This window comes from Hyperolius riggenbachi, chromosome 1 (genome assembly GCF_040937935.1).
Source record: "Hyperolius riggenbachi isolate aHypRig1 chromosome 1, aHypRig1.pri, whole genome shotgun sequence".
NCBI lineage: Eukaryota > Metazoa > Chordata > Amphibia > Anura > Hyperoliidae > Hyperolius > Hyperolius riggenbachi.
In genome coordinates this window covers 636,556,998-636,701,176 of record NC_090646.1, presented here as the reverse complement: position 1 = coordinate 636,701,176, position 144,179 = coordinate 636,556,998, and the positions used below count along the sequence as shown (strand labels likewise).

General features: G+C 45.5%; 1 protein-coding gene and 1 long non-coding RNA gene across 2 annotated transcripts in view; one reads left to right on the top strand and one right to left on the bottom strand.

The window, feature by feature from the left end:
* Window positions 1-18,205, bottom strand: part of LOC137530035 (uncharacterized) — a 119,699-nt gene extending 101,494 nt beyond the window's left edge. Inside the window, exon 1 of the long non-coding RNA XR_011023646.1 lies at window positions 18,151-18,205. This is a non-coding gene — a long non-coding RNA (uncharacterized lncRNA). The remainder of the gene's footprint in view (window positions 1-18,150) is intronic.
* Window positions 18,206-40,982: 22,777 nt separating this feature from the next.
* On the top strand, window positions 40,983-125,342 carry ZNF532 (zinc finger protein 532). Its single transcript, XM_068251269.1, has 9 exons — window positions 40,983-41,070; window positions 60,057-62,392; window positions 75,884-76,065; window positions 78,333-78,509; window positions 101,024-101,186; window positions 107,511-107,795; window positions 121,105-121,217; window positions 123,233-123,383; window positions 124,649-125,342. The coding sequence occupies exons 2-9, from the start codon at window positions 60,083-60,085 to the stop codon at window positions 125,141-125,143; spliced, it is 3,876 nt and encodes a 1,291-aa protein (XP_068107370.1). The 5' UTR covers window positions 40,983-41,070; window positions 60,057-60,082; the 3' UTR covers window positions 125,144-125,342.
* Window positions 125,343-144,179: the final 18,837 nt, after the last annotated feature.

The following is a 144,179-nucleotide window of genomic DNA, read 5'->3' as shown; positions in this document are numbered from 1 at the left end:
CAGTGGTGGTATCGCAGTAACACAGCACCATACCTATTGTAGAAACATGTAGGCAGGTGGCAACCACACACCGGATTTAACAAATGCTGATATAGGTTCACTGCTTATGTAGTTTAGAACCATTTGCAGCAACCAAGTAAAGGTTGTCCATGAATGGTAAGTGGATGAACCCGTGTCAACCAGGCCTTATACCTGCCATTGGAACTGGCTCCTAAAAATGTCCTACTGGCTCCTAAATTTCATATTTATTAGTCCTCCCCATGCATACTGTTTGTCTCAGAAGCTATACGCTATTGGCCCTTACTTATGTCTTGAGTTGCTCAAAAAATACTCAAGACTCATGTTTGACACACATGGATCGATGGTGGCCTGATAATGGGAAACACTGACTATGCCCTGATCGAAAAATGATCAATGCAACAAATCCAAAATGTGACTGAAAAGGCTATTCAACAATCAATCAATGCACCGTCCACTTAATAAAAAGTTACCGCGGCTCTCAATTGTATTTTCGATTGAGAAACTGTCAGAAATCAGTCGAAAGTTGATCTTCCATGAATATGTGGGCAAGGGGCAGGTTTGTTCAAAGTGACTGAATCAGCTGACCATAGCAACCCCCTGTATGGCATCCTTAAAAGAAAGACCTGTTCTCTTGGCTGTGGTGAAAAGCACACAATACTTAACTGATTGCAAGAAAAAAAAAAGTCGTCTGCTGTAAAAATAAAAAAATCTCTCTAGTATTTCAAAGTTGACTTCCACAAACACAGTATAAAAATGATCTTAGATTTCAGCAACTTTTTAGCCAAAATTTGAATTTTATCAAATGAAAGACTTCGAAGTGCGGTAAAAATTAGCCTAATTTTTACTAATGCCACCACTCTGCACAGAGCATGTGCACACGGCAGGTGTGGGGGAGGGGTAATAAGGTGACATCATCACTCCGTGCTCAGCTTCACAAGCCTATAAGGGGCGTGCCCGAGACCATACCTTAGGTGCATGACACCCTGCAAAAAAGAGTGGCCTCCCAAAATAGAGAAACACTGCTGACAAGCTGTTTTGGCTATTAACATTCCTGACTCGATTATCCAAAAAGATATGTTAGCGGTAGGACACTTCGGTTGTGATACCATTCACATCTACATTTGAAAGGTAAAATATGATTTATGAACGGAGTACAGAATGGCAGCTTTTGCTGCAGTGTTTCCCAGGTGGAAAACCTGTCCAGGGCACTATCTGCAAGGTGTTTGTATGTCCTCACATTTGCGTGTCTTTCCCCCCCTCACATTCCTGTAACATACTTCCCCCAAAACTGACCCTAAAGCTGTGAATCCCAATGAAGGACAGTGAATGATGTGAATTGTTTGATATGTTATGTGAGGCTCAACCAAAACATCACTGCTACAGAAATGCATAATAACAATAGTAATAATAATTGACAATATTGCTTATTGGCGATTATATTTACTGATGCCCAGTTGCTGGAAGCAGCCAGATCTAATGTTTGGTGTATTTCCCCTTTTTTTCATTTGCAGGTCTTTGTCCACATCATGTGATTTTTCCTGCCAAACTACACCCGGCGGTAAATTCGAGTTAAAACCCTAAATACGGAGCTGTGGTTATGGCACGTTGAGACGCGGCATCAATCCATATCTATACCCTAAATATAGTTTTGGTGCAGCCTATGATGATCTAGAGGATGCGTTCATCAAGATTTCTGCCTTTGTTGATGTAATGAGAGCCTGGATGTAGTCCTATCAGCATTGTGTCCAATTTCTAATTTCACAGCTCCACAGATGGAATAAAAGGCAAGGCTAGGTGCGGGGAAGAGAGCCTGCATTCATGTGAGGCTGTGCGTCTTGTCTGTAAGCTGGAGGCCTGCGAGAGAGGAGAGTGGGCGCGTGGCAGTGGAGGGAGACACACAGGAGGCAGCTGGAATGAATGAGCAGAAGACTGAAAACAAAGACCTCCAGAATGGGCTTCTAAACACAATCCGCCTTGGAGTCATCTCTTGTTACTTCCTACAACAGGAAATCAACGACCCTGCTTGACGTTAAACCGGCCCCAGCCCTCTGCTGCCTTTGTCACAGCTCCAATCAAGAGAAGGGAAAAGGGAGAAATAAAATGGAGGACAGTAGTGAAAAGGTGTCCAGTGAATTCCTGTGAGAACTGGACCTTCCCAGAGAAAACAAGGCGGCCCATAAAGCCTTGGGGCAGATTTGGACTGGGTAAGTGGTGAGGAAGAGCAGCACACTATGTTTGCAGCCTTGTCTTGTGATTTTGGTGGATCCTGTTTGCAGTTGTTGATGAGGCTCACGGTTTGCTACTGCTGACCGTGGGGGTGGAATTTGGGATTGCTTTTGGGGTTGGGCAGACCGCTTGCTGGCGAGGTGGTCGGTATTGCCGCTCTGATGAACCGGATGCCACATTTCTGCCCGGCCCAGGTACACTTTTTAGTTTTCTGCCGACAAGTCCAGAATCGGCTGCAGAGTTCCCCCTGTGTGTTGTAAATCTCTGCAGAGCATGCATGAGGCTCACATGTATGCGTCATTGCTTGCCCTTTCTGCCTGGTTATTGCAGATTCATTTGAAACAGAAAATCTAGACCGTACAGGCACTCTTTAAGGTACGCACACACTCTCAATAGCTGTTGGCCAAACAGTCGTTAGTTATATCTTCATTTGGCGGTTTAGAAATGATCACTGTGCAGATGAGTTGCCCAGCTCTCTGGCGAGTGCCCTGTTCTGTACTACAAGGGTAGGATGAGTGGGAGGTGCCCTGCTGTGTGGGGCAACAACAGAAGGGCAATAAGATTGGACATTAGGGATCTAAATAATGTTAACATTATTAAGCTCATGATTAATGTTGTCAGTAGATTAACTACTTGAGAGGCAGCCACGAGGAGCGGGGGCGGTGATAGCATCGGGTTTGAAGGCCCAATTTCTTACCTTCCATCCAATAGTGCCCCCCAAACATTCAGTGAAGAGTAGAAAAACATGTTTTTTAGTCCCTCTTCACTCACCTGCCTTAATGGCTGTATAAGAGGAATGTCTTATGGTGTGGTGACATGGTCCTTGCTATGCAGGAGATAGTGTGATGGTAGCGGATTTTGTTATGGATGAGTCATGGTGGCCACACTAGTGTGATTATGCAGGAGAACAGAGGCGCCAAAAGAATAAAAGGAAGCTAAATGAGCTTAAAAGCCAAATTATTGGTAAATAGAGGAGGTAGTGGTCGACTTACCTCCTCCAAGTAGACACACAACGACTGTAGTAAAGACAGTCAATATATTTTATTTATGAACTCCAAATATGCAACGCGTTTCGCAGGTTTGATCCCGCTTCATCAGGCAATAACAACGGAGCACTAGTGTGATTGCAGCTTTGTTTGTTATGGAGAGGTCATGGTGGCCACACTAGTGTGATGGTAGCTGCTTTTGTTATGGAGAGGTCATGGTGGCCACACTGGTGCGATGGTAGCTTCTTTTGTTATGGAGAGGTCATGGTGGCCACACTAGTGTGATGGTAGCTGCTTTTGTTATGAAAGAGTCATGGTGGCCACACTAGTGACGGTAGCTGCTTTTGTTATGGAGAGGTCATGGTGGCCACACTAGTGTGATGGTAGCTGCTTTTGTTATGAAAGAGTCATGGTGGCCACACTAGTGACGGTAGCTGCTTTTGTTATGGAGGGGTCATGTGGCCACACTGGTGCAATGGTAGCTTCTTTTGTTATGAAAGAGTCATGGTGGCCACACTGGTGTGATGGTAGCTTCTTTTGTTATGGAGAGGTCATGGTGGCCACACTAGTGTGATGGTAGCTGCTTTTGTTATGGAGAGGTCATAGTGGCCACACTAATGTGATGGTAGCTGCTTTGTTATGGAGGGGTCACGGAGGCCACACTAGTGTGATGGTAGCTACTTTTGTTATGGAGAGGTCATAGTGGCCACACTAATGTGATGGTAGCTGCTTTGTTATGGAGGGGTCATGGTGGCCACACTGGTGCGATGGTAGCTGCTTTTGTTATGGAGGGGTCACGGAGGCCACACTAGTGTGATGGTAGCTACTTTTTGTTATGGAGAGGTCATAGTGGCCACACTAGTGTGATGGTAGCTGCTTTTGTTATGGAGGGGTCACGGAGGCCACACTGGTGCGATGGTAGCTGCTTTTGTTATGGAGGGGTCACGGTGGCCACACTAGTGTGATGGTAGCTGCTTTGTTATGGAGGGGTCATGGTGGCCACACTAGTGTGATGGTAGCTGCTTTTGTTATGGAGGGGTCATGGTGGCCACACTAGTGTGATGGTAGCTGCTTTTGTTAAGGAGAGGTCATGGTGGCCACACTGGTGCGATGGTAGCTTCTTTTGTTATGAAGAGGTCATGGTGGCCACACTAATGTGATGGTAGCTGCTTTGTTATGGAGGGGTCATGGTGGAAGCACTAATGTGATGGTAGCTGCTTTGTTATGGAGGGGTCATGGTGGAAGCACTAGTGTGATGGTAGCTGCTTTTTGTTATGGAGAGGTCATGTTGGCCACACTGGTGCGGTGGTAGCTTCTTTTGTTATGGCGAGGTCATGGTGGCCACTCTAGTGTGATGGTAACTGCTCTGTTATGGACGGGTCATGGTGGCCACACTAGTGTGATGGTAGCTGCTTTTTGTTATGGAGAGGTCATGGTGGCCACACTAGTGTGATGGTAGCTGCTTTTGTTATGGAGGGGTCATGGTGGCCACACTAATGTGATGGTAGCTGCTTTGTTATGGAGAGGTCATGGTGGAAGCACTATTATGATGGTAGCTGCTTTTGTTATGGAGAGGTCATGTTGGCCACACTGGTGCGGTGGTAGCTGCTTTTGTTAAGGAGGGGTCATGGTGGCCACACTAGTGTGATGGTAGCTGCTTTGTTATGGAGGGGTCATGGTGACCACACTATTATGATGGTAGCTGCTTTGTTATGGAGGGGTCATGGTGGCCATACTGGTGGGATGGTAGGTGCTTTGTTATGGAGGGGTCATGGTGGCCACTCTAGTGCGATGGTAGCTGCTTTTGGTATGGAGGGGTCATGGTGACCACACTAGTGTGATGGTAGCTGCTTTTGGTATGGAGGGGTCATGGTGGCCACACTAGTGTGATGGTAGCTGCTTTTGGTATGGAGGGGTCATGGTGACCACACATGTTGCATGACCCTGGCAGATGGTGGTGACCCTGGGGGATGGACAGAGTGGGGACCAATCAAAATCTGTGAGGAGATTATGATATGTACTCCCACCCCTAGATGTTCTCAACTATGAGGGGGGACACCCATACTATTCTGATTCCTATTCACCCATACCAGCACTAGATTACCACCTAACATGATTTCAAGTGATCATTTTGATGATGAAAATGTATTGTGCACAAAATAGATTGACCTACCTATGTAATTTTGAGTAATTTAGCGATTGCTAACAATATTTGGGTGGCATAGAAGTGGATGGACTAGCCTCAATGTTTGGCTTGATGCAGAGATTTTCCGCCACTCTGATGAAACTATTGCCTTGCAGAACTCAAGGTACTTAAAGATAAACTAAAACAGAGAATTTAACTTTATCCCAGTCAGTGGCTGATACCGCCTTTCCCTCGAGAAATCTTTACCTTTTATCGCATAGATCATCAGGGACGTCTGTATGGCTAATATTGTGATGAAACCCCTCCCACAGTGTGATGTCAGGACATAGGTCGTGGCGTCAGACTGTCAAAGCCTCATTGCATTGTGGGAAATAACAGCTGTTTCCAACTGCCAAGCAACAAGAATCTCCCTCTGTGCATATGTATAACTATATAAAAAAAAAAAAAACTTTTAGCCTATCGCATTGTTAGGGGGTGTGGTTATAGATAATGGCAGTTGGTGCTGTCTGTTTTTTTTTCATGTCTGCCAGTAGTAAAGATGATGTGCACATTGATCGTGGATCAAACAACAAGAATAAATACATGGTGAATATCAATCATTTCTTGATCTCTCTTCTATTTTTTTTACTTCACACTTTGCAATGTATTGATTTATTTTTTTTCTCCCATTTTCGCTAAGGTTCCTCTTTAAAGTTGCAGCTCTTAAAGAGACACTGAAGCGAAAAAAAAATTATGATATTATGATTTGTATGTGTAGTACAGCTAAGAAATAAAACATTAAGATCAGATACATCAGTGTAATTATTTCCAGTACAGGAAGAGTTGACAAACTCCAGTTGTTATCTCTATGCAAACAAGCCATTAAGCTCTCTGAAGTTAAGGTGCCCATACACTCGTCAGATTGGCAGCAGATAGATAAGAAATGCATCTGATGATGTATCTGATGCGTTTTTAGAACATTTTTTACCAGGAAAGAATTCCAATAGATTTCAGTTTGAAATCTATTGAAATTCGATCTGATGGCATTTTTTTGCCATCAGATTTCCATTAAGGCCAATGCAAACTGATAAGCAATCTCATCAGATCGACCTAAATTTTCCATCCTGCCTGGTCGATCGAAATCGATCGAAATCGGCCATCGATCGGTCGATTGGCCAACCGATTTTCAAACGATCGATCGGGATCGATCGATCGGCCAGAAAATCGGCTAAGTGTATGGGCCCCTTTAGTCGTGGAGAGGGCTGTTATCTGACTTTATTATCTCAACTGTAAGTGAACTGTTTACTTTTTCTCTGCTAGAGGAGAGGTCATTACTTCACAGACTGCTCTGAAAGACTCATTTTGAATGCTGAGTGTTGTGTAATCTGCACATATTATAGAATGATGCAATGTTAGAAAACACACTATATACCTGAAAATAAAAGTATGAGAATATTTTCTTTGCTGCTAATCTTCTAGTAATTATTCATAGTACACAACCAATTCACTATATCATATTTTTTTTTTCGCTTCAGTGTCTCTTTAAAGTTCCTCTTTAAATGGAACAGTTGCAGCTGTAAGCATGCTTTTTAAAGTGGGGCATCTCTTACCTATGAGATACGGCCAACTCTGCGCGGTTAAGGCTTCATATACCCGTTTTGATATTTACGGTATATGCCTTTTCTATTATTTGGACAGAGTAGGGGTTCACGGAGTTATGACGCCTCCTCTGTGTTTGGGGGCAGATTGTCTCCGGTTGCTGCTCGGAGATTGTGACGAGGGTAAGATCGCTTACCACTCTTTCTACTCAGGGCCCGTTTACACTACACGCGTTTCCAGCCGCGTTTTGGAAACGCGTGCGGGTGGCCCAACACGCACGACATCACACAGTGCATAAAGTGCACTGTCTGATGTTCACACTGCATGCGTTCCGGACCAGTGCGGTCCGGGAACGCATGCTGCACGCAGATTTAGCAAAAACGCGCGTCTGTCCCATTCACTTTTCAGTGATGGGATCAGCCACGCAACGCATACAAACGCGGATGGCGTGCGTTCCTGTGCGTTGTGTTCCGCATGCGTGGCCATCCGCGTTTGTAATGTGAACCGGCCCTCAGTGAGAGATTTTTTTTCTTGCCTATAGGGCAGCTTAAATCCCAGACATTCTTATTGTGCAAGCCTGTGCAGCTTGAAGCTAAAATTCCACACATTCTTTTCTTTATTTACAGGGAGGATGCACTGAGCTCCTTGCTGTTTTGTTCCCATCTGAAAAAAATCCCTCAAAAACCAAACGCCTAAAATGGCATCCCCCAAGCTGGCCACCCGGATGCATCTCTTTTTCCAATGCGATTTCGGTTAATCTGGCATCCTCTAACCTCACCCATTTTATATGCAGGCTGTGAGAATGCCGAGGTTAGTGCCTGCCTGCTTGTTCTAGTCTCTGCTGTTTGTACACCCTACACTGGGGGGGACCGAGCTGTGAAAAGCAGGCCTCCCTTTGTCACGTTTGCCTTGCACACTGCAGCCTTCGTCTTTAGCTCTGTGTGCCGTGGTAGCTTCTGAGAATCTCTTTCTTGCCGACGAATCGCCTTTTTCAATTAATAAAACGTCTCGGCAAGGCATGCCCGGTGACACCATGTGGCTTTAATTGGAGCCGTGTTCACGTAGGTGGCTGCATGATGGTCACAGTGGATCTGCAAGCCTCCTCGTTACAGGGCCTCTTGTTTACTGCTGCAGCAGAGGCAGGCCCCGCTGGATTGGATCCTGCTTCCCTCTCCCTCTCCGGTGAGATTGCCTGCAGCTGTGTTCCCCTGTATTATTCCATGCAGGAGCCAACGTCAGAGTTCTGTGCTAGCATTGACTGCAAGAGGTGGCCAGGAGACAGGAAATATTGTAAAAACGTAAGTCACGGCTTGGAAGGGTTGAGAATATTTCACGTCCTTATTATTTTATCATTTTTTTCTGCAGACTTTAAGATTTGCTGATCCCTGATTTTTCTGTAAGCCTTCTGGGTAGGCCAGCCTAGGAATTTACAGGCCTGTATGAACTAAGGGAGCCTTTGTTCCCAGCCAGAGAGGCCTTGTTGTATGTAATGCAGAGGTTGTGCACATCACAGATGTGCATTCAGGTATTGCTTGGAATGAACACTTGGTGTGTTCATTGTTGCCAGTATGAGATTTTCCTTTTTGGAATGCAATGCAGAAGCGTTATTGATCACTAAGGTTAACACATTACTGTTATGAATGACTTCTAGAGCGCCATCCTTAGTGTACTGCGGTGCTAAATAACGTTGGGTACAAACCGGGGTGCGTTTTATATACAGAGGCAAAGAACATAAATGTAACCTAATACAGACAGATGTCTAGCAAAACATGCAAGCCATCTGGACATTGTTCACTTTTATGCAATAAATTGAATTTGTTTTTGGTGCATGGCAAATATTGCATGTTTTTTACGGTGTTGTTGAATATATGACATAGAAATTAATCATATTTTTATAGTCATTTTCTCCTTGGGTTAATGACTGCTATTTTATATTCTTACTCGAAGGCATACGCTGGATGGGATCTTGAGGCTGAGTCACAAAGCTTTGCTTTTAAATTATCTCATCTAACATATTGACTCTCTAGTTATCTCTCCTTAATTCATGATTTATCTCTCCTTATCTGACTTAACTCATGATTTATCTCTTTTTTTTTTCAACTTCACTCATGGTTTATCTCTCATAGGTGTTGATTCACAAATCTTACTTATTTTTCACCTTAAAGAGAACTCGAGGTGTGTTTAAAGAATGTTATCTGCATACAGAGGCTGGATCTGCCTATACAGCCCAGCCTCTGTTGCTATCCCAAACCCCACTAAGGTCCCCCTGCACTCTGCAATCCCTCATAAATCACAGCCGTTCTGTGAGGCTGTGTTTACATCTGTAGTGTCAGTCTCAGCTGCTCCCCCGCCTCCTGCATAGCTCCGGTCCCTGCCCCCGTCCCTTCCCTCCAATCAGCAGGGAGGGAAGGGATGCAGGCGGGGACTGGAGTTCTGCAGGAGGCGGGGAGAGCAGCAGACTGACACTATAGAGATAAACACAGCCAGCTCTGACAAGCTGTTTGTCAGCAGCGTGGCTGTGATTTATGAGGGATTGCAGAGTGCAGGGGGACCTTAGGGGGGTTTGGGATAGCAACAGAGGCTGGGCTGTATAGGCAGATCCAGCCTCTGTATGCAGATAATATTCTTCAAACCCACCTCGGGTTCTCTTTAAGGGCCTGTGCAGCGTCTCCCCGCAGGCAAGAGGGGTGGATGGCTTTGCTGTCCAGTTTGCACTGCTGCACGAATCTGGATGGTACGCTGCAGATCACTTTGCCGTACATGGTATAGCTTAGCGATTTGGGCTGTGTCTTCACAGCATAATGGGAGCCGCGGCCCAATCGGAACCGGCCGTGGCTCCAAGTGGAAACCAGCCCTAACTGTAAAGAGAGCTAATGCATGAGATAAATAAAGAAAGAAATCTTGAGTTAAGTCAAATAAGGAGAGCGAATTCATGTGTTAAGTCAAATAAAGATAAATCATGATGAGTTATGTTAGATCATTAATTAGTTCATTAATTAGTTATGATTCAAATTATATTATTATTTATAACAACAACAATAACAATAATATTTATATAGCGCTTTTCTCCCTGGGGACTCAAAGCGCTGTGACCATGCATTATGCAGTCTCAAAGGCTCTGGAAAAGAGGTGAGTTTTTAGCCTTTTTTTTAAAGCTGTCCAGAGAGGGAGCCTCTCGTACTGATTGTGGAAGTGAGTTCCATAGAGTAGGGGCTGCATAGGAAAAGGCCCGAGCACCAAATGTTAAGTGTATCCTGGGAATAATCAGCTTCATCTTGTTGGCAGAGCGGAAGGTGGGGCATAAAGTTCCAATAGATCCGCTATGTATTTGGGTCCCATGTGGTGTAGAGCCTTGAATGTCAGCAGGCAGATCTTAAAATTGATTCTCCATTTTACTGGCAACCAGTGAAGAGTTTGCAGTACTGGGGTGATGTGTGAGCTGCGGGGGGCATTGGTTAGGATTCTGGCTGCAGCATTCTGTACTAGCTGTAAGGAGCGCAGAACCTTTTCTGTAGATCCGATGAACAGGGCGTTGCAGTAGTCTAGGCGGGAGGATACAAATGCATGAACCAGGGCAGGTAGGTCTTCAGCTGGGATAAGGTGTTTGATTTTCGCTATATTTGTTAGATGGAAGAAGGAGGACTTGACGACAGCTGATATCTGCTGTTTGAGTTTTAGATTTCCATCCAGGATCACCCCAAGGTTTCGCAGAGTCTTTCTACTGTACAGTATCTCCCCCAATTGCTAGTTTGAGGTGGTGAGCGTTTTGAACTTTATCCATCATGTGTGGACCACCTACCACCAACACCTCTGTTTGGTCAGAGTTCAGCCTCAGCCAGCTGGTGTTCATCCAATTTTGTAAATCCACTAGACACGCATTTATGGATGCTGATGGGTCTTGGGTGCCAGGCTTCAAGGACAGATACAGTTGTGTGTCAACTGCATAACCATGGTATCCTAGGCCATAGTTATGGATTATTTTGCCCAGTGGGAGCATGTAGACTGCAAAATGTACCCCCATCCCTTAAAAGGAACAAAGGTGTAAGACCTATGGGAGCTGCCGTATTTATTTTCTTTTCAAAGAGGGATCGTCAGCCACAAAATCAAATTCCATTTAAAAACTGCACTGTGTTTATAATGCTGCCAGGAATCTCACCCTGCAGTGAAAGCTCTGCAATCTATTCAGAATGTATCTGCTGTAATTATCTTATCTCAGTCAGCTGAGCTCTATTGTTTCGCTGATGCCGAAGACAGAGAGAGAGGAAAGCTTGTGATCTGCCCTCCCACATTCCTGCTTCTAACCGATTGGTCTGAGCACTCTTCAGTATGACAGGCTAAGGCTACAACATGATCATGTGCTCACACGTGTTTACAAGGAAGCTAGCTATGACACTGCAGATTGGAGGAGAAAAGAAAAAAACTTAAGGGAGGAAATTACATCAGGATTTGGCTTCACTCTTAGGGAAAATGACATGGCCCCTGCCAGGAATAGAATTCTCTTCATTTACTATATAAAATTCACTGAAATAAAAAAAAAAATGGACAGTGCAATACATCTGTTTTGTAAGTAAATCAAGCATTCATCTACTTATGTATGCATTTTGTTTCCTGGCATAGTATGGCCTATCCTCCTGCTTTAACAATACCAGTTCCCTGGCAGTCCTGCTGATCTGTCTGGTCATTAGGGTCTAAATCAGACACCTGAAACAAGCATGCAGCCAGGAAATGTGCATTATTTAAAAAGAAATAAATGTTAGCCTCCATAGCCCTCACACTTTAGGTTCCCTTTAAAGGACACCTGAGGTGAAAATAAACTAATAAAATAAACAATTGTATATATCCCACTGCTCCTAAAATTGTGTTTGTTTGTTTTTAAGATATTCCACAGTTTTATTTTATAATTAAGTCTGCTTTTTAAGTTTTTACCGTAATTTAAGGAGAGATAAATTAAGGAGAGATAAATTATTGAATTTATATCATTTAAGTTAAAGAGGAACTTTAACCCAGGATTGAACTTCATCCCAATCAGTAGCGGATACATCCTTTCCCATGAGAAATCTTTTCCTTTTCACAAACGGATCATCAGGGGGCTCTGTATGGCTGATATTGTGGTGAAAACCCTCCCACAGTGTGATGTCAGGACCATGGTAATGAGTTTTCTGTCTGTGAACCTCTTTGCATTGTGGGAAATATTGGCTATTTCCATCTGCCAAGCAAGCAATCTCCCTCTCTGTGCATAGAACTCTCAGTAATGAACATAACGTACAGAACTGAAGATGTCACAACATAAATAATCTATAAATGAATATTGTAAACAATAAGCAATTTATCCCCATGATGCCGGCATCAATGAGATAACTGCGTCACTTACGAAGTAACACAGCCTCGCATTATTTCTTATTATATGCAAAAGAAAGTAATGCGTGAGGACATCTTGTGGCCAAATAGTAAAATCACACCTACAAATATTATTAATATATCATCTTGACATACATATTACAAAAAAATGTATTCCCTACTAAATTATATGCTTAAAATTAGTTATGAATGGAAAACTAAAAAAATGCACCTTTATTTCCAAATAAAATATTGTCACCATACAGGTCCCTGTACTAGGGATAGAATTTAAACGTTGCAATAAATGGGACAAATGGGCAAATAAAATGTGTGGCTTTTATCCACAGTTTTACATTTTATTTTAAAACTATAATGGCCGAAAACTGAGATTTTTTTTTTCCCATTTTTTTTCTTATTAATCCCATTAAAAGGAACCAGAGACGAAGCACCCTCAGGTATTTTACCATATATATCAGTGGGAACATTAGAGAAAACACCTACCCTGCTCTCTGTTTCATTATTTACTGTTCAGATTGCTTCTTATCAGCCCTGATAAAATCCCCAACTGAGCATGCAGTCTGGCTTTTCTCAGGAATATTTATAGCCGAGTCTGTGTTCTCTCATGTCTTTTCAAGCCCAAGCCTGCCCCCTGCTGGCTCTGCTCAGGAATCATTATAGCTGAGTCATTATAGCAAAGCCAGACTGAATGCTCAGTCAGGGATTTTATCAGGGCTGATAACAAGCAGGCTGAGCAGTGAAGAATGAAACAGAGAGCAGGGTAGGTGTTTTCTCTAATGTTCCCACTGATCCATATGGTAAAATACATGAGGATGCGTCGTCTCTGGTTCACTTCAAGGGTGGCCATACATGGTACAATATTTTTTTTTCTCGATTAGATAATTCAGTTCAATTATTCCGTTAGATCGAATATAAAGATTTTTCCAGCATGTCGGATCTAATTTTTCTCAAAAACGGGATAATCGTTCGAATTTCATGATAAAAAAAAAATATATTTTCAACTTTCATTCGATTCGATCATTTAGATCGAATAAACGGGATAATCGAACATTTTTATTGTACCATGTATGGCCACCATAAAATGCATTTAGAATAAAATAATACTTAGCATAATGTACCACCCAGAAAAAGCCTAATTGGTGGCGAAAAAAAACAAGGTATAGATCATTTAGATGTGATAAGTAGTGATAGTTATTGGGGAATGAAAGGGAGAAGCGCTGAAATGTGAAAATTCCTCTCGTCCATTAGGTGAAAACAACCCGTGGGCTGAAGTGCTTAACCAGTTACGTACCTCTGATACGTGTATCTATGCCACTGGAAACTTCACTTAAAAACCATAGGGTGTAGATAAGTGTACGTTTGTTTACCTTGCCATTTCTGGTGTTGCAGACCTGCTATTCTGCCGCAATCTCGCCGTTCTGTGATCAGGGAATAAGAACAGCTTGTTCTCAAACCCGATCACAGTGCCTGTAATGAGAGCTTGTGGCAGCGAGACACAGGCTCTCATTCACAAAAGCCGAACTTAAAGGAATACTTAAGGGAAAAAAAAAAAATGACATTTACTCACCCGGGGCATCCCTCAGCCCCCTGAAGCTGGATGGTGCCCTCGCAGCCCCGCTCCGATCGTCCTGTCCCCGCCGGCGGCTACTTCAGGGTGCGGCGACAGCCGCCGACAGGCTGGGAACGCGGCTGATTTTCCGCGTTCCCACTCGCTATATGCTGCTATAGCGTAGCTATATACGCTATAGCAGCATATAGCGAGTGGGAACGCGGAAAATCAGCCGCGTTCCCAGCCTGTCGGCGGCTGTCGCCGCACCCGGAAGTAGCCGCCGGCGGGGACAGGACGATCGGAGCGGGGCTGCGAGGGTACCATCCAGCTTCAGGGGGCTGAGGGATGCCCCGGGTGAGTAAATGTCATTTTTTTTTCCCCTTAAGTATTCCTTTAAAAAGTACTACGGTAGTACTAATATTAGAAGAAGAAGGTTAAGTGTAGCACCATCTTGTGGCCGAATAGTAAAATGCACTAACACAGCATTACATACATAAAATACATTTACATACACACGTTTTTAATAAATTTTAACCCCTTACTTTACTTAACCTCCCTAGCGGTTTGATTATTTCCAGATTTAGGTTCTGAAAGCGGTTTTAGACCCTAAAATTCATACCGCTAGATAGATCTGTGGTAGCCCTGCACATTACACACCTCCCATGGATTCTGCTTGGGGTTACCGCTCTGTACTGTGAATTTCCGGCCCGAGCCTGACTCGGGGCTACCACCAAGGAGGTTAACTTACTTACGTTTAATTAGCCTATAGTTCACAAAATAAGAAAATTAAATAAATACATAAATAGTTACCTTACAGACTTTTTAATATGTAAGTCATGAAGGTATTTTACTGTTAATTTTGCAAATAGACTCATTATTGTTATAGTATTAAATTATTTCCAGATAAAATATTGTCGCCGTACATTGTACTAAGGACACAATTTAAATGTTGTAATAACCGGGACAAATGGGCAAATAAAACGTGTGGGTTTTATGTATCGAAGCACATTTTCTTTTAAAACTAAAGTGGCTGAAAACTGAGAAATAATAATTTTTTTCCCTTTTTTTTTTTCTTATCACTGAAAATTAAGGGGGAAAAAAACCTGCGGTTAATAAGTAAGGTGAAATAATACATCAGGATAGTTTAGTGAATCAGCCCCTTTTATCTCATGAATTGTCTCTTTTGTGAATCTCTTAAGCCTCATACACACGCTCAACAAAAGTCTTTTAAATGCACAATTATCAAACAACTTTTGTTGTTGAAACAAACCAAAAAAGTATTTTGCTATTATTCAGACAACTGATAAGACATCAATCCAACTGTTGAACAATCGCAAACAACTTATTTTGTTTGTTCTTCAACTTGTTTTACAACAAAAGTTGTTTGATAATTGTGCTGCATAGAAGGCCGCTGTTGAGCGTGTGAATGGGGCTTTGTATTGACTTGAGCTGCGTCTTTTCAGTTGTCTGAACAATAGCAAACAACTTTTTTGGTTTGTTTCAACAACAAAAGTTGTTTGATAATAGTGCATTTAAAAGACTTTTGTTGAGCGTGTGTATGAGCCTTTAGCGCCCATAGATGCTTTGAGTACTTATCCAGCCAACCAGCTTCTGGTGGGAGACGGAGATTAGACAGTCAGGCGGGTTTGCTGGTTGGCCATGCAATGTATAATAATCTTTCAATCTTGCTACTTTCATGTAGTGTAAGAACTTGTCAAAACAAATTTTTCAAAATAATTTCAACTTGTTGGCCCTGAAGCTGCCCATTAATCTTCTTGGCGTTTAATTTCTGTGTGATTTTTTTTTATGTTTTTTATTTTTATTTTTTTTATATTGTAAGCATTTTTGCGGACGTCTTGCAAGATGTCCGCAAGCATGCGTAGAATATTAAAAAAGCTTGTTTTTTCTTTTTTCTTTTTTTTATGTTTACTAAAAATATATTTTTTATTTATTTCTTATTATTTAGTAGTGCTAGTTTTTTTTTTTTATTATTTTTAAGGATGAGTCAGGCTCGTCCTGGAAGTGAACTTCCAGACTAAAAATCTAGTCCGCAGCACTGAAAAGGTTTGGTGTTTCTTTAACAGTTTCACAGCATCAGAATTTAGTTTTTCTTACCCAAGCCTCATTTTTAGCTGCACAGAAGAAAACTGCCCGGGCATTTTTCCCCTGATGCTGTGCAAAGCATGATGGGAATTTCTGATGTTGTTGTTCACGTTCTGCTGTTTTGGTGCAAATTATTATTATTTTTTTATTTTGAATTTGAGATTTGAAGCCTAGCGCATGCAGCTGGGAGGGGTGATCAGCACACAGGACAGTTGGAACTGTGTCTCATGCTCCCCGTCACCTCCTTTCAACCAAAAAGATGACTGCAACCATGAAAAAGATGGCTGCCCCCATGAAATCAAACATTTGCCTGTTCTTTTAAAACAGGGTGGGTAAGAGATTATATTACCTATCTATTTTAATTAACATAACTAACGTAACTTAATGACAGTATGTTTGTTTCGGCTGAAGTTCCCCTTTAACACTAGGGAGCTTAACAGTAAAGTCTCCCAAACAATCGGATCAGGTACCGTTAATGGTGCCGTTGAACAACGAGCGTTCTATCAATCATTCTGTTCATCTGAATTTCGGAAAGATTATTCTACTTTAGTCAAATAGTTTATCATGTTGCTCTCCGTTGGTGGGCCCGAACGATAGTTTCCGATCGGACGGTCGATTCTTCGAGAAATTGGATCATTACTGGGCACCTTTGCATGTTTTTGGAAAGATTGTACAATTAAGATTGTATGGTGTATGTATACAAGATCCATTCCTTTTGCAATTGTTCCTCTCTGTTAAGCTGGTGCAGTAGCAGTTGTCTGTTCCTTCTTTCCTGGCATAAATATGTAATGTCTGCTGAGCACTTTACAAACTAGCTACCTAACGCCTAACCCTTAAACCCCCCCCCCCCCCCCCCCATCGCACAAACTACCTTCCTAACGTTTAAACAACCCTCACCCCAAACTACCTGCCTAAACCCCTCGCACACTAGCTAAGGGCCCATTTCAGCTAGCGACATTGCGATGCAATCATCGCAAATGCGGCCGATGGAAATGGGCCCTTAACCTAACACCCCTCACACTCATTTCTGAAAAAAGAAAACCCCGCAAATTCTCGGGCGCTGCTGTAGGCCATTTACCGGGCGCCCAAATTTGTGCTTTGGCGCCCAAATACAGATATTTTACATTGGCGCCTATATCGGCATCCAATTAGTCCACTTGCCGCGTGCACCCTTTTTTTTACTGCTTCAGGGGCCTGGGGCCACAGCAATCCACTGCAATACAGTGGGAAGTATACATCCCAAGATTTTGAGGTAACAAAGGACGACACCTTTAACCTGTAGACAACCGCTCCACGCCAATTGCCCCAGGACTGCTATACGCCAATTGGCGTGAAGTCCTGGGGTGGGATTTAGCAGGAGATTGCGCACTCCGCTCCATTATCAGTCTCCCGGGGCAATCGCTGCTAGGAGACTGTTAGACGCCAAAAACGCCATCTATTTACATTGTACAGCACTGCGATTTACGGCAGCGCTGTACTGGGGACAGCCGTGTGGCACGGCTGTCTCCCTGGAAGGCACAGAGAGTGATTGGCTCTCATATGCGGATGTCTATGAGAGCCGATCGCTGGGATTGGCTGACGGGGGAGGGAGGGGATAAAAAAATAAAATAAACAAATATTAAAAAAAAAAATAAACATCCCAGCAGGGATCAGAGCCCACCAACAGAAAGCTCTGTTGGTGGGCAGAAAAGGAGGGGGGGGGGGATCACTTGTGTGCTGATTTGTACGCCCTGCAGCGAGGCCTTAAAGTGGCAGTGGCTTAAATTGTAAAAAAATAGCCTGGTCACTAGGGGGGTGTAAGCCTATGGTGCTGAAGGGGTTAAGACACCCCTAATCAGGCCCCACTACTCCCTACTACTCAGTAGAATTCATAAGCAAAAGATGTAAATTTATAATTCAAACCACACTGGACCTTTTTATCATCACTACTTTCCCATCATCTTAGTATGTGAAAATAAAAAATATCAATTTAAAAGACAAGAATAAAGTTTATAGTCAAGTACATTGTTAGTAGGAAAAAAGATAAATAAAAAAAAAATATATATAAATATATAATATAAAATCATATTTATATGGATCTTTACATCAGCACTGAAAGAGAGATACATGAGGAAGAAAGAGGGACAGTTGGGAGCTCTGGGAAAGAACAGACTGACAGTCACCCTCCTCACTACTGCAGAACCTACCTGAATAATTGCCCTTCACCACAAATGGAGCTCATCTGTCACATGATCAGTGTCTTGCCTGATGGGAAATTATCTGCAGCCCAACTTTTTTTGTCTCCACCTACTAAAACCTGCTGTCTCTGCCCAAGCACAAAATTCTCCTATCACAGTTCAAGCATCACACAGTAGACTGGGCATAGCAGGTTAGGCTGCACAATTCCCCTTAGCCCTTGAACTGGGATAGGCTGATGTATGTATGATCAGTAGCAGCATGCATGAATAGGCAGACAAAGCTAGGCTGCAGATCATTTCTCATCAGCCAATAAGCAGTCTGCATTATCACATGACAGGGCTGAATGAGGAAGCAAGCTTTTCTGCCATCTGGAAACTATTCATTGTGCTGAAAAAGGTTCTGCTGGATTAATTTTAGTTTCCCTACATGTGAAGACTGAGGTATTTTGCAATGAAGGTCCACCTGGTAGTTGATACACGGAGCACTTCTCTTTGAGCGAAATAGGTGTCCTCCTAGTTCAGGGGTGTCAAACTCAAATACAAAGTGGGACAAAATTGAATACTGGGACCAAGTTGCAGACCAACCTCAATGTACATATACAGTTTCCTGGTGTGTAATGTCTTCTCCTTCCCTTACAGAGTTTCCTGGTGCCTAGTGGTCCTCCAAGCCTTACCTATACAGTTCCCTGGTGTCTACCAATTCCGGGTACAACCCCAATTTGTACTTGGTAAAATAAATGATTCGGATTCTAGAGGCTCTCCCTGCCTCCCCTATACAGTTCCCTGGTGTCTAGTGGTATCCCCTCTCTCCTGTATACAGTTTACTGGTGACTAGTTGATCCCTCCCTCCCCTATACAGTTCCCCTCTGTCTAGTGGCCCTCCTCTATGCAGTTCTCTGGTGTCTAGTGGTTCTACCTCCCTCCCCTATACAGTCCCCCTATGTCCCCCTCCATCCCTGACATAGATTTCTGGTGTCTAGTGACCTTCCCTCTACGATTTCCTGGTGTCTATCGCTTTCACCCTCTTCCTCCCCCCCCCCCCCCCATATGTTTTCCCTAGTGACCTAGTCTAGGGCTTCACATCCAATATAGCCTCTCTGGTGGTCTAACATAATGCATAGCTCCCAACTGTCTCTCCTTTGGAGAGACAGTCCCTCTTTGTGAACCAAACACCCCTGTCTCTTTCTCCCTCATTTGTCCCTCTTTCAGGACTGATGTACAGATCTATGTAAATATATGGATTTTTGTTCTGAAAAATGTTTGTTTGACTCTAAACTTTATCCCCATCTATTTCTTATTTTGAAATGGTAATATGAAGGAAAATGAACCCGGATAGAAAGGATCAGTGTGGTTTGAATTCTAAAACATACTTTTTTTTATGAAATGCGTGAGTAGGGGTGTATTGGGGGCATGGTAAGGGTGTGTGTGACATGGGTGTGGCTTAAGTGTCCTTTTTTCTTATCTCAAAAAGTTGGGTGGTATGCATAATGCAAAGTAGGGAAACCACTTGTGGGGGTCCATCTGAAAATGGCGCAGGGAGAAAAATGGCGCACCGTTCTGCCGATAAATGTATCATAAAACGCTATTTACCGTTTTAATGTAAATACAATAAAACGGTAAATTTCGTTTTATGCTACATTGATTGCAGAGCGGTGCGCCATGATACACATGCAGGGCTAGTGTAGGCAGCGGGGCTGGGGGAGAGAGGCAGCGGGAGACTACAGGGCATAGGCAGCGGATGTATGCAGAAGCATACGTTACCTTATCCTGGGCCAGGGATCGCTCCTTCCCTCCGCTCCTTCCATTCGTTTGCTGTAGTCCCGCAGCCGGCCAATCAGCATGCGGAGACTGAAGCCACATGGTGATTGGCCGGCTGCAGGACTACAGTAAACGAATGGAAGAAGTGCAGGAGCGGAGGGAAGGAGCGATCGGCGTCTGGGACAAGGTAACGTATGCTTCTGCACACATCCTCCCCGCTGCCTATGCCCTCCAGTGTCCCGCTGTCTCTCTCCTCCCCCGACCCCGCTGCATTCTTGAACACTTATAACGCTATTTAGCGTTATAAGTGTACGGCACACTGCCTGCGCCATTTTTTAACACTTATAACGCTAAATAGCGTTATATAGTGTAAGTCTATGGGGAGCCCTTTGTATTCCCCTGGCGCTGTGCGCCATTATTAACTGTCACGACTTGTGGGCCCAATTTGATGGCTCTGCTGGCCAGATTTGGCACACGGGCCGGAGTTTGACATGTATGTCCTAGTTCTTGGGAATGATAAGCGAAGACTCGTTTTCCATTGCTTATGTGTGTCGTATCCTAGTAACTAATTCAAAGATAGAGGTATGCATAGACCCAGGGACGAACCTGCATGCACACACCTCAACCGCCGCACGCAGGTTTTGGGTGGCGGTAATGCGCCCGCAGGCTTTGTATGGCGGGGGCTCTGCGGCAGACGTGCGCAGGCTTTGGTTGAGTGGAGGGGGCTCTGTGGCAGGCATGCTTGGCTTTGGGGCGGGCACGCAGGCTTTGGTTGGGTGGAGGGGGCTCTGTGGCAGGCATGTGTCGGTTTTGTGCGGCGGGGGCTCTGCGGCAGGCGTGCGCAGGCTTTGGGTGGAGGGGGCTCTGTGGCAGGCATGCTTGGCTTTGGGGCGGGCCTGGCGGGCTCGTAGGCTTTGGTTGGGTGGAGGGGGCTCTGTGGCAGGCATGTGTCGGTTTTGTGCGGCGGGGGCTCTGCGGCAGGCGTGCGCAGGCTTTGGGTGGAGGGGGCTCTGTGGGAGGCATGCTTGGCTTTGGGCGGAGGGGGCTCTGTGGCAGGCATGCTTTGGGGCGGGCCTGGCGGGCATGCAGGCTTTAGGTAGCAGGGGCTCTGTAACGGTTGTGGTGTAGGATTCTTTTGAGTCGTGGGTTTACTGGTGGTTTATAGATAAGCTGAAACTTTGCATTGCTGCTTTCAATGTAAACTTACAGATAGAATGTATATTGTGATTGGAATGCTTCTGTTTTATGCAACTGGATTATTTTTCTTCCTGCCCCCGGCCACTAGCCTCTAGGCTAGCAATGTGTTTGTACATAAATCGCCCCCGACCTGTCACCTGAGTAAGCAAACCCCGACCCTGTGATCAACATTAATTGTACGTCTGTGCACATCTTAAAAAAGTACTGCATCTGAGCTCTGTAAACTGATGAGATGAGGTAATATGTCAATAGTCTCCATTATGACCACAGTGTGGGCTGCTCATGTCTGCTCCTTCTGAAGGGAATCTTTATTTTACAAAATAATGTTTGTATAAAAGTCCAATTATAATAATGCATGTTTATGTATTACCTGTGTTGATTTGGGGTTTGTGTTTTGCAATCTTTTGCCTTTAGAGTAGACTCTTATCAGACCTGATGATGAGTCATTAGAAAGATTGAAATGTCCTGTTTAGGGCACCTTAGAGTACGCTCACAGTGACATGTTGCATTGCGTTGTATCAGGCACTGTTTTGCGCACTGTAAAGTTTATTAAAGCGGATCCGAGATGAAATACTAACTATAACAAGTAAGTTGTCTATATATCTTATCTAAAGTTTAGATAGTTCACACAGCAAATCTAGCTACAAACAGCTTCAACAGTTTATGATTATTTATTCCTGTGATACAATGAGAGCAGCTATGTTCTGTATGTCACATTACACAGAGGCAAGCTGATAGCATCTCCAGCCCTCAGCCTGTGACAAATTCACTCTGCACTCCTCCTCCCTCCTCCCCTCTGCCTCTGAAATCTCTGGCTAGTAACCTCCTCCTCCTGCCCAGACTTAGCTTCCATAAGCCCTTGCTACTGTCTGAAAATACCAAGGCTCTCTGCAGAAGCTGTGGGCGAGGCTTGCTTAGTTTATAAGGAATTAGAGTATTAAAACAAAAACAAAAAAACTATTTAGCTTGAGGAATGCACTATAAACTTTATGAAAGGAACACAATTATGCAATGAGTAAAAGTTTATCTCGGATCTGCTTTAACAGCTCACATCTCATCAGTTGCAACGTGATGCAATGGATTCCTCTTGTTACAATGCAGAACATGCAGTGCGTTTTCTAGAATCGCACAAGTTGATGTATACAATGGCCTTGATTCACTATAGCAGCACGCCTAAAAGCTTTGCACATGCAAACTAGGGTGCTAAGTAGTTTGCAGGGGCAAAGCTGTTACTGATCGCACGCTATTTGGTGCACGAGAAACGTCGCAACGTCCGTGTACAAAGTAAGTTTCTCAGGCTACTTTGCACACGGACGGTGCGACGTTTCGTGTGCACTGCGCAGCGCAAAACTTTGCGCACATATTAGCACGTGCAAAGGCACTTTGCACGTGCTAAGGGGCTTTTCACTGGCGTGCTAACACTTAGCATGCTTTAGTGAAGCAAGCCCAATGATTGCTAGTCAATGATGGTGCACATTGGTTAGTTGCGTTCCATCACGTCACCACAAATGTTTTTTGTTTGCATGTGGTGTACGCTATAATAACGTGAGGCAATGCTCCAGTGGGACACTGGTCTTATGCTACTGAATGACGATACTATTTCCTATCCTACATGGAGATGCTAAGGGCCCCTTCACACTAAAGAAAAATTTAAGATTGCGCACTTCACCGCAAAGGTTGTTTTTGTTTACCATTTCGCTTAGTACTCCATTGTTATACCAACCTGTGTTTTAAAATCTTGTTAAAAATGCTCTATGGTGTTTTTTTGTGTTTTTGTTCTTCCTTTAGTTTTGCATCAGCTAAATGCCTTATTAGAACTGAACAAGTAGCTCTGTAGAAGAAATTAAGTGTCAGCTAGCGGAAAAGGATTATTTTTAGTATTTTTCTTTGGATATATTATGACTTGGACAAATTAGGTTCATCACAGGAATAAGGCCTGGTACACACCATGCAATTACCGCTTCAGATCCGATGATCACTCCCGATCGAGCATATGATCGATTGGGGAAAAATTTTTATAAAGCCTATTGATTGCCAATGACTGACTATAGGCTCAAAATCGATCTCTTTCTTGATCGGAAGCAGTTTGGACAGGCTGGAAATATCGATTGAAATAAAGTCGTTCCCATGTGTGTGGCCCAGTGCACACCAAAAACCTCTAGCGGATCCGCAAAACGTTAGAGGTTTTTGAAGCAGATTTTCAGAGCGATTCTAGGCATGTTTAGGGAGGTTTTCTAAACATGCCTAGCATTTTTTGGAGCGTTTTTGTGTAGCAGATTACAAATATTGTTACAGTAAAAGCTGTTACTGAACATCTTCTGTAACAAAAACGCCTGGAAAACCGCTCTGATGTAGCGTTTTTCAGAGCAATTTTCCACTTTCCTATACTTTACATTGAGGCAGAAACGCATCTGTAAACCGCAAAAATGCTGCAGGAGCCACATTTGCGGTTTGCTAAAAACCTCAAACCGCTGGTGTGCACCATCCCATAGAGATACATTAGCCAAGCGTTCTCGCAAGCGGCAGCGGTTTTGAAAACTCTACCAAAAACGCTTGGTGTGCACTAGCCCTATGTCTGATTCTGGTAACCTTTTACCTCTAAAGTCAATATGATAAATAATCGAGAATTTAAAAATAGCACATACGCTTTCTCCTGTATCCGATCTGAATGTTGATCGGATCTCTCACTGGAGTAGGATCTGAAGTGCTAATTTCATGGTGTGTGCTCTTCAGATCCTATTTATGATTGAGAAAAAATGGGACTGGCCCAAAAAAAGGTAGGACATAGATGGGGACACCTGGCTAGTCAATGAGATGTAAATAATTTTAAATTGATGCTGTATTGTGCAAATTTTGTATGCAAATTTATGCAGCTTGGAAATGGACCAAGTGAATTTTACCTCAGCAGGACCTGATTGGTTCATTTTGAATGAGAATCCCGGTGATGTACTTCCTGTCCAGGTGGTCTATGAGGGGGTGAATTTTGTGGAACCAGTCATAAGCAGGGTGGCCTCTTAGATGACAGGTTGTATTGGCACTGAAGTGCAGGAAGCGCAGGATGTTCTCAAATCGTGACCTGGACATGGCAGCAGAGAACATGGGCATGTGATGTATTGGGTGCGTAGACCAATAAGACCGCAATACATTCTTTTTGACTAGACCCATGTTAAGGAGAAGGCCCCCAAAAATGTTACGTTTGGAAACTTGGAGTGGTTTCCACCGAAAAGGCTGGGCATGCGTTTTTAGTGTATCCTAGTGACCCTATATAGTAGCAATGCTGATTAGCAACAGTGATGATGCTAATCAGCAACTAATTACACTGCGGTGTGGTGGACTGGGTGCTAACTGACACTACCCAACGAAGGGCCCTAGATAAATAACTGGCCTAACTTAACACTAGTGATACTAAAAAAGTGACAGTTTTTACTGATCACTGTTCTTAGATCACTAGGATAGTGACAGGGGGGTAATCGGGGGGGGGGGGTTCTCAGGGGGATCTGAGGGTGTGGGCAGGTGATCAGAAGCCCGCATAGGGCAGATTAGGGCCTGATCTGATGGGTAGGAGTGCTAGGGGGTGACAGGTGGTGATTGATGGGTGTCTCAGGGGGTGATTAGAGGGAAGGATAGATGCAATCAATGCACTGGGGAGGTGATCAGGGGGGGGTCTGAGGGGTCTCTGAGGGTGTGGGCGGGTGTTTGGGTGCCCGCAAAGGGCAGATTGGGGTCTGATCTGATGGGTAGCAGTAACAGGTGGTGATGGGGTGATTGATAGGTGATCAGTAGGTGATTACAGGGGAGAATATATGCAAGCAATGCACTGGCGAGTTGATCAGAGGGGGTCTGAAGGTGATCTGAGGGTGTGGGCGGGTGATTGGGTGGTGACAGAGGGTGATTGATGGGTGATTAGAGGGGAGAACAGATGTAAACCATGCACTTGGGAGGTGATCTGAGGGCGGGTCTGCGGGTGATCAGGTGCCCGCAAGGGTCAGGTTAGGGTCTGATCTGATGGGTAGCAGTGACGGGTGGTGACAGGGGGTGATTGATGGGTGATTGACAGGTGATCAGTAGATGATTTCAGGGGAGGATAGATGTATACAGTTCACGGGGGAGGGGGGGGGTCTGGGGAGGATCTGAGGGTGTGGGGGAAGGGGGTGATCAGGAGCCCCCAGGGGGCTGATTAAAGCCTATAGCGTTGACAGTTAGTGACAGGGGGTGACTGATGGGTGATTAGGGGGGTGATTGGGTGCAAACAGTGGTCTGAGGGGGTGATCGGGGGGGGGGGGGGTCTGAGGGCTGCTGTGGGCGATCAGGAGGCGAGGGGGCAGGATCAGTGTAGGGGGGGGGGGCAGGATCAGTGTGCTTGTGTGATTACTGCAAGGGCTGCCTCGTCCCCTGGCGGTCGCTCGATCACTGGGACCACCAGGAAAGGAGGCAGCCAGTATAATGCACTTTGTATACATAACAAAGTGTATTATACACTTAGTAACGGGAGATCTGAGGGTTAACAACCCACAGGCGCTGCTAATTGGCCGGCGGGTCGACGTCGCGGGTGGGCGGAGCCTAATGCCGGCGGATGCGCGCGATCCCCGGCTTATTAGTCCCCCAAGTGCCGCCGCCGATCGGCGTTACGTGGTCCTGGGGGAGCCACCTTGCCGCCACCCATAGGTAGTGGGCGGTCGGCAAGTGTTTAAAAAGCAATTAAATATGGCTGCTTCTATATCACTCTCAGGTTGTTTTTACTTTAAAGCGGACTTGAACTCTTGCAGAGGCGACAAGGAGAACATATAGAAATTCACCCTTAAGGTGCGTACACACATGCGACTATAGTCGTTTGTAACGATCGTTCCCCGATCTTTACCAACGACGATCGTTACAAAAAACGAACCACCGACTATTAAGGCAAACGACGAACGAGCCAAATCGCTACAAAAGAAAGTTCTGTCTCGGCGGATTTTAACCAACGACGATCGTTTGCAAAAGTAGTACATCGTTGGAAACGATCGTTCGTACTAGGCTTGACATGCGCATTTCACTATTTCTCCATGAAACTTCTCATTTTTATGCGCAGGCGCAATAGTTGCTTTCTGTGATGTAACGTTCGTTCTAACGATCAGATCGTTACACACATTTTAAAACTACCTTTACTTCGGTCGTTTTTTCATCAATTAAAAGTTCGTTCGTCGTTCTTAACGAACGATCGTTGTCGCATGTGTGTACGTAGCATTAGTCCGCCCTGTGTGTGTTTAACCACTTGAGGACCACAGTCTTTCTACCCCTTAAGGACCAGGCACTTTTTTTCCATTCAGACCACTGCAGCTTTCACGGTTTATTGCTCGCTCATACAACCTACCACCTAAATGAATTTTGGCTCCTTTTCTTGTCACTAATAAAGCTTTCTTTTGGTGCTATTTGATTGCTCCTGCGATTTTTACTTTTTATTATATTCAGCAAAAAAGACATGAATTTTGGCAAAAAAATGATTTTTTTAACTTTCTGTGCTGACAGTTTTCAAATAAAGTAAAATTTCTGTATACATGCAGCGCGAAAAATGTGGACAAACATGTTTTTGATTAAAAAAAACCCATTCAGTGTATATTTATTGGTTTGGGTAAAAGTTATAGCGTTTACAAACTATGGTGCAAAAAGTGAATTTTCCCATTTTCAAGCATCTATGACTTTTCTGACACCCTGTCATGTTTCATGAGGGGCTAGAATTCCAGGATAGTATAAATACCCCCCAAATGACCCCATTTTGGAAAGAAGACATCCCGAAGTATTCACTGAGAGGCATAGTGAGTTCATAGAAGATATTATTTTTTGTCACAAGTAAGCGGAAAATGACACTTTGTGACAAAAAAAAAAGTTTCCATTTCTGCTAACTTGCGACAAAAAAAAATGAAATCTGCCACGGACTCACCATGCCCCTCTCTGAATACCTTGAAGTGTCTACTTTCCAAAATGGGGTCATTTGTGGGGTGTGTTTACTGTCCTAACATTTTGGGGGGTGCTAAATTGTAAGCACCCCTGTAAAGCCTAAAGGTGCTCATTGGACTTTGGACCCCTTAGCGCAGTTAGGCTGCAAAAAAGTGCCACACATGTGGTATTGCCATACTCAGTAGAAGTACTATAATGTGTTTTGGGGTGTATTTTTACACATATCCATGCTGGGTGGGAGAAATATCTCTGTAAATGACAATGTTTTCATTTTTTTTTACACACAATTGTCCATTTACAGAGTTATTTCTCCCACCCAGCATGGGTATGTGTAAAAATACACCACAAAACACATTATACTACTTCTCCCGAGTACGGCGATACCACATGTGTGGCACTTTTTTGCACCCTAACTGCGCTAAAGGGCCCAAAGTCCAATGAGTACCTTTAGGATTTCACAGGTCATTTTGCGGAATTTGATTTCCAGACTACTCCTCACGGTTTAGGGCCCCTAAAATGCCAGGGCAGTATAGGAACCCCACAAATGACCCCATTTTAGAAAGAAGACACCCCAAGGTATTCCGTTAGGAGTATGGTGAGTTCATGGAAGATTTTATTTTTTGTCACAAGTTAGTGGAAAATGACACTTTGTGAAAAAAACAATAAAAATCAATTTTCCGCTAACTTTTGACAAAAAATAAAATCTTCTATGAACTTACCATACTCCTAACGGAATACCTTGGGGTGTCTTCTTTCTAAAATGGGGTCATTTGTGGGGTTCCTATACTGCCCTGGCATTTTAGGGGCCCTAAACCGTGAGGAGTAGTCTGGAAATCAAATTCCGCAAAATGACCTGTGAAATCCTAAAGGTACTCATTGGACTTTGGGCCCTTTAGCACAGTTAGGGTGCAAAAAAGTGCCACACGTGGTATCGCCGTACTCGGGAGAAGTAGTACAATGTGTTTTGGGGTGTATTTTTACACATACCCATGCTGGGTGGGAGAAATAACTCTGTAAATGGACAATTGTGTGTAAAAAAAACAAAAGATTGTCATTTACAGAGGTATTTCTCCCACCCAGCATGGGTATGTGTAAAAATACACCACAAAACACATTATACTACTTCTCACGAGTACGGCGATACCACATGTGTGGCACTTTTTTGCACCCTAACTGCGCTAAAGGGCCCAAAGTCCAATGAGTACCTTTAGGATTTCACAGGTCATTTTGCGGAATTTGATTTCCAGACTACTCCTCACGGTTTAGGGCCCCTAAAATGCCAGGGCAGTATAGGAACCCCACAAATGACCCCATTTTAGAAAGACACCCCAAGGTATTCCGTTAGGAGTATGGTGAGTTCATAGAAGATTTTATTTTTTGCCACAAGTTATCGGAAATTGATTTGAATTGTTTTTCTTTACAAAGTGTCATATTCCGCTAACTTGTGACAAAAAATAAAATCTTCTATGACCTCGCCATACACCTAATGGAATACCTTTGGTTGTCTCCTTTCTAGAATGGGGTCATTTGTGGGGTTCCTATACTGCCCTGGCATTTTAGGGGCCCTGAACCGTGAGGAGTAGTCTTGAAACCAAATGTCGCAAAATGACCTCTGAAATCCTAAAGGTACTCATTGGACTTTGGGCCCCTTAGCGCACTTAGGGTGTAAAAAAGTGCCACACATGTGGTACCGCCGTACTCAGGAGAAGAAGTATAATGTGTTTTGGGGTGTATTTTTACACATACCCATGCTGGGTGGTAGAAATATCTCTGTACATGACAATTGTTTGATTTTTTTACACACAATTGTCCATTTACAGAGAGATTTCTCCCACCCAGCATGGGTATGTGTAAAAATACACCCCAAAACACATTATACTACTTCTCCTGAGTACGGCGATACCACGTGTGACACTTTTTTTGCAGCCTAGGTGCGCTAAGGGGCCCAACGTCCTATTCACAGGTCATTTTGAGGCATTTGTTTTCTAGACTACTCCTCACGGTTTAGGGCCCCTAAAATGCCAGGGCAGTATAGGAACCCCACAAGTGACCCCATTTTAGAAAGAAGACACCCCAAGGTATTCCATTAGGTGTATGGCGAGGTCATAGAAGATTTTACTTTTAGTCACAAGTTAGTGAAAAATGACACTTTGTGAAAAAAAACCCAATAAAAATCAATTTCCGCTAACTTTTGACAAAAAATAAAATATTCTATGAACTCGTCATACACCTAACAGAATACCTTGGGGTGTCTTTTTTCTAAAATGGGGTCACTTGTGGGGTTCCTATACCGCCCTGGCATTTTACGGGCCCAAAACCGTGAGGAGTCTGGAAACCAAATGTCTCAAAATGACTGTTCAGGGGTATAAGCATCTGATTCATCAATTTTGATGACAGGTGGTCTATGAGGGGCCGAATTTTGTGGAACCGGTCATAAGCAGGGTGGCCTTTTAGATGACAGGTTGTATTGGGCCTGATCTGATGGATAGGAGTGCTAGGGGGGGGTGACAGGAGGTGATTGATGGGTGTCTCAGGGGGTGATTAGAGGGGAAAATAGATGCACTCAATGCACTGGGGAGGTGATCGGAAGGGGGTCTGAGGGGGATCTGAGGGTTTGGCCGAGTGATCAGGAGCCCACACGGGGCAAATTAGGGCCTGATCTGATGGGTAGGTGTGCTAGGGGGTGACAGGTAGTGACAGGAGGTGATTGATGGGTGTCTCAAGGTGTGATTAGTGGGGGGAATAGATGCAAGTAATGCAATGGCGAGGTGATCAGGGCTGAGGTCTGAGGGTGTGGGTGGGTGATTGGGTGCCCTAGGGGCAGATGGGGGTCTAATCTGATGGGTAGCAGTGACAGGGGGTGATTGATGGGTAATTAGTGGGTGTTTAGAGGAGAGAACAGATGCAATGCACTTGGGAGGTGATCTGACTGCGGGTCTGCAGGCGATCGGATGGTGTGGGTGGGTGATCAGATTGCCCGCAAGGGGCAGGTTAGGGACTGATTGATGGGTGGCAGTGACAGGGGGTGATTGATGGGTGGCAATGACAGGGGCTGATTGATGGGTGATAGGTGATTGGCAGGTGATTGACAGGTGATCAGTGGGTTATTACAGGGGAGAACAGATGTAATTAATGCACTGGTGAATTGATAAGGGGGGGTCAGAGGGCAATCTGAGCGTGTTGGCGGGTGATTGGGTGCCCGCAAGGGGCAGATTAGGGTCTGATCTGATAGGTAACAGTGACAGGTGGTGATAGGGGGTGATTGATGGGTGATTAGTGGGTGTTTAGAGGAGAGAATAGATGTAAACAATGGATTTGGGAGGTGATCTGATGTCGGATCTGCGGGCGATCTATTGGTGTGGGTGAGTGATCAGATTGCCCGCAAGGGGCAGGTTAGGGGCTGATTGATGGGTGGCAGTGACAGGGGGTGATTGATGGGTGATAGGTGATTGACAGGTGATCAGTGGGTTATTACAGGGAAGAACAGATGTAATTAATGCACTGGCGAATTGATAAGGGGGGGTCAGAGGGCAATCTGAGCGTGTTGGCGGGTGATTGGGTGCCCGCAAGGGGCAGATTAGGGTCTGATCTGATAGGTAAAAGTGACAGGTGGTGATAGGGGGTGATTGATGGGTGATTGATGGGTAATTAGTGGGTGTTTAGAGGAGAGAATAGATGTAAACAATGGATTTGGGAGGTGATCTGATATCGGATCTGCGGGCGATCTATTGGTGTGGGTGGGTGATCAGATTGCCCGCAAGGGGCAGGTTAGGGGCTGATTGATGGGTGGCAGTGACAGGGGGTGATTGATGGGTGATTGATGGGTGATTGACAGGTTATCAGGGGGGATAGATGCATACAGTACACAGGGGGGGGGGTCTGGGGGGGTCCTGGGGAGAATCTGAGGGGTGGGGGGGTGATCAGGAGGGGGCAGGGGAGGGATAAAAAAAAAATAGCGTTGACAGATAGTGACAGGGAGTGATTGATGGGTTATTAGGGGGGTGATTGGGTGCAAACAGGGGTCTAGGGGGTGGGCAGGGGGGGGTCTGAGGGGTGCTGTGGGCGATCAGTGGGCGGGGGGGCAGATCAGTGTGTTTGGGTGCAGACTAGGGTGGCTGCAGCCTGCCCTGGTGGTCCCTCGGACACTGGGACCACCAGGGCAGGAGGCAGCCTGTATAATACACTTTGTATACATTACAAAGTGTATTATACACTTTGTAGCGGCGATCGCGGGGTTAACATCCCGCCGGCGATTCCGTATGGCCGGCGGGATGTTACGGCGGGTGGGCGGAGCCAGTTGCCGGGGGAAGCGCGCGTCATCAATGACGCGATCGCTCCCCCGGCATAGGAAAAGGACGCAATGCCCTAAGGCGTATTGCGGTCCTTAAGGCATCCACTTTGCCGCCGCCCATGGGCTGTGGGCGGTCGGCAAGTGGTTAAAGAGAACAGCCTCTCTAAGTCCAGAAACCCACTAGGAGTGATTTCTTATCGCTAGTGATTTGAAAAAGCTCTTGCTAATGTAATGCTATGGTGGATTTTTTTATAAAATCACATCGCTCAAGTGGGATCACACCCATAGCATTACATTAGCAAGAGTTTTCAGATCGCTTTGAACTCAGAAAATTGCTCCAAGTGGATTTCTGACCTAATTCTCCCTTCTCGGCAAGTAATAAGCCAGTGTAATTTGAGCTATCAGCTCTCTGCCGAACCTGCCTAATTCTGAGCTAATATGTAAATATAGGATGTTAACCCTTTCTGTGCTCCCAGCAAACCAGGAAGTAACCATTCTGCAGACTCCCAGTAAGGGCTGAGACACACCAGAAAAGCTCCCCAAAAACGCTAGAGGTTTCAAAAACTCTTCCCAATGTAATGCTATGGGTTTTTTTTTTTTACAAAACCTCATCGCTCCAGTGTGCATAGACACATAGGATAACATTAGCAGGAGGTTTTAAAAAACTCAAAACGCTCAGAAAAACTCCTTTAGTGTGCACCAGGCCTAAGAGTTCTATCAGCTGTAACAAGGAAATATTTTTCTGTCAAGGCTATCCTGCTGTTCCTCATCTTTTAGGCTGGTTTCACACCAGGACGTTGCGTTTTAGGGGACGTTATGGTCGCATAACGTGCCCCTAACACAACGCCTGGTGCTCCCTGCCTTGGACGTCAGAGTGAGCCGCGTTGTGCAGCTCACTCTGGCGTCCGTGATGCGCACTCTTGGACGCATGCGGCATCACGTGGTCCCGCCGGCCAATCGCCGCACAGAGCGGCCGTTCCAAGAAGTAAACACTGCACGTCACTAAGTGCAGTGAATATTAATTAGCCATGTGCCTGGCCGCTCTCCGCTCCTCCCCAACATGACTGAGCATGTGCAAACAGTCTAACGCAGCTCTGCCGCTTACAAAGTACTGCATGCAGTACGTTGACTTATGGCGCAGCGTTACTGTGTAACGCAACGTGGGCTCTGTGAACAGCCCATTGATTTTTCATTACTGTGAGTTGGGCTGCGTTACAGGCTGCTCTAACGTGCGCCTGTAACGTCCCACTGTGAAACCAGCCTTAGAGCAGCGAGGCAGTTCTGTATTCAGGTGCACTTTGAGTGTCGTGTGGATAAGAGGAGGGGCGTGTCTTGGACCTGCCGGGTTCCCCTTACATTGCTTGGATATCCAGGACTGAATTGAAGTAGGAATGTGATAACGTTTTCAGCCAGCATGATTAGTTAGTTACAGGGATGAGAAGGGACAGCAGTCTCATATGGGCCAGTTCACGAGGGCTCGTTCTGCTGATGCTAGAAGCCTTTCTGCAAATGAGCAGAGATATTTTTAGCATCATTTCCCCAAATTTTGTCGTTGTGTTTTGACTCTCTGAAGCGGGACACGGAAGCACCGAAAGTAGACAAAATGAGACGGAATTAAGTGCTGCGTTTATGCGAATGTTAAACGGCTTCCATTAATTTGATCCCTTTTTAGCATTGCTCTCATCACCCACTGAAAATGCTGTGTTTAGCACCTGTGTGAATCAGCCTTAAAGTGGACCTGAACTCTTGCACAGGACAGAAGGAGAACCGAGAAATGCACCCCGTGTGTATTTAGAGAGTTTAGCCTGTCTAATCCCCCCTTATCTGTGGCTAATCACTCACCTGTGTCAGCTGACTGCCACGGCAGACAAGCTAATTGGTATGCATAGGATGTAAACATAATGACTGCTCACATGAAAGCAGGAAGTAGACGGCACTGCAGGGTTTGTATCCGCTGTAACAAAGGAATGTTTTTCTTTAAATGTTATGCTGTTGCGTATCTTTTAGAGCAGAGTGTGAGTTCTGAGTCAGTGGCGTAGCAATAGGGGTTGCAGAGTTCTCAACCGCATTGGGGCCCTTGGGCCAGAGGGGCCCCGTAGGGCAATTCCTCCTGCAGTATTAGCTGTTTATTGGTCCTGTGCTCCTAATGATCATTTCTATAAAAGCTTTGAATGATGATAATCAATTACAAGGTGTTCCCCTTCCCCTTTGTGCCCCCGTGACACTGTTGTTGTTCTTGGCAGATTTTGATGAACCGTATCAATTGTTCTGTATAGAGTACTTGGGGGGGCATATAAAACTCGCAGCGGGCCCATAGCTCCTTAGCTACGCCACTGTTCTGAGTTCAGGTCCGTTTTTTAAGGCCTTATTCACATTGCGTTCGGCTCGTGTGTCCGCGTTGGACTGTTTTTGAGGAGTCTTTTTTTTTTTTTTCCCCTATTCCTGGTGCTTGGGTGGGCGATTTGTTTTTGTGCTTAGCGGTTTTCTACGCGGTTTTTCCAAGCGGTTTTGTAATTCACTCCCTGACGCAAGTCAGGAAGTGAACTCTTTGACCCAGAAAATAATAAATACAATGTATTTATTCTTAAAGGGAGGGTTCACGGAGTAAGTTAAAAAAATAAAAATACTAATCCACGTACCTGGGGCTTCCTCCAGCCCGTGGCAGGCAGGACGTGCCCTCGACGCCACTCCACAGGCTCCCGGTCTCCTTGGTCTTCTCCGGTGGCTCACCCGACCTGGTCAGGCCGGCTTCCAGGTCGGGCTCTTGTGCGCTCCAACGTGCATCTCACGCGGTCGCGGTCTTCCAGGCAGTACTTCCTGGAGGACGTCCGATGACGTCAGCGCGACCGCGTGAGACACACGTTGGAGCGCAAGGAGAAGCCACCGGGTGAGCCACCGGAGAAGACCAAGGAGACCGGGAGCCTCCGGAGCGGCGTCGAGGGCACGTCCTGCCTGCCACGGGCTGGAGGAAGCCCCAGGTACGTGGATTAGTATTTTTATTTTTTAACTAACTCCGTGAACCCTCCCTTTAAAAACGGAATCGCTACACAAAGCGATTACTTTCCACTGAGGCGAAATCATCTAAAAAAATGGCCCACGCACCGCTTTGCTGAACGGACAGCGCACAACCCGCGCTGATATAACCCTTCTCATAGAGATTCATTGCACAAGCGTTTGGTGGGGGATTTTAAAAATCGCCCGCGTGTAAAAAAAAAAACAAAACCCAAAAACGCCTGTAGTGTGAACGAGCCCTAAAGGCAAGTTCCTAGTAGGATTGATGCCTTGTAGGCACACGCTTATCCCATCATAGCGCATGTAACTTCAGGCACCATTTACATACATTTGTCACCAGTATAGCTTTCCGTCAGACAGGCTCCCATCCAGGCATCCTGTGTGGATGTAATGCAATATCCAGTGTTTCCCAGCCCTGCATTGCAGCTGTATTCCTGACAGCTCAGCTTATTTCCTCGCTAGTTATTTCAGTCCTGTGTGTTCTGCATAATGAAACCATTATTGTGTAACGTTCTCCTTGCTGCATGTCGGAGCTACAGGCCGCTACAGCTGTCATTTACCTTCTGTGCAGCTGGATTATCTGGGGTATAGAGCAGTGCTGCCGGTTGGGTGGCAGTGCTCCTTCCCTCTCACGCACCCCAAGCTGCAGCTGCATGCTTGTTTCAGGTGTGTGATTTAGACTCTACTGAACAGAAAGAGCAGGGGGACTGCCAGGCAACAGGTATGATTAAAAAGGAAATAAATATGGCCGCTTCCATAGGTCTTAACCACCCTGGCGTTCTGATTAAATCGCCAGGGTGGCTGCGGGAGGGTTTTTTTTAAATAAAAAAAAAAACTATTTCATGCAGCCAACTGAAAGTTGGCTGCATGAAAGCCCACTAGAGGGCGCTCCGGAGGCGATCTTCCGATCGCCTCCGGCGCCCAGAATAAACAAGGAAGGCCGCAATGAGCGGCCTTCCTTGTTTTGCTTATATCGTCGCCATAGCGACGAGCGGAGTGACGTCATCGACGTCAGCCGACGTCCTGACGTCAGCCGCCTCCGATCCAGCCCTTAGCGCTGGCCGGAACTTTTTGTTCCGGCTGCGCAGGGCTCAGGCGGCTAGGGGGGCCCTCTTTCGCCGCTGCTCGCGGCGAATCGCCGCAGAGCGGCGGCGATCAGGCAGCACACGCGGCTGGCAAAGTGCCGGCTGCGTGTGCTGCACTTTATTTGATAAAAATCGGCCCAGCAGGGCCTGAGCGGCAGCCTCCGGCGGTGATGGACGAGCTGAGCTCGTCCAGACCGCTCAGGAGGTTAAACATCGGATTCCTTTTAAAGGGGAACTGAAGTAACAGGTATACGGAGGCTGCCATATTTATTTCCTTTTAATCGACACCAGTTGCCTGGCAGCCCTGCTGGTCTATTTCTCTGCAGTAGTATCTGAATAACACCAGAAACAAGCATGTAGCTAGTCTTGTCAGATCTGACTTTAAAGTCTAAAACACCTGATCTGCTGCATGCTTGTTCAGGGGCTATGGCTAATAGTATTAGAGGCAGAGGATCAGCAGGGCTGCCAGGCAACTGGAATTGCTTAAAAGGAAATAAACATGGCAGCCTCCCTATACCTCTCTCTTCAGTTCCCCTTTAAAGGACAGCTGAAATGAGAGGGATATGGAGGCTGCCATATTTATTTCCTTTTAAACAATACCAGTTGCCTGGCTGTCCTGTTGATCTTTCATGCATCAGTAGTGTCTGGATCACACACCTGAAGCAAGCATGCTGCAAATCCAGTCACAGGTGCAAGAGGTCTGCCACTGCGCAGTAACCTGGACCTGATCAGGCTCGGCTGTTTCTGCTGGAGCCTGAGCGGTGTTAGTGCGACTGCACAGGGACGTCCCAGCACTGGAAAGGGGCTGCAGTAGAGGAAGCCTCTTTAAAGAGGAACTCCAGTGAGAATAATGTAATAAAAAAGTGCTTCATTTTTACAATAATGATGTATAAATGATTTAGCCAGTGTTTGCCCATTGTAAAATCCTTCCTCTCCCTGATTTACATTCTGACATTTATCACATGGTGACATTTTTACTGCTGGCAGGTGATGTCACTGGAAGGAGATGCTGCTTGCTTTTTTGGCAGTTGGAAACAGCTGTAAACTGCTATTTCCCACAATGCAATGAGGTTCACAGATAGGAAACTGTCAGGAGTCCTGACATCACACTGTGGGAGGTGTGTCACCACAATATCAGCCATACAGCGCCCCCTGATGATCCATTTGTGAAAAGGAAAAGATTTCTCATGGGTAAGGGGGTATCAGCTACTGATTGGGATGAAGTTCAATTCTTGGTTACAGTTTCTCTATCTTATCTCAAATACCTTATCTGCATGCTTGTTCGAGGGCTATGACTAAAAGTATTTGAGGCCGAGTATCAGGACAGCCGGGTAAGTTGCATTATTGAAAAGGAAATAAATATGGCAGCTTCCATCCTCCTCCTATCACTTCAGGTGTAATTAAGTATAGAGAACGTAGCAGCGGTGGACATAAATTAAATCTAAATTGACAGTAAGGTTCCAGTTTAATTTACCTGTGGGCTTCTTCCAACCCCCTGTACTGCTTCTGGTCCCTTGTTGTCATTCCACTCTGATCCATTCAGCAGATGTCACCTCCCAAAGCTGCATGCACCGCCAGCTAATCCAGTCGTGGGCTACTGCGCATGCATGGTCCCGGCCACGCACCTCCTAGATCACGCTCTTGTGGCCGGGAGCATTCGGTGCCTGTGCAGTTTGGAAAATTACAACTGCACATGGGCAGAATGCTCCTGTCTATGGGAGTGTAATCTAGGAGGGGCCAAAATGACTAAGGGGGCTGGGGGAAGCGCCCAGGTAAGTTAAACTGGACACCTTACTGCAAAGTGAGAAGTTTAAAAATAGAAGAGAGATCAAAAAATGATTGATATTTGCCATGTAATTTGTTCATAATGTTTGATCCACAATCGGCCTGCAAGTCATCATCTTTACTACTGGCAGACATGAAAAAAAAACGGGTATCAACTGCCATAATTTATAACCACACCCACTGACATTGTAGTATGCTAAAAGGTAGTTTTTTTATGGATATACATATGCAAAGAGGGAGATACTGGTTGCTGGGCAGTTGGAAACAGCTATTGTTTCCCACAATGCAACAAGGTTCACAGACCGGAAACTGTCAGGACCATGGTCATGACATCACACTGTGGGAGGGGTTTCACCACAATATCAGCCAAACAGACCCCCTGATGATCTATTTGAAAAAAGTTAAATTTTCTCATGGGACAGGGGGCATCAGCTACTGATTGGGATGAAGTTCCATCCTTGGTTACATTTCCTCTTTAAGTCCGTCTACTGCTACGTTCTGTATACTTAAAGTGGACCTGATCTCTTGCACAGGACAGAAGGAAAACCTAGAAATGCACCGTTTGTATTTAGAGAGTTTAGCCTGTCTAATTCGTCATCTGTGAATAATCACAATTGTAGTTTGATCTCTCAGCTGTGTCAGCTGGCTGTCACAGCAGAGCAGCTCATTTTTAAACACAACCCTATGTCTTCTTCCATGAAAGCAGGAAAGTCGACACTGTAGATTTATTGCAGGATCAGCTGTAACAAAGACGGGTTTAGTTTAAAAGGTAATTTTGCTGTTGCTTAACTTTTAGAGCAGTAAGAAAGTTCGGAATTCAGTTCTGCTTTAAAGTGACCCTTAAGTCAGAAAAAAAAAACGAGTTTTACTCACCTGGGGCTTCTACCAGCCCCCTGCAGCAGTCCTGTGCCCTCGCAGTCACTCACTAATCCTCTGGTCCCCCGTTGCCAGCTAGTTTCATTTTTGCCGACAGGCCTGTCAGGACTGGCCACGCGTAGCTTTTTCCGCATTCCCGACTGTAATTAGCTATAGCGGACCGCAACGTACAAAAATACATATCTATGCGTTCGTAATGCGGCAACGCGTATTTTTGTACGCATTGCGGCCCGCAATAGCACTAATTGCAGTCGGGAATGCAGAAAAAGCTACGCGTGGCCAGTCCTGACGGACCTGTCGGCAAAAACGAAACTAGCTGACAGCGGGGGACCAGAGGATTAGTGAGTGACTGTGAGGGGACAGGACTGCTGCAGGGGGCTGGTAGAAGCCCCAGGTGAGTAAAACTCATTTTTTTTTTCTGGCTTAAGGTTCACTTTAAAGGACACCTGAAGTGAGTGGAATCTGAAGGTTGACATATTTGTTTTTCCTTTTCAACCATACAATTTGCCTGGCTGTCCCTCTGTCACTTGCTGTCCCTTTAGCAGGGGCGTAACTAGAGGGGAGCAGCGCCAGCAACTGCAGGGGGGGTGCAAAGTTGTGGGGGGCGGGGCCCAACTACTAACCTTTCCTTCCTCTGATACTGCAGATCAGGTAGTTTTGTGGCTACACTTGTTATGAGTGTGAAGATCACAATGTCCACACGTGTTTTATGACCCTTGTGAGGCCCCCAGGCTGTGAAGGTCACCAAGAAGAGGTAAAGGAAAGGCTGTGAACATTAAAGATACTCTGTAATTAAAAACAAGTTCCCCTGGGGGGGTACTCACCTTGGTAGAGGGAAGCTTCTGGATCCTATTCAGGCTTCCCCCATCCTCCTCCGTTTACCTTTTCTGGTTCCAGCGGGGGAGCTATTGCGGCTTTCCGCTCGGAAATAGGTGGAAATAGCCGATATCAGTCGGGTTTGCTCTACTGCGCAGGTACAGGAGACTTGAGCCTGTGCATTAGAGCGGACCCCGACCGATCGGGTATTTCCGCTTATTATGGTGCCAAATGCCGATACTGCGCCTGTGCTTGAGCCAGGAAGGTAAATATTGACATCCCCGCCGTTCAGGGAGCTCGATCGCTGCCACCGCGGGACGGAGGAGGACAGGGGAAGCCTCGATAGGATCCAGAGGCTCCCCCCTGCCGAGGTGCGTACTCCCCCAGGGGAACTTCTTATGTTACACATTCTCTTTAAGGGGCCGCATCAAATTTTTCCTGGGGGCTCCATGATTTGTAATTATGCCCTGCCCTTTAGGTACCCTTTAAAGGATACCCGAGGAGTGTTCCTTTTTTTTCTTTCTCTGCCTGAAAGAGTTAAACATCAGGTATGTAACTGTCAGTTCCTGTCTGGGTCAGGACTGAGTCAGACTACAGTGTGACCCTCACTGATAAGAAATTACAACTAGAGAACACTTTCCTAGCAGAAAATGGCTTCTGAGAGCAGGAAAGAGATAAAAAGGGATGGTTCATGGATTTTTAGCTCTGGCATACTTCAATGAATGGGTCATTGAGCAAAAACAATAAAAAGTAGATTTAAATATAAAATGAAACTGTAATATCTTAAAGTCATTTTTTAGAAGAAGGAAGATAGATACAATTGTTTATTTCATTGGTTTACTTTCACCTCAAGTGTCAGGTTTGCTTTAAATAAAATTGACCACTTTTATTTTTTTCCTTTAAAGAGGAACTGTCACAGAAATCTTAAAATTTAAAACACATACAATTAAGAAGTTATTTTCTTACAGAGTAAAATGAGCCATAAGTTACTTTTCTCCTGTGTTGCTGTCACTTACAGTACGTATTAGAAATGTGACAGAACTGACAGGTTTTGAGCAAGTCCATCTCTCCATAAGGGATTCTCAGCATGGCCTTTATTCTTTATAATGACATTCCCTTGAAAAAGATTTATATAAAGATGCTGGCCAGCCTCCCCGCACACTTTTATGGCAGTTGGATGGAGCAACTGCCATTCACGAAGTGCATTTAAAAATAAATAAAAAACCCTGAAAACCTCCAATAAGAAGATGGGCTAGTCCAAAATTTGTTGGTAATGTCAGATGACTACTTCTCACTGTAAGTGACAGCAACTTTGGAGAAAAGTAATTTATGGCTCATTTTACTTTGGAAGAAACGTACTTCTTATTTGTATGTGTTTACATGTATTTAAAATTTTAAGATTTTCGTGAAAGAGGTCCTTTAAAGGGACTCCGAGCTCACAATAAAAAAGAAAGTTGAACTCACCTGGGGCTTTCTCCAGCCCAGTGCTGGTCGGGAGGTCCCACGACGGCGTCCTGGCTCCTCTCCAACACCCCGATCCGGAATGGCTGACAGGCCGCAGCCCGGGCGACACTCTCCCGAGTGTCGGGCTGCTCCTTCCGCGTATGACACGGATGACGTCACACGCCGGCCGGCTCGCGTCATCACGGCGGCCGGCGTGAAAGTACTGCGCATGCGCGATTAAAACGCGCATGCGCAGTACTTTCACGCCGGCCGCGGTGATGACGCGAGGCGGCCGGAGTGTGACGTCATCCGTGTCATACGCGGAAGGAGCAGCCCGACACTCGGGAGAGTGTCGCCCGGGCTCCGGCCTGTCAGCCATTCCGGATCGGGGTGTTGGAGAGGAGCCAGGACGCCGTCGTGGGACCTCCCGACCAGCACTGGGCTGGAGAAAGCCCCAGGTGAGTTCAACTTTCTTTTTTATTGTGAGCTCGGAGTCCCTTTAAATGCTTATCCATCTGCACTGACCTATAGCTCTCTCTCTTTTTACTGATAACCTAAATGAATGAAACCTGTTTTGTCTTTGCAGATGAAGATGCGGGTGTCGGCGTGCACCTGGGCATCCGTCATTATGCAGGCTCCGCCAACTCACTGATAGACGCTACTGCCGTCCATCTGTCAGGATGCATTAAACAGACTGATGCGTGTAAAGAGGACAGCCCTACACAAGCTCTGGTAAATACAGCCGGCACCATGCGTGTGCGCGCTATGACCGTACTGCTCTGCATTCAAGGGTTTCTCATCTAACCTGTATATCCTAGCAACTATCCATCCTCATCAACTTCATTAAATGTTGGCAAACACAGCAGCCTAGATAGCACAGAATAGGCTGCCCGTATGGCTTTGGGTTTACACAGTGCCTAGCTAGGGATCTGTTTAAAGGAGCATTGGACACAACAGATGTTTTCATGCGCACCGTCCTGGAAACCGGTGCTGGCAGGAAGACACGGGCTGCCATCTTTATTTCCTCTTTAACCCATTCGCGTTCCGTCGTTTTCACTTGAGCAATGTTCACCTCCCATTCATTAGCCTGTAACTTTATTACTACTTATCACAATGAATTGATCTATATCTTGTTTTTTCCGCCACCAATTAGGCTTTCTTTGGGGGGTACATTTTGCTAAGAGCCACTTTACTGTAAATGCATTTTAACAGGAAGAATAAGAAAAAACGGAAAAAAACATTATTTCTCAGTTTTCAGCCATTATAGTTTAAAAAAATACATGCCTCCATAATTAAAACTCACGTATTGTATTTGCCCATATGTCCCGGTTATTACACCGTTAAAATTATGTCCATATCACAATGTATGGCGACAATATTTTATTTGGAAATAAAGGTGCATTTTTTCCATTTTGCATCTATCACTATTTACAAGTTTAAAATAAAAAAAATATAGAAATATTTTATCTTTACATTGATATTTAAAAAGTTTAGACCCTTAGGTAAATATTTACATGTTTGTTTGTTTTTTATTGTAATGTTTTTTTTTTTTTTATATTAAACATTTTATTTGGGTATTTTTGGGAGGGTGGGATGTAAACCATATTTTTTTAATGTAATTGTGTGTTGATTTAAATTTTTTTCACTTTTTGTTGTAGTTTTACTTTTTGGCCACAAGATGGCGGCCATGAGTTTGTTTACATGACGTCACTCTAAGCGTAACACACGCTTAGAGTGACGCATCGGGGAGGGAACAGCCAGAAAAGGCGCAGCTTCCGAGAGAAGCTGTCGCTTTTTCAGCGGGGGAGAGGAATCAGTGATCGGACACCATAGCCCGATTCACTGATTGCCTGGCTAACGAACCGCGGGCCGGGATCGCACGTGCACGCGCGCGATCGGCCGCAGGAGCGCGCGGTAGCGCGCATGGTTCCTGGACGTAGTTTCTACGTCCAGGAACCAAAATAGGTTAAACTTGCCAGTTTCCTTACTGTAGTGCTGAACTTTTGACTTTTGTAGAGTCTAAAAGTGGACTTGAACTCTTGCACAGGACAGAAGGAAAACCGAGAAATGCACCCTTTATGTATTTAGACAATTCAGCCTGTCGAATTCCCCCTCATTTGTGTCTAATCACAACTTGTAATTCGATCTCTACCCTGTGTCACATGACTGCCATGGCAGAGATGGCAGATAAGCTCATTTGAAGGCACAGGATGTTAACAATATGTCTACTTCCGAGAAAGGACACCCGAGGCGAAAATAAACTAATAAAATAAACGATTGTATCTATCTTCCTTCTCCTAAAATGACTATTTAAGATATCCCACAGTTTTATTTTTAATACGTTTTATTCTACTTTTTAAGGTTTAACTGTTTTATTGTTTCTGCTCAATAACACATCCATTGAAGTATGCCAGATCTAAAATCTATGAATTATTGACCCTTCTTATCTCTTTCCTGCTCTCAGAAGTCATTTTCTGTTAGGAAAGTGTTTTATAGTTGGAATTTCTTATCAGTGAGGGTCACACTGTAGTCACTTCCTGTCTGAATCAGGACTGAGTCAGCCACTTACATACCTGATATTTAACTCTTTCAGGCAGAGAAAGAAAAAAAGGAACACAGCATAGTTATTAGTGTGCTAGGCACTGTACATACCTATGTCTCTCTCATCATGTCACATGTCACCTCGGGTATCCTTGAAAGCGGGAAGCAGAAACATGGGAGATTTATTTTAGGATTTGTATCAGCTGTAACAAATGTTTTTTGTTTAAAGGTTATTATGCTGTTGCATTTCTTTTAGAGCAGAGAGGAAGTTCTGAGTTTAGGTCCGCTTTGAGGTGTAAAGCAAATCCTTAAAGAGAGGAATACCTCCAGTGAAGCAGGCAATTTGAGCACCCACTAGTGGCGGAAGTTTGGGTGTCACCCATTGAAATAGCGGTGTTGAGGGGAAATTTCAGATTACCCCTCAATGCTGCTGTTTCAATAGGCACCTATGACAACACCGGAAAATGTTCATTTTTTTATTTTATTGGTGGCTAGGGGTGGGATTGGTGGTGGGGGGGAGAAGGTGGTTAAGGTTAGGCATCAGGTAGGAGTCGGGGGAGGGTTGTGTGTAAGAGTAGGTTTAGTTGTAGTAAAATATAGGGATTTAATACCGATATTTTACGATCCTTCTTTACAATTTAATAGTAGAATATTGGTAAATTTACCGATATTCTATCATTTTTATTTTGTTGCGCCCACATTTCCAGGCACCCTTTTATTACGTACACGGCCTCTGGATCCTCCTCCGAGGCTTCCCACACTGTCCTCCGGTCTTCCTCCACTGCCATGATTCCCCACCCCCCTTCCCGATGGGGGCGTATAAGCATATGGCCATCTTTATGGCCTGAACAGAAATTGATTGGGAAGTAGCAATCATACACCAGCAGTCATCACTCAAACTTCATCAAGTTTCTGCTGATGGATGGAACCACCATCCCTGCTAGTGCTGTCCTGCTGAATGGTTGCCTGAAAAGGTTGGTGGGTCAAAATGGACTTTGGGAAGGAGTTCCAGAGAGGAAGAGAGGCATGTGAGAAATCCTGCATCTGCGGGTGGAAAGAAGGCTAAAGTGAATGAAAGGCGACCATTACCATCACTATTATTATTTATTGGATTTATAAAGTGCCAACATATTATGCAGCGCTGGATAATAAGGTTGCAGTCAATAATACAGGAAAGGTTCGAATCCCAGCCAGGTCAACATCTGCAAGGGGTTTGTATGTTCTACCCGTGTCTGTGTGGGTTTTCTCCGGGCACTCCGGTTTCCTCCCACATCCCAAAAACACGGATAGGTTAATTGGCTCCCTCCTAAATTGGCCCTAGACTGCAACACATACACTATACAATACATACATAGACAATGGATTATGGTAGAGAATTAGATTGTGAGCTCCTCTGAGGGTCAGTTAGTGACAAGACGATATACTCTGTACAGCGCTGCGGAAGATGTTGGCGCTATATAAATAATAATAATAAGCAGTAAGACACGACACACAATGGTATATATCGTATCATACACTGGATAAGTAGCCCCAGTACTACTTGTTCACGTTATTCTGGGGGCAGGATGCACTGTCAGGTAGGAAAAACAAGGAGGGAGTGCCCTTCAAAAGGCTTACAATCTAAAGGGAGGCAGTGGTGACATGATAGGAGGGGGGCTGCAACGAGAGGCTCTCGACAGAGAAAGCCAAGGCATCTGCGAGGAGAATAGGCCTTCTTGTAGAGGTGAGTTCTGAGGGCTTGTGTAAAGGTGCCGAAGGAGGTAGGAGAGGGGTCCACAGGATGGGGGTGGCTCTAGTAAAGTCCTGTAGCAGAGCACAGGGTTGTTTTGTGTTTGATTGGGGGGAGGGGATAGATTTGTACTTCATCAAGTAGCATTGAGCTTGAACTATCAGCGTTCTCTAATGAATTTTCGACCAGAGAGATATTGATTGCTTCATGGATCATGTATATGTTTGCAATGGCGTATGCATCTGCAGAGAGGCAGGATTTCCGTGCAGCAGCGGATTATTGCTGGGCCTGTGCAGGACTGATCTTGTGCTAGCAGAGGAGTAATGTGTTTGGTATTCCTCCCCTGCCTTCCTTCAGGAACAACAGCAAACAGCTCAGCCTGCCAGACACCAGGGAATTGTACCAGGCATTCAATCCAGCCTGTCTGGCTTCTTTCCTGTTGTGTGGAGGATGGGGGGGGGGGTTACCTTGACTGTGGCCGACTTTAATCACAGCAGAGATTTCTGCAGAAAGGAATTGTCATTTTGTGATGAGGGAGTGTGAAACTTGCTTTGGTTGTTAGAATGCGGCCGCAGAAAGTGACAATTTGGATGAAAGCTTTCAATTCCCTGTATGCTTGTCTCCTGGTCCAACTAGATTATCATTATTATTACATATTTATATGGCACGGGCAGAATGTTATTGTTGCAGCGCTTTAGCGTCAGTTCGCACAGCGGGGGGAGAAGGGGCGGTCCGTGAAATAAGCCTCTCACTCCCCAGCTACACCTCCTCCCATCATCTCCCATAGGGGTTGATGGATGAAACACCGGTAACACCGTGGTGCACACATAGCGGTAATGGGTTGCAAAAGAAGAAAAAAATTCATTAGGCCTCATTCACACTAGTGCGCTTCTGTCTGCTTTTGGCCGCTTTTCAGCAACGCGTTTCAATCTGTAACATTAATGTGCTGATAAAAAGTGGACAGAAGCGCACAAAGTGTGAATGAGGCCTCAGGGCCCTTTTCCACTAGCAATCTCTAGTCATTGCGCTAAACGCTAGCGATTGCGAATGAGCAAAATCGATTTTTTTCCCCAGCGATTGCGATTTTGTTACGCACTGCATAGCATAGCAAAATCCCGGCAATAATCGTTCTGCGGCGTGATCGCACTTTTGTAAAAATCGAATTGCGGTAGTGGAAGTTACCTACCGCGATTCCTAGCAAACCCTAGCGATTTTTAAATCGCTAGCAATTTGCGATATAGCAATCGCTCTAGTGAAAAGGGGCCCTAAGGGCTCGTTTCCATTCAAGCACGTCACCCCCGGCGGGGAGGCGGGGCTCAGTAATGATAGGAATAGCGGGCTGAAGCACCCTGAAATGCAGCAAACCATGCGTGGTGATTCAACGCTGATTCGCCGCGCATAAATGGAAACGGGAGACAGTGCAGTCTATGCATTGTCTGCTGACCCAGCGATTGCGATTCTATAAGCGCGCCTGAAAGCACGCTATATGGAAACGAGGCCTAAACTGTTAGTGATGACGGAGTTGAAGCGTCAAAAGCTGTAATACTGCGGTGCACACATAGCACACAGCAATATACCCTTCGCTTCCGCTTGCAGCACAGCGAGTTACGTCATTAGGGTGACCCCTCGCGGTACTAGAGTAGCACGACCATTGCCGACCTATCCCAAATGTCCACCACAATAGGAATCTGGTGTAGCCAAATCCCCCTCCTTCCCATCTCTATCAGTAGCAATGTGCAGAAAATGGTCTGAGTGTAAACATTTATAATGATCTGTTTTATAACTTTATTATTACATTCTTGGGCAGCGTTACACAGAGGATCTGTCTGCTGTTTGCAAGCATTCCACCTTTGCTCCGGCTCTGTCTTATAGCAGGAAGTGTGTGGGCGTGCTGGAGTGTTGCAATACATTATGCAGATTCTGCAGATATTTAATCCTCTGTTTCTATGGCATTGACCCTCTGCTCCCCCCCCATCTTAAAGGGAAAGGATAATGGCTTCCTTTCAATTCTATCTGCATATTTCATACCTAAACGCAGTCACCCGAGCAATTCCAAATCTCGAGATAAGCTATTCAGAGCAAGTAGCCTGCTAATGGAGAGAAAGGGGGGCTGAGACTACGGCTGTGGTTCCACTACCGCGAATAGGATTTGCTGAAATGCCTGCAGAATTTTTGTAACAATTTGATACAAGGATTACAGGGCCCAAAATCTTCCTCTGAAAGCGCTCTGTTTTAGCCACAAAAAATGTAATTGCAGCATAATGCTGAATGCTCGCCTGAAGGCGCAGGAACACGGGAAGTCAGGCGATAGAACAAGACAGGTGCAAACGAAAGTTCAAATGATCGCGGCACTTTGCGTGGCACTTTTCAGGGGTCATTATTGGCATGCATCGCAAAGCATTGTACGTCTAATCGCCCACTCGTACCCACAAAGTGAGATCGCAAAAATAATCGCTCTTTGCTCAAATTGCCGGTCGTCTGAAGAATCTCGCACAAAAGCCCGATGTGGGTACGAGCCTTAATACGCCATTTAAGGGTGTATGGATACGGTTACAGTTAGCTGACCTTGCTGCACTAGAGTCCCAGGTTAGAATCTCTAAACAATATCTGCATGGAATTTGTATGTTCATTTAAAGAGACACTGAAGCGGAAAAAAAACTATGATATTATGATTTGTATGTGTAGTACAGCTAAGAAATAAAACATTAAGATCAGATACATCAGTGTAATTGTTTCCAGTACAGGAAAGTTAAGAAACTCCAGTTGTTATCTTTGTTATCTCTATACAAAAAAGCCATTATCTCTACGACTTTCAAAGTGGTGGAGAGGGCTGTTTTCTGACTTTTATTATCTCAACTGTTAGTTAATTATTTACTTTTCCTCTGGCAGAGGAGAGGTCATTAGTTCACAGACTGCTCTGAAAGAATCATTTTGAATGCTGAGTGTTGTGTAATCTGCACATATTATAGAATGATGCAATGTTAGAAAAAACACTATATACCTGAAAATAAAAATATGAGAATATTTTCTTTGCTGCTAATCTTCTAGTAATTATTTATAGTACACAACCAATTCATTATATCATATATTTTTTTTCACTTCAGTGTCTCTTTAACTCTATTAGTTAGCCATTAAAAGGTATTATTTTTTACAAAACGTTGGTTTTTTTATACCTATATAATTTGTTTGGCTAACACGGTACAGAAACTTTTTTGCTACTATGTTCCTCCCTGTTTGTGTGGAATTCCTCCGGGTACTACAGTTTCCTCATACATCCCAAAAAACATTCTGATAAATGTTTTGGCCTGCTCCCAAATTTACGATGAATGCGCTATGGCGCGCTCCATTTCTCTTTGATTGTTTTACCAAGTTACCCTATTACGGAGCGTCGCAGTGCATGACATCATAAGAGGAGTACATCTCTGATTGGTTACCCAGGATCAGGAGCGCAAGATACCTTTCTTTGTGTTTGTAAAAATCTGCTCCCAAATTGGCCTTAGACTATGACAGGGTCTGTCTGGTCTCCCTATGACCCGAATTGCCCCGCTGCAGTCCATCATGAATTCGGCAGCCAGAATTATCCACTCCTCCCATCGCTCCACCAGGGCGGCTCACCTTCTTGAATCCCTCCACTGGCTTCCTATCCAGTCCAGAATCAGATTCAAGATACTGTGTCTGACCTACAAATCTGTCCACAAAACCTGTCCAACCTACATTTCCAATCTTACTCAGAGGTACACACCTAGCCGCTCACTCCGCTCCTCCAATGAACTTCGTGAACTTCGCCTGACCGCCCCCCCGCATCACCCAGTCCCATGCACGCATCCAGGACTTCTCAAGAGCTGCTCCAACACTATGCAACTCCCTTCGACATCTTCAAGGAGGCCCGCAAAACTCACCTTTTCACTCTGGCCTACCCTACCCCTCACTAGTGCTCCAAACCCGCAGCTGAACTCTGGTCCCCTACCTTTCGTGTCCTTACCTCTCCCTCTAGATTGTAAGCCTTCAGCAGGGTCCTCCTCCTTGTGTCTCCTACCTTTTCATGCACCTCCGTTACCGTACACCCAATGTCTGTGAGAGTAGCCGGAGGTATGTGAGTGAATGCTTAAAGTATACCAGAGACGTTACACTAGCGTTTATCTATACTTACCTGGGGCTTCCTCCACCCCCCATTAGCACCGTGTGATCCCTCGCCGACCTCTTCAGCCCCTCCATTCTGGCGTTACGACTCCCGGTAATCCAGTCGTGTGCTTCTGCGCATGCGCGGCTCAGCCGCACGCACACCCCTTGTCGTGTTCCCGTCCCCTGGAGCTTAAAAGGAAATAAATATGGCAGCCTCCACATACCTCGCTGCAGTTGTTCTTTAAATACTAACCAGTAAATAAGTTGGTGATTTATAGGACAGAATTATTTCAGAATCTTTTATAGAGAAGTTTCACAAGTGGGCTGGAATTTGCTCTGCAGAACAAGCCTCTGCAGGCCGTACTCTGGAATTATTCCTGGCAAAAATCTGTAACTGGATCAGATTACATCCCACATTCTCCTCATACACTGAACTCACATACACAACACTCACAATGCCTTCTTCAGTGTAAAGGGTCCCTGTCTAGTCTGTACAAAACCTAAAAGCATGCCTGAAGTGAGGGGGATATGGAGGCTGCCATATTTATTTGCACATTGCCTTGCTGACCTGCTTATTATCAGCCTCTAATACTTTTACCCATAGACCTTGAACAAGCATGTTTCTGCCTGAAGTGTGACTGGGTTAGCTGAATGCTTGTTTCAAGTGTATGATTCAGACTCTACATAAATATCAACTGGACTGCCAGACAACTAGTATTGTTTAAGCACTTCTGGACCAGTACCCTCTGCCCCCTTGAGGACTGGAGGGTGCTGGTCCCGTAAACTGCCGCTTCCCGACGAATCGCTGCTAAACTCCGTCGCTCCCGACGGGCACGTCGCTCTGTCCCCGCCGCAAGCTGCTCTCTCTGCCGTCGGTATGACGGCAGAGCGCTGTGTGCGCCGGTCAGGAGCCGCTTTAATTGGCTCCTGACCCTGTCACTCCATGTAAGCCAATGGGAACGGCTTACATGAATGACAGGGCCAGGAGCCAATGAAAACAGCTCCTGCCCGGCTCACAGTGCTCTGCCGTCATAGAGGTGGCAGGGCAGCAGATTTCCGCGCAGACCGAGCGGGGGCAGCGGCGGAGACGGGCAGGGGCGTGCGGTCAATGGGACGTAGAGTTTACGTCCGGTCAGAACCGCAGCGGCCCCTGCCCGCCGTAGATTTATACTGCGGCGGTCCGCAATAGGTTAAAGAACAAGCGACACCCATGCTAACCTAGAAATAAAAAACACATATACAGTATAAGTAGATAAATACTACTTCTACTTGCATAACAGATGTATTGTGCTATCCACGTAATGATTCCTGTGAATTTTATAAAGGATAAGCAGAAAATCCTATTCAAGGCAGTGGCCATCTTGCCAAACTAATGCTGACATCCTATCCTCCCTGACTCTTGTTTCCCCCCTCCCCTTCTCTTGCTCATTGTGTATTCATTAGCTGCCCTCCTCCCAGAGTCTTCAGACACTCCCACTGAGGTGTATTCTAACAACTGCACTGTCTTTTTTTTTATTTACACATCCAATCACTGAGTCACCTCAGCCTTGCTTGTAAACACAAGTAATCAGAGGGTGTTTCTGATAAAGAGCTAGGCAGGGAAATAAATGGAAGAGGAGGAATATATTATAGATAAAAAGAACTCCCAGCATTCAACTCTTTGGCACTGTTTGGCACTAGGGCCAGTGCTCCTAAAGTATGTGATAACTACAAACCATAACAGCAGAAAAAAGTTTTGCAAGTTTTGAATGCAGGATTAGCATCTTTATCACTTAATACACTCAGACCAGTTGCTGTTGAAATTTGATTTTTATGGTGACGCTTTAAAAGGAAATAAATGTTAGTCACCACATGCTTCTTACTTCAAGTATACTTAAACCTCATATACACACTAGACTAAAGTTGGCTTAGACGGCCATTTGGAGCTGTCTCGGCTGAGTATAGCTGCCCCGTCATTTAAAGATCCAGCACACCTCAACTTTAAACAACGAGTGAGGGTATTGTTTACACCTTCACCCGTCTGCTGGAAGCCACTCCCATCATATGCTGCACCGTTGTCCATGCTGCTCCCTCCATAGCAATAGTACATGTTGCTCGGATGTAGCCTTCCTACACCTCTATATAGCACTTGGGCCCTGAGCTGTTGCCTTAGGGTTCAAGTCTCTATCCCTAAGGGTGGCCATCATTGTGGGTGTGCATGTTCCTTTATGATGGTGACCAATCTGAATGCATACTAAGGCTAGGTTCCCACTTGAGCAGTATTCCAATGGCCAGCGGGAGCAGATAGTGTAGTGTTGGCTCTGATGAACCATTTGTGGTCCAGTTGGACCCCAAGACAGATGCGATTCCACCATTGGCTATATGGGACATGCATCCTCTCTTAGGGAAAAATCGCAGACTGCACAAGAGCGCATTCAAGACTCACAAGTGTGAACAGATCCTATTTATAAAAAGGGCCTTCTCACTGTTGGTTTTTCATAGCAGTCGAACAAACATAAAAAGGTCCGGTTTTATTTGCTGTAGTTGGTACTGAGCTTATAGGGACTCCGAGCTCATCTAAAAAATAAAATTTGTACTCACCAGGGGCTTTCTCCAGCCCAGTGCTGGTCAGGAGGTCCCACGCCGGCGTCCTGGCTCCTCTCCTTCTCCCCGCTCCGGAATGGCTGACAGGCCGCAGCCCGGGCGACACTCTCCCGAGTGTCGGGCTGCTCCTTCTGCATATGACGCGGATTACGTCACACGCCGGCCGCCTCGCGTCATCACGGCGGCTGGCGTGAAATTACTGCGCATGCGCGATTAAAGCGCGCATGCGCAGTACTTTCACGCCGGCCGCCGTGATGACGCGAGGCGGCCGGTGTGTGACGTAATCCGCGTCATATGCGGAAGGAGCAGCCCGACACTCGGGAGAGTGTCGCCCGGGCTGCGGCCTGTCAGCCATTCCGGAGCGGGGAGAAGGAGAGGAGCCAGGACGCCGGCGTGGGACCTCCCGACCAGCACTGGGCTGGAGAAAGCCCCAGGTGAGTACAACTTTCATTTTTTTGTTGAGCTCGGAGTCACTTTAAAGAACCATTATCAATGAAAAAAAGTAAGCAGTTAAAATCTAACAGAACCGACAGATTTTGGGCCAGTCCATCTCCTCATGGGGGATACTCGGGGTTTTCTTTGTTTTCAACAGCATTTCCTGAAAAGCAATTGCAAAGTCTAACTGACAAAATAGTGTGGGAGGGGGGAGGGCTTCCGACCTCTGAGGGCAGCCTCAACTGGATCCTGAGGCTTCCCTCTCTTCAAGGAAAGTATCTGATTTTGAACTAACTTCTTATGTATTGATCTATTTTTTCCTCTTTTCACGGAAGTTCCTCCTGTATATTTTAAAGAAATAGGGTTGAAACCAAAAATAAAGCACCAAGTAAATATCTGGAGGTGGTGAGTTCCTGAATTACATTCTGCAAAAAGCAGACCGTGCTTGGTCAGAGGATGAAGGAAATGGCCTAGTTTCAGATTGTGTGCTTAGGTGAGTTTTAAGAGCGCGGTTAAAAGATTTCAATGGTGGGAAAGTGTCTAATGTGTTTTGAAAAGGAATTTCAGAGTAGGGAGAGGCTCGTGAGGAGATGTCCGGAGGATAAAGACTGCAGATAGCTTTGTAGACTGGAGTTAGAATTTTGAAGTAGATCCTCTGTGTAATTGGTAGACCGTGGAGAGCTCGGCAAAGAAGATCAGCAAATGAAGAGCGAGAAATAAGTCAAGGAGAAGGATTCAGACGTCATTGGAGAGGTTCTTTTCTGCTGGATGCCCTCAGAGAAGCATGTTACAATAGTGAAGATGGGATATGATAAGGACATGCTTTTAGCATTTTAGTAGTGTCTTTCAAGAGAAAGGGACAGGTGCAAGATCTGTTTTTGTGGTGATGACAGGAGGTGGTTAGTTTGTGAGGCAAACAGCTTGACAAACTTTCAAGTGGAGTGATTGATGTTTGGTATTTCAGATAGAAAAATGTATCAAGAACAAGAAAAAAATCATTTCAGTTTTACCCTTATTTAGGTTTCATAATCAAGAGGTTGTGAAAGAAAGCATGTCCAAGAGGGGATTTGCTGTTGGATGGTAGTAAGGTCTGGCGCTGAGCTAGATGAATCGGAATTAATTTCCTGAGAATGTATACATCAGTGGAAAAGAGTAGAGGACCAAAGATGGGGCCCTGAGGTACAGCAACACAGAGATGCACTCTGATTTTTTTAGAACCAGTGTAAGGAGATCCTTACCAGTGTAAGTGTAAAAATCAAAGCAATACCTAAAGATGAGTGTTGGAAGGCGTAGAGTGGCCAACTGAGGACAAAATAAAAACGTTAAGTGTAGTGCAATGGCCTTTCGATTTAGGTGTTAGGTGTAATGATCCGCTCAGCTGGCTGCACAGGCAGACAGCTGTTTGACCATTCCTTAAAGGAAAACTTAAGTCTGACATTATATATCTTATAAAGGTATTACCGTGTAGCATTCTTATGGCGCTTCCTTATGGCACAAAAACCGCCGCTGTGCAAGCCTTAGATCGGCTTTTATCCTCTCCGTTATGATTTTTAATTTATTCAAAATGGCGCTGCTGGGCGGAATTCCTTCCGGGTCAGCCAGCGCTCCTTCCCTGCTATGTCACTACTCGCGCGATAGTTGTACTGCTGGCTCGTGCACATCCAAAGCTGCTATAGTGCACGAGCCGAAAGTTCCCAAAGCGCAGCTCCCGAGGAGGGGAGTCCCGAGTCCCCTGGAGCATGTCCCCTGTCCCAGTCCCCTGGAGCGTGTCTCATATATATATGTGCTCACATTGTTGCTAAATGTGAGCGGACGAGAAAGCGAGCATGCGCGCGCAACCCGCGCAGCACACCATGCGTGCACGTGCGCTCCCTGCGAGCACGCGCGCGCCCTTAGCCAAGATACTACTGCTCGCGCAGCTCAGGAACTTGGAGCATGGCGGGCGGAATTAGGACCCAGCGCAGGAGGGAGTCTCCTACTGTTTATGATCCTGGGTCATTCGGCGACAGGCGCCGACAGGGGAGACTGACGGGGAGAATTGCCAGACAATGGAGGGCTGCACGAGATAAAAGACACTGCAGTAAGTGTCTTATGATAGTAATCTGTCATTGTGTATGTTAACAGAGGTTTTTTTTTTTGACTTAAGTGTTTCTTTAAGTCTGTTGGATGCAGGTCTCTGGATAAGAGACCTGTCTTTGCTTTGCAAGCTTTAGACCTGCTCTGCTGAGGAATTTGCATATACTGAATATGCAAATTGCCTAGTCGCCTCTCTTGAAGGCTTGCAGCATAAATACCATGTGATCCCACAATCCTTTGCTGGTCATCATGGTTTGTTACTGTTGAAACACTCCTGGAGTGTCAGCCTTGCTATTGTTTGCTAAAGATTATCTTAGAGTATTCCTGGGGACTGCATTAGGCATCCCTCTAGTACAGGCAGGTTGTATTATTTGTATTGCCTGTTCTGTCTTCTGTTTGTCCTTGCGATTGCACTTTAGCCAGCGGTTGGCGATGGTGAATCGTTTGTTTCAGAACCTGGATCATACTTGCTCTGGCGGAAAGAGCAGTGGATCCTACTAAGCTCTGTTTCTGTACTTAGATCACACTTGCTCTGGCGGAAAGAGCAGTGGATCCTTCCTGTCCTGTCCCTGAACCTAGATTGCACTCGCTCTTGTGGAAGAGTGGTGGATCTTATCTGACCTATTCCTGTTTCTGTTCGTTTGTCTGTCTAGATCGCACTCGCTCTAGCGGTAGCAGCGGTGGTTCCTTTTGAACTCTGTCTGGGAGTGTAGGCCAGAGCTGCGGTTGCTGCTGGCTGCTCCTTCTCTCAGTCTTGTCTGATACGAATGCTTGCTGTAGGCTCGATGGGGTAACCGCTAAGCAAGCGTTCGCGTTCTGTTTCGCGTTTGTGTGGCGTTGGTTAGTTAGGGTGGCGTGCTTGTCTCTGTTGTGCTTATCGTTCGGAGACCGTGCAGTAAACGCGTTCGCTGTTGCGAATGAGTGCGGTGTTCGCGTTTAGCTAGCGTTTGTTATTTTCCTTGTCGTCTCATTGTTGTTTGCTGTGCCTTTGCTACTCTCGTGCTCTGTCTTGCTCAGTCTTGTGTCACTATGGGCAATCGCCTCTCTCGCAATTGCGTTCCTACTTTGTTTCTGCTGTTGTGTGTTCACCGTCGCGGGTTGGCGACTAGATTGGTGCACACACATACACTCTGTCGCTGTGCGCTCTCTCTTCAAGGGCTATCTTGCCCTGCATTGCTTCCCCTCGTACAATTCCTATCTGGCATCTGTGGCTGTGCAGAGGATCTGTTCCTCTGCACTCCACGGCTCCATCTGCCGGCAGGAATTCCCCTCTACAGGTGCGTTGCACCTTTTGCTGGGTTCTCTCAGATTATACACTTGTGGAGGATTTCCACAGTGTCAGCGCGCATCCTGTGCGCTGACCACGGAAAGAATTCCACAATCATTACATTAGGCAGTAGAGATGCTCATCGGACTCCACAGAATTAAAATTTCCGCATTTGGAAATCAGAAATATGGTCATTTTAGCCCAATCACAGAACTTGAAAGCATGGGACCAGAGAATGCAGAATTTTTTTCAGTGAAAATCGGATACTACCACGTATTCCTGAGAGATTGGCCTAAAATATCCTTGGAATTCTGATTACCGCGCTAAAATGCTGCATTCTTTGATTGGTCTAATACTTCCGAATCAACTCGGAAGTATTAAGCCAATCAGAAAATGCAAACAATTACGAAAAAAAGAAAACCCTCTGGAAATCTTAATTTCTACTGAATCAGAAATCGGCATTTCTGACCATCCCTATTAGGCAGTCATTGGCTACTTTGGTAAAGAAATTTCTGTGTTGCAGTTGATGCAAAACCCAGACTGGAGATTATCAAATGTGACCTTAGAAGAGACGTAGTCAATTAATTCTGCACATGTCATTCCAGTACTTTGGATGCGAAAGGGAGAAGTGAAAAAGGGCAGTAGATGGAGAAGACTGTGGAATCCTTTCTTTAATTATTTGTGTTGTGACACCCTTTTTTGATGCAGCAGGGAAAATGTTAGCTTATAGGAATAGGTTAACAAGAGATGTTATTGCAGTGATGAAGGATAATTAGATCTTTCAGACATCTTAAGAAATCATTAGATAGTGCAGATTCCTTCTAAAACTGTTGTAAATTAGGAGGAGCTAGGAAGGTCTCTCAGACAGAGCAGTGTGTGAGGGGAATTGCTGTTGCTGAGGTAGCAGCAGGTTCTGAGGAGGAATTCAGCAGGGGGGAGGAGCACATCACAAATCATGTATAGCATGCACTCTGCAATCATGTCTACCTGCAGTTCTACATCTGTAGTACTGCTATCAAGCACTTCTTAATCTGCAGTTCTACATCTGTAGTACTGCTATCAAGCACTTCTTAATCTGCACCAGTTTAGGGATGGATTTGCACTTTTCTTAACTGTAGTGCAGCTCTAGAAATTCATGCTAAATTGCCACTATTACCCAGGATTTAAGACGGTTCTTATTATCATGCAGAACTGTTCTCCCTGCTGGTTAGAACAGATTAAGAAGAAAAAACTGTCGGTAATGCGTTGATAAATCTCCCCCAGTGTGTTTATTTCTATTGATTCTCTGTTCGATTGATTTGCGATTCGATTTCCCGCTCCAGTCTCTTATCTTTTCATTTTCCATTCATTTCTATGAGAAATCGACCAGAAAAACGGATCGAAATTCATATCGGACATGACGGAAATGATCTATCGAACCATCTATCTAACACAAAATTGTATGGTTGTATGGTGTGTACCTAGCATTAGGGAACAGGCTAGGGCAAGGGTAGAATAGTTGAGAGATGTATGCGGAGGCACTTTGTCAGTTTTATCAGTGAAGTATGTTGCAAAGTCAACACCTGAAGAGCAGGGGGCAGGAAATGGAGCTGGAGGAAGTAAGGTGTTAAAGTGGAACCTGAACTCAGAACATCCTCTCTGCTCTAAAAGGTAAGCAACAGCATAATGACCTTCAAAGAAAAACATTTTTTGTTGCAACTGATACAACTCCTACAATAAATCTGCAGTGTTTCTACTTCCTGCTTTCATGGAAGCAGACCTATTGTTAACATCCTGTGCTTTCAAATGAGCTTATCTGCCGTGGCAGTCAGCTGACACAGGGGAGAGATCAAAATACAACTTATAAGGATTTAGACAGGCTAAATTCTCTAAATACATACAGGGTGCATGTCTCTGTTTGCCTTCTGTCCTGTGCAAGAGTTCAGGTCCACTTTTAGCAGTCAATTTGGATTGTGGAACTGTGAGGATATGAAAGAAACGTGGGACTGTTTGGCAGATCAGAATGTATGGCTGAAGTTCTGTAGCACTTTTTTTTAATTTGAGACAGAAAGTCCTCATCAGTGTTCCTTCTCCGATGCTGCTCCGCTACTCTCAAGCAGTGTTTATGAACATTATTATAGCATGTACCCCTTTTATATATGAGTGTTTGCCAAGAAATCTGTATTGTGAATAATGTCATGTGAATAGGGTTGCCAGGTCGGCTGATGGAGAAAACCGGACAGGGGGTGGAGTTAGGGGCGGAGTCAGAAGCGCACTTTTATGTAGAGTGGGGCTAAGCAATGGGCTTTTTAAAAAAAATTTATAGTATTTATATCGCACTGACATCTTCTGCAGCACATTACAGAGTACATAGCCATGTCACTAACTGTCCTCACCAGTAGTACTGGTCCAGTGCACATAAGAGACAGTTTTTCACCAGTAACTGCACATAAGAGACAGCTTTTCACCAGTAAATGCACATTATAAGAGACACCTTTTCGCCAGTAAATGCACATAATAAGAGACAGCTTTTCCCCAGTAAATGCACAAGAGACAGCTTTTCACCAGTAAATGCACATAAGACACAGCTTTTCACCAGTAAATGCACATAATAAGAGACAGCTTTTCACCAGTAAATGCACAAAAGAGACAGCTTTTCACCACTAAATGCACATAATGACAAACAGCCAGTGTGCCCAGTATATGTAGCCAGGGGGTATATGTGCCCAGAATAGGTAGCCAGGGGGTATATGTGCCCAGAATAGGTAGCCAGGGGCTATATGTGCCCAGAATAGGTAGCCAGGGGCTATATGTGCCCAGAATAGGTAGCCAGGGGCTATATGTGCCCGGAATAGGTAGCCAGGGGCTATATGTGCCCGGAATAGGTAGCCAGGGGGTATATGTGCCCGGAATAGGTAGCCAGGGGGTATATGTGCCCGGAATAGGTAGCCAGGGGGTATATGTGCCCGGAATAGGTAGCCAGGGGGTATATGTGCCCGGAATAGGTAGCCAGGGGCTATATGTGCCCAGAATAGGTAGCCAGGGGCTATATGTGCCCAGAATAGGTAGCCAGGGGCTATATGTGCCCAGAATAGGTAGCCAGGGGGTATATGTGCCCGGAATAGGTAGCCAGGGGCTATATGTGCCCAGAATAGGTAGCCAGGGGCGGGGGGAAGGGGGGCAATCTCCCCCCCCCCCTTCTTCCCTCACCTTAGGGTGCTGTCTCTCTCCCCCGCTGTCTCCTCCAATATTGATGTGCACAGTGCAGGCTGGCGGGTGGCTGCGGGCGGAACTTACCTCTGTGTCGCAGGCGCCGGAAGTTCGGGTCCCGCAGCCGCTGAGTTTTGATTAAAAAAAGATCCGGATCAAAGATCCGAATCATTCATGAGCCGGACAACACTATTCAGACTGATAGTGTTGTCCGGCTCATGAATGAGATTCTCAGCGGCTGCGGGACCCGAACTTCCGGCGCTGGAGCGACACAGAGGTAAGTTCCGCCTGCAGCCACTCGCCAGCCCTGCACATCATATTGGAGGAGACAGCGGGGGAGAGAGAGCACCCTAAGGTGAGGGAAGGGGGGGGAGATTGCCCCCCTTCTCCACCGCTGCTCCCAGCTCTCTCTCTGCTGCGCGGTTCTCCTCCTGCGCTGCGGGGGGGGGGGGGGGCTCTAAAACCGGACAACTTAATTGTCCGGTTTAGCATGTTTTTTTACACTGAACACAGCGCACAAAAACCGGACTGTCCGGTGTAAAACCGGACACCTGGCAACCCTACATGTGAAGTACCCCTTGACACATTTAAGAGCACTCAACAGTGGAAAGAAGAGGTGGGTTGGGTCAGGTAATATGTCCTTACAAAGAAAGACTGCCTCTTGTGGCTGATGATGGGTTAGGAGTCTAAACTGCTTCCTGCTCCAGTAAAACTGCATGGGGGTCTCAACAGGAAATGGAGCCACGGGAGCCATCTTGGTAATTTTAATGAATTTATTGCAGAGTACCAATGTTTAGTGCATAAAACAGAGGGCATTAATGCAAATTACTATCATATTCATTAACTTATGGGAAGCTGAACCATGATTTTAAAGCAATCCATAGGTGGGGGGAAAAGTATAAAAATGACTTACCTCATTAGTGGGAAGTCTTTGGACAGTCTTGAACAGGGATGTTGAACTGAAGTCCTGAGGGGTTGGGGTCCTCATACGCTTTTGGCACAGCTCAGATTATTTGGGACGGAATCATGAAGGGCGTGGTTCATCATGTAGAACACATTTCTCAGTCCATCCTTAGCACTGGTATTGCTGTAGCCCTCGAGCACTGAGTGTTGTCTAGAGTTTTCCCAGATCCTGCTCTAGCCCATCAATCCAGCCCTGAGGTCCTCTTTATCTTGTGTCCAGAGCATGGCCATGAATGGGTGCATACGCACTGGGCATGTGCAAGTTTTCTTTTGTTTGTGCACAAGCACTTCCTTCTATTACTAATGCGGGTGCTCATGTTAACTGCTGCGATCCTGGTTAGAAGAAGCCTTCTGGGCCAAATAGGGGTAGACCAGTGTTTCTCAAACCTGTCCTCGTGACTCCCCAATGGTGTATGTTTTGCAGGCAACCTCACCTATGCACAGTGGGGTAATTTGTGTCTCAGCAAGGTGGATTCCATGTAGCTGAGACACTAATTACCCTACATGTGCCTAGGTTTGGTTGCCTGCAAAACGTTCACCGTTGGGGAGTCACGAGGACAGGTTTGAGAAACACTGATGTAGCTGTACTCAACGCTGAATCGGTAAGCTGGAGATCCGAGAAGCCTCATGACTATTCAGTAACTTTTATATTCTCACACACACTTCAGGATTACTTTGAATATATCAGATTTCTTCTCTAAGCTTGTAATAGGTTCACTTATAAAGCAGTAAACCATGTTTTTATTTTAATTATGATTATGTTCTCCATTATTTCAAGTTTAGTCATTAAATCTTTTCTATTTTATTTTACAGTGTTGGATAAATTCCAACTTGTGATCATGGGAGATATGAAGACCCCGGATTTCGATGACCTTCTTGCAGCTTTTGATATTCCTGACATGGTGGATCCCAAGGAAGCTATTGAGTCTGGACATGATGAACACGATCACATGAAGCAGAATGTCCAAGGCGAGGATGAAGCCCACATCCCATCATCCTCAGATGGTGGCGTCAGCGTTATAGTAAAAAACATACGAAACATTGACTCTACCGAGGTGACTGAAAAAGACCACAATCATGCCACCGGTAATGGCTTGCACAATGGCTTTCTCACCATTTCAAATCTAGAACGGTTTAACAAAGAAGGGCTTAAATCCCTAAAGGACAAAGCCATGGCTTCTAGCGCCATCCACAAGGAGGCAGTCTTTAATCAGTTCAGCCCCATTTCCAGCGCGGAAGAATTTGACGATGATGAAAAAATTGAAGTGGACGATCCTCCCGATCGAGACGGCATGTGCTCCGGTTTTGGCTCCAGTATTTTGAACCAACGTCCGTATGAACGGGTTAAAAATGTTGAACATTTGATAAAGTCTGCACCGACCCTTACCAAGAGATTGGTCAAAAATAAAGGCTGTAAAGAGGTGTTTGAGGTGGGCTCAGTTTTTGACACTTTCAAACTTAAGAAGCTGGATGAGAAACTAGATGACAGCGCTCTAGAGAGCAGAGTTATTGGTGACAATGGCAAACTTGATGCTGAGAAAGCTGAACTCAATGGAGGAAGCGTAGCCCAGCTGAAGCTAAAGTCTTCTGCGAAGCTCACATCTTGCATTGCTGCCATTGCTGCTCTTAGTGCTAAGAAAGTAACATGTGACACAAAGGACATTCAGATCACTCGAGAGGAGTCCTCTCAAGTGCCAAAAGAAATTGATAATCCTCTGGCCAACATCAAGTCCACTGAAACGCAACTGACAGTGCAAAGTCTCATTGATAGTACGAAGAGGACACCTGTGAAACCATCTGACAGTCCAAGAAGTGTATCGAGTGAGAATAGCAGCAAAGGTTCCCCATCATCTGGTGGTTCAACGCCAGCTATACCGAAAGTGAGAATTAAGACCATCAAGACCTCCTCTGGGGAAATCAAGAGGACTGTCACAAGGGTGTTACCGGATTTTGAAGGTGACGATACTAAACAATCACCTGATCAAACCTCATCACTTGTTGTCTCCTCTCTTTTATCATCCCCCACATCTGCTGCAGCTATTCTGTCCTCACCTACAAGAGCATCTTTACAGACGACTGTTGCTACAAGTGCAATTGCATCAGCAGATGGCACTGCGAAGCAGGTCACGATGAAACCTGTGGCCACGGCATTTTTGCCAGTATCCGCTGTTAAAACGGCAGGCTCGCAAGTGATCAATCTGAAGTTTGGCAACAACACTACAGTGAAAGCTACTGTGATATCTGCTGCCTCTGTCCAAAATGCCAGCAGTGCTATCATCAAAGCTGCCAACGCCATGCAGCAGCAGACTGTGGTTGTTCCGGCTTCCAGTCTAACCAATGCAAAACTTGTGCCAAAGACAGTGCATTTTGCCAATCTTAACCTCTTGCCTCAAGGTTCTCAAGCAACTACAGAGCTTCGCCAAGTGTTAGCTAAACCACAGCAGCCAATCAAACAAACTCTTATACAAGCTACTGCTGTGACTACCGCCAAGAAGGTGTCCAGAGTGCAGGTGATGGCTTCTTCGCAGAGTTCCGTGGTGGAGGCCTTCAACAAAGTCCTAAGTAGTGTTAATCCTGTTCCAGTGTATGTCCCCAACCTAACGCCCCCAACCAATGCCGGTATTACCATACCAGCTCGAGGACATAAGTGTTTGGAGTGCGGTGATGCGTTTGCTCTCGAAAAGAGCCTCCTGCAGCACTATGACCGTCGGAGTGTTAGAATCGAAGTTACCTGTAACCATTGCACAAAAAATTTAGTTTTTTACAATAAATGCAGTCTTTTGTCTCATGCCCGTGCGCATAAAGAGAAAGGGGTGGTGATGCAGTGTTCGCACCTTATCCTAAAACCAGTCCCAGCGGATCAGATGTTTCCGTCCTCCCAGAATAGTGTTTCTGCTTCATCAACTCCTGCTCCTCGGCAAAGCACAGCCACGGTGGTTGCTCACACTATAACGAAGGTGCAGCCTGGTGTCTCAGGGGCGGTGATATCTGCTCCGGCCAGTATGCCGATTCCTCCGGCAATGCCTTTGGATGAAGATTCATCTAAGCTGTGCCGGCATAGTCTGAAGTGTATGGAATGCAATGAGGCCTTCACAGATGGCACCTCCCTAGCGACACATTTTCAGCGAGCTGGGGATGCATCTTGGCAGGTACGTAACTTGTGTATGGATAGATGTATTTATCCTATACCTAGCTCTAGATGGAGCAGCGTGGTCTGTATACGCAGATAGGCAACCAGTATAACAAGTTAGAACTTTTTACTGAAGAAAAACGTGCAGAGAGATATCATGCACCACCATCAGGTAATGCAGCTTACTTATAACAGAGAAGAGCACAGAGTGAATACAGGAAATAACAATGCCATAGAGATCAACATCACATTTTACATCTCTTAGTTACTATACTGCAGTTTTAGGTAATAATCCTGTTACCTCCAGCAACTCTAACCTTCAGTGTGAATAACTCCACCTTGTACCCCCTCCTGTATGTATAAAGGTTCCCATACACACATTGATTTTCCTATCTGCTTCCCGGCACTCTGATCAAATCTGATAGGAATTGATTTCCCCAAAATGTCCGATGGATTGAAATTCAATCAATTTTGATATTGATCAGACATGACGGAAAATATAGGTTGATCAGTGGCAGGGCAGGACCGAAGGCAGTGTCACAGTCCATAGCGCTGTACTGCATAGAACAGTGCAATGCTGCGGTTCAATTGACTTTCAATACATTCCATGCTGGAATGTATTGAAAACCAATGTGCTGTGTGGGGTTGGAATAGATTCTGATCAGAAAGGAACCAATAATTTTGACACACTTCCTAAATGCCTAATTCTAAGCAATTCTAATTCTGTATGTTTATCTCTATACCTCTTGTGTGTGCCTACATTTAAAGGACAACTGAAGTGAGAGGGATATGGAGGCTGCTGTATTTATATCCTTTTAACCACTTAAAGTGAACCAGAGACGAAGCACCCTCATGTATTTTACCATGAATATCAGTGGGAACATCAGAGAAAACACCTACCCTGCTCTCTGTTTCATCCTTCACTGCTCAGCCTGCTTCTAATTAGCCCTGATAAAATCCCGGACTGAGCATTCAGTCTGGCTTTGCTCAGGAATCATTACAGCCGAGTGTCTTCTCTGATGTCTTTTTAAGCCCAATTCTGCCCCCTTGTGGCTCTGCTATAATGACTCGGCTATAATAATTCCTAAGCAAAGGCAGACTGAATGCTCAGTCTGGGATTTTATCAGGGCTGATAACAAGCAGGCTGTGCAGTGCAGAATGAAACAGAGAGCAGGGTAGGTGTTTTCTCTTATGTTCCCACCGATAAATATGGTAAAATACATGAGGGTTTCTTCTCTGGTTCACTTTAACCACTTCCCGACCGCCCAACGCACAGAGGCGGCCGGGAAGTGGACCCCGCAAGGACCGCCACATGCACAGAGGCGGCGGTCCTTTTACGGGCATGGGCGGCGTGATTGCGTCATTCGTGACGCGATCGGCCGCCGGGGACTGGCTCCGCCCCCCTCGCGCTGTAACCCGCCAGCCGTTCGGAAGGGCTGGCGGGTTACTAGCACCCGGATCGCCGCATACAAAGTGTATAATACACTTTGTAATGTTTACAAAGTGTATTATACAGGCTGCCTCTTGCCCTGGTGGTCCCAGTGTCCGAGGGACCACCAGGGCAGGCTGCAGCCACCCTAGTCTGCACCCAAGCACACTGATTTTCCCCCCCCCTGCCCCCTGATCGCCCACAGCACCCCTCGGACCCGCCCACCCCCCAGACCCCTGTTTGCACCTAATCACCCATCAATCACTCCCTGTCACTATCTGTCAATGCTTTTTTTTTTATTAGGTCCCTAACTGCACCCTGGGGACTCCTGATCACCCCCCCAACCCTCAGATTCTCCCCAGACCCCCCCCCCCCCTGTGTACTGTATGCATCTATCCCCCCTGATCACCTGTCAATCACCCATCAATCACCCCCTGTCACTGCCACCCATCAATCAGCCCCTAGCCTGCCCCTTGCGGGCAATCTGATCACCCACCCACACCAATAGATCGCCCGCAGATCCGACATCAGATCACCTCCCAAGTGCAGTGTTTACATCTGTTCTCTACCCTAAACACCCACTAATTACCCATCAATCACCCCCTATCACCACCTGTCACTGTTACCCATCAGATCAGGCCCTAATTTGCCCCTTGCGGGCACCCAATCACCCGCCTACACGCTCAGATTGCCCTCAGACCCCCCCTTATCAATTCGCCAGTGCAATATTTACATCTGTGCTTCCCTGTAATAACCCACTGATCACCTGTCAATCACCTGTCAATCACCCCCTGTCACTGCCACGCATCAATCACCCGCTGTCACTGCCACCCATCAATCAGCCCCTAACCAGCCCCTTGCGGGCAATCTTATCACCCACCCACACCAATAGATCGCCCGCAGATCCGACATCAGATCACCTTCCAAGTGCAGTGTTTACATCTGTTCTCTACCCTAAACACCCACTAATTACCCATCAATCACCCCCTGTCACTGCTACCCATCAGATTAGACCCCTATCTGCCCCTAGGGCACTCAATCACCCGCCCACACCCTCAGACCCCAGCCCTGATCACCTCGCCAATGCATTGCTTGCATCTATTCCCCCCTCTAATCACACCTTGAGACACCCATCAATCACCTCCTGTCACCCCCTAGCACACCTACCCATCAGATCAGGCCCTAATTTGCCCCGTGTGGGCTCCTGATCACTCAGCCAAACCCTCAGATCCCCCTCAGACCCCTTCTGATCACCTCCCCAGTGCATTGATTGCATCTATTTTCCCCTCTAACCACCCCCTGAGACACCCATCAATCACCTCCTGTCACCCCCCCCCCCCCCCCTAGCACTCCTATCCATCAGATCAGGCCCAATACAACCTGTCATCTAAAAGGCCACCCTGCTTATGACCGGTTCCACAAAATTCGCCCCCTCATAGACCACCTGTCATCAAAATTTGCAGATGCTTATACCCCTGAACAGTCATTTTGAGACATTTGGTTTCCAGACTACTCACGGTTTTGGGCCCGTAAAATGCCAGGGTGGTATAGGAACCCCACAAGTGACCCCATTTTAGAAAAGACACCCCAAGGTATTCTGTTAGGTGTATGACGAGTTCATAGAAGATTTTATTTTTGTCAAAAGTTAACGGAAATTGATTTTTATTTTTTTTTTTCACAGTGTCATTTTTCACTAACTTGTGACAAAAAATAAAATCTTCTATGAACTCGCCATACACCTAACGGAATACCTTGGGGTGTCTTCTTTCTAAAATGGGGTCACTTGTGGGGTTCCTATACTGCCCTGGCATTTTAGGGGCCCTAAACCGTGAGTAATAGTCTAGAAAACAAATACCTCAAAATGACCTGTGAATAGGACGTTGGGCCCCTTAGCGCACCTAGGCTGCAAAAAAGTGTCACACGTGGTACCGCCGTACTCAGGAAAAGTAGTATAATGTGTTTTGTGGTGTATTTTTACACATACCCATGCTGGGTGGGAGAAATCTCTCTGTAAATGGACAATTGTGTGTAAAAAAAATCAAACAATTGTCATTTACAGATATATTTCTCCCACCCAGCATGGGTATGTGTAAAAATACACCCCAAAACACATTATACTACTTCTCGTGAGTACAGCAATACCACATGTGTGGCACTTTTTTGCAGCCTAACTGCGCTAAGGGGCCCAAAGTCCAATGAGGACCTTTAGGCTTTACAGGTGTGCTTACAATTTAGCACCCCCCAAAATGTCAGGACAGTAAACACACCCCACAAATGACCCCATTTTGGAAAGTAGACACTTCAAGGTATTCAGAGAGGGGCATGGTGAGTCCGTGGCAGATTTCATTTTTTTTTGTCGCAAGTTAGAAGAAATGGAAACTTTTTTTTTTTTTTTTTGTCACAAAGTGTCATTTTCCGCTTACTTGTGACAAAAAATAATATATTCTATGAACTCACTATGCCTCTCAGTGAATACTTTGGGATGTCTTCTTTCCAAAATGGGGTCATTTGGGGGGTATTTATACTATCCTGGAATTCTAGCCCCTCATGAAACATGACAGGGGTTCAGAAAAGTCAGAGATGCTGGAAAATGGGACAATTCACTTTTTGCACCATAGTTTGTAAACGCTATAACTTTTACCCAAACCAATAAATATAGGCTGAATGGGGTTTTTTTTTTATCAAAAACATGTTTGTCCACATTTTTCGCGCTGCATGTATACAGAAATTTTACTTTATTTGAAAAATGTCAGCACAGAAAGTTAAAAAAATCATTTTTTTGACAAAATTCATGTCTTTTTTGATGAATATAATAAAAAGTAAAAATCGCAGCAGCAATCAAATAGCACCAAAAGAAAGCTTTATTAGTGACAAGAAAAGGAGCCAAAATTCATTTAGGTGGTAGGTTGTATGAGCGAGCAATAAACTGTGAAAGCTGCAGTGGTCTGAATGGAGAAAAAGGCTCTGGTCCTTAAGGGGGGTAAAGCCCACGGTACTCAAGTGGTTAATGACAAGCTGACTAATAAAAACATCCTGCTAGAGCCTCTTAAAGAAAATTTGTAACGAAAAAATTCCCCTAGGGGGTACTCACATCGGGTGGGGGAAGCCTCCGGATCCTATTGAGGCTTCCCCCGTCCTCATTGGTCCCACGGCGGCGGCGAAAATCCTCCCGGAGCGGCGGCAACGTAAATATTTACCTTTTGGCTCCAGCGCAGGTGCAGTATCCGCTCCTTCCCACGAAGATAGGCGGAAATAGCAAGTCACCTGTGCAGTAGAGCGGACCCGACGGAGAGCGGCTATTTCCGCCTATCTCCGTCATAAGAGCTGCAACAGCGCCCCCGCTGGAGCCTGGAAAGGTAAATATTGAGCAGGCTGTCGGGCGGATGTTCGGAGGGCTGCAGCGAGACCCCCGTGGGACAGAGGAGAACGGGGGAAGCCGCATTAGGATCTGGAGGCTTCCCCCTCCCGAGGTGAGTACCCCCCAGGGGACTTTTTTTGGTTTTACAGTGTCTCTTTCATGGCTCCAGGACGATTTTACAAGTCAGACAGTGCTGCACGTGCAAGTGATAATAGTGAAAAAAAATCCCACCAAAGAAAAATACACCTTTTATTTCCAAATACTACGGTATATTGTCAACCATACTTGGGTATGTGTAAATGTGTGGGTTTTATGTACAGTAGCAGTGTTTATATTAAAACTATAGGGGATGAAATTGGAGAAATACTGTATTTTTTTCATTTTTTCCTTGTTTTTCCCTTTAAAATGCATAGAAAATAAAGTAATTACTGAAAACAAATATCAACCCCAAAAAGCTCAATCTGTGAAAAAAACAAGATATAGATTATTTCATTGTGGTTAGTAGTGATTAAGCTATTGGCAAATGAAAGGGATGAGCACCGAAAGGTGAAAATCGCTCTTGTCCGTTAGGGTAAGAACCCCTTCGAGGTGAAGTGGCTAAACAATACCATATATCAAATAGAAGAAAGTAACCGGCACTGCTATATCTCAATCGTTCTGGATGGGATCTTTTGAGGGTCTGATGTTCAGGGTATGCTGCCTTTGATGTGCTCAGGAAGTAGAAAAACAACCATTTATCTCATCACCATAAGAAACAAATTTCCGGCACTATCACCAGGCTAGTCTTCAATAGGTTTAATGGTATCAACAAATCTTCCATCCATTTCAAACATTGTAAGATACACTTCACATACCCAAATGATCTTGATACCATTAAACCTATTGAAGACTAGCCTGATGATAGTGCCAGAAATTTGTTTCTTATGGTGATGGGTTAAACAATACCAGTTGCCTGGCAGCCCTGCTGATCTATGTGGCTGCAGTAGTATCTGAATCACACCAGAAACAAGCATGCAGCTAATCCAGTCAAATTTGACAGTTTCAGAAACGCCTGATCTGCTGCATGCCTGTTCAGGGGCTATGGGTAAAAGGAGGCAGAGGATCAGCAGGACAGCCAGGCAACTGCTATTGCTTAGAAGGAAATAAATATGACCGCCTCCATAACCCTCTTGCTTCAGTTGTCCTTTAATCTGTACCTCCAGGGTGTAGCAATCGCTCCTCAACCCCCGCCATCATGGAAGTGTGTGTGTGGGGCTGGAGGAGGGGGATGGGCTTGGGTGAATCTGGCATGCTCCCTGTGGGTCAGGGGTCTCAAACTCGCGGGCCATTTGCGGCCCTCGATACAATATTTTGTGGCCCTCGCCGGCAAAAGCTTCCTTATAGTTCGCTTCAGTGCTCCCAAGTAATCCGCCGCATCCCCGCCGCTAAACGAGGGCTGCAGAGCCCCCAAATCGCCCGGGGGGCAATCCGCCGGCATTTCCTGGAAGGGGCAGAGCTTTCAGCTTCAGCTCTGCCCCTCCTGACCTCAATCGCCACACGGATCGCCGCCTCTCCCCGCCTCACTCTGTGAAGGAAGAGTGAGAGGGGCGGGCAGAGGCGGCGATGCGCCGCAATTGTGAAATTCCTTATGCGGCCCAGCCTCATCCTGACTTTGCCTCCTGCGGCCCCCCAGGTAAATTGAGTTTGAGACCCCTGCTGTAGGTAATACAGAGCGGTAATGTACATTATCTACTCCCAGCTGCATGACAGGTACTCTCCAATCCTCTTTATTGCAGCTCATTGCCACGCTGGGCAATGAGCTGCATGTCATGTGACAGGGACTCCGCATGGTGATTGGGTGCATAGCGCATGTAGTGCGTTTACAGTGGTAATGTGCCTATTTACATTGGCAGTGAGGCACACTTTCATGGTACCGTATGGCCCCACAGCACCGTTAACCTGCAATGCAACTTGTCTAAAACGCTGGGGTGCGATCCTAGGTTTTCAGTTGTGCGCCTGAACGGCTAGTGTGAAAGGAGCCTTGTGGCTGCACGTTTGATAGCAAATACGTTTATTATTAGTGTTGTCCGGATCATGAACGATTCGGATCTTTGATCCGAATCTATTTTGTGAGTCAAATCATCCGAATCATGAAAATTAGTGATTCGGATCGCAAAAGGGGCGGGGCCAGGAGTGACACGCCCCCCTCTCAGCGGGCAGCGGGGTCCTGGAAGCAGAGCAGAGATGGATCGCTCTGTTGGAGGGGACTGTGGGGAGGCAGCCTTGCACAGGGACAGGTAGAGGGGGCATGGGTGCCACTGCCAGATATGTGTAGAGCACACATACTGGCTATAACGTGCTGCCCATTATAGGCTGTCTGTTCTGTAGTGCTGCACAGTGACCACATTGGAAGCTTTTGGCTCAGCACAGCTCAGTAACTTTGCAGGCACTGTGATTGCAGCGCAATATGATCCTCCTAAACAGCTGCACTTTAATTCTGGGAATGCTTTCTTTCACTGTGCGACGTTTGCTTTCACAGTACACAGATGAGCATAGAGGTGAAATACATGTAAAGCATATGATTGCAGCATGTGGGTATTGTGTGCAAACAAACATTCCTGCTCTCTGCTCCTCCCTTCTCTGTCCACTCCCTGCCCTCTGTACATCTTCTCCCCTTCTCTGTGTGTCCATCCCCCTCCCCTTCTCCTGTCCTGCTATTCATTTCACCCCCTAATGCTTCGGTAGTAAAATGATCCGAGATTCGGATCAAAGATCCGGATCTCTTCAATGATCCGATTCGAATCATCCGGATCATTGAAAAGATCCGAACTTCCCATCAGTAACTGATTTCTTCTTGGTAATGGGTGCCACCTGCTGGAAATGAATGGTATTGCACTTGTGTTCTTTGGTCGTATTATATTACATTTAGAATCAGAATCACCTTTATTCGCCAAGTGCGGCGGGGACCGCACCCGGAATTTTTTGTGGACACACGGCAATTGGCATACAACATCGACATGGCACAGATAATGCTACATAGACACAACAGCAATTTTGACAGACAGTACAGCAGTTAGTGTGGATCGGTAATGCAAAATAACAACCTCACTTCAACCCGGTCCATGGAGTGATTAGGGGATGACAGTTGGGAGAGTGCATGAATTAAGTAGGACAACCGCTTGGGGAAAGAAGGAGTTTTTATGTCTGGTGGTTTTGGTGAGAATGGTCCTATAACGGCGGCCTAATGGGAGGGGGTCGAAGAAGCGGCTGCCCGGGTGAGAGGGGTCTTGAGTGATCCTGTTTGCCCTGGACCTCATTCTGGATGAATGGAGGATGTCCAGGGGTGGCAGGGGTGACCCTATAATCTTTTCAGCAGCGCTGATTACCCTCTGTAGTTTGTGCTTGTCCCTTGCGTTAGCCCCAGAGTACCAGACAATGATGGAGGAGCAAAGGACAGACTCAATGGTGGCAGAGTAGAAGCTGATCATTAGCTCCTGCGGCATTCCGAACTTCCTTAGCTGCCTGAGAAAGAACAGCCTCTGCTGGGCCTTCTTTTGAGTTACGGAGGTGTTCATTTCCCACTTCAGATTGTCTGTGATGGTGGTAGCAAGGAACCGAGCTCTGTGTACCCTGGAGACCTCGGTACTGTCAATGGAGACAAGACTGGGGGACGGAGCGTTTCTTCTGAAGTCCACGATTAGTTCTACCGTTTTTGCCGTATTTAAAACGAGTTTATTTTCCTTGCACCACCCGAGGATCCGCTCGATCTCCTTGCGATATTCCTGTTCACCATTTCCGCCTATGAGGCCTAGTATGGTGGTGTCATCCACGAACTTGATGACCTTGACAGAGTCCGCGGATGAGGTGCAGCTGTTCGTGTACAATGAGAAGAGGATCGGGGACAGCACACACCCTTGCGGGGCACCAGTGTTGGTGATTCTAGGACTGGAATAGCAGCTGCCAATCCTGACTACCTGCGACCTGTCAGTAAGGAAATCTTTGATCCAGGTGCACAGATTCGGGTCAACACCGAGTCTTACCAAGTCGTCGTACAGGATGGTCAGACAGATGGTGTTGAAAGCGGAGCTGAAGTCCAGAAGCAGGATCCTGGCGTAGGAGTTGGGTTTGTCCAGATGTTCCATGATGTGAGCTAGACTGATGTTAATAGCATCCTCGACGGACCGGTTAGCCCTGTATGCGAATTGCAGGGGGTCCGTTTTGGTGGCGGTGTGCCCCTTTAGATAGGAGAGAACCAGTCTTTCGAAGGTTTTCATGATAATTGGCGTTAAGGCCACCGGTCTGTAGTTGTTTAGATCTGAGGCACCTGGCTTCTTGGGGACCGGTATGATGTTAGCTTTCTTGAAGCAGGAAGGGACCTTGCTCATTGTCAGGGATTTGCTGAAGATTGAAGTGAGGATCGGGGCTAGCTGGCTTGCACAGGTTTTTAGGCAGGTCGGGGATATGCCGTCCGGGCCTAGAGCCTTCCTGGGGTTGAGCTTCTGGAGGTGCAGTAGTACGTCAGCCTCCCGGACGATTACCGGTGTCTGGGGGGCAGTGGCAGCATGGGGAGATGTGGCGGAAGGCTCCCTGGGTGAGGGTAGGGGTACTTGGTACCCGGAGTGGGTGGGTTGGTGCTCGAACCTGCAATAGAATTTGTTGAGCTCGTCTGCTAGTGCAATGCTAGGAAGAGTGTGTTGGTAAGGGGGCTTGAAATTAGTGGCTGCCCTAAGGCCTTTCCAGACGTCTCGTGGATTGTTGGACTGCAGGTCCTGTCTTAGTTTGTTTGCGTAGTCTCGCTTTGCTACTTTCAGCTCTCGATTCAAGGAGTTCCTGGCTTCCCTGAACTCCTCTGGGGTGCCGGATTTGTGAGCTTCCTCTTTGATTTTCCGTAGGTGGCGTAACCTGCCATTAAACCAGGGTTTATTGTTTGGGAAGACTTTGACGTTCGACGTTGGGATGCAGGTCTCCTCACAGAAGCGGATATAGGAGGTGACATTCTCCGTCCATTCATCTAGGCAGGGAGCTTCCAGGACCGACCAGTCAGTGCTGTCGAAGCAGGCTTGTAGGTGACCCTTGGCTTCCTCAGTCCACTTTTTTACCGTCCTGACAGTCGGCTTTGAGGTTTGAAGGAGCCTTCTGTAGGTTGGGACCAGGTGTATTAGGCAGTGGTCGGAGTTGCCTAGGGCAGCTCGGCGGGTAGCCTTGTACGCATCTTTGAGGACCGTGTAGCAATGGTCTAGAGTGTTTTGGTTCCTGGTAGGGCAGGTGACGTGTTGCTTGTATCGAGGCAGCTCCTGGCGGATGTTCGCCCTATTAAAGTCCCCTAAGATGATGAAGAGGGAGTCCGGGAGGGAGGTCTCCCACAATGTTATGGTGTCGCTGATAGTGCGCAGGGCGTTCTTGGTGTCCGCATCTGGGGGGATGTAGGCACCTGCTAGGACATAGGAGGTGAACTCCCTTGGCGAGTACTGAGGCCTGCAGTTGATAAGTAGAAGCTCAGCATCAGGAGAGCAACTTTTGTGCAAGATGGTTTACATGTGTATGTTTTTACCTGGCGGACACCTTCTTAAAGTGAACCCAAGGTGAAAATAAACTGATAAGATAAACAATTGTATTTATCCTTCTACTCCTTAAAATGGCTTTTTAGAGATCCCCTGGTTTTATTTTTTATATTTAAACATTTACAAAGTATGGTAGATTGAATGTTTTATTCTCTCTGCTCAATGGCAGTCAATTAAGTGTCTCTGAGGTAAAATACATGAACTGTCGACCTTTTTCTATCTCCCCCTGCTCCCAGAAGTTGTTTTCTGCCAGGAAAACGTTTATGGCTGTAATTTGCTCATCATTGATGTTTACTATATTGCTTATCACAGGCAGTACAGGCGGTCGCTTGGAGCGGCGGGGGGAAGGGGCGAGACACGGGCAGAGGGACTGCGGCTGCCCGCTGCTGCTACTACCTCCTGTGCCCGTCATGTCTGTGACAAGTTTGTTTACATGCGCCCCATGTTCATGTGGTCCGCTGCCGCTGCCTCTATGCACGCCTGGCCTGGGAAGGTCTCAGCCAATAGATGCTGGCAAACCGTATTCTACACTGCTCCTTCTGCTGTCAGCTACCACCTCCTTCTCCTCTAGTCTCCAGGCCAGCCCCCCCTCTATTATCAGCAGCTGCACGGGTACTTTGTTTACCTGCCTCTAACTTCGCCTCCCGCCTGAAAGCAAGCGTGGCTCTCGTCTTGCCAGAGCGCCTTATCAGACACTGTGGCCCCCCCCAGTTAAGAGCCCTGCGTGCGAACCCCAAACACCCGCCCACCCGCCCCTCCAAGCACGTGGGTGGCTCGTGGCTGACAGAGTAAATTGTTAATACATGTCCATTTTGGGGATTATCGGATGTTCATCAAATGTGATTTGATGCTCCTATTTAAAGGGAACCTTAAAGTGAACCTGAGGTAATTTTTTTTTATATGGAGGCTGCCATATGTATTTTCCTTTTAAGCCAATACCAGTTGCCTGGCTATCCTGCTGATCCTCTGCCTCTAATACTTTTAGCCATAGACCTTGAACAAGCATGCAGCAGATCAGGCGTTTCTGCCAATATTGTCAGCTTTGAATAGATCAGCAGGGCTGCCAGGCAACTGGTGTTGTTGTTTAAAAGGAAAAAAAAAAATATGGCAGTCTCCATATCCTTCTCCCCTCGGGTTCATTTTAAGTGACATGATTAGGTAGACATCTGTGTATGTACAGTGCTAAGCAAACAAATATCTATGCTGTGTTCCTTTTCTTCTTTCTCTGCCTGAAAGAAGTTGGGTTTTTCTCTTTGGTGATTCTTGTAAGGGCCAAGAATACGTAGGTGAGAAGTAGGGAGAGACTGGGAGGCCAGTGGTGCAGCCCATGGCCCGCTTCATCAGGTCAATACAAAATGCCTTGATAGCATAGGGGATAGTGTAGGCCGCCTCTAATACGCTAATGGTATTAAAGGCGCCTACACTCTATCATTTTGTATTGACCCGAGGAAGCAGGCCATGACCTGTGAAACGTATTGTCAGATTGCTTTTTGAATAAAAACTTTTTTTTTCCAGTTGAACTGGTGTCCATATCTTCTGGAGAGGTAAGCAATTACCTCCCTTTTTATTAATTTTTTATTTGTATTTAAAAATACTAAAATATAACACACATTGGGTGCCTCCATCCTACCCATTATCTGCCTGAAAGAATTAATATTCAGCTATAAAAACAGGGAACACCAAGTGCCCCAATAGTGTAATTCGTACTGGACAAGGTGGCAATAAGTTTGTATTGCTAGATACTCACAAGTCAGGGTCACCAACAGGCAACCACTGTAAAGGCAGGTAGGAATTTTTTCCTGACCCCATTTAGGATTAAGAAGTCGCTCTCTGTAGACAGGAAGAAAGGGCAGCAACCCTCCACCAAGGGTGGACTCAAAATTGTATACAATGAACAGAGGTGCCAAAAGTATAAGATTAGATTAAATGAGCTTAAAAACCAATTTAAATGGCAAATATAGGGGAGGAGTATCAAACAATCTGCACAAGGATTCAAGTTAAGCGCCTCCGTGACAGAGGCGCTTAACTTGAATCCTTGTCCCTATATTGCCTGATGAAGCAGGGTTGAACCTGCGAAACGCGTTGCATTTCTTCTTGGAGTTCCTAATAAATGTGTTTGACTGTCTGAATCGCAGTCGTTGTCGTGTCTGCTTGAGGGAGGTAAGACCACCACTTCCTCCTTCAATTTTGCCATTTAAATTGGTTTTTAAGCTCATTTATTCTAATCTTATACTTTTGGCACCTCTGTTCATTGTATATAATATTCAGCTATGCAAGTGATTCTATGCAGTCTGGACCCAGTCAGACTATAGCGTAACCATCACGGATAAGAAACTACAGCCATAAAACACTTTCCTGGCAGAGATCAGTTTCTGTGAGCACGAAATAGATTAAAAAAAGTCAATAGTTCATATATTTTAGATCTCTGAGATAAGGGGCAGCCTGTGTCATTGAGGGGAGACAAATAATAAATCAACTTTTTTTTAAAGATTTTTTTTAACATGGAATAAAACGGTGGGGTAGATTTTTGGAGTAGGATAGATAGAATTGTGTACCTCATCAGTATATTTTCACTTAAAGTGAACCTCCAGACTATATTACCTATCTTTTAATTAACATAACTAATGTAACTTAATGACAGTATGTTTGTTTAGGCTGGAGTCCCTCTTTAAGGTTCACTTTAAAGTGAACCTCCGGACTAAAAATCTACTCAGCAGAACTGAAAAGTCTTGGTGTTTCTTTAACAGTTTCACAGCATCAGAACTTTGTTTTTCTTACCACAGCATCATTTTTAGCTGCATTTTTAGCTAAGCTCCACCCATCAAAGAAAATACCCGGGCTTTTTTCCCCTGATGCTGTGCAAAGCATGATGGGATTTCCTACGTTGTTGTTCACGTTGCCTAGCAACTGGGAGGGGTGATCAGCACACAGGACAGTTGGAACTGTGTCTCATGCTCCTTGTCACCTCCTTTCAACCAAAAAGATGGCTGCCCTCATGAAATCACAAACATTTGCCTGTTCTTTTAAAACAGGGTGGGTAAGAGATTATATTACCTATCTATATTAATTAACATAACTAATGTAACTTAATGACAGTATGTTTGTTTAGGCTGGAGTTCCTCTTGAGCAAAGTTGGGCTTGGGGGAAGTAAGTGACCAGCAGTTCTTTGTTTCTCTTCTGCAGAGAACGTGTAGCATCTGCATGATGCTCCTCCCCAACCCGTGCAGTTACTCCTGCCACCAACGCATCCATCAGCACAAATCGCCATTCACGTGTCCTGAGTGTGGCGCCATCTGCAGGTCAGCTCACTTCCAGACGCATGTCAGCAAAAACTGCCTGCACTACACCCGCAGGGTCGGCTTCCGGTAAGTTTATGTAACACAGAATTGCTGTTCTGGGGCTCGTCCCGTCACAGAGAGAGAGACTGTGGCAAAAATATTTTTTATGCAGGAGATCTGGACTGATTACTGTAATTTTTGGGACTTTAAGACTTGCTTTTTCTCCCCAAAAGTGGGGGCAAATCACCCCGTCTTATAATTCAAATGCAGGGAGTTCCTGACTTGTGACTGCCTGCCAATACAAACCTACAACCCGCTGCAATGTCGGGGACTCCCTGTACTGTGCCCATGCAGAGGAGGACACGGGGGCAAAAGGAGGATACAGGGGGACACAGGGGCATAGAGGCAGACACATGGGGGACACAGGAGGACACAAGAGGTACAAGGGGGCATAATCCACAAGATGCCCCTTCACCATGGATGCACCAGGTTAAGTACAATGAATGCTACACGTTTTACCCTAGCAACATTTGCTTTACTTGCTGATTAAGTAACTAACTGTTGCCAGTGCATGGCATTCTTACAGCAGTTTAAAGAGAAACCGTAACCAAGAATTGAACTTCATCCCAGTCAGTAGCTGATACCCCCTTTCCCATGAGAAATCTATTCCTTCTCACAAACGGATCATCAGGGGGCTCTGTACGGCTGATATTGTGGTGAAACCCCTCCCACAGTGGGATGTCAGGACCATGGTCCTGGCAGTTTCCTGTCTGTAAACCTTGTTGCATTGTGGGAAATAACACCTGTTTACAACGGTTTCCAACTGCAAAAAAGCAAGCAGCAGCTACTTCCAGTGACACTGCCTTCCTGGACTTGCTGTGCTGCTTCCTAATCCCTCCTACACACGAGTATTGCGTCCTACAAGGATCAGGACTGCATCCCTCGGGAGACAATTAGGACAGTGTTTCTGAACATTTTATAGGTATGAACCCCTTGTAAAACCCTATACTCGCCAAGTACCCCCTATCATAGTAAACCTTATCACACGTACCCCTTGACAAATATATATTTACATGATAATTGGTTCTAAGCGATTTTTAAGCATTTACTATTGCTTTATTTAGCTAAAATACTAATTTGGTGTTTAAATAAGATGTATAATTTTCTAAAACTCTAAATTTGTAATTCTTAGTTAAGTATATGAAGCCTGAGAACCCCCTGGAACCATCAGAAGTACCCCCTGGGGTACGCATACCACATGTTTGGACACGTTCTGTACAGAAGCATCACTAGTCTAGATGCTGGTGACCCCTCTCTTGCTTTGAAGTGGAGGTGAGGGATAATGCACCAAGCTACAGAGCAAGTTCTGGCGGGCAGGGCGAGAAGAGCAAGGTACAGGGGGCAGATGTTGGGTCATTAGGTGGCATCGGCACTAGGAGGGTGGCGTTACATACCAATATACAGCAATATGTAGTTATAAGACGCATTTCTGATGCTGGCACCAGGATAATTGACTTAAAAACGGGTAATGCTGAAATCCCAGCAACTGGTGGGTTATGAGGGCAGAACCAGTAGTTGTCAACACAAAATAATGTTCAGCTCTTTGGCATAAAGGGTGTCTCACCCAATGAGCAGGGTAATCACTTGTAACAGACTGATATATGTAGTGCTTTAACTTCTAAGAAGACATTTTGTTGAGCAAAACTGCCAGTCATCTTCGATCTGGAATTTTTCCAATTTAGGTTTAACCTCCCGGGCGGTACGCAGTTTCAGAGGCTGCGTCCGCGGGAGGATTTTTTAAAAATAAAATTAGATTTAAATGCTTAAGCTAGCACTTCGCTAGCTAAATATGCCCCCCAAGTCCCCCAGCACCGCTCTGATCCCCCCGATCGCCGCCAGCAATATTTATCCATCCGCGATCCCGCGAGAGCCTTAGCTTCAGTCGTCGCTATGGCGGTGATCGGACATGACGTCATCGATGTCATGACGTCATGCGCAGTCCCGATCCTCCCCATAGCGAAGCCTGGAGCTGATTGGGAGGCTGCGCCATCGAGGATCCCTGGGGGTACGTATAACGGTGGCGATCGGGGGAGAGCAGTGGGACTTGGGGGGCATATTTAGCTAGCGAAGTGCTAGCTTAAGCATTTAAATCAAGTTTTATTTTAAAAAATCCTCCGGGGGCCATGTGATCCTCTCCGGTGGCTGTCCCGAGCTAAGGTCAGACTTACCGCCGGGGAGGTTATAAAAAAAAATCTCTATCAACTTTATAAAAAAGAATCTTCAATCATTCATAGTTCATACATCAAGGCAACAGTATCAGAATATTGACCTGTATGTTTCTTGTGTCTTCGCAGGTGTATGCACTGCAATGTGGTCTACTCAGAAATAGCCGCATTAAAGTGCCACATTCAAGGATCTCATTGTGAAGTCTTCTACAAGTGCCCCATCTGTCCCATGGCATTTAAATCTGCGCCCAGCACCCACTCTCATGCGTATACCCAGCACCCGGGGGTGAAGATAGGAGAGCCCAGGTACGTAGGGTGCACCTTTCTTCCCCACTGAGCAAGGGGGAATCTAGCCAGTACCAACAGTCACTGGGGAACATTTATCAAAGCAAGTGCAAGAGATTTTCAGCCAAACTGATGCAAAACTGGGGCAGATGCCTACATCAAGGATTCTGATTGGCCGCCATGAGCAACTACCTCCATTTTTTTATTTTTTTTAATCTTTATTTTTCAAAAAATATTTTCCATATCCTATTATTCACATATTTACACCAATCAGTAACAAAACTATACATATTACCACTGCTAAAATTCCAACTTGGGGTAAGTCAGCTCGGAAAGTGCACATTGCTTCTTTATCCTAGTTTCATATCTGAGAACTCAATTAACCCCAATCTATGCTGCCCATGTAGCTTTAGGCCAGGTTCTATTCTCCGGAACCACTGCGCAGAGGCGGGACAAGGTCCTCCAGCACACAAGGCTGAGACACTGAGAAGGCTGAGAAAGTGCGCCCCTCCATCCCTCCTACGCCAGCCGTCACACACTGATTGCTATTAGACTCATGGTACGTACACACCTGCGATAACGATCGTTCGTTAGGAACGATAGTTCCGCGATGAACGATAGTTGGCCGAGCAGAGCAGTAAATGCAAATTAGGCAACTGAGAATGTAGCGCAGCGATTGTTATTGCAGAAACGAACGATCAGTGAAGAATGGTTGCGTGCGCACACGGATATGACGTAATTAATGTTTTACAAAACATTTGGATTAACAGCAAGATTGATGGTTTTTTTTTTCAAAATTCTCACAGAACGGTCGTTACCAAACACAATACACTGGAAATACGTAGGTTCCATCTAATATGCGCAGTTGCGCACTACATTCTGTAACGGTCGTTCTCGCACGATTGCTGTACACACCTTTCTTTAACAGCGATGATCGCGCGATAGGATCCAACTTGTTGGAAAATTCGCTCGTGCAATGATTGCACTTTCCTCGCTCTCCTTAACGATCGTTTCTGATCGTGACGGAAATAACTTTATGCAATTGTCGGACGAGCGATCGTTAATTGGTGTTTACGAACGATCGTTATTGCAAGTGTGTACGCAGCATAAGAGGCGCACCAGGGCCCCCAACCTCTTAATCTCTAATTATCTGGCTTGCAGTCACTGCCATGTATCTCCTTTTCTTATTTCTCTCTGCTTCAAACACAATAGGGGAATGATAGCTGAGTGAGTTGTGCGCCCCTCCTACACTGCGCCCCGAGGCTGGAGCCTCTCTCGCCTCGGCCCGGCCCTGCCACTACGTCATCCATTCCATATACCCCATCTTCCATCCAATCACCACCATTTGCTACATTTTTTTTAACCAGTTTTGCTCCCATTTACCTGCATTAGATTTGCTGAATCTACCTTGTTGCTTGTACTTGTTTATTGCATATTATTATTATTGTATCCTACTAATATAATAAATGGGAAAGTTCGGATGTTTGGATGTTTGTTACTCGATCACGCAAAAACGGCTGAACGGATTTGAATGAAATTTGGCACACACATAGCACATTACCTGGAATAAAGTATAGGATACTTTTTATTCCCATAACCAAAAAGAGACAAATACAAATTTCACTGGAAAATGTAAACTGCAGCCATACACTGTTACACTGGAGGTGTGTTTAGCTTCTAAGGGTAGAATGGTTAATTTGCATATATTCAGCAGTGATGCTCTGGGAGACATCTCAAGCTCACTCCAACCTGAATTATCGCACATTCTTTCTGTTTTAAGAAAGCAAACTTTTGTTTTTCTTAACATCTTAGTAAGGGGCCTTTTAGGACCATTGTAGTCCCTTACACACTCCAATGAGTTCTGGGTCACCATGAGCTTGCTGGGTAGCATGTCCCTCTCGGTGTTACAAGCCCTACTGCATAGAGCCAACTTAATCTATGCTATGCACTGATAAGGATCAAACAATCCAAAACAGTCTGTATGCATGTTGGATTATTATGGCTCTGTACAATTTAACAAGCTGACACATCATTGCATTCCAGCGGTTCTGGAGGTGTGTTTAGCTTCTAAGGGTAACAATGGTTAATTAGCAAATTTTCAGCAGTGATGCACTGGGAGACATCTCAAGCTCACTCCAACCTGAATTATCGCAAATTCTTTCTGTTTTAAGAAAGCAAACTTTTGTTTTTCTTACACTCTTAATGGTAGGGTTCTCAAACTTTGCACAGTTGGTCGTTGGGTGACTAGGATTATTATTCAGAAAAGTGGTTAGAGCCTATAAAAGCCAATCAAAATTCACCGAATGATTTTCAAGGGGAATATTTACATTTCTGCCATTCTTGCACTGTTAATGGCACAAGCCTCAAACCTGGTATAGTTGATCATTGGGTGACTGGGGTTCAATTTCAGAAAGGGGGTGGAACCACAAATAGCCAATCAGATTTGTTTCATTCCAATGCAAATTATTGTTGCCAAACACCGCAAAGCTCACAAACTTGGTAATTGAGTAATTGATTAATTGTGTGTTAGGGTTAGGAAAGTGGGCACAGCCAACACCAGCCAAATACATAAGCGGGCAACGCCGGGTCATAAGTGGGCGGAGACAAACACAAATTTTACTGGGAAAATGTAAACAGCAGCCATTCTTACACTGTTAATGGTAGGGTTCTCAAACTTTGCACAGTTGGTTACTGGGTGACTGGGGTTAATATTCAGAAAAGTTGGTGGAGCCTACAAAAAACAATCAAAATCTACCTATTGATTTTTCAGGGGAATATTTCATTGCTGCCATTCTTGCACTGTTAATGGCACAAGCCTCAAACCTGGTACAGTTGATCATTGCGTGACTGGGGTTTAAATTTATATAAGGGGGTGGAGCCCCAAACAGCCAATCTGATTTGTTTCATTTTAATGCAGGTTATTGATGCCAAAGACCGCAAAGCTCACAAACTTGGTCATTGAGTAATTGAGTAATTGTGTGTTAGGGTTAGGAAAAGTGGGCGCAGCCAACACCAGCCAAATACATAATCGGGCAATGCTGGGTCATCAGTAGGCAGAGACAAATACAAATTTCACTGAGAAAATGTAAACTGCAGCAATTCTTACACTATTAATGGTAGGGTTCTCAAACTTTGCACAGTTGGTCACTGGGTGACTGAGATTAATATTCAGAAAAGTAGGTGGAGCCTACAAAAGCCAATCAAAATACACCTATTAATCTTTAAGGGGAATATTTAATTGATGCCATTCTTGCACTGTTAATGGCACAAGCCTCTTGCACTGTTAATCACCTGTACCTGGTACAGTTGGCCATTGGGTGATTGGGGTTCAAATTCAGAAAAGGGGTGGAGCCACAGCCAATCAGATTTATTTTATTTCAATGCAAATTATTGATGCCAAAGACCTCAAAGCTCACAAACTTGGTCATTAAGTAATTTTGTGTTTGGGTTAGAAAAAGTGGGCGGAGCTAGCACCAGCCAAATACATACCTGGGCAATGCCGAGTCTTCAGTCGGCGGAGACAAACACAAATTTCACTGGGAAAATGTAAACTGCAGCCATTCTTACACTATTAATTGTGGGGTTCTAAAACTTTGCACAGCCTACAAAAACCAATCACAATTCACCTATTGATTTTCAAGGCAAATTTTTAATTGCTGCCATTTTTGCACTGTTAATGGCACAAGCCTCAAACCTGGTACAGTTGATCATTGGGTGACTGGTGTTAAATATTTAGAAAAGGGGTGGGGCTACAAACAGCGAATCAGATGTGTTTCATTTCAATGAAAATTATTTATGCCAAAGACCACAAATCTCACAAACTTGGTCATTGACTATTGACAATTGTGTGTTAGGGTTAGAAAAAGTGGCCACAGCCAACAGCAGCCAAATACATACCCGGGAAACATCAGGACATCAGTGGGTGGAGAAAAATAAAAATGTAACTGCCAGAATGTAAACTGCAGCCATTCTTACACTGTCTGTCAATGGCAGGGTTTTTAAACTTTGCACAGTGGGTGACTGGGATTAATATTCAGAAAAGTAGGTGGAGCCTACAAAAGCTAATCAAAATTCACCTATTGATTTTCAAAGTAGTGGAGCCACAGCCAATTATTGATGCCAAAGACCGCAAAGCTCACAAACTAGGTAATTGTGTGTTAGGATTAGAAAAAGTGGACTGAGCTAACACTAGCCAATTACATACCCGGGCAACGCCGGGCGACCAGCTAGTAATATTATAAAGCGCCAACAAAGTAAGAAACAGTCTAAAGTATTGTGGGTAATTTATAAGTACAATAGTAATAAACGACAAATATTATTGTTATTCAATGGCTTCCTCTTTTAAAGTGTTCCTGTGGCGGTATAAGGGGAAAAAAAAGTGTACATGTTTACAACATCTACTGAATTAAACTGCCCGTTTAAAAGATATTTCCTCCCTTAACATTGTTGGAAAGTTGAGTCTTTGCTTTGATTTGCATTCTGCCCCGAGTAGGTGCAATGCATCATTTCTAAATTAGGGGGTGCTGATTGAGGGGTATCCACTCCTTTTAAAGTGGGTCTGATCCCTTGCACAGGACAGAAGGAAACCATAGAGAAATGCACCCTGTATGTATTTAGAGAGTTTAACCTGTTTAATTCCCCCTCATTTATGTCTAATCACAGGTTGTAATTTGATCTCTCTCCTGTGTCACATGACTGCCTATGGCAGAGATGGCAGATGAGCTCATTTGAAAGCACAGGATGTTAGCAATATGTCTGCTTCCATGAATCAGGAAGTAGAAACAGTGCTGATTTATTTTCGGATTTGTATTAGCTGTAACAAAGAAATGTTTTTTGTTTAAGGGTGGTTATGCTGTTGCCTATCTTTTAGAGCAGAGAGGAAGTTCTGGGTTCAGTACACTTACACCACAAAGAATGAGCCAAACCAAACAAATAAATGTAGCCATGGACATGCTAAACATGATTTATGTACAAGAAAAAAAAACAGTCCATATAGCACAGGAGCATTACTTGAAAAAGTATAACAATCTTTATTAACCAAGAACAGAGTAATTAAAAACAATTAACACCAGAACCAGCTGCATAAAGCGGCAGACATGAGTACAAAAATATCAAAAAATACAATACATAAGCACTGGTGGGTATCAGACAAGCATATAATGACCCAATAAATCAGGCACTGCAAGCCTAAACAGCGTAATCCATGTATAGCGTTAGATATAAACATACAGGGGACCTGTTAGCACCCTAATACAAAAGCCACGCAAGAGAGTGGGTACCTCCGTTAGATGTAAAATAGAATAATGCTTACCCGGAGACCCCCAGGCACGTCCACTGCCTGCTGCTGTCCCTCACCAGTTCAGCAACACTGTTGCTTCTTCAGAGGATAGCGAATATATGCCGCCGATCGGTTAAGTATAAAACAAGCGCCCCGCTGCCGAACTAACTTCCTGCTACGTCGCCAAGTACCAGGAAGTTAGTGCGGCAGCCAGGCACTTGTTTTGTATTTAAAGTGAACCTGAACTGAAAATAAAAAGTCAAAATAACACAGGTCATACTTGCCTCCTGTGCAGTCTACTCCTCAATCTCTTTCTCCTCTCCTGCGTCCCATCTGTCCACCGTGATCAATAGAATTCTTCATCCTCCATTATAAAAATGGCTATTACCCCATAACAGCTTCCTGGTCAGCACACTGTTAAACTGTAATATCACCCACTTGAGCCATAGGGAAACATGGACATTACCTTGCACATTCAGTTGTAACTGACAGCAGCTGATATATAACTGACAGCAACTGGTATGTTTCAGTTCTGACAAAATCTTGTGAGAACTGGATGGGATCACTGTAAGAAGAAAATAATGAGCTTCTGAGAGGAACTGACGGCGAGGTAAGTATGTAATATTCATTTGCAGCTACATCATGTGTTTATTTTAAATAATTTTACTCGCTTCAGGTTCCCTTTAACTGAGCAACGGCATTTTTTAAAGCTATTATTAATAATTATTGATTTCATTATTATTGATATTATGATGATGATAACGATAGTTATTGCAACCTCCTGTTCTGTGGCTCTGTACATTGTGCAATGTAGACTGCCCGCAGTTCATGCCTAGCACAGTAGGGACACCCAGCAATGCAGGTACATAAATACAGACTTCGTTAAAACACAAGCAAACCCCGGTGATATAATCGCCGCCTCTAGAGAGAACCATTTGCCGCTCAGCTGCGTTCCCATTCACTGACGATAAGTTGAGTTTGCAAACAGGAGACTTGACAAATGCGCTCCCCGAATACGAGTGAATGGAGAGGTCGTTCAGCTGGAAATAAACCAGAAATTTGTCTTTGAATGCCTATCAGCTGCAACAATTTTACCATCTCTCAGGGCTGGTGCACACCGAGCGGCTTTTTGGGCGTTTTCAGATCCGCTTGCGGCTGCGGATCTGCTTGGTCAATGTATCTCAATGGGGTGGTGCACACCAGAGCGGCAGGCGTTTTGCAGAAACGAAAAATGCCTGGGTGAGGCATTTTTTGGATTGCGGATGCGTTTCTGCCTCAATGTTAAGTATAGGAAAAACGCAAACCGCTCTGAAAAACGGCACTTCAGAGCGGTTTGCCAGGCGGTTTTTGTTACAGTAGCTGTTCAGTAACAGCTTTACTGTAACAATACAGGAAATCTACTACACCAAAACCGCTAGACAAAACCGCAAAACGCTAGCTGAAACGCTACAGAAAAAAAAGAAAAAGCGTTTCAAAATCTGCTAGCATTTTGCGGATCTGCTAGCGGGTTTTGGTGTGCACCAGCCCTCAGACTGTCTCTGTGGCCAGCTGTTCTGCTCATGCCATTTCAGTGGGTCTATACCCCATGTTTTTTAAAGTGTAACTGTCGGGCATAAAATAAAAAATCAATTCTTTATTTTTATCTGGTAAACAAGTAATAAGGATGCTAACCAGGTAATCCAAATCTTAAAATCACTATTACTTTTCTTGTTGATAAATGATCATTCCCCAGTTTACCTGACTCTTATTTGGTACACACAAAATTTGGTACACAAAAAGGAAGTTGCAGGGCATGCTGGGTTGTCCTTTTTTGCTTCTCTTTTTCCCCCTCACAGTTAAAGAGACTGAAGTCTCTCAAAATTCAGGGTTTTTCTTGTAAAATCATCTTTAGTATCATTGCCCTAACTGAAACGCTGCATCCCCGCACACTAAATCACCCCAAACTGCCGGGCAAAAATCCATTACTTTGTTGGTCGTGGATTTTGCTAGTCTAAGGAGGCAGAGCTTTGGGCTGTAGCTCTGCCTCCATGCGTGTTATTCCGCCCGTATCTCCGCTTCACCCCCGCCCCTCTCTGTGAAAGAGGACTTAGAGGGGCGGGTGGAGGCGGCGATCTGCGCAGATAGATGCGTGCAGAGGCAGAGCTACAGCCAAAAGTTCTGCCTCTTCACGGAAGTGCTCCCCGCAATGTGCCCCAGGGAGTTCGGGGTAATTTAGTTGGTGTTCAGCCGCGGGGATGCAGTGTTTCAGTTAGGGCAGTGATATTAAAGATGATTTTACAAGAAAAACAGGTATTTTGGGAGACTTCCGTCTCTTTTTAACTAATACAGCCTGATTGGCTGAAGCCTCTTTCCCTCCTGTTTTCCCCTCCCACACCTCTGTTCCTATCTGATTGGCCAATATTTCTCATGCTGAAACAATGCACTTTTTATAGTGAAGGGCGGGCAAATAAGGCAGAGGAGAGTAAGGGAGGAAATGAGATCAGGATTGGCTTCAAAATAGCCACACTTAAAATGGAAAATGCTAAGAAGGATTTTTTACTGTAGAAAAATCACGTGGACAGTACAATATATATGTTATGTAAGTATTTATCTACTTCTATATGTGTTTTTTTTGTCTGAGATAGTATGGCTGCCAGCTCCTCTTTAAAGGGAACCTTAACTGAACGGGGGGTATAGAGTTTTACTTACCTGGGGCTATTACCAGCCCCCTGCAGCAGTCCTGTGCCCTCGGCGCCGCTCTGGAATCCTCTGGTCCCCCACTGTCACTTAGTTTCGTTTTTGACAACTCACCAGTCGCCGGCCACCATGCGTATTATTGGACGCATTCACCAATGCAATTAGCGCTATTGCGGACCGCAACACGTACAAAAATATGCGTTGCCGCATATCTACGCGTGCGGAATGTGGCAACGCATATTTTTGTACGTGTTGCGGTCCGCAATAGCGCTAATTGCATTGGTGAATGCGTCCAATAATACGCATGGTGGCCGGCGACTGGTGAGTTGTCAAAAACGAAACTAAGTGACAGTGGGGGACCAGAGGATTCCAGAGCGGCGCCGAGGGCACAGGACTGCTGCAGGGGGCTGGCAATAGCCCCAGGTAAGTAAAACTCTATACCCCCCGTTCAGTTAAGGTTCCCTTTAAGACCATTAGAATGTTTGGGTTCTCTCTCTAGAAGAAACTGACAATGGCTTTGATTCATAAAAGGCTTTGCAATAAAACAATCTGGGAGGGAAAATACAGCATTTAGTATTTGAGACTTCTGTGTGCTAATTCATAAACCTTTTCACAGCTGCGCTAGAAATGTTGTGTTTTCCCGAAGCCCAACTAACATGAGGAATGTAGCTGGCTGATTTGTTACATTTGGCTGTTATCCCTGCAGAAGACAGCATTACAATAAAAGAGGCACCCCAGCTTCAGTTTATATGTGCAGGGTTAGTTTTACTGCCACTCCTTGCCCTGAATCTGCTCGGTCTATTAGTCTTTCTAAACACTCTAATTGCCACAGCGCAGAAGAACTTCAGAAAACTTTACACATGCCAGGCTTGATGTTCACCTCCGGCAAATACACATCTGAAAAACAGGTACCCGAGAGGTTAAAAACACAGCCTGGGGTATTCAGGGAAGCCTTGTTTGTTCTGATCGCTCTGCTGCTTCCTGTGTCTCACTGCTTCTGCTGAGTCTCCATTCATCCCTGCACTTATCACAGTCTTATCCCCTCTTCATAGCAGTCGGTAATCTCCGTGCCATTACCGCCTGCTATAATCTTTGTGAATTGACATTTACTGACATGTGCTGGAGGTGTTCACCGCAGAAGGCGGTAATTAACCTCACTACTCAGTAATTGTAGCTTTTCATGCGGTAACAGCTTTTATGAATTGACATTTTCCTAAGTGCTCGGTAAAGTCAGCTGTTTTCTCCATTACCGCATGTGGGTAATGCTTTATGAATCGAGGCCATTGTGATAATGATAACCTAACAGGAGGTGTAGAATAGGTTCCTAAAGACTTGTATACAGACAAGTAAAAATGTAATGGAATTTTGACTTGTTAAGCAACCACCGTCTCTATATACAAGAACAGAACGTTTTTAAGCTGATGGCTCTTCTCCCTTTGACGCTGCAGGATTGTACGTAATTGTACTGAAAGTGTACCTGAGACAGGGTATAAAAAAATTATACATACCTGGGGCTTCTTCCAGCTCCCTTCAGGCTGATCGTTCATTCCCCGTCCTTCTCTGCTGCCTGGACCCTCCGGTGTTCGGCCCGGTAATTCTTTCAGTTGGGGCCAGTCATGCTGTGTGTTCCCCCACATCGCACTCCTGTTACTGGGAGCATTCTGCGCCTGCATAATATTATTATTATTTAGCATTTATACCATGCCAAAGGCACGTTTAAAAACAGGCACTGGGCTCTGGCTGCGACCGCCACACTGGCTCTCCTCAAAAAAGCACACAAACTGCACATCCCCCTCCCCCCACACACACACACACACGCACGCACACACACACACCCCGGCCCGGTCCTCCTCCTCCCCCTTTTTTTTTTTCTTTTTAAATCACGCGAGAGCCGCATCATGTCCGCAGCTCTGCGCACTGCGTCCCTGTTGCCCTAGCAACCACAGGGATGCGTGTAGAGCTGTTAGAGCCGGCTGAAGTGCATGCGCAGATGGTTTCCAGCAGGGACACAAGGATATTATTATATAGGATAGCACTGACTTCTTACGCAGCGCTGTACAGAGTATATTAGCTCATCCCTCACAGGAGCTCACAATCTAATCCCAACCATAGTCATATGTCTATGTATGTATGGTGTAGGGCAGGGGTGCCCACACTTTTTCGGCTCGCGAGCTACTTTAAAATTTGCAGAGTCCAGGAGATCTACCAACATTTAGGTAGCAGGTATACGTGTCTTCAGTATAGGTAGATAGGTATAGGGGCCTTCAGTATAGGTAGCCAGGTATAGTGTAGTTAGGTATAGGTGCTTTCAGTACAGATAGCTAAGTGTAGGGGCCTTCAGTATAGTTAGCCAGGTATAGTGTAGTTAGGTGTAGGTGGCTTCAGGATAGTTAGCCAGGTATAGTGTAGTTAGGTGTGGGTGGGTTCAGTATAGTTAGCCAGGTATAGTGTAGTTAGGTGTGGGTGGCTTCAGGATAGTTAGCCAGGTATAGTGTAGTTAGGTGTGGGTGGCTTCAGTATAGTTAGCCAGGTATAGTGTAGTTAGGTGTAGGTGGCTTCAGGATAGTTAGCCAGGTATAGTGTAGTTAGGTATAGGTGCTTTCAGTACAGATAGCTAAGTGTAGGGGCCCTCAGTATAGTTAGCCAGGTATAGTGTAGTTAGGTGTGGGTGGGTTCAGTATAGTTAGCCAGGTATAGTGTAGTTAGGTGTGGGTGGCTTCAGTATAGTTAGCCAGGTATAGTGTAGTTAGGTGTGGGTGCCTTCAGTATAGTTAGCCAGGTATAGTGTAGTTAGGTGTGGGTGGCTTCAGTATAGTTAGCCAGGTATAGTGTAGTTAGGTGTGGGTGCCTTCAGTATAGTTAGCCAGGTATAGTGTAGTTAGGTGTGGGTGCCTTCAGTATAGTTAGCCAGGTATAGTGTAGTTAGGTGTAGGCGCCTTCAGTATAGTTAGCCAGGTATAGAGTAGTTAGGTGTGGGTGGCTTCAGTATAGTTAGCCAGGTATAGTGTAGTTAGGTGTGGGTGGCTTCAGTATAGTTAGCCAGGTATAGTGTAGTTAGGTGTGGGTGCCTTCAGTATAGTTAGCCAGGTATAGTGTAGTTAGGTGTGGGTGGCTTCAGTATAGGCAGCCAGGTATAGTGTAGTTAGGTGTGGGTGGGTTCAGTATAGTTAGCCAGGTATAGTGTAGTTAGGTGTAGGTGGCTTCAGTATAGTTAGCCAGGTATAGTGTAGTTAGGTGTGGGTGGCTTCAGTATAGTTAGCCAGGTATAGAGTAGTTAGGTGTAGGGGCCTTCAGTATAGGTAGCCAGGTATAGTGTAGTTAGGTGTAGGTGCCTTCAGTATAGTTAGCCAGGTATAGTGTAGTTAGGTGTGGGTGCCTTCAGTATAGTTAGCCAGGTATAGTGTAGTTAGGTGTAGGTGCCTTCAGTATAGTTAGCCAGGTATAGTGTAGTTAGGTGTGGGTGGCTTCAGTATAGTTAGCCAGGTATAGTGTAGTTAGGTGTAGGTGCCTTCAGTATAGTTAGCCAGGTATAGTGTAGTTAGGTGTGGGTGGCTTCAGTATAGTTAGCCAGGTATAGTGTAGTTAGGTGTGGGTGGCTTCAGTATAGTTAGCCAGGTATAGTGTAGTTAGGTGTAGGTGCCTTCAGTATAGTTAGCCAGGTATAGTGTAGTTAGGTGTGGGTGGCTTTAGTATAGTTAGCCAGGTATAGTGTAGTTAGGTGTAGGTGGCTTCAGGATAGTTAGCCAGGTATAGTGTAGTTAGGTGTGGTGCCTTCAGGATAGTTAGCCAGGTATAGTGTAGTTAGGTGTGGGTGGCTTCAGTATAGTTAGCCAGGTATAGTGTAGTTAGGTGTAGGGGCCTTCAGTATAGTTAGCCAGGTATAGTGTAGTTAGGTGTGGGTGGGTTCAGGATAGTTAGCCAGGTATAGTGTAGTTAGGTGTGGGTGGGTTCAGTATAGTTAGCCAGGTATAGTGTAGTTAGGTGTGGGTGGCTTCAGTATAGTTAGCCAGGTATAGTGTAGTTAGGTGTGGGTGCCTTCAGTATAGTTAGCCAGGTATAGTGTAGTTAGGTGTGGGTGGCTTCAGTATAGTTAGCCAGGTATAGTGTAGTTAGGTGTAGGGGCCTTCAGTATAGTTAGCCAGGTATAGTGTAGTTAGGTGTGGGTGCCTTCAGTATAGTTAGCCAGGTATAGTGTAGTTACGTGTAGGTGCCTTCAGTATAGTTAGCCAGGTATAGTGTAGTTAGGTGTAGGCGCCTTCAGTATAGTTAGCCAGGTATAGTGTAGTTAGGTGTAGGTGCCTTCAGTATAGTTAGCCAGGTATAGTGTAGTTAGGTGTAGGTGCCTTCAGTATAGTTAGCCAGGTATAGTGTAGTTAGGTGTAGGGGCCTTCAGTATAGTTAGCCAGGTATAGTGTAGTTAGGTGTAGGTGCCTTCAGTATAGTTAGCCAGGTATAGTGTAGTTAGGTGTAGGTGCCTTCAGTATAGTTAGCCAGGTATAGTGTAGTTAGGTGTGGGTGCCTTCAGTATAGTTAGCCAGGTATAGTGTAGTTAGGTGTAGGTGGCTTCAGGATAGTTAGCCAGGTATAGTGTAGTTAGGTGTGGGTGGGTTCAGTATAGTTAGCCAGGTATAGTGTAGTTAGGTGTAGGCGCCTTCAGTATAGTTAGCCAGGTATAGAGTAGTTAGGTGTAGGTGGCTTCAGTATAGTTAGCCAGGTATAGTGTAGTTAGGTGTGGGTGCCTTCAGTATAGTTAGCCAGGTATAGTGTAGTTAGGTGTAGGCGCCTTCAGTATAGTTAGCCAGGTATAGAGTAGTTAGGTGTAGGTGGCTTCAGTATAGTTAGCCAGGTATAGTGTAGTTAGGTGTAGGTGCCTTCAGTATAGTTAGCCAGGTATAGTGTACTTAGGTGTGGGTGCCTTCAGTATAGTTAGCCAGGTATAGTGTAGTTAGGTGTAGGTGCCTTCAGTATAGTTAGCCAGGTATAGTGTAGTTAGGTGTAGGTGCCTTCAGTATAGTTAGCCAGGTATAGTGTAGTTAGGTGTGGGTGGCTTCAGTATAGGCAGCCAGGTATAGTGTAGTTAGGTGTGGGTGGGTTCAGTATAGTTAGCCAGGTATAGTGTAGTTAGGTGTGGGTGGCTTCAGTATAGTTAGCCAGGTATAGTGTAGTTAGGTGTGGGTGGCTTCAGTATAGTTAGCCAGGTATAGTGTAGTTAGGTGTAGGTGCCTTCAGTATAGTTAGCCAGGTATAGTGTAGTTAGGTGTGGGTGGCTTCAGTATAGTTAGCCAGGTATAGTGTAGTTAGGTGTAGGTGGCTTCAGGATAGTTAGCCAGGTATAGTGTAGTTAGGTGTGGGTGCCTTCAGTATAGTTAGCCAGGTATAGTGTAGTTAGGTGTAGGTGCCTTCAGTATAGTTAGCCAGGTATAGTGTAGTTAGGTGTAGGTGGCTTCAGTATAGTTAGCCAGGTATAGTGTAGTTAGGTGTAGGTGCCTTCAGTATAGTTAGAGTTAGCCAGGTATAGTGTAGTTAGGTGTGGGTGCCTTCAGTATAGTTAGCCAGGTATAGTGTAGTTAGGTGTAGGTGCCTTCAGTATAGTTAGCCAGGTATAGTGTAGTTAGGTGTGGGTGCCTTCAGTATAGTTAGCCAGGTATAGTGTAGTTAGGTGTAGGTGCCTTCAGTATAGTTAGCCAGGTATAGTGTAGTTAGGTGTAGGTGCCTTCAGTATAGTTAGCCAGGTATAGTGTAGTTAGGTGTGGGTGGCTTCAGTATAGGCAGCCAGGTATAGTGTAGTTAGGTGTAGGTGCCTTCAGTATAGTTAGCCAGGTATAGTGTAGTTAGGTGTGGGTGGCTTCAGTATAGTTAGCCAGGTATAGTGTAGTTAGGTGTAGGTGGCTTCAGGATAGTTAGCCAGGTATAGTGTAGTTAGGTGTGGTGCCTTCAGGATAGTTAGCCAGGTATAGTGTAGTTAGGTGTGGGTGGCTTCAGTATAGTTAGCCAGGTATAGTGTAGTTAGGTGTAGGGGCCTTCAGTATAGTTAGCCAGGTATAGTGTAGTTAGGTGTGGGTGGGTTCAGGATAGTTAGCCAGGTATAGTGTAGTTAGGTGTGGGTGGGTTCAGTATAGTTAGCCAGGTATAGTGTAGTTAGGTGTGGGTGGGTTCAGTATAGTTAGCCAGGTATAGTGTAGTTAGGTGTGGGTGCCTTCAGTATAGTTAGCCAGGTATAGTGTAGTTAGGTGTGGGTGGCTTCAGTATAGTTAGCCAGGTATAGTGTAGTTAGGTGTAGGGGCCTTCAGTATAGTTAGCCAGGTATAGTGTAGTTAGGTGTGGGTGCCTTCAGTATAGTTAGCCAGGTATAGTGTAGTTAGGTGTAGGTGCCTTCAGTATAGTTAGCCAGGTATAGTGTAGTTAGGTGTAGGTGCCTTCAGTATAGTTAGCCAGGTATAGTGTAGTTAGGTGTGGGTGGCTTCAGTATAGTTAGCCAGGTATAGTGTAGTTAGGTGTAGGTGCCTTCAGTATAGTTAGCCAGGTATAGTGTAGTTAGGTGTGGGTGCCTTCAGTATAGTTAGCCAGGTATAGTGTAGTTAGGTGTAGGCGCCTTCAGTATAGTTAGCCAGGTATAGAGTAGTTAGGTGTAGGTGGCTTCAGTATAGTTAGCCAGGTATAGTGTAGTTAGGTGTGGGTGGCTTCAGTATAGTTAGCCAGGTATAGTGTAGTTAGGTGTAGGTGCCTTCAGTATAGTTAGCCAGGTATAGTGTAGTTAGGTGTGGGTGGCTTCAGTATAGTTAGCCAGGTATAGTGTAGTTAGGTGTAGGTGGCTTCAGGATAGTTAGCCAGGTATAGTGTAGTTAGGTGTGGGTGGCTTCAGTATAGTTAGCCAGGTATAGTGTAGTTAGGTGTAGGTGGCTTCAGGATAGTTAGCCAGGTATAGTGTAGTTAGGTGTAGGTGCCTTCAGTATAGTTAGCCAGGTATAGTGTAGTTAGGTGTAGGTGGCTTCAGGATAGTTAGCCAGGTATAGTGTAGTTAGGTGTGGTGCCTTCAGGATAGTTAGCCAGGTATAGTGTAGTGTAGTTAGGCGTAGGTGCCACTCACCTCCCTCCAGTTCCAGCGGCGGTGTCTGGGGCTCCTCCTGGTCTCCCCTCCTTCAGCCGCGCTGCGAGTGCAAATGGGCACTCTATGAAGGCTCTGGAGTCCGACTCCGGCGAGCGAAGGGGGCAGCGGGCAGCGTGCATAGACGCATTGTGCCCAGGCCCAGCACCGCCCCCCAGCTATGACGTCGCGGCGCCGTCCTCCTCTCCCGCTGTACCGCCCCTCTCCTCTCCTCTCCGCCTCTTCCCATTGGCCAGTGGCTGGCAGCAGATCCTGGCAGCTGCCGGCCGCAAAATTGTACATGACGGTAGATCGCGATCGACCTATTGGGCACCCCTGGTGTAGTGCATGTATCGTAGGGGAAGCCAATTCACTTATCGCTATGTTTTTGGGATGTGGGAGGAAACCGAGTACCTGGGGGAAACCCACACAAAAACGGGGGAGAACATACAAACTCCTTGCAGATGTTGATGTGGCTGAGGATTCGCCCGGGGACCCAGCGCTGCAAGGCGAGAGCGCTAACCACTACACCACCGTGCTGCGCAGAATGCTCCCGGCGACAGGGATTGCCCGGCCAGGCTGCGTATGCGCAGTAAGCCTGACTAGAAGAATTACTGGGCTGATTGGTAGATGATCCAGGTGGCGCAAAACGGAGACGGAGCAATCTGCCTGAAGGGGGCTGAAGGAAGCCCCAGGTATAGCTTAATTCACCAAGACAAATATCATGCCTTATCAAAGTTAACACGCCTTATCAGAGTAGCATAGCAAACTTATGCCTGCTAATTGGCAATGACGAGAGCTCCACTCCTCCTGCCCTGAGCACCTGCGAGTTCGTAGCGCTCGCTGTGCTACTCTGATAAGGCATGTTAACTTTAATAAGGCTTGTTAACTTTGATAAGGCATGCTATTTGTCTTAGTGAATCACTTAATAGTCTTCTATATCGCCATCATTTAAAAACAACCCACTTCCAATCATTTGAATGGACCGTGGACGCCATGTTTACCGACCGTCTGATTCAGCCCTTACAATAAGTGATCTAACTGGAAGGGTGCTTTCATTTACTGTAATGTGGAGTATTCCTTAAAGAGAACCCGAGGTGTGTTTAAAGAGTGTTATCTGCATACAGAGGCTGGATCTGCCTATACAGCCCAGCCTCTGTTGCTATCCCAAACCCCCCTAAGGTCCCCCTGCACTCTGCAATCCCTCATAAATCACAGCCGTGCTGTGAGGCTCTGTTTACATCTGTAGTGTCAGTCTCAGCTGCTCCCCCGCCTCCTGCATAGCTCTGGTCCCTGCCCCCGTCCCTTCCCTCCAATCAGCAGGGAGGGAAGGGATGCAGGCGGGGACTGGAGTTCTGCAGGAGGCGGGGAAAGCAGCAGACTGACACTACAGAGATAAACACAGCCAGCTCTGACAAGCTGTTTGTCAGCAGTGTGGCTGTGATTTATGAGGGATTGCAGAGTGCAGGGGGACCTTAGTGGGGTTTGGGATAGCAACAGAGGCTGGGCTGTATAAACAGATCCAGCCTCTGTATGCAGATAATATTCTTCAAACCCACCTCGGGTTCTCTTTAAAATGTTAAACATTTTTAAATGGCACTTTGTGCATATGTAATGTTGTCTTAGCTGGCAATAGTGCATTGATGGTGGCCTTAACCTCCGTCACCTTATGTTCGCTGATTGCTTACTACACAGCTGCACATGATCCCCTCCCCTTCCTGAGTCTTAATTAACCACACGTTTTGGTACCCGATGAGGGGTGACGTGCCAGTGTTCGGTTACACCTTATAAATGTCACACCACGTATGTTAGTGACGTCCCTTATCAAATGAGATTTTTTTGTTAGGTCATGTAGCCATTCAATTCTCTTGTTAGAGGAAGAATGGCATTTACTCAGCAGTTAGTCATCGCTGTCTATTTAGCCTTTCTTATAAAAGTTATCAACAAGAAAGTGTTCCAGCGGATGGCTGCTCAGACCGCTGCGCTCTTATCTCTGCGCTTTATCGTTGTGCTCCCGGAGACGCTGCCGGAAGGATAAGGCTCATTCAACATTAATTGCCTCTGCTTATAAAAGATGCAGGGCTGCTCCGATACGCTCGCCCTCTTCTGGGGATCAGCTGCCTGAATTAACAACAAGCCCTGGGAACATTTAGGAATATAATTTTTACACATTAAGGAGATACATCCTCCTGCTTTTAGCAGAAATGGATTGAAGTATTGATTTTGATGGCGGCTGTTATAAAAAAAAAATACTTTTACCACCTCGTGTTCCTGATAAAATGTGTTTGTTTAATTGTACAGAACGTCTTATTTAATTCTATTATCACCATTTGTTTAGTTGGCCTAGATTTTATTATTGCATAATGGTATAACCTGTACAAGCTTGTAGATGCTCCCTCTAGTGGTGAATGTATGCCAGTGCATCAATACTCTAATGCTGGGAATACACGATGCGTTTCTGCCGTTCGATTCTCCGCTCGATTGTTTTTGCCGCTCCATTCTCTACTCAATTCTCTTATCTTCCGCTCATTTTTCTGATCTTTTTTTACATTCACTTCTATGAGAAATCGAGCAGCAAAACGATTGAACGGGAGATCGGACATGTCGGAAATTATCTATCGAACCATCTATCTGCTGCGAAAACGCATCGTGTATTCCCAGCAAAGAAAATCGGTGGTGCCAAGTGTATGCTCGATCGACGATGCAACCAATTTCGGGCTTAGCATGTCGATCGAACATGCTGCAAGATGTATGGGTCAAACGGGTGCGTGGCGGTAACCTTGAGCGATATCGGGACAAACATGATGATACACCTGACGCAGGCAAAGTGCAACATGCATGTGCATTTCTGAATGCAAAAATATTGCAACGCAATCTCAATGTGTTGATTTAAAATACAACCTGTGATTTCTATTTTAAACATCATGTGCTTTTGGTTTGCGAATCACAGGCGATTGGGATTGCATCACAAAACGCAGCACAACGCAGGCAAAAAGAGTAAAAGAGCCCTTAGGGCCTGTTTCCACTAGGCCGGAATTGTGGCCATTTTCCGCATGCAATTTCAGATGCAGAAACGCAGCCTGTTGAAATCAAATCTGACTTGCAGATTTCTGCAGAGCGCATGCGAATCCTCATAGCCATGCATGACCTTTGCATCAGCATGCGCATTGGCATTTCGGAAAGGGACTCGGCACCCCTGTGGGAACCCGCTCTATGGACTGGTTTTGCACTGAAAAACTGACGGAGTTGTTCTCCAGTAGTGCATTGTGCAAAAGCTTTGCGTTGTAATGCGTAGATGGGAACTGAACTGAAGATTTCTACATTTTCATGTACCAGAAATTTGCAGGTTAATTTCCAGGCTCCGCTCCATTACTTGCAAATGTTTGTTTGTGTTCCATGCGCTGTATTTTTTCCGCCTCTGAATTGCGCCTCTGAATTGATTCTCAATGGCTGTGCATGTAAAATGGGAAAGTTTGCCTAGGTTTTATTAAGGAAGCGAAAGCAGGAGAAAGCTGTCCTATATCTTCCCTTTCCATTTTGAAATTTCACATGTAAATTTTCACACCCAAAGCTTATAGTGGAAATGGGAGTGAAAATGAAAATGTGTGAATTCTCTGTGAATCTTCACATAAGTCTAGTATATGTGATAACTATCTCCTCTGCTTCCTTTGTAAAACACATACACATGTTCACAATTCCCATGCGGAGTAACTGAAAATCTGCTCAATTTGGATGCAAACACGGGTGGCATTACAGCAGGGATGTCAGGTTTTTTTTCTGCAAAGAAATGTTACTTCAACTTGTTACTTTAAAGCAGGGGTGCCCACACTTTTTCGGCTCGCGAGCTACTTTAAAATTTGCCGAGGCCAGGAGATCTACCAACGTCCCAAATGCTAAGCACGCGTCCCCCCCCCCCCCCCCGCGTTAGCCAGGTATATGTGCCTGCAGCATAGGTTACATGCCCTCAGTATAGGTTAGCCTGGTATTTGGGCCCTCAGTGTAGGTTAGCCAGGTATATGGGCCCTCAGTGTATGTTAGCCAGGTATATGGGCCATCAGTGTAGGTTAGCCAGGTATTGGTGCCCCCAGTGTAGCTTAGCCAGGTATTGGTGCCCCCAGTGTAGCTTAGCCAGGTATTGGTGCCCCCAGTGTAGCTTAGCCAGGTATTGGTGCCCTCAGTGTAGGTTAGCCAGGTATTGGTGCCCTCAGTGTAGCTTAGCCAGGCATATGGGCCCCCAGTGTAGCTTAGCCAGGTATATGGGCCCCCAGTGTAGGTTAGCCAGGTATTGGTGCCCCCAGTGTAGCTTAGCCAGGTATTGGTGCCCCCAGTGTAGCTTAGCCAGGTATTGGTGCCCTCAGTGTAGCTTAGCCAGGCATATGGGCCCCCAGTGTAGCTTAGCCAGGTATATGGGCCCCCAGTGTAGGTTAGCCAGGTATTGGTGCCCCCAGTGTAGCTTAGCCAGGTATTGGTGCCCCCAGTGTAGCTTAGCCAGGTATTGGTGCCCTCAGTGTAGCTTAGCCAGGCATATGGGCCCCCAGTGTAGCTTAGCCAGGCATATGGGCCCCCAGTGTAGCTTAGCCAGGCATATGGGCCCCCAGTGTAGCTTAGCCAGGTATATGGGCCCCCAGTGTAGGTTAGCCAGGTATTGGTGCCCCCAGTGTAGCTTAGCCAGGTATTGGTGCCCCCAGTGTAGCTTAGCCAGGTATTGGTGCCCCCAGTGTAGCTTAGCCAGGTATTGGTGCCCTCAGTGTAGCTTAGCCAGGTATAGGTACCTGTAGCGTAGGTTAGCCAGGGTCCTCTGGACTCCTGGAACCTCCGGCAGGCAGGCCGCTGGCCAATATGAATGGCGGGGAGAAGACGCGGCGAGGAGAGAGGCGGCGCGGCCGCTACGTCATGGCTGGGGGCAGCGCCGGGCATGTTACCAGCACGCACGTTGCAGGCTGCCCGGCGCCGCCCCCAGCCATGACGTAGAGGCCGCGCCGCCTCTCTCCTCCCTCTCTGCTCGCCGCGTCTTCTCTCCCCGTCTCCCGTGCATTCTTATTGGCCAGCAGCTAAACATGATGAGCTGCTGGCCGCAAAATTTAATGAGACTACCGAGGAGGCGGTCGCGATCTACCGGTAGATCGCGATCGACCTATTGGGCAGCCCTGCTTTAAAGGATAACTGAAGTGAGAGGGATATGGAGGCTGCCATATTTATTTTCTTTTTAACAATACCAGTTGCCTGGCAGCCCTGCTGATCTTTCATGCATCAGTAGTGTCTAGTCACACACCTGAAACAAGCATTTAAAAAATCCAGTCAAATTTAAGTCAAACGCTTAATCTGCAGGCTTGTGCAGGGTCTGGGATTAAAAGTATTAGAGGCAGAGGATCAGTAGATCTGCCAGGCAACTGGTATTGTTGAAAAGGAAATAAATATGGCTTCCTCCATATCCCTCTTACTTCAGGTGTCCTTTAAAACATCACGTCTCCTGTGCCTATAGGCTACTGAGATGTGCATCTGTCCCTGCTGTACAACAATTATTACTAAAAAAAATAAATAAAAAAAAAAGCACTTTGCCCCATATGCAATGATCTTTTTCTCCTAGGAGACAATGGTCTCAATTCACTAAGCTTTATCAAACACTTTTATCAAACGTTTGATAATTTACCTCATGGGTAAAATCTCATTTTGAATTCACTGAGGTGTTACAGATTTATTGAACATTTTATCGATAAAACATTCGCTAAATCTGTAACACCTTAGTGAATTCAAAATTAGATTTTACCCAAAAGGCAAATTATCAAACGTTTGATATATTGTTTGATAAAGCTTAGTGAATTGAGGCCTATGTTTCATCTTCTCTTTTAAAATAGCTTTTCAGCGCTTACTGAAAAAGTACCAAATAGTTGGTGAAAAGTAATACAAAAATTATTTTTGAGTAGTTTCTTAAGGTGGCCACTAACGGTCCAATTTCTAGTGAAAAATCGTTCGAGTGATCAGAAATTCTGATCGGACGAAAAATCGTTCACTACACCATCAACTAACCAATCATTGCTTCCTATCTATCACGATCACCAAGAAAATCGTTCGACGAAAATTCATTCGGGCGACATTTTTTCACTCGTTCATAATCGATTGTGTCCACCAAAGGAGATTATTTACAACCAATCCGATCAGAATTTCTGATCGCTCGAACGATTTTTCGTTAGAAATTGGACCGTTAGTGGCCAGCTTTACATGCTGGTGGTTTAAAGGATACCCGAGGTGACATGTGACATGATGAGATATAAATGGGTATGTACAGTGCTTATCACACAAATAACTATGCTGTGTTCCTTTTTTCTTTCTCTGCCTGAAAGAGTTAAATATCAGGTATGTAAGTGGCTGTCTCAGTCCTGACTCAGACAGGAAGTGACTACAGTGTGACCCTCACTGATAAGAAATTCCAAGTATAAAACACTTTCCTAGTAGAAAATGGCTTCTGAGAGCAAGAAAGAGATAAAAAGGGGAATTTCTTATCAGTGAGGGTCACATTGTAGTCACTTCCTGTCAGGACGGAGTCAGCCACTTACATACCTGATATTTAACTCTTTCAGGCAGAGAAAGAAAAAGGAACACAGCCCAGTTATTTGTGTGTTAGGCACTGTACATACACATGTCTGTCTCATCAGGTCACATGTCACCTCAGGTATCCTTTTAAATAGCATTTTATTGAAAAGTTGAGAAGTATCACCTAGGAGAAAACTCAGGAGATATGTGGATCTTTATATCTTATCTTTTTAGCAGGCAATTTATTTAGAGGCTTGCAACTGCTCCAGGCCAGTTTTTTTTTTTGTATTTGTTACATTTGTTTGCTACTAAGTAGTACTGCTGTCAGTGGCGTAGCTAAGGAGCTGTGGCCCCCCATGCACTCTATACATAACAATTTTTATACGGCGCATTAAAACCTGCCAATGGCAACCACAGTGTCAGAGGTGCAAGAAGGGAATGGGGAAGAGCTTGTTAATGATTACCACTATTCAAAGTATCTATAGAAGTGATTATTATGAGCGCAGGACCAATAGAGTGCTAATACTGTAGCTGAGGGAGGGCTCCTCTGGCCCAAGGGCCCCGATGTGGTCGCAACCTCTGCACCCCCTATTGCTACGCCCCTGACTGCTGTAATGTGTATTTACGGCCACCAGTGTGAGACAATAACAGAAGACTTCTGATTTGAGTTTCTGCATTTTCTGCTAGTAGAGAGAGATCAAAGTATTCCAAGAATTTACAGCACAAGCTCTGCCGACTGAAGTTAAAAGCAATGCGCTTATCTCAATTGAGATAACTCTATTGAAGCTGCTAATGGGCTAAATGTCTGCCTCAGCCAAGTTCAATCCAGCGTGCATACTTAGCTTTAGTCGGCTTCAGATTTTTTATTGTGCAATAACTTTTAAGTAGCTTGCTAGGATTGGACATTGCTCAGAACCTTCACACTCCTTTATATATTTCTAAAGTATTTATATTTGTGTTTTCCAGGGTGATCTACAAGTGCTCGATGTGTGACACGGTGTTCACATTGCAGCCTCTGCTCTATCGTCACTTTGACCAGCACCTCGAGAACCAGAAGGTTTCAGTGTTCAAGTGTCCAGACTGCTCCCTACTGTACGCCCAGAAGCAGCTTATGATGGAACACATCAAGGTGAGAGGCTGGGGCGTAACCTCAAGTCATGGGGCCCACACAGAGGTACTTTGATAGGGCCCCTGAATGTACACACCTTTCATCTTGTCTACCCCTGGTGACCCTCACAGCCGGGGGGCTTATCTGGGAGTGTCATCATAAGACAAGTGTGGACATCATCATCTTCACACCCAAAACAAGTCTAGCCACAGAAAGGCCTGATCTGAATAATAGACCCCTTTATTAAAGGATGTGAAGTAGTAGTTTGGGTCCCCATACAGTTCTGGGCTCCCCTGCGGTTGCAATAGCTGCTCCCATGTAGTTACGCTCTTAGTGAGAGGAAACCACTACATGGTTCGTAGAAACCAAATAACTGAAACTGTAACCCACCTTCTTCTCATAGGCGATTAATCACCTCAGTACAGCTCTGTAAAGGTGTATGTAACGTTCTCCATCGTGGGCAGCATGGTGGCATAGTGGTTAGCGCTCTGGCCTTGCAGCGCTGGGTCCCCGGTTCGGATCCCAGCCAGGTCAACATCTGCAAGGAGTTTGTATGTTCTCCCTGTGTCTGTGTGGGTTTCCTCAAGGCACTCCGGTTTCCTCCCACATTCCAAAAACATACAGATAAGTTAATTGGCTTCCCCCCAATAAATTGGCCCTAGACTATGATACATACACTACATGATACATACATACATACATAGACATATGACTATGGTAGGGACTAGATTGTGAGCCCCTCTGAGGGACAGTTAGTGACAAGACAATATACTCTGTACAGCGCTGCGTAATATGTCGGCGCTATACAAATACTTAAATAAAAATAAAAAATAAATAAAATCACAATTCCTGCTGACAGTGCAGTTTCTAGGCTAAAATGCACCCAGGGCGAGGGTGTAAAAATTGCGCCCCCCCACCGCAGCAAGGTATGGGTGCCCGCAGTATAGGTTAGCCAGGTCTAGTTGCACTCAGTATAGATTCCCCCAGAATAGGTACCCCAGTATAGGTAGCCAGCTATAGGTCCCCCCCCCAGTATAGGTAGCCAGGCATAGGTGAGCCAGTATAGTTTCCCCCGCTATAGGTTAGCCAGGTAGGTGCCTCCAGTATAGGTAGCCAGTATAGTTGCCCCCAGTATAGGTTAGATAGGCAGGCATCCCCGGTATAAATTAGATAGGTAGTAGGTGCCCCCAGTACAGGTTAGCTAGGTGGGTGCCTCTAACATAGGTAGCCAGAATAGTTGCCCCCAGCATAGATTAGATAGGTAGATGCCCCCAGTATAGGTTAGTTAGGTAGGTGCCTCCAATATAGGTAGCCAGTATAGTTGTTACCTGTATAGGCTAGCTAGGTAGGTAGGTTGGATAAGTTAATGCTCCCACTATAGGTTAGATAGGTAGCTGCCCCCCAGTATAGGTTAGGTAGCTGCCCCCCAGTATAGGTTAGATAGGTAGGTGCCCCCCTGTATAGGTTAGATTAGGTAGCTGCCCCCTCAGTATAGGTTAGATTAGGTAGCTGCCCCCCAGGTTAGATAGGTAGCTGCCCCCCAGTATAGGTTAGATAGGTAGGTGCCCCCCAGGATAGGTTAGATAGGTAGCTGCCCCAATATAGGTTAGGTAGGTGCCCCCCAGTATAGGTTAGATAGGTAGCTGCCCCCCAGTATAGGTTAGATAGGTAGGTGCCCCCCAGGATAGATTAGATAGGTAGGTGCCCCCCAGTATAGGTTAGATAGGTAGGTGCCCCCCAGGATAGGTTAGATAGGTAGCTGCCCCAGTATAGGTTAGGTAGGTGCCCCCCATGATGGAGGGGGGAGCCGCGGGGAGGGCAGCCCGACCTCTCCCTCCCTCTCCCCGGGCCGCCCTCCGTGCGATTCCCCCCTCGGACTGCAGAGTAATGCAGCAGGGAAGCGCTGTGCATAACTACTCACCTCGCTGGCTCCAAGCGCTGCTCTCTCTCCGCCAGTCTCATCTCTGCCTACACGCTGATACACACACACGCTGCTTCCGGCTAAACAGGAAGCAGCGTGTATCAGCGTGTATGGAGAGATGAGACTGGCGGCGAGAAAGCAGCGCTTGGAGCCAGCAAGGTGAGTAGTTATGCACAGCGCTTCCCTGCTGCATTACTCTGCACTCCGAGGGGGGATCGCACGGAGGGCGGCCCGGGGAGAGGTCGGGCTGCCCTTTCCGCGGCTGCGGCTCCCCCTCCATCATAGCGCTCCCCTCCCAGCAGCGCTCAGTGCGGCGGCACGGGCCGCACGGCAGTAGAAACGGCCCTGCCTGCTGATTACGGACACCTCTTTTGATAAGATCTGATCATCGGTTCACTAGATCCACCAAATATTGTCTTACATTGGACCTAGACGTGTTTTGTTTTATAGGTTCTCCGCAATAGTCTGACACAGGGTTGGAGGAACAACATTTACATATAAAAATTCATACAGCCCATATTTGTACTAGTGAAATATGGAAAGTCCAAAACTTGGGTTTGCACAGTCTTTAAAGCAAACCTGGGAGGCTTGCAATGCACTGGTCTTGATACTTTCCTCGGGAGCGGGAAACTTCATCCCAATCAGTAGCTGATACCCCCCTTTCCCATGAGAAATCCTTTTCCTGTTTTCAAACGGATCATCAGGGGGCTCTGTATGGCTGATATGGTGGAGAAACACCTCCCACAGTGTGATGTCAGCGCCTCACAGCTCTGAGGTCCTGACATCACACTGTGGGAGCCTTGTTGCATTGTGGGAAACATCAGTTTCCAACTGCCAAAAAAGCAAGCAGCATCTCCTTCCACTGACATCACCTGCCAGCAGTAAAAATGTCACCATGTGATAAATGTCAGAATGTAAATCAGGGGGAGGAAAGATTTTACAATAAGCAGCCCCTGACTAAATCCTTTATATATAATTATTGTAAAAATTAAGCACTTTTTTTATTACATTATTTTCACTGGAGTTCCTCTTTAAAGAGGCTTCCTCTTCTGCAGCCCCTTTCCAGTGCTGGGACTTCCCTATGCAGGCGCACTAACACTGTCCCGCTGTGAGAACACGCGGAAAACCCGCCGCAAGTACTCAGAGCAAGGCGGCTGATTCCGCGGCAGCTTGCGCGCAGAGACCTGCATTCTCTAGCCTGACGGAGCGCGGAGAAACTGCCGCATGCCCAGAGAACAGGGCGGCGGATTCCGCGTCCGACGCGGCGGTTTGCACGCATAGGCTTACTTCTGCTAGTACTGCTGAACGCGGAGAAAACGCCGCACACTCGGACAGAGGTGCGGCGGATTCCGCATCCAAAACAGCGGAGGCATTACAACACATGTCTGGTGTGGCTGGGACTGATAGTCCACACAGGTTCAGAAGGACGCGCGCGCGCGCAGAGAGGCAGAGCATTTATGACAGCCAGAAGGTTGTCAGCTGACCAGGCCGGTCAGCTGACAAATATTTCAGTTTTCATTGGCCCAGCACTTAGGGGAGGCGCAAGGGAACGCTGGTGTATATATACTGGGTGCTGGTCATTCCTCTGGTGTCTGGCGTTGCGATCACTACGTGGTAGCACTCAGACCTTGTCAGTATCTGTGTTTTATTAGACCAGTTTCCGAGGTGTTGATGATCAAGGACCTCACACCTTAGTCTAGGAATTCTGTTATCTGTGTTAATATCTAGACCAGTTTCCAAGGTGTTGATGATCAAGGAACTCACACCTTAGTCTAGGAATTGTTGATTATTTGTTATGACCCTCTGCTTTCCTGATCATTCTTCTGATCTCTGATTTTGTACCTTTGTCATTCTGATACTCTGTTGCCAAACTCTGCTAGCCTTTGGATTCTGCATCTGTCTCCTGTCTCTGTACTTATCTGTCCATGTGTTAACGACCTGGCCTGCCCGACCTCAAAAATCTCCTCTGTTAAGAGATAGTTCACGGATCTGTCTGTGACACTCCCTCATTGGTGTCACTCACGTTCTGTCCTTCCCACTCTCAGCCTGACTCCTCCCTGCGGAGATTTCAGACTGACGGAAGGAACTTGCTGCAGAGCAGTACTCCTTATTGCTCTAGCACCTGATCTCCCGGTGCGGTTCTCAAAGTATTACTGTTGCATAAACACTCTCATCACTCAGGTGTCCAGAGGTTAGAGATATATCTGATTGTCGGTGATACTGCAGATCATCAATAATCAGGTATATATTTGCATTCTTGGTGATACTGCAGATCACCGGTAATCAGACCCTCTCTGTGTTACACCGATCGTTACACCCGCTCAGGCTTCGGCAGAAACAGCCGAGCCTGATCGGGTCCAGGCTGCTGCTCAGGGGTAGACATCTTGCACTTGTGCAGTAGAGCGGACCTGATCATGCCAGGCTTTTTCTGGAAGCCTGCACAAGCTGCAAAAAAAGCTATCTTTTGGGTTCTATCTCTGGAATGGGGCTTCGGCAGAGGAACTAGGGATGCATCTATAAGATCCAGAGGCTTCTCCCTCTGGAGGTAAATACCCCCTAAGAGCAATTTTTTTTAATTTCAGGGTCATTTTAAAGGAAATGTTAAGGATTGGGCAATTTTTGTCTCCTCTGTCCCCAAACTTAAAAGTAGTCCTCCCACGCCTAGAACCCTCCTTATACTCCCCCAAACCCCCAAAAGTGATGATGCCATGCTTAGGCTGCCATCTAGTGGCTTTATCAGGTGTGCAGTCACAGCATCACTATGGCCCACCCATTTGAGTCATCACTCACCACTTACCTGTGTTGCTGAGTGTAGAGGATTCATGGCGTCCCTTGGAGGTGAGTATAGGCAGAGGTTGGGAGGTTGAACAGATAGGAGATAACGGAGAAGGTAGGGTATCATTAAGAAACAAAAGTTCTGGAATTGGGATTTAACGCACTTTGCAACATGTCTATATTATTGGCTGCTGGTCCATCTGGAGCATTTCAATAGCCCCGTTCAGATCTAATGCAGTGGAATACAATGAGGTGTCAATGAAGAGCAACAGGATGTATTTTGTATGGTATAACGCAGTGTCATTCGTTACAGTATGTGGAGTATGCATCATATTCCAAACCAACGTTTGCAACCACACGGGTGTGCTATGATGCATAACTCTGCAATGTGAATTGCAAGGTACTGGCTAAAACTCCTTCGTATCTCTTCCAATTGCTACATGGAGCTCTATTTGCAGACAACAAAATGGCTGCCCGCGTGAACAGGTTAACAGCTATCAGATAACTGTCATTATAATGTTAGTTAAAGAGGAACTGTAACCAAGGATTAAACTCCATCGCAATTAGTAGCTGATACTCCCTTACCCATGAGAAATCTTTTCCTTTTCGTAAAATTAATCATCAGGGGGTCTGTATGGCTGATATTGTGGTGAAACCCCTCCCACAGTGTGATGTCAGGACCATGGTCCTGACAGTTTCCTGTCTGTGAACCTTGTTGCATTGTGGAAAATAACAGCTGTTCCCAACTGCCAAGAAACCAGTATCTCCCTCTGTGCATATGTATATCTATAAAAAAAACAACCACCTTTTAGCCCCTTTAAAGATAAACTCCGACCAAGAATTTAACTTTATCCCAATCAGTAGCTGATACCCCCTTTTACTTGAGAAATCTATTCCTTTTCACAAACAGACCATCAGGGGGCGCTGTATGACTGATATTGTGGTAAAACCCCTCCCACCAGAAACAAGAAAAGTATGTACGCTTGGCAGTTTCCTGTCTGTGAACCTTGCTGCATTGTGGGAAATGGCTGTTTCCAACTGCCAAAACAGCATGCAGCAGCTACATCACCTGTCAGCAGTAAAAATGTCACCATGTAATAAATGTCAGAATGTAAATCAGGGAGAGGAAAGATTTTACAATGAGCAAACACTGACTAAATCATTTATACATAATTATTGTAAAAATTAAGCACTTTTTTTATTACATTATTTTCACTGGAGTTCCTCTTTAATGCTGGGCATACACGGCTCGTTTTTGCCGCTCGATTCTCCCGCTCGATCGTTTCACCGCTGGATTCCGCAGTCAATTCTCTTCTTTTCCACTCATTTTTCTTATCTTAGGACATGTCAGAAATTATGTATCGAGCCATCTTAAAAACTCAATCAAAAAACCGAGCCGTGTGTGGCCAGCATTAGGGCGTGTGGTTATAGATAATGGCAGTTGGTGCTGTCTATCTTTTTCATGTCTGCCAGCAGTAAAGATGATGACGTGCAGGCTCATTGTGGATCATACAACATGAACAAATGACATGGCGAATATCAATCATTTCTTGATCTCTCTTCTATTTAACGTCTCACTTTGGAATGTATTGATATATTTTTTCCCCCTTTTTGCTAAAGTTCCTCTTAAAATTTGTCATTTCCCACAGTCTATGCACGGAACTCTGAAGAGCATTGACGGCCCTCCAAAACCCGGCGTCACCTTACCGCTTGGCACGAAGCAAGCTACCCAGAATTCCACCAGCCCCAGCAAGGAGGAGACCAAGCCTAGCAACGGAACAGAGAAGCCAGAGAAGAAGCCAGTGGTCTCCGAGAAGAGCTCCACCCAGTTCATAAAGAAAGTCTCTTATCCAGGCTGGACGTGTTGGGAGTGTGAGGAGAACTTCAGCCAGAGGGAGGCGTACATCTCACATATGAGGAAGCAGCATGGGAAGGTGAGAGAGAACTTGTGATGTCATTGTTAGGGTATGTGTCAGCATGGAGCACACCCCCTCTACAGCTATACTGATGGAGGTAGGGTGAGTGATAGCTTGGGCCATGATAAAAGGATCCATATCCTATTAACTCAATATAAACCTATGCGTTTTCCAAGGAGAGATTTTCAAACCTTATTAATAAAACACCTTTAAAGAGAATCTCTTTACCTCCCCTAAGGGGTACTGACTTCAAGTGCAGGGCTGGAGCTACCATAGGAAAAAATGGGCAATTGCCCCAGGGCCCCAGAGCCTGTAGGGGCCCCCATGGTGTCCCTCTCCATCTTAACTGCTGCTCTCCAGGGACTCTGTATAGTCTGTTAAGTTGGGAGGTGATTGGGGGAGGGTCAGCAGCCAGCTCAGGAGGGAAATTTGGCTGCAACAAAGGGCCTCTAATGGCGCTTTTTGGTCGGGGGGTGTCTGTTGTGGGGCCCCCGGGCTAATTTTGCCCTAGGGCCCAATTGTTACTTGAACTGGCCCTGCTCAAGGGGGGAAGCCTCTGGATCCTAATGAGGCTTCCCCATCCTCCTAAGCCTCAGGGATCCAGCCCTGGCAGCCCCCAAACAGAAGCCATGTAAATATTTACCTTCCCGACTCTTGCTCAGACGCAGTAGTAGCTTTTCGATGGGCGCCGGCAGAAATGGCTGCGCCTGATCAGGTCCGCTCTATTGTGCAGAAGAGCAGAACCTGACCTGGCTCTGCTATTTCCGCCAGAGCCCATCGAAAAGCCGCTGCTGTGCCTGAGCAGGAGCGCGGAAGGTAAATGTGGCTGAACAGTGTACTAGTGGCTGGATAGTGTGCTGATTAAGGGCTCTACCTCTGACACAGGAGACCTGGGTTTGAATCTCAGCTCTTCCAGATCAGTAAGCCAGCACCTATTCGGTGAGGAGACCTTGGCCAAGATTCCCTAACACTGCTAATGCATATAGAGCACGTCCTGGTGGCTGCAGCTCTGGCGCTTTGAGTCCAACAGGAGAAAAGTGCAATATAAATGGTCTGTGTCTTGTGTCTAAATATTGCAGCTGCTACTGCACCACAGCCAACAAGCTTGTTGGCTGATTTTTCTGGGGCTGCCAGCGCTGGATATCAGAGGTTAAAGAGGACAGGGGGAGCCTCATTAGGAGCCAGAGGCTTCCCCCTCCCGATCAAGGATCCCCCAAGGGCTGTTTTTTTTTGTTTTGTTTCGTTTGTTTTTTGAGAGGGGAGGGGGGGCTGTTACAGATTCACTTTAAAGCTTCTAACATGCAAGAAAATTCCCAAAATAATATTTGTTTTACATACTGTTTAGTGCTTTTTAATTACTGAGTGTTGAAAGTTTTTTTTTTTTTTTTTTTTTTTAAAGATAACCTCCTGGGAGAACGTTAGTTTGATAAGGGCTATAAGGCTTGAAGCACAAACTTGCGGTAATGTTGACTTGCATGGTGATATTAGCGCAACCTATGGTACTAGTCTAGTGTGACCGTTGCCTAGGTAATGTGCGCTACTAACAGTAATGCAACAGTTGCGCTAGTCGAATACCATGCGTCACACTCCTAGCAAAACTTGCAGTACACGGTGCCGATAGTAAGGGTAACACTGCTGTGCGATGTCTGTGCAAGGTAATATTACCGCAAGTTTGTGCATCAAGCCCCAAGAGGCATAACTTTGGCTTACAGACAGATCACTTTCCTCCTTTATCCCCTAAAAGAGAATATTTCATGCTGGCTAGACGTGATTAGGAAGCCATCAGTCTGTGCGAGTCTCTGAACTGGCAGAGCAGGTAGCTTGCTTTTTTATTTTGTAAAAGAATCGGGCTTTAAAAATCTCCAAGCACTGGAAACACTCAGTTGTGGGCTGCAAGGCTCCAGGTTCCTCCCTGACTGTATGTATTGCTGAGGTCTCTGTTCCTGTCACTCACAGTATAGCTCTGGGGGCTCCAAGTTCCGCTACAGAACTATTCCTCGACTTCCCAACACACCTGTTACGTTTACCATGCTGCCGCTCCATAAATATTAATGTAAAAAGCCTCAAAATATTAATAAATGATAAGAACACAATCTAACATGCTGAGAAAAGCTGGTTAGAAGGGAAAATCGGAGCTATTTCTAGAGATCAACCTTTCCAAGGCCAGCTCTCTAAGGGCTCGTGCCCACGCCCAAGTTATGTCACTCTTAGGGATCGGTACGCCTTTGCACACACGCAGACGCATTCATAGCCAGGAAATGTGCATTGTTTAAAAGGAAATAAATATGGAAGCCTCCATGTGTCTCTCACTTCAGGTTCCCTTTAAAATCATTTACTTGACACCAGCTTGTAAAGGCACTTGGAATCCATTGACGCAGGACATTTCTGTTAGGAGTTTGGCTTTACATGTAAAAATATTGAGAGGAAGGACACATCCTGTTGGCCAGGCAGACCATGAAAATTGATTTAGAGTCAAAACATGACATTTTCGTGTGGTGATTAAAGCCCGTCTCCAGAAACCGATCTTTAAATATCACTTAACAACCTATTAATTAGAGAGCTCCAGTGTTAATTCCTTGTGTGAAATGAGGCGCCTGCTGCTCCAAAACCCACCCTGAAGTTTAGATCATGTGACCAAGTGTTGCTGAGTACAGAGTCAGTTACAAGCTGTGTGGGTGTGGCTAATGCTGCCTTGATGGCATCATCCCGACATTCAAACTGCTGAAATGATTGGGAGTTCAGGCAAATTGCCTAGCAAACACGGTGCTATGCGATTTGCTATTATTATTTATTTCGTATTTATAAAGTGCCGACATCTTCTGCAGAAAAACCGAGAGCCCAATATAGTGTAGTATGTATTGAAAAAGGGGAGATGAATTGTAACGTAAGTATTATACTTACAAAACCAGGGTTTCCACGCAGGCAACCACTGTAAATGCAGGTGGGGAGATTAGACCTGTCCCCACTCAGGAGTAAGATGTCGCTCTCTGTGGATAGAAGAAAAGAGGGTGTATCACCCTTCCACCAAGGGTGGATCGCTTACTTTGTAGAGGTGTACTGAGGCGCCAAAAGAGTAAAATATGCTAAAATCATCTAAAAATGTTCAGGAGGCGGTGGTGGACCTGCCACTCCATTCAGACACGATGCGGTCGATTCAGTTAATACAATTTATTCACATACTCCTAGTGAACACTGGCAACGCGTTTCACGGGCACAATCCCGCTTCATCAGGCAACAAGACAACAGGAGTAATACACTGTAATTGACCGAGATGATGAAAGCATAATCAGAATGCTGTGTATGGTTTCTAATGTATACAATTATTAAGATAAAAATTATCGTATAAAAATAGTAACAACCATTAGTAATAGGCGGGCTGTCTTAGTGTGGGAGGATAATGATCCTAGGGTATTGTGGATGGGACCAAGGGTAAAGTTACAGGATACATGTTACTAATATAAATGATAGTGGAACTCATAGTGTGTAAGCAGGGTAATATACATCAAAACGAAATGAAAATAAAAATTAAAAATTAAAATTAGACAGAAATATGACACAAAATAGAACCAATAGTCAATGTAAACGGCCATTAACAAAAATAATAGACAACAATGCGTAGCCATCATGCTAGTATGTGACCAATGTAAAGGTGTCCTAGTGTATGGATGGGGCTAGGGGCAGAAAGCGTATAGTGTCTGGCAACTAAGGGGAATCTGAACAAGGGGAATGGCAAGCAGGATGATAAATGTAACACCATGGGAGCATAATATACTAGTGAGGGTAGTGAGAAACAAATTGTGTGAGCAGAGGTCAGATTGGGCTATAGGAAGCACATATAGCGTTAAAAACCAAAACAGAGGAGTCACTTACCAGCTAGGGGTCCAGTCTATGCTTGGCACCTCTGTGCTGGCGTGGGGAAATGGAGGGGATTATCAAGGTGAGCCGGGGTTAATTGTCCAATGATTGGTGGTGGGGGGAGGGTGGGCTGGGCAAATGTGGGAGTGGGCGTGGGCCAGAAAAAACTATTGACCAATGGGAGAGAGAGGTAGGAACAGCGTGCACCCTGTCAGTCTGATGCATGCACGCTGTTCCTACCTCTCTCTCCCATTGGTCAATAGTTTTTTTCTGGCCCACGCCCACTCCCACACTGTACAGAGTATATTGTCTTGTCACTTAACTTTCCCTCAGAGGGGCTCCCAATCTAATCCCTACTATAGTCATATGTCTATATATGTATTAGCAAAAATCTATTAACCCGTCGCACTCTTGCATGCAAATGTTCAAACAAATGCATTCACAGATTCACTCATCCAGGCACAACTGTTATCCCTACAGCTAAGTTAAAAGCCGGGGTTTTAGTTCACAGAAGAATGCATTCTTATGCTTAGTCACCTATACTGCACAGAAGTACCCAGGTAAGCATAGGTGTCCTAACTCTAGCCCTGTACCATGCATAGTGCAGACATGCAAACACATTCATTGCGTCAAACCTATCAATGGATTAGGAGCACACATCCTGACGTCCTCTCCTGGGACAGACAGTGCATCTTACGAATCGCACAAGGGAGCTAACGTTATGTGTCCATGTGCACCATGCACATACACCAGCATAAGCTGTGTGCATGCTGACAAACACATACAGGGGAAGGAGGGAGTGCACTGAATTAGACCCTAGCCACAGGGGTCAGTAACAAGAAAAAAAATACATATATCCAGGCACATCGCCTCTAGATAGGACATTAAATAAATTATTAAGGAAAGGCAGGTGCTGAAGGGGGTGCCACACCCCCTTCAGCACCTGCCTTTCCTTAATAATTTATTTAATGTCCTATCTAGAGGCGATGTGCCTGGATATATGTATTTTTTATATATGTATTAGTGTATGTATCGTAGTTTAATACCAGTTTTGGGGGAAGTCAATTAACTTATCCGTATATTTTTGGGAAGAGGGAGGAAACCGAAGTGTCTGGAGGAAATCCAGTCCCAAATGAGTCAGCACCGTCTTCCATATAAAATAGTTCTCTTTATTCCATCTCAAAGATTAAAAAAACAGCATGATGTATAGCAAGACAGCGACAGCTCCGCTGTTTCGGATCATCTACCCTTTTTCAAGCTGCAAAGAGCATAACATCCACACTGAACCACAATAAATCAGCTGTTTAAATACTAAACATGATGTATCAGGTGATCAGCAGCCGACCAACCAGCGTCCTGCGAACCCCGGCGGACCTGATGGGAAACCCCTTCAAGTAATATGCAAAGTAGGATCAAAGAGACCCACACCCCATGGGAGGCAACTATATGCTAACCATTTGCATAACGAGCGCGGTGTATTACTCACCGCCTATATCGCTGCAGTAAGGCAAGCCCAGCGGACGCCCCAGCCATCTCACTTCCGCATACCTCGCGTCATGCCTGACGTGTCCAAGCCACGTGATATTAGTCACGTGCGCTCCGTCATTCAATAGTGGAGCGCGCGCCGTCCTCATAGCGGCCGCGCCTCCTCCATATATCTGCAATAGAACGCAGCTGAATGGGCCAACAAGGCCCCTCCCTCCAAGCCACGCCACCGTTGCTATGTTACAAGGTAACTAGGTAACCCGACGCTAACAGCGTCAGATACATCAAAAACGATACGTGTAGAGATGGACAGAGCGTCCCCACCACTTACCCACTCCAGCAGCATACTAGAAAATCCCTTGGGCAATTCGAGTAAACCAGGGGTCACACGCATCCCAATCGATCCGCTACCCATCACCTGTCAAGACATAACATTACACAAGTATAAATATTCATGCCTACAACGAAGACTAGCAGCAGCATTTCTATATGCAAGGAAAAAGGACATATTCCTTGTTCAACCCTCCCCTCCCCATGGTACCTAACTTTCTGATCCACATGGCCTCCTTTTTCAATAGTACCTTGTGTCGGTCCCCCCCTCCGAAGTCCCAAGGGGGCCTGATCAATTACTTGTACTTTTAGCTGGGATACATTATGTCTATGCTCCTTAAAGTGACAGGCCACAGATCGTTCATGACTATCCCCCCTGATAGTGGTCTTATGTGAGGAGATCCTATCCCTCAAGGGCTGTGTTGTTTTCCCAACATACCCTAAACCACAAGGGCATTTGATTAAATACACTATATATGTAGATTCACAAGTAAAATAACCCTTAATGGAAAATTTACGGCCACTTGAGGGATGGGTAAACATATCACCCTTTGTCACATTATTGCACATATGACAGTGCAGACATGGATAAGTTCCATTCCTACAAGCTTCCCCCCTAATATCTCCAGAATAAGTATGTACCACCTTATCCCTAATTGCAGGTGGTTTGCGAAAGGACATAAGGGGCGGATATCTAAATTCCTGTACCTGAGGGAAGGACTCTTTCAAAATTCTCCAATGTTTTCTCAGAATCTTACTAATCTGCTGGCTCTGACTATTAAAGGTACTAACAAAAGGCACCCTTGGTTCACTGACCCTATTTTTCTTTTGGGCTCCCCTCCTCCCAAGTAACTCTGCAGGTTACCCCCTCTTAGAGAATTTTTCATGTACTTGTGCAATTCTCAATTCACGTTTAACCGGGTCGGCTACAATACTCTCAACCCTTATCTCCTGTCCCTGCGGGATATTCTCTTTAATGTGTTTGGGGTGGAAGCTCTGAAATTCAAGAATAGAATTTCTATCCGTTTGGTCTGCAGGAAATCCATGCAGACACTGGGGGAACATACCAACTCTGCACAGATAGTTCTCTGGATGGGGATTGAACCAGGGACCCAAACACTGCAAGGCTAGAGTTGTAAAGAGACTCTGTAACAAAAAAAAAGTTCCCCTGGGGGGTACTCACCTAGGTAGGGGGAAGCCTCCGGGTCCCAATGAGGCTTCCCCCTCCCCTGTAGCTGCAGGCAATCCAGCGCTGACTCCCCCAAAGTCTCCAGCAATCCTGGCTCGCCAAGCCTGACAAGGCTTGATATTTACCTTCCCTGGCTCCAGTGGGGGCGCTGTTGCGGCTCTCAGCACGGAGATAGGCAGAAATAGCCGACCTATGTCGGGTGCGCTCTACTACGCAGGCGCAAGAGACTTGCACCTGCGCAGTAGAGCGGCCCAACAGTGATCGTCTATTTCCGCCTACCTCTGAGCGGAGAGCCGATACTGCACCTGCGCTGGAGCCGGGAAGGTAAATATTTACATTCCCGCTGTCCGGAGGGGCACAACGAGACCGCCGCGGCACACGGGAAGACGTGGAAAACCCTCGATAGGATCCCCCACCCGAGGTGAGTACCCCTCAGGGGAACTTTTTTCGATACAGGTTTTCTTTAAAGAGAATCTGTATTGTTAAAATCGCACAAAAGTAAACATACCAGTGTGTTAGGGGACATCTCCTATTCCCCTCTGACACAATTTCGCCGCTCCCCGCCGCATTAAAAGTGGTTAAAAACAGTTTTAAAAAGTTTGTTTATAAACAAACAAAATGGCCACCAAAACAGGAAGTAGGTTGATGTACAGTATGTCCACACATAGCAAATACATCCATACACAAGCAGGCTGTATACAGCTTTCCTTTTGAATCTCAAGAGATCATTTGTGTGTTTCTTTCCCCCCTGAGGGGGGAGTTCATAGCAGAACCACAACACTGAAGAACTTGGCAGCCTTCCAGACACAGGCCGACAAGTCTGACAGGGGAAAGATGCATTGATTTATTACAGAGACTGTGATAGTATAAAGTGCTGCAGTAAGCCAGAACACATTAGAATAGCTTTTGGAACTGGATGATAAAAAACAGGATGCAATTTTTGTTACGGAGTCTCTTTAACTACTTTGGCCTGGCGGACATATAATATACGTCCAAAAGGCCGCATGTGGGCTCCTGCGGCTGATCGCACGCGTGCTCCCGGCCCACGGCTCGTTAGCCAGAGAATCGGTGAATCGGGACATGGTGCCCGATCACTGATCCCTTTCCCAGTTATTCTGCGCCTGCGCAGTCCGTGCCGGTCCACGTGGCGGTGATTGACAGCGCCACTCGTGCAGGCGCAGTACAGGCCGTCATCGCCGGGGACCGGGACGGAGCTGCGGCGAACGGCTGCGGGCAGAGCTGCGGCGAGGGACATACTGGGAGCTTGGGGCTGGAGGAAGCCCCGGGTTAGTAGCGCTTATTTTCTTCATTTAGCCTGATAACTCCTTTAAGCACTGCGCCACCGTGCTACCCTGCCCTGTTTTTTTTTGTTTTTTTACACATCAATGCTGATCACACCCATAATTGCGGTAACACATGCCCAAAAAAAAAGTGAAAATCGTGATCACAGCGCACTGTAATTTGCAGTGCGGAAGGGTATAAGGGCTGAGAAGAGACACTGGTATAGTGGTATTTACAACTTTGGAAACTGCCCATATGCTTTAAAGTGGACCTGAACTCTTACACAGGACAGAAATGCCCCCTGTATGTGTTCAGAAAGTTTAGCCTGTCTAATTCCCCCTCATCTGTGACTAATCACAAGTTGTAATTTGATCTCTCAACTGTGTCAGCTGGCTACCTCGGCTGAGCAGCTAATTCGTAAACACATGATGTTAACCCCATGTCTGCTTCCATGAAAGCAGGAAGTAGAAAGCAGGATTTGTATCAGCCGTAACACAGAAATCTTTTTTTTCTATAAAGATTATTATGCTGTTGCTTATCTTTTAGAGCAGAGAGGAAGTTCTGAGTTCAGGTCTGCTTTAAATATCACCTTTTCCTGTTAGATATACCGTATACACTTTCTTCAAAAGGGATCTAGAGTGCCAACAGGTGGCCATAAGGAGAACTGCACCCAGACGTTTCCCCTTGTAGGGAGTGGAGGGGATGGGAGCTCCTGCATTGTAAGAAGATGTGTTTTAAGAATACCAGAGACTATCTGCATTCTGAAATGTAGTTTCCCTGTCACTATCCTGATGAGGGATCTCCATGTGGCAGTTACATAAGAGGAAGTCACAGCAGCTCGGCCCATCAGTGAGGACACACTTCTCAATGTGACACACGCTGTCCCTGAACTATGAAGCCCTCATGTTGTATGTTCCCAGGAACCTCACAGGCCGTATAAATAATGAAAGGGAAGGAATGGTAATGTGCCTTGCAGCTGCGGTGCCCTGAGAGGTACACCATCCTCCAATTACTGTATCCCCGTCTGCTGTGTCCTCCCACATCCCATTACACTAAATCACTGTATGTGCTTCATGGTCTCATCAGAGTCACCAGTCTCAAGAAAAACCTATACGCCTCAAGAAAAATGTACACTTTAAAGGTAGTTTAAAACTTTCACAAAATTCATCATTTTATTGTGCAATTAAAGAAGAAATTCCACTACGCATTTAATAAGAATCTCAAGTTTCAACAGTTATTAAAACTTATTGTAAAACTTTTTTTTTTCTTTCCTTGTTCTCCACTTTCAAAAGATTACTTGAAGGCCTAGTTCAGCCTCCCATTTTAATGCATATTATAGTAGTCTTCTAATCAAACAAACACAGAACATTTATATTGCGCTTTTCTCCTGGTGGACTCAAAGCGCCAGTGCTGGAGCCACTAGGACACGCTCTTTAGGCAGTAGCAGTGTTAGACTCTTGCCCAAGGTCTCCTACTGAATAGGTGAGGGCTTACTGAACAGGAGGAGCCGAGATTCGAACCCTGGTCTCCTGTGTCAGAGGCAGAGCAGTTAACCATTACACCATCCAGCCAGTCTATTAATAACAATAATTGGCTTTTAATACACCCATAACTTATGACAGCTGTAGTATGTTTTTTTACTTTCTTTAATATTTTGAAAGTGTTGATTGGTGATTGGACAGTGCAGTTTTTACCTGTCAGACAGTGGTCCAGACTCCTCCCACATCCCATCATTACCCACATCACGAGGTACCCAGGGAGGAGCTGTGAGTGGGAAGCAGCCAATTCTCTCCCTATGAGCCCATCTGCCCCCACTCTATCCCTTCTCTCTGCTAAGAGATTCACTCTTTGTGGCCAGCATAGCAGTTATAGCCGTCTCTCTTGACGATAAAAATCTGCTGAGCTGCAGTGCTGACCATAAAGAGTTAATCCCTCAGCAGCACAGGGAGGAAGCGGTGAGTGAGAGCGGGTCATTAACTGTCTTCACTCTACTGCCAGCTACATACTTCCTAGAGAGATTACTGGGTGAATTAACTGACTTGTTTTCTGGAATAGCTGCATCAACAATAATGATGTGTGTGCACATCTTTGGAAGTTCGAACTGTTTATGTTTCTAAAGAATGGATTGTCAGATTCAGGCAATGCCATTTTCAGATTTTACAGAGAACAAGATGGCTGCCCCATGACAAGGGAGACCATGTACGGTATTCTTCTATCTGCAAGGCTGGCCAGCAAGGTGAAACGCCACTGTGCATTGATAGTTATGTAGCAGTGTGAAACATGGCAGGAGTGAAATCAAGTGAAGGGAAGCATAGTTCAGGTCGGTTTTAATGACCTAACTACCAAACCTAAGGTTGTCTATGCCGCCCTGCCTATTTAAAGTGGACTTGAACTCTTGCACAGGGCAGAGGGAAAACCGAGATAAATGCACCATGTATGTATTTAGAGAGTTTAGTCCGTCTAATTACCCCTAATCTGTGACTAATCACAAGTGTAATTTGATCTCTCAGCTGTGTCAGCTGACTGCTACAGCACAGCAGCTAATTTGTAAACACAGGATATTAACCCTAAGTCTGCTTCTGTGAAAGCAGGAAGTAGACGCACTGCAGATTTATTGCAGAATTTGCAGCAGCTGTAACAAAGAAATGTTTTCTTTTAAGCTCATTATGCTGTTGCTTACCTTTTAGGTCGCTTTAAGGGCCTCGCGGCTAAAAAAAGCCTTGGCCGCGCTCTGTCGCGGGGTGGGGGGGGGGGATGGAGAGGAGCGACGCCTGGGATCAGTAGCAGCAACAAAGCACAGCCTGCGCTCGCATCTCTGCAAGTATCTGTTGTACACATAGACTTCAATAGACGCCGGGAGGAGCGCGGCGAGAGCAAGCACAGCTTTGTTTGTGTAGTCGGTCTGTGGGGCAGAGGAGCAGGGCGGCATTCTCTCAGGGTGCCAGACGCCTTCACAGACTAGAAAGAATGTGCTGGGAAGAAAGCGGACTGTAACCTACATCTTCCTGGTCCAGCTGAGAGCAGACATAATAAGATGAGGGGGGGGGGGGGGGGGAGCAGCAAAGCTTTTCATGGCGGAGGTTCCGCAGTCGGCCATCGGGAACGCGATGCAGAAGAAAAGACGGGCCAGACTGAACTACCCACATTCACAACTTTCATCTGTTTTCTTCCAACTACAGAGGAACAAGTCTGACTCTCTGTATCTGAACTTATTCAACTTCTAGTTTGCTTTTTTGTTCCCTGCAGTGATTAATATGATGCCAGCACTTTCCATAGAATGTTACAGGAAGGATGGTACTTGTTAAAGGAGGCCTCCGCCATGTTTCATTAGATCCGTTAAAAAAGACCTCCGCCATGGTTCAGTAGATCCATTACAGGAGACCTCTGCCATGTTTCAGTCGACCCATTAAAGGAATGTAAATGCGAATGTAAAATGCTGGAAGATGTCAAATTCTTTTTCACGCGCTTGCAGAAAATCATTTGACCGACGCACACGGCAGAAGCCCTTATATGGTTAGTTAGCCCCGCCCAGCAGGCTGAAATTGAGATAAGCCAATCACAGCTTCCAGCAGCTCATCCTGTCTATAAGAAGCTGTTTTAGATTATTGATTTAATACACCCAACCTCATCCTCCCAGGGGAATTTGTAGAGTCATTTGGTTGGTCAGAGATGCAGCTTATTTGCGTAGTAAACGCTGCCATACACTGGCAGACTTTTTCCCATTGTGCCTGAATGGTAAATCCCTCCACATCTCACCAGAGAGTGATCTATCATTGTCATACACCGCACTTCAATCTTTAATAAGTTTCAACATTAACTAAATCAGTTACCGCCGCTCCCCCAGATGTCCTCCCTGCTATGCTGCTCTTCCCAGGGCCCTATACTAAGTTTGGCGGACTTACCTCTCCAGCCAGGGATACTCCTTCCTCTGTGCTGCCATCATCTCCTGGTGCCCATAGTGGCCCCTGTGAACTGCCGGTGTACGTGAGTGTGTACATGCCACCACTACAGGACTGAGAGAGGACGGCAGCACAGAGGAACGAGTCCTGCCGGCTGGTGAGGCGAGTGAAAGCACTTCACTGCGACTGCGCTTATACTCTCACCGAGATTAGGGTGATGTGCCTTGAAAAAAACACAACAGGAGTCCAATAGTGCTGTATGTCATTAGAATTGTAAAGGAAAAGAAACCAACATATGAAGCAGGTGACAAACACAAGCCTGTCTCCACTCAGGGACCTCCAGGAAGGGCTGGATGCCATGTGGTCGCACTTTCTGGAAAAAAGGGAACACAGTGCTAACAGTGGCTAAGCCACCTTGATCCATATCTTCCTCCTCCCTCTGAGAAGCAGGGGAGGTAAGCTAACACAACACAGGTGAAGAGGCACTCAGATGAAATAAAACTAAGCTAAAAACAATAGTAAAATCATGAAAAAATTGAGGTGGCATAGCTCTCAGGACAACACACTTTTTTTTTAAAAGGGGAAAGGTTTCATTTGCACCGGCAACGCGTTTTGCGGGTACACGCCCACTTCATCAGGCCAATAAGTGTTGCAGTTTTTCAGCCATAAATCTTGGGAGTGCCTGTTGTTAGAGGTGCTCCAAACTTCATGGCTGAAAAACTGCAGCACTTATTGGCCTGATGAAGTGGGCGTGTACCTACAAAACGCGTTGCCGGTGCAAATAAAACTTTTCCCCTTTTAAAAAAGTTTGTGTTGTCCCGAGACCTATGCCACCTCAATTTTTTCATGATTTTATTGTTTTTAACTTCGTTTTATTTCTTCTGGGCGCCTCTTCACCTGTGTTGTGTTGGCTCTAATACTCTCCATGAGCGGGAATATGCAAAACATGCCCTGAGAAACCAGACACCGATCCAGAATCGCTGGTGTACAATGTTCCTGTAGCCTAGAAATATAGCTAAAATTACATTTTTTAGATGTGTGGCTGGCTTTAAGGGGAACAAAGAGATGATTTGAATGTTTGGCAGTGATGCATCATGGGAGATCTTTCTTGCTCACTTTAAGCCGAGGGATTGCCAATACTTTCTGTTTAGGAAGGCAAATCTATATTAAGCAAAACATTGTAAGAGGGTTTTTTTTGGTCTCTTTGAGCCTCTGTAGCCTCCTGGTGCTTCTCGGTCACCACAGGCTATATGGCAGTGCTGACTGATCCCTATTTTTCTCTTTTCAGCATATGAAGAAACATCCGTGTCGGCAGTGTGACAAGTCCTTCAGCTCATCGCACAGCCTGTGCCGGCATAACCGCATCAAACACAAAGGAATCCGCAAAGTTTACGCCTGTCCGTAAGTGTTGCTCCATGGTGATCGATTCGCTCATTGCAGGATGGGCTCATGCTAAGGGGAGGTGCCTGAACATTTAATACGTATGGATAGTTTGCTTAATACAGGCAAAAAAGGAGTCTCGTTTCAAGGACACCTGTAACTTTGTGGCCTCTTTTACACTTGCCTTGCAAGTGTGCATTGTGTTACTCTGTTATACAACAGGGCAGGGCTGGATTTACCATAAGGCACTGTAGGCACATGCCTACAGGCGCCTGATCATGGAAAGGCGTCTCACTCCCTTCCCCGAGTGCCGCCCTTCCTCCTTCCCTATGCAGAGTCCTGAGAGGAACGTAAATGAGAGGTTACTCACCCAGCTTTCAGCATTCCACTGATGAGATCTCTGGTTAGTCCGGCACCTCAACTACTTAATATTGAGGGGTACCTCTGGCTACCCAATACGAAGAGACCTGTGGCTACCAATGATGGGCAACGGTAGTAAGGGAGAAGTGACAGCTGGGTGTGGTTCGGAAGGGGGTTTGTAGGTTCATGGAGGGCGAAGTCTAAGGTGCCAGGACATCTGTGCCTATAGGCTCCTGTGATGTAAATCTGGGCCTGCAACAGGGTAAGGCAACAACCATGCAAGAGTAATGGGGCCTAGCACACTTACTGCATTGTGTTGCACCGGAAGTGCGCGATTGGCCACCGACCCTCTGCAAAGTTAATGGTGCATTACCATCGTACTTTTGCAGCGATGGCGGAAATCATTTAAGTCAATAGGTGACACAGGGATTTTACATTTGTTGCGGTGGCGCGCATGTGCGAAACATGAATATGACGGGGAAACCCAGGAATCCAGTAGGGAGTACGTCACTGGTCTAGGGGCAGCGATGGTCAGCGGAGGTCATTTGGGGTGCGGCGCTATGCATATGACCCTGTCAGTGAACGTTGCTGCAGGGTAATAATATGAATGATGATTTCTGTGGTGCGATGGTGATAGTGTAAAACTGGCCTTAAACAAAAAAGAGTGAAATACTTTTCCTACCGTCTAGTCTCTTCCAGACAGGTAATGGGGGGGATGTGTGGTGGTGGTAAGGGGACAACCACTTCAGGGTAATCTCCTGACCAGCTGCAAATGCTTCACTGATGAAAGTTTTAGTGCAGGGGCTATACATAACTGATAGCTGTATCAGTGCTCTATCGTTCTGAGCTCAATCTCCCCAAGCTGCAGCTCTCCTGTTCTGTGTGCCATTACAGTGATATCGAAAACCATCATCAGGGAGTCAAGGTGGGGGCGTTCCTAGTGATGAACTAGTGGAGAGCAACTGCCACTTCCTCCCTGCCCATAATCAACACTCTGCTCAGTCGAGTATTTCACAGGGGTGCTGGGTGGCACGTTACTAGGATTGTAAGAGATCTGTGGCACTTTTGGGCATGCCTGATGAAAAATGGGTGTGGCCATACACTGGATGTGGGTGTGGTCATGGGTGGAGCCAACATTACATTAACAGCGGTCTAAGTAGCCCAGCTCAGCAAAATGTTGGCTGAAGTACATAGTACAGCCACAGCTCTCTGTATGCCCCTTTAAATGCATCACAGCACTTAGCATGGCATCGCAGTGCCCAATATGCCCAGATAGAGGCGCCATAGCACCCAGCATACCCCCCATTGCTGTGTGCTGTGGTGCCATGCTGGGTGCTATGGTGCCTCTATGGGACACGCTGGGTGCTATAATGCCATGCTGGGTGCTGTGTACCTCTGTGGGGCATGCTGGGTGCTGTGGTGCCTCTACTCTGCCTGGGGGACATCCGTGGCACACCAGAATAGGTAAGGGGCACGTGCCACTGATCTTTAGGGCTAGCGACGCCTCTAGCACCATACCTAAGTCAGGATTTAAAACTATGTTAAAAAATATTCAGTTCAGAGGTACTTTAGGTCAGAGATTCAGATTATTATAAACAGCTGCACGGTATATTTCTCTTTTCATACAGTCCTTTTCCAGCCTGTGTTGTAAATAAAGCAGACGGTTCATTTTCTAGGCATTGCACCGACACCAAGCGGGCATTCACCAAACGCCTGATGTTGGAGAAGCATATTCAGCTTATGCACGGCATCAAGACCGAACCGGAGGAGAAAGAAGAAGGGGAGGAAAGAACAGCGCCAACCCCCGAGGAAAAAGAAGACTCTCGTGTAAGTACATCTCCAGGCACAGATTTCAAGGACTTCTGTCACAAAAAATATTAAAGTTTGAAATCCATTAGTATAAAATGAGCATTTGTTGCAGAGAAAAATGTTTTTTTTTTTCTATGTTGCGGTCACTTACAAAAATCTTGACCGGTTTTAGACTAGACCATCTCCTCATGGGAGCTTCTCGGGAGTTCTCTTTTTTTTTTTCCCCAAAAAGCACTTACTGAATAGCAGTTGCTCAATCCAGCTGCCAGAATAGTGAGTAGAGAGGCTGGCTGGCATCTTTGCATAGATCTTTTCTATAGAGTACTTTTGTAAATCGTAAAGAAAATACTGAGAATCCCCCATGATTAGATGGGCTAGTCCAAAACCTCAGATCCATTTAGATTTTTACTAACAGCAACATAAGAGAAAATAATTTAGTGTGCGTTTTACTCTGGGGGACCTGAGGTACACAAAGTACTCATAAAGTGTTTCTGAGATGAGTTGTATTGGTATATTTATACTTACCTCGGTTTCCTCCAGCCCCATGAGGTGCATGGGGTCCCTCTCCATCTGCTCCATTCTATTGTAAATCCCCACCGGTAATCTGGCCAGTCGTGCGCTTCTGTATATACAGGCGCACTAGCAGGGACACCGCTCTCCTTTGCCTTCAGTCCAGGTCATTGCTGATCTGAGTTCGGAAGCACTGCCGCTGCGCCAGACATTGGAGCGCCATTGAGGCAGAGGAGATCCGGACTCCATGGGCTGTGTCTGGAGGAGATGAATTAGTTCTCGGGGAGGGGAGAGGAGGAGGAAGGGGGCGGGCGGCATGCCGCCTCTTCGAAGACAAGCTGCCTGACGCACATGGTTCAGGCAGCATCATGGGGGTTCTGCCCTGGCGGCCCTGATGTCCAGTCTGTTTTTTTTTTCTAAGGAAAGGGTAAGGAAACACTGGGGGTACATTTCAAAAAGCTGAAAAGGGAGCAGAAGATTGTCAGGAACCGGCCCTACGGAAAGCCTGCAGAGCCAGTTCCTGATGGGGGTTTTGACCTAAAGCGAGAGGGGGTGCAGCCTTATTCAAGCTAATACTCTGCAAGACCACTAGCGCTGCCGGGACTCATCCTGGTAACATGGGCACCTGATAAAATAGCGGGAAGCTCCTGTTAACTTGTTGTTTGTATCTAAGAATCATAGTGTAGATCTAGCCACAATATATGTTTGCACAGTTGCCACAGTTTGGTGCGATGATGAATTAGAATAATTGTGTCATGGTATGTTTGTAATAGATACCTGCAGCAAAACGCAAGCTGGAGGAACCAGTTCTGGAGTTCCGGTCTACGAGGGGGGCCATCACTCAGCCACTGAAGAAGCTGAAGATCAACGTCTTCAAGGTTCACAAGTGTGCGGTGTGCGGCTTCACCACCGAAAATCTTCTGCAGTTTCATGAACACATACCTCAGCACAAGTCTGATGGATCCTCCTACCAGTGCCAAGAGTGTGGCCTCTGCTACACCTCACACGTTTCCCTCTCCAGACACCTCTTTATTGTCCACAAGCTCAAAGAGCCGCAGACCACGCCCAAGCAGAACGGTTCTGGGGAGGACCCTCAGCAAGAGAATAAACTCACGGTGGGCAACGAAGCAATGGATAATGTAACGCCTGAAAAAACATGCAAAGTATGCGCAAAGACGTTTGAAACTGAAGCTGCCTTAAATACCCACATGAGGACTCATGGAATGGCTTTCATAAAGTCTAAAAGAATGGGCTCTTCAGAGAAGTGATGCTACCTCTACAATTAGTAGAACAGTACTCCTGTCCTGCAACACGAACCTGTTATTTATTCAAAATGGGGGCAGCACTGAAACAGTATTTCAAGGTTACATTGGTAATCCTATTCTCGTGCTGCACCAGGGGCAAGGGCTGGACATTTGTGGTGGGGACACTCCAAGAACCTCCATTGAAGTTGTAGTCTAACTCTTTAGATCATCGCCTGTTTGCAATATCCATCGTAATACTACTACTGGCAGCTGATGGGGTGATGTGATAGCTTGAAGGGTGAAGATGATGATTGAGAAAGTATATTAGGTGAATATCTTCCAAGATTGAGGAGGAGGTTTGTGAGAAGGAAATGGGGTGTGGCATCTAAACAGTAGCTTCCATGCACCACCAAGTGCAGTCAAAGTGGGTGTAGTTCTCACATAAAACCATTCCAGACGGCAGTAAATGAGATGGAAGTAGCGTATGGCTTCCAACACAGAAGATTCCCAGGCGGCAGTAAATGAGATTGCAGTGGGATGTGGCATATAGCAGGGAAAGGCTGCTAGGTGAGACAGATGTGGGGTGATGGTACCCCATACCCATTCCTAAGCTAAGCTGTTCCCACAAATAACCCCGTGGGAGCTACACAGGAGTGCAGTTCCCTGGTTTACAAGGCTAATGAGGATGAGGTCCTCTTTGATAGAGCCAGATATTGGGAGAGCGCTGCATGCTAGTCTTGCCCTTCTGGAGTCCACACATGACATGAGCAGCCAAGATTGCATAGGAGACTTTTACTGTGGACATGAAAGAATGCCATAGTGGTTGAGGTCAGGCAGGCCCCAGAGGTGAGAAAACTCACCTCTGGAACCTTCTAGATTTGAATGTGCTCCTAAAAGTACCTGTTGTCTCTTTACAGCTATTTCCTGAGGTCCCAAGGGTTATTCTCCAACCCTTTCTTTCTGATTAATCTATCTCAGATGGGTTGCTGCTTTCTGACTGATCATCTCATGAGTGGTAGATCACCAAATCGCTATAAGCTACTATAAGTTTGAATTGTTTGATTGTTCTACTCTTCTCCTAGGGGTCAACTGACTGCTTCCATATTGTTTCTCTGATTGTTAGGGTAGGTAAGAATGGGGACGACACTGGCAGATAGGAGATGAATAGAAAGTACTGTTATTCACTCTATACAGTAAAGTCTCGGTTATCCGGGACCAAAGGAGACAGGCTGATGCCAGATAAGTGTATTTTCTGGTTGCTTGAGACTCAGTGTTAAAAAAAATGGCCTAGTTAATACAATACAATACCCCACTCTATATACATACCATGGACTCTGTAATAAAATACAGTAATTGAAAGTATATTAACCTTGGGGGAGCCATGGAGCTGAGTGTTTAAGAACAGCAGAGCCTACAGAAAGACCTAAGATGTTGGTCTTCACCACTGTGAGTACTGTCTGCAATTCGTTCTGCTTGGTTGAGACCTCTGGTTAGTTGATTTCTTAAAGTGGACCTGAACTCTTGCACAAGACACAAGGAAAACATATCAGAAACGCACCCTGTATGTATTTAAAGAGAACCCGAGGTGTGTTTAAAGAATGTTATCTGCATACAGAGGCTGGATCTGCCTATACAGCCCAGCCTCTGTTGCTATCCCAAACCCCACTAAGGTCCCCCTGCACTCTGCATTCCCTCATAAATCACAGCCGTGCTGTGAGGTTCTGTTTACATCTGTAGTGTCAGTCTCAGCTGCTCCCCCGCCTCCTGCATAGCTCCGGTCCCTGCCTCCGTCCCTTCCCTCCAATCAGCAGGGAGGGAAGGGATGCAGGCGGGGACTGGAGTTCTGCAGGAGGCGGGGAGAGCAGCAGACTGACACTATAGAGATAAACACAGCCAGCTCTGACAAGCTGTTTGTCAGCAGCATGGCTGTGATTTATGAGTGATTGCAGAGTGCAGGGGGACCTTAGGGGGGTTTGGGATAGCAACAGAGGCTGGGCTGTATAGGCAGATCCAGCCTCTGTATGCAGATAATAGTCTTCAAACCCACCTCAGGTTCTCTTTAAAGAGACTCTGAAGTCTCTTTTTCCCTGCAGATTTTCTCATATAATCCGGTTACGCATTAATGCCCAAGTGAAATCGCCGCATCCCCGCGGCAGATGACTGATTTATTATAGAGAAATAGACCGGCAAAGTTCGACCACTTTGCAGGTCGCAGATTGTGCTGCCCTGGAGTGGCAGAGCTTTGAGCTGTAGCTCTGCCTCTCCGCAATCAATCTCCACAGGTCTCCGTCTCCTCTCCGCCCCCCTCAGTGAAAGAGGACAGAGGGGCGGGGAAAGGCGATGATCAGCAGAGATTGACTGCGGAGGAGGCAGAGCTTACAGGGTAAAGCTCTGCCTCTTCCAGGAAGTAAAGCCCTGCGAGCCCGGGAGCTTTGCAGGGCTATTTCACTGTAATAAATCACTCATCTGCCGCGGGGATGCGGCGATCTCACTTGGACGTTAATGCTTAACAGGATTCTATGAGAAAATCTGGTGAAAAAAAGAGACTTCAGAGTTTCTTTAACCACTTGCCGACCGCGCACTCATAACGCGCGTCGGCAAAGTGGTAGCTGCAGGCTAATTAATCAGGAAACAGCCGCTCGCGTGAGCGGCTGCTTCCTGTCAATTCACGGCGGGGGGCTCCGTGAATAGCCTGCGCGCCGCCGATCGCGGCACGCAGGCTAAATGTAAACACAAGCGGAAATAATCCGCTTTGTTTACATTTGTACAACGCTGCTAACAGTAGCAGCGTTGTACCAGATCAGCAATCCCCGGCCAATCAGCGGCCGGGGATCGCTGTCACATGACAGGCAGGAGCCTGTTAGAGGCTGCACAGGACAGATCCGTTCCTGTGCAGCCTCCGATCTCTCGGGGAAGCGAGGGAGGAGAGGGAGAGGGGGAATCCTGCGGTGGAGGGGGCTTTGAGGTGCCCCCCCCGCCAGCCACACGCAAGCAGGAGCGATCAAACCCCCCAGCACATCATCCCCCTAGTGGGGAAAAAAGGGGGGCGATCTGGTCGCTCTGCCTGGTGTTTGATCTGTGCTGGGGGCTGTAGAGTCCACCCAGCACAGATCTCTGTAATAAGCGCTGGTCCTTAAGGGGGGTTAAAGGCTGGGTCCTCAAGTGGTTAAAGAGTTTAGTCTGTATAATTCCCCCTCATCTGTGTCTAATCACTGCTTGTAATTTGATCCCTCCCCTGTGTCACATGACTGCCTATGGCAGATTAGCAGATAAGCCCATTTGAAAGTACAGGCTGAAAACAATATGTCTGCTTTCATGAATCAGGAAGTAGAAACCCTGCAGATTTATTTTAGGATTTCTATCAGCTGTAACAAAAAAATGTTTTTTTTGTTTAAAGTTTATTATGCTGTTGTGTATCTTTTAGAGCAGAGAGGAGTTCTGAGTTCAGGTCCACTTTAATAACTGGGACTCTACTGTATATTTTCCAGAAGATGTAGATAAGGATGTAGATGCTCTTTGGATAAAGCTGTAGATGGATCAAAGATGTAGATGCTGTTTGGATAACGGCATCACAAAGAAGATTGTCAATGCATGATTGACTTCAAATGCAGAAGCCATTTCACCCCCAACAGTTTTCTGGGAAAGATGACCTCACAAGGCCCTTCATCACCCAATATCCGCTAAGGAATGGGCTGTAACTCCAAGATGATTGATTTACCTCAAACAATGGCTTTTTCCATCATTTAACAGACAGATCCAGTTTTCCGAGTATCGTTGTTCATACTCGTCTGAAGATTGGGAAGATGCAACAAAGCCGTTGAAGTATGTACTGTCCCCCCGTCGCTAACCTGCCTCTTTACGGTACTGTTACACTAACGCTACTACAGCAGTATTCCATGTATGACTTAAATAGGTGTAAATACAGACTAATTTTTATACTCTTTGTGACTGTATCCATGTAAAAAAAGAAACTTTTATATGTGATATGTCTTAGGCAAAAAGCAAATTGAAAGGAATCCTGGCCACAAACTTACACCTGGGCGAGAAGCATCAGATCACAGCACCCTTCCTCTGAATCATAAGCTATTTAATAGGCTGTTGAGTCGTTTGTAGCTACTTGGGTCCAGCTTTGACTTGGGAGGCAGAGAAATGCTGCGTCCATCGATGTTGTCTCACACACGTGTTGCTTTGTGACAGGTTCCCTTTAACGCCAGAGGTGACTTAGTTGTACAGACTTGCTGCTCACATTATTGGTTTGTCTAATAACACAGTGCTAAGGTGATGGTGTGTGTGTGTGGTAACTATAGGAGACCATTAGGAAGTGTTATTTTAGTAACGGTGGATGGAACCTGGATTCTGATTGACTGTATCGGTGAATGGAACCTGGATTCTGATTGGCTGCTGGTTTGCTGTATTTCATGGATCTTTGTGTCGGGTTCCTATGGAAGCCCATAAGACTGAATGCTGTGGAATGACGTAAGAAGGAGCTGAGATGTGTGCAGCACCAGAGCACCCCACACAGGAAAAAGGACCTTTAGTGAGCCAGGGATTCTTTGCTGCTAGTGGTGTCCCCTAGGATTGTCCCACCGGTCTTCGTATAGCCAAAGGATATACCGTATATTCCAAGATAATCAAGAAAATGATTCATATATACAATCAAAATCTTATCCAGTCTTCCTTTATTCATGCAACAAGTACAAAAAAGTTCCTTTATTCAATACTTAGGTTGGTTTGCCTTCTTAAAACAGAAGGAATTTTCAATAATTCAGCTTTAAGTGAACATTTGTGGTTACCCACAATGCACCGCTACTGAATATGCAAATTATCTCTTTATGCCCCTGAAAGCCAGGCCAACATCCAGAACTGCTGGTGTCTAGCAAGCCTATAGCTTTGAATCTTACAGAGCCACATTAACCCCACATGTAGACAGCCTGTTTCTGACTTGGCTCTCCTCGATGCATGGCAAGGATTGATATGGCTGTATAGGGCTTGGACCAGTACAACAGAGTAACCAAGCAGTTTGGGGTGACCCAATACAAAATTGATTTAAAATATCTCTTCCATAATGCATAAAGCAAGAACACTATTTATGTCTGTTCTTCTTTAAAGGAAATTTGCAAAAAATATATAATTCTAAGGCCTTATATAGGACGATAAGCTGCATTTTTTTTTTTTTTTTGTAGCGACAACTCCAGCTTGTTTCAAATCTTTGACTCTTCATCAAGTCCACAAATACAGCAATGTCTGATAGACCAACAGTTAATGTATGTATGAGTCATATAAACTCCTATAATCCAGGAAATACCATAAGAAGGGTCAATGTACATCGATATGAAACTCCAGCAGATGTAGGACATTTCCCTTGGATCAACATGTCCTGCATCTGCTGGTGACTTGCTGGATGGTTGTCCTTATTTAGGGGTGAGGCTTATTGTGCTATATAAGGCCTACGAATTATATTTCTTTTTGCAACTTTCTTTCTTAAAGAGAAACTCCGACTAAGAATTGAACTTCATCTCAATCAGTAGCTGATACCCCCTTTTACCTGAGAAATCTATTCCTTTTCACAAACAGACCATCAGGGGGCATGTGTATGACTGATATTGTGGTGAAACCCCTCCCATAAGAAACTCTGAGAATGTACTCTTGGCAGTTTCCTGTCTGTGAACCTTGCTGCATTGTGGGAAATAACAGCTGTTTGCAACTGTCAAAAACACACGCAGCAGCTACATCACCTGCCAACAGTAAAAATGTCACCATGTAATAAATGTCAGAATGTAAATCAGGGATTTAAAAGATTTTACAATGGGCAAACACTGACATTTATACATAATTATTGAAAAATGAATTCCACTGGAGTTCCTCTTTAAAGAACACACCAATTTTGTTCCTGCTTTATGCATCTCGGCTCTTCCTATTCAGTAAGCCAGCCCCTATTCAATAAGGGCGCGATTCCACTAGAGCGGCGCGCGTCTGCGAGACGCGAACCGGGTCTGCGGGGAAAGCACACGAATCCCATCAGCCGTGCCATGCACGGCTATGGGATCCGCAGCCTCCCGCACCGATTCGGATGGAAAGGCCGGCCGAATCGCTAGCGGTAGCGATCTGGCCGGCGTTACCATTGCACCCTATGGCAGAGTTTCCCCGCACTATTCGCCTGCGGGGAAACTCTGCGGATTCGCGGCGGTTTCCGCTCAAGTGGAAACGCGCCATAAGGAGTTCTTTGGGCGAGACTCCCTAACACTGCTACTGCCCACTGAGTGCGCTCTAGTCGCTGCCTGGCAAGCACTTTGAGTCCGACAGGAGAAAGGCGCTATACAAATATTGGAATTATGTGAATTAGTGTCTTGATTGTGATCTTAGAATTGATATCCTTTGGTTATATGAAGATTGTTAAGGCTATTGAATTATTATTACTGCCATCTGAACTTTTTACTGATTGGCCCACCGGTGATGGGGAACAGGTGACATTGGCCTCAATTCACTAAGATCATGCTGGAGATAAGGCAAGAGAAAATTTACCTCCACGCAGTGAGAAAGTTATCTTATCTCTTCATTCCTTACGTTACCTCCTCTGTAGTTAATTTACCTCCTCTTTAGTTAAGTTACCTCCTCTGCAGTTATTTTCACATGCAGTTAATTAACAACCTCTGGAGTTATTTTAAGGATTGAAGAGTTAACTTAAAGACAGAAGAGTTAACTTTAGGCTTACCTGAGGTAAAATGTTTCCTGAATACTACATGCCTCGTCACCATGGTGATAACTATAGAAACAGTATTAAAGACAGGAGATAAGCTTAGTGAATTGAGGCCATAGTGATGTGGAGAGGGATTTCAGGCTCATCAATGTCACAGGCTGAGGTTGGGGTTTGCAGGTGTCATGCCTAGTCAAGGTCACAGGCAGAGGTCATAACCGGAGCAGAGGTCTTTAGACAAGCTGCATTAGTATCTGTAGCAGAAGAACCAGAGTAGTCAGGCAGGCCAAGGTCACATCAGGAGCGTACCTCACAACTTTCTGAGATGAGAAAGATGGACACTTTTTAGACATGCCCATGCCACACCTCTAGCCACACCTCTAACCACACCCCTAGCCATGCAGACAACTGAAAATTCATAATGAAAAGATGTAGTTTTAGACTTCAAACCACACTGGCCCTTTCTATCATCATTAGTTTTTCTTCATATGAACATTTGACATTAACAAATATATCAATTTCAAAGGATGAGAATTAAAGGAAACCTAAAGTAAAAAAATAAAAATGCCCATTTACTTACCTGGGGCTTCTTCCAGACCTCTGAAGTCTTCCTGGTCTCTGGCCGCCTTGCCACACTCTACTGTTCCACTGGTGTCCCCCTCCAATGCTGGATGCGCAGCCGTGCTGTGTGCCCCTCCTGCAATGCGCTCCTGTCGGTGGAAGTGCTCTGTGCTTGTGCAGTAAGCAAAAATTGCTTCTACGCATGCGCAGACTTCTCCCGGCCGCGGGAGCGCAATAGAGGACGGGAGGGGGATAGTGGAGGAATCGTTGAACGCAGAGTGATGGGAAGGCAGCAGGAGGACTTCAGGAAGCCGGAAGAAACCCCAGGTAAGTAAATGGTAATTTTTTTTATTTTTTTTTACTTTAGGTGCACTTTAAGTTTGGAGTCAATAAAACACATTTTTCAGTAGAAATTTACATATTTATACAGATCTGTACATCAACCCTGAAAAAGGGACAAATGACAATGAAAGGGGGACAGAAGGATTTGGTCCCCAAAGAGGTACTGTCCTTCCTACAAAGGCACAGTTGGGAACAATACAGGAGTACAACTACAGACAGACAGACTAGAACTTAGGACAAATGCACCAAGCTGACCCAACCAGGTAGTGTCAAGCAGCAGCTTTAGGGAAGGATTAAAGTGGACCTGAACTCTGGCACAGGACAGAAGGAAAACAGAGAAATGTATCTTGAGAGTTTCGCCTGTCTAATTCCCCCTCATCTGTGAATAATCACAAGTTGTAATTTTATCTCTTAGCTGTGTCAACTGGCTGCCTCAGCAGTGCAGCTAATTTGTAAACACAGGCTGTTAACCCTATGTCTCCTTCCGTGAAAGCAATAAGTAGGCACACTGCTAATTTATTGCAGGATTTATATCCGCTGTAACAAAGAAATGTTTTTCTTTAAAGGTTTTTATGCTGTTGCGTATCTTTTAGAGCAGAGATGACGTTCTGAGTTCAGGTCCGCTTTAACCAGGGTTTCTCGGCCATGACTGAAGCGAGAGGGTTATGGAGGCTGCCATATTTATTTCCTTTTAAACAATACACATCACTTGGCTGTCCTGTTGATCTATTTGGCGGCAGTAGTGTCTGAATAATGCCAGAAACAAGCATGCAGCTAATCTTGTCAGGTCTGACAATAATGGCAGAAACACCTGATCTGCTGCATGCTTGTTCAGGGGCTATGGCTAAAAGTATTAGAGGCAGAGGATCAGCAGGGCTGCCAGGCAACTGGTATTGCTTAAAAGGAAATAAATATGGCAGCCTCCAGATACCTCTCAGTTGTCCTTTTAATGTGATTTTATATTTGATATCATCAAGCCCTTCCACTGAGTGAAATTAGGAGTCTGCAGGGATCTGCTATGTCCTGAATGGATAGATAAGTTGCAGTATTTGCTGGGAGTAAAGAATGACTGAGCTGGATGTATGGACAGGTATATCTGTAGAATACGCATTCCTGACAGCCAATAACAGGTGAGGATCCAGAATAATGGAATACGGATGGCACTAGGAAGCCCGCAATGTACAGAAGTATTATGTTTTTCTTTTTTATGTAACAATGTTCTTTGTATCGGTCTTATTGCCAAAACTGGTCAATATTAAACCGCATAAAGCAGAGCTCTAACGTTAAAACACACCTGTTACAGCGCAGACTGCTTATAAACTGACGTCGCTGCTTCAGAGCAGGAACCACACAAGTCTGCTATCTACAGTTACTCCATTGTCCTCTAGCTGTGTACACAGCTTACTGAACCCTGGCCAAGGCAGCCTATGATGACTGCTTCTGCTAAGAATCTAGCGTGTGTGTACAGCAGCACCCAATGCCCCCCCAAACATTTTACCAACAACATAAATAATAACCATGGACATTTCTGTGATAGTTTCCTGAGCTTGTGGCTCTGTCAAAGTAGATCAGGCACCGAAATATAAAACTGCTTTATGTATGGTGGAGTAGTGGATAGCACTTTCGCCTTGCAGCGCTGGGTCCCTGGTTCAGATCCCCAGCCAGGCCACTATCTGCATGGAGTTTGTATGTTCTCCCTGTGTCTGAGTGGGTTTCCTCCGGACACTCTGGTTTCCTCTCACATCCCAAAAACATACAGATAAGTGAATTGGCTTCCCCCTACAATTGTCCCTAGACTACAATACATACACTACACGATACATACATAGGCACATGACTATGGCAGGGATTAGATTGTGAGCCCCTCTGAGGGACAGTTAGTGACAAGACTATATACTCTGTACAGCGCTGCAGGAAATGTTAGCGCTATATAAATACTAAATAATAACAATTCAAGTGCTGCTTTAGCCATGTGTGCTTGTGTGCCCTATTTGCCACAACTCTCCCCACATCCCGCCCCACCGACTAATAATTCATTCAAGCACTCCTATGCCTGGTAGCTGACTAGGGATGATCAATGAGATTTCCAGGTTGATGGAAATTTATGCAAATTTTTATGCAAATATATGCAACTTCAGAATGGACCAATCAATTTAAACCTGGGTTTAAATTGATTGGTCCATTTTCAAACTCCATACATGTGCATAAACCTTTGCATAAATTTCCATCAACTCGGAAATATTTGCTTCTCATTGATTATCCCTATAGCTGACACTAAACACTACCTTCCACTCATCCACAACACTTTCCTTCCATGGCAGTGACATTGGTTCAGGGTCAGCGGGGTACAGGTCAGCTGAGAGGCTTCATTGGTTGTGGCTCAGAGATGGCGGGATTACCTGATATGTACAGGAAATTGTACTTGCAGACACTTTGTGGTACCTGTACTTCAACAGTATCCGATATTCTTTGCATTGCTGTATTTGCCTTTAAAGGTTTAAGAGGCGATCCATAATCTAAAGAGAACCCGAGGTGGGTTTGTCAAATCATATTAGGACACATAATGTCCCCCATTAAAATAAAATTGCCAGGCTAGTGACACGCAGATTGTGGCTAGCCAGCTATTTACCTCAGCTTGTCAGTCACTACCGCTCCCCTGCCTCCTGCATAGCGCGGCTTCCCGCCTGTGTCCCTTCCCCGCCTTCGTAAGCTTCCTCCAATCGGCTTAGAGGCGGAGACGCAATAGACACAGGTGGGGGAGCCATGTAATACAGGAGGCGGGGGAGCAGCCGTGAGTGACAGGATGAGGTAAATAGCAGGCTAGCAACAATCTGTGTGTCGCTATCAGGCACTTTTTTAAGGGGGGGGGGGCTGAAGGCACAATGGAAGGACACCGAGGCTGGTCATTGTATACAGAACATGCCTCTGTGTCCTAATATGATTTGACAAACCAACCACAGGTTCTCCTTAAAGGTTACCTTAAAAAAAAAAAACCTGAAAAACTGAATGTCAGAGTGAGAAGTAGTTCTAGAGATACAGGTGCCGAAATACTGTGCCACTTTTAACTTTTACAAACTTAGTCCCCACCCTTTCACTCCAAAGCTTTCATATTTTACCCTTTTAAATGGTTAGGTTTCTTCACTAACAGAAAACTCCCAAGAGCTCAACTCACTTTATTATTATTTGTATTATTATGAGTTTATATAGTTTAATCTCTACCATAGTCACCCTCCATCATGATAATATTATGCATTTCTATAGCTCTGTCCTCTTCTGCAGCGCTTTACAGAGTACATAGTCAAGTCATCAACTGTCCTTCTTTTCTATTTACTTCTTTGATTTCAGCAAACTTTACCTCTGAACACCTGATCATTCTGACATGCAGTTTCCACATTGCATTCTTCATTGTATGCGGATTTTTAAAAAATTCACTTTAGGGCTGAGGCCCACTAGGAGCGCTTTTCCAGTGCTAGCCAATCGCCGGCGATCGGCAAAGCACTCCAACAGTTGAACCCTATGAGGGTGCTTTCGTTGAGGAAATCACCACGCTTGCGTATTCACTCAAACCGCACTGCTTGCATCTTTTTCGGAGCGATTTAGTTTGAGGGAATTCAGGCAAAACCGCATTCCCTCAAAAACACTCCAAATATCGTTGTGAAAATCATGGTGTAAAATTGCAATCGCTCGCGTTTGCGATTTGCAGTGGGCCCCAGTCCCTAAAAAGCCTGTAGATCTGTTTGGGAATGAGGTCAATGATGAATACTGGTTACAAAGTTGAATATTTTACTTGTGTCAAAATATGAAATTTGCCTGGCAGGTGTAAATAATGTGAGTTTATGCTCTAAAAGTGCATATTTCACTTCTTCACAAAGACAATGCCAAACTAAACCCAGCTTGTTGAAACAATAGATTTTTCTTTAAGCAATAGCTGAATGCTCCATGTCCAGGAATTTCGCCTTTGCCTTGATACAGGGGCCATGGCCATGGGCGGTACAAAGGTCTCCATAGCTGCTGTAATGAGCAAAATCTTGTATCACAATTCTGAATTTAGTAGTTAACGTGCGGGAAAGTGAAAGGTGAACTTAATTTGTAATTGTTGTTGCCCGTTTTATGAATGTTTGAAATACTGGAAGAACTCTTCCAGCAGGAAATCTGTTTTTTTTTTTTTTAATTCTTGCAAGAACAGCGAATTTAAATGATGCCCAGGGACCGAGGGGGACAAATAAAACTGCATCTTGCTACACGGAGGTCCCTGCTATCCTTTGCACAGTTTTTTTTGTGTAGTTGAAGCTATGACTTTATTGTAATATGTAAAAAAAGTAGGAAACTTTAGGAAACAAAAACTAGGTACAGTATTGTTCCTTTGAAATGAATATATTTCTCTGTGAGAGTCTAGGAATCTGTTTGTTATTTTTTTTATTTTATACCTTTTACGTATCTTGAAATATGTTTATTTTGTATTCCTTTTTATAAATCTATATTTTGTGTATATATTGGAATTGCATGATGAAGTTTCTGTGATTGTCCAGTCTTGCTGCTGTCAGAGTATTCTATGCCTATACACTTTGTGTCTTTGTAACTGTATCAAATGCATTTCACATGTAAATAAAAGTGAAATATTTGACATGAAATCAGGACATTTTTTTATCTTATATTTACAAAAATAGGGGCTATGTACTTTTTCAACTTTTTTTTTTTTTTTTACCTTTAACCACTTGAGGACCGCAGTGTTAACCCCCCCCCCCCCCCTAAAGACCAAGCCATTTTTTCTTGAAATTGGACACTGCAGCTTTAAGACCTCGCTGCACGGCCGCACAACTCAGCACTCAAGTGATTTCTCCCCCCCCCCCCCCCTTCCTTTTTTCCTCACCAACAAAGCTCTCTGCTGGTGGGGTCTGATCGCCCCTCAGGTGGTTTTTTTTTTCTTCCAATAAATATTTATTTCCTAATATTTTTTACTTTGTTTTATTTCCTCTTCCCCCCCCCCCCTTCCTCCCAGCCAGCCAATCAGCGCTCCGCTCCACCTTCCGGAATGAGCGATCTCCTGCTAGCCCCATAGAAGGCCGTTCATGCCAATCGGCGTGGATCGGTCCTGGGGCTGCTGCTGCGTTCACGCCAATTGGCGTGGAGCGGTCGGCTAAGGGTTAAATCACATCTAAACTGAAAGGGATATGGAAGCTGCCATATTTATTTACATTTAAATCATACCAGTTGCCTGGCTCTCCTGCTGATCTCTTTGGCTGCATTAGTGTCTGAATCACATTCCTGGAACAAGCATGCAGCTAATCTAGTCAGACTTCAGCCAGAAACATCTGATCTGCATGCTTGTTCAGGGTCTATTGCTAAAATTGGCCATACATCAGATTTGGTGGCCAATCAACCATCAAATTCGATAATTATGGAATCTGAAGAAATCAGTGCCACCAAGGGCATGCCCAATGGAAAATTCAACCAATTTCAGGCCGTAAATGGTCGCATGTATCGATCAGACATGCTCGATAGGGTGTGTGGCGGTAACAACACAAACAATGAGTACAATGGAAAAATAACTGATCTATACATATAGACCCTGCCATTCCAGCTGCATAGTAGTGATGAGCACGAATTTCGCTTAGGTTGCATTCACAGTGGGACGGTGCGGTTTAATGCGACGTTAATGTCGCAACGTGTCTACGTTAAAAGGTAATGCACTGCAAGCACTGAATTACCACAAAGCAACATTTTTTAACGCGACTTTAGCGTCGCACTGTGAATGGCAGATAGGATTAGCATTGCAGTACGGTAAGCTGCGTTATAAGACTTTATAACACACGACCATAACCTCCCACTGTGAATGCAACCTAAATCATAATTACAATGCAAAATCGTAATGCAAAATACTCAGGGTGCCTGCATAGATACCTAATTGCCATACATTCAGATGATCATGAATGTTGTTTCAGGCCTCGTTTCCACTATCGCAAATCCGCATGCGTCTTGCGTATGCGGATTCGCATAGACAATGTAAGTGAATGAGCCTGTTTCCACTCATGCGTCTGCAGGAGCGTTTTATTGTGCGGAGAAAATCTGCACGGAACACCCTGCAGAATTCGCCTGCGTGTGGAATGCAGGCGAATCGCACACAATGTATTTAATAGGGAAATCGCACGCGTTTTCCCCATGCGTTTTTTGACGCGAATTCGCATAGGTACCAATGTAAATTCACACAGGCAGTGACATGGTTAAAATCGCATATACCCTCACCTATGTGAATTCGCGGCAAAAAAACGCACGCGGAATCGCATCCGCATGCGATTTCATCAGCGGTGGAATCCAGGCGATTCCGCACCGCAATAGTGGAAACGAGCCCTCAGTCCACACCACCTGGGACAATTCACAAACAGTGTCTGGCAATCTTCCATAATCAAGAACTCTTTTTTTTTTGGGGGGGGGGGGGGGGGGGGGGTTATTTTCTGACCACACTGCCATTTATGGTAGAATGGGGTTGACCAAAAATAGGCTCAGATTCAACCAATATGTTACTTACTGCATCTCAAAATGTCTATGCCGGTGTTTTACAGTGCCATGGGAAGTGGCTTTGTGATTATACACATCAGTAGTGTTTAAATTTGGGAGGTTGCATTTGGAAACCCAAATTCTCCGGCACACCCCACTAGCACCCGAAGCAGTGGACAGGGTCACTTGCTTGTGGTTCACTACACCCCTGCTTCTTGATCTGGCTATATACAGAATATATACATAATCTACATCAGCTGTTACTATATCCAGGTAAGCCAACCGAGAAGGTCAATGGGTTGCTAATAATTCCAACACATGACGCCCAACTCCTTGCCTGATTCATGGCTCCCACTTATTGCATCACTGAACCAAGCAATGGCCAACCCGGACCACAGCCATCAAAGAGTAAGTCAGTACAGCTGACAAAGGATCGTCCTTCTTTATCAACTTAAGACGTACATTTTTGAAATGTATTTATTGGTTAAAAAGTTTAATGTTGATCACCCAATTTTTTTTTCAGCTTGGTGTTTTCACTACTACATGTTGTAGGAGCAGATGTGGTGGCCTTATTGTGTTTTTCACCTGCGTCACTGGACCCGTGTAGCTGGCTACGTCTCCGTAGTGGCTGAGAAACCTGAGACTCTCCTTATTCATAGGTAAAGCCGGGGTGCTAATTGATTTGTTTTTGCCTAAGCTGTGCAGCTGCTGTGGAAAACCTTCCTCCTTGTGATTTGCCATCTGCATAACCCGTTACCTATAAAAACCGCATAGTGTCTTCTGGTGATCCTTATTTCTTCAGGTTTATGATGGTTGCAGAAGCTTTGCTTGTGTTCTTCTCCTTGGTTGTCCTCAGCGTGGCCTCTCCAGCCAATGTAACCTCCAAATGTTTCAAGGACACTATGGACTATTTGTCGGACCTGAATGCTGATGAACCAGAAACCTACGCAGTGTTGAGTAAGTATTGTCATTTTGAGTTCCTCTAAATAATTAGTAAAAGAGAGTAAAACCATCACTGTTTTCCTCAGAACTAAAGTGTCTTCAACAGGCCCAGATTTAGCTCACGAGAGCCTGTAGGCACAGTTGTTCTGGAACCTTAAACTTTGCCCTCTATGAAGCTACAAACTTCCGCCAAACCGCACCATAAGCGTGCTGGCTGGCCCCACTGTCAATCCTCCCTTACTTTCCTTGCCTGTCATGGGTAACTACAGGAGTCCCTTAGCATTACATAGCCAGAAGTACCCTCAATATTACTGTAAGTGCCTAGAGGTGCCCCTAAGTATTAGGTAGCCAGAACTACCCTCAGTTTAGGTAGTTAGAGGTGCCCTCGACTGAAGGGAGATCTCATCAGTGGAATGCTAAGAGCAGGGTGAGTAACCTCTCATTTACACTCTGCTCAGAGACTCTGCATAGTGAAGGAGGGAGGGAGGCACTTGGGGGAGGAGAGTGAGCCGCCTGGGGGAGGGAAGTGAACCGCCTTTCCATCATCAGGCGCCTGTAGGCACATGCCTTATGGTAAATTTGGCCCTGATCTCCAAGCATTTTTATATGCTTAAAGTGTACCAGAGCTGAGGGACCATAAAGTTTTTTTTCTCACCCGGAATTTCCTCCAGCTCCATAAGCATGTGTAAGTCCCTCGCCGTCCTCCCGTGGTCTGCCATTCGGCCGTGATCAGCCCCAGTAACCGGCTCAGTCGGGATCAGTCTGGACTACTGCACATGCAGCTCTGGTTTCCTTTAAGGCTACTTACACACCAAGGCGTTGCGTTTTAGGGGAAGTTATGGTCGCATAACGTGCCCCTAACGCAACGCATGGTGGTGTTGAAGTTGGACTTCAGATTGAGCTGCTTTGTGCAGCTCTCAAAGCAGCCGCTCCAGGTTAGTGATAGGAAGTCCGGATCTTTTTAAGGATTCGGATCATTTGAATCGGATCATTGAAAAGATTCGGATCTTTGAACCGAATCATTTGAATCATTTTACTAGGGAAGCAGACTGAGTGAAATGACTAGCAGGACAGGACTTTCCCTGCACTGTACATTCTGAATGTTCCTGTTTCTTCCAGACAGACATCCACTGTGAACCGAATCTTTCATTGTGATGATCCGGATGATTCGACTCACAAAAAAGATCCGGATCAAATGAACGATTTGTTCATGATCCGGACAACACTACCCACTTTGTCCTCCTTGACGTATAAAAACGTCAAGGAGGACAGGCGCGCTCCCGCGCCCGATCGCGCGCGTGCACGCGCACTCCCGACCGCGGAGTCGGTAGCCACGGAATCAATTTATCGGGCTATGGAGCCCGATCATTGATTCCTCTCCCCCGCTGAAAAAGCGACAGCTTCTCTCGGAAGCTTCGCTCTTTCTGAAGCTGTGTCTCTCTAAGCGTACATTGTACGCTTAAAGTGACGTCATGTAAAAAAAATCGAGATTGCTATCTTGTGGCCAAAAAGTAAAACTACAAGTAAATTCCCAAAAACATTACAATACACCAATATTTCCCCAAATAAAACACTTTTATATCCCACCCTCCCAAAAATGCCCACATAAAATGTTTAATAAAAAAAAAAACAAAAAAAAATTACTATAAAAAAAAAAAAAACATAAATATTTACCTAAGGATCTAAACTTTTTAAATATCTATGTAAAGATGAAATATTTCTCTCTATTTTTTTTTTTTATAAGCTTGTAAATAGTGATGTATGCAAAACGGAAAAAATGCTCTTTTATTTCCAAATAAAATATTGTCGCGATACATTGTGAAAGGGACATAATTTAAATGGTGAAATAACCGTGACAAATGGGCAATAACAATACGTGGGTTTTAATTATGGAGGCTTGTAATATTTTAAAACTATAATGGCCGAAAACTGACAAATAATGAATTTTTTTCATTTTTTTTCTTATTCTTCCTGTTAAAATGCATTTACAGTAAAGTGGCTCTTAGCAAAATGTACCCCCCAAAGAAAGCCGAATTGGTGGCGGAAAAAGCAAGATATAGATCAGTTCATTGTGATAAGTAGTGATAAAGTTATAGGCTAATGAATGGGAGGTGAACATTGCTCGGATGCATAAGCTGAAAACGACTGAGATGTTAAGTGGCTACAGTCCCACCACGAGTCTCCTCAGTGCAGTGAATATTAATTAGCCATGTGGCTGGCTGCGGAGGAGGAGGGGAGACCTCCTCCTCCTCCAACATTACTGAGCATGTGCAAACAGTCTAACGCTGCTTAGCCCAGTATAACGTACAGCATGCAGCACTTTGTTTAAACGTGCTGCATTACTATGTAACGCAACGTGGGCTCTGTGAACAGCACAATTGATTTTACAGTGCTGTGAGTTAGGCTGCGTTACAGGCTGCTGTAACATGGGACTTTAACGTCCCGCTGTCAAACCAGCCTTAAGAGGTATTATATTCAAATTCCATCTATTGTCAAAAGCATTTAACACAGCAAAAAATTAAAAGCTAAAACCATCTATTTGTCATGGTACTGGAAGGGTTAAAACTCAAATCTTTTTATCTAATTAGCTGCTAATTGATAAGCTTGCCATTGCCAGCCAACATTATCAGTTAGTGTTGGAAGTGTAATAAACTGTAAGCAAGGTAGAAAAGTTCCTGCTGTATTCAGGGAGACAGCAGATAACTTTCTCTTCTTTATTTGCTCACTGATTACTGATCATTTGTCCTGCAACTGGCAGTGATATCAGCTTCAGTGAGGTGTAAATATGCATTGAAATGACATCAGAGTAGGCTTATAATGTTTCCTATTCGTTTTTAATGTGTTTAATACCTTAATGCTAGGAACACACCATACAATTTTGCGTTATGTCCGATATTGTTTTTGATCGCTTTTCTGGTCGATTTCTATAAAATAGAAGTGAATGGAAATTGATAAGAAAAGATAAGAGAATGGAGCTGGAAATCGAACGGAAAAACGAATTGAACATTGATCGAACGGAAAATCGACAGAAAAAACGCATTGTATGTTCCTAGAATAAGGCAAACATTAAGGCTGCTTTTATACGTGTGCAATGCGGTGCATTGCAGCCTGCCATGGGATCACCACACTAATCTGTAGTTTATATGACCCTGCATTCGTTTTTGCCGACAGTGTCATGCATAGGCCCGCCCACCTTCCTTCACCCATTCTGTGACGTACTTCCTGCTGTACAGGAAGTACGTCACCGAGATTCCCATTTGGCCGTGCTCTGCCATTTACACTCACTGCATCACCATAGACCTGTAATAATGCATAATCCATGCGGTAGGCACGGATCATGCAGTAACGCACAAATGACTTTGCGATGGGATTGTGGTGATTTGACTACTTCGGTGCAGCGCGACTCTTCGCATAAGTATGAAAGTCCTCATAGACTTTCATTACCCTTGCAATTTTGAGTGTGAATACTTTTTTATTATGCACAGTACTATACAAGTGGACAGGTCTGAAGCATTTAGCATTAGCTTGGACCCACAAACGCGTTTCCTGTGCTAAATGAATTTCTTGTTTCACCAGCTGTGGTTATTGAGATAAGCCACTCTGGGGTTTATTCACTATAACAAATAGTGTGCCTTATCAGAGTTAACACGCCTTATCAGAGTAGCATAGTGAGCGCTAGGAACTTATGCCTGCTAATTGGCAATGACGAGAGCTCCACCCGTCCTGCCCTGAGCCCCTGCGGGTCCAGTCACTTTAAAGGGCATTATCCCTGCACTTTGATTGGCCCAAATAGGCTGCCTGTCAGGTTTCCTGTCAAGTGACAGGCAGCCTATTGGGCCAATCAAAGTGCGGGAATAATGCCCTTTAAAGTGATTGGACCCGCAGGGGCTCAGGGCAGGACGAGTGGAGCTCTCGTCATTGCCAATTAGCAGGCATAAGTTCCTAGCACTCGCTATGCTACTCTGATAAGGCGTGTTAACTCTGATAAGGCACGTTAACTCAGATAAGGCGTGTAAACTCAGATAA

What these genes read in the sequence shown, in the direction of transcription:
- ZNF532 (XM_068251269.1), top strand. Translation starts at nt 60,083, where the DNA reads ATGGGAGATATGAAGACCCCGGATTTCGATGACCTTCTTGCAGCTTTT. An exon ending in GTGAAGATAGGAGAGCCCAG is followed by an intron (nt 78,510 to 101,023) that starts GTACGTAGGGTG and finishes TGTGTTTTCCAG; the next exon opens with GGTGATCTACAAGTGCTCGA. An exon ending in TTATGATGGAACACATCAAG is followed by an intron (nt 101,187 to 107,510) that starts GTGAGAGGCTGG and finishes CATTTCCCACAG; the next exon opens with TCTATGCACGGAACTCTGAA.